This window comes from Budorcas taxicolor, chromosome 6, assembly GCF_023091745.1.
Source record: "Budorcas taxicolor isolate Tak-1 chromosome 6, Takin1.1, whole genome shotgun sequence".
Taxonomy (NCBI): domain Eukaryota; kingdom Metazoa; phylum Chordata; class Mammalia; order Artiodactyla; family Bovidae; genus Budorcas; species Budorcas taxicolor.
In genome coordinates, this window is record NC_068915.1 from 21,732,482 (window position 1) to 21,876,660 (window position 144,179).

Here is a 144,179-nt window from a genome sequence, read left to right on the forward strand (position 1 = left end):
TATTGGTTTTGCCATACATCAACATGAATCCACCACAGGTATACATGTGTTCCCCATCCTGAACCCCCCTCCCTCCTCCCTTCCTGTACCATCCCTCTGGGTCATCCCAGTGCACCAACCCTGAGCATCTTGTATCATGCATCGAACCTGGACTGGTGATTCGTTTCACATATGATATTATACATGTTTCAATGCCTTTCTCCCAAATCATCCCACCCTCGCCCTCTCCCGCAGACTCCAAAAGATTGTTCTATATATCTGTGTCTCTTTTGCTGTCTCGCATACAGGGTTATCATTACCATCTTTCTAAATTCCATATATATGTGTTAGTATACTGTATTGGTGTTTTTCTTTCTGGCTTACTTCACTCTGTATAATAGGCTCCAGTTTCATCCACCTCATTAGAACTGATTCAAATGTATTCTTTTTAATGGCTGAGTAATATTCCACTGTGTATATGTACCACAGCTTTCTTATCCATTCATCTGCTGATGGACATCTAGGTTGCCTCCATGTCCTGACTATTATAAACAGTGCTGCAATGAACCTTGGGGTACATGTGTCTCTTTCAATTTTGGTTTCCTCGGTGTGTATGCCCAGCAGTGGGATTGCTGGGTCATAACGCAGTTCTATTTCCAGTTTTTTAAGGAATCTCCACACTGTTCTCCATAGTGGCTGTACTAGTTTGCATTCCCACCAACAGTGTAAGAGGGTTCCCGTTTCTCCACACCCTCTCCAGCATTTATTGCTTGTAGACTTTTGGATCGCAGCCATTCTGATTGGTGTGAAATGGTACCTCATTGTGGTTTTGATTTGCATTTCTCTGATAATGAGTGATGTTGAGCATCTTTTCATGTGTTTGTTAGCCATCTGTATGTCTTTTTTGGAGAAATGTCTGTTTAGTTCTTTGGCTCATTTTTTGATTGGGTCATTTATTTTTCTGGAATTGAGTTGCTTGTATATTTTTGAGATTAGTTTTTTGTCACTTGCTTCATTTGCTATTATTTTCTCCCATTCTGAAGGCTGTCTTTTCACCTTGCTTATAGTTTCCTTTGTTGTGCAGAAGCTTTTAAGTTTAATTAGGTTCCATTTGTTTATTTTTGCTTTTATTTACAGTATTCTGGGAGGTGGGTCATAGAGGATCCTGCTGTGATGTATGTCGGAGAGTGTTTTGCCTATGTTCTCCTCTAGGATTTTTATAGTTTCTGGTCTTACATTTAGATCTTTAATCCATTTTGAGTTGATTTTTGTGAATGGTGTTAGAAAGTGTTCTAGTTTCATTCTTTTACAAGTGGTTGACCAGTGTTCCCAGCACCACTTGTTAAACAGATTGTCTTTACTCCATTGTATATTCTTGCCTCCTTTGTCAAAGATAAGGTGTCCATAAGTGTGTGGATTTATCTCTGGGCTTTCTATTTTGTTCCATTGATCTATATTTCTGTCTTTGTGCCAGTACCATACTGTCTTGATGACTGTGGCTTTGTAGTAGAGCCTGAAGTCAGGCAGGTTGATTCCTCCAGTTCCATTCTTCTTTCTCAAGATTGCTTTGGCTATGAGAGGTTTTTTGTATTTCCATACAAATTGTGAAATTATTTGTCCTAGCTTTGTGACACTACTTTTTAAAATACATCTGAAATCTGATGAACTGTCAGGATCTCTACCTTGTCTACCAAGTTCCAGTCACCAACAATCCTTGCCTAGGCCACCATCCCAGATATGGTCTCCTTTATTTCACTGTGCGAACTGTAATTCTGATAAAATGCAAGTCACATTAAGTTCAGATCATATCACTTAATGCTGAAATTTCTCCAATAAGTTAAACTTACCTTAAAATAAAAGTAAAAGAAGACCTATACAGTCTTTTTTATCTGGTATTTTACTATTTCTTCAAAATCAATTTACCACTTCAGTTTTAACATCTTACTCCACTTCAACCTGACAGGCCACCTTGAGATGCTTTAAACATTTCCCTGTCTCAGGGCCTGTGTCAATTTCTTCAACCTAGAATGCTTTGCTCCAAATATTTCCATGATTTGCTAACCTTCTTCCTTTGGTTTTTGCTAAACATGATCTTCTCAGAAAGAGAAACCTTTATCACCTTACCCTGCATTCCTTTTCTGTACTGAGTATCTTATAACTTGACTTTAATTTTTTTTTAATTTTTAGTTTTTTTCTCCCACTGGGGCAGAGATTTATCCCTTTTTGTTTGCCTGTTTTAAGATACTGTATCCAAAGTATATAGAATAATGCTCTACACATAGTAAGAATTATATTAGTTAAAGCAATGCACAAATTTTAACCTCACTAGATTATGATTATAAAGGTATCATACTGACTTTATAATTAAGGGCACTAAGACTAGAGAAGCTTTTACTTGGCGAAGTGCAGAGGCCCAGTCCAGTGCAAAACCCAGAGCTATGTCATTCTAAAGTGCCCTTTGGCACCACACTGGATGAATTCATTCCTCTTTATAGATCTGAATCATTGGTGGATCTTCACAAAAATATACATCCCTGAGCTTAATCCGGGAAATGTTGATTCAGTAGGCCTGACTTGAGGTGACACAGATAAATTTGAAATGCAACCAAAGTTGGATTATATATTACATATGTAATGTATACACTGTTATATACTTTTAGAATTTTTGTAGCAATAATAAGATAATATATACATATATATACACTACTACATATGTCACCAGAGCAACTGCAATTATATGTGATACATGTGATGTATATATGCAATACACATGAATGTAATAGTGAATATTGTTGTCCACCTGATGTGAAGCGCTGACTCATTGGAAAAGACCCTGATGCTGAGAAAGATTAAGTGCAGGAGGAGAAGGTGGGGGACAAAGGATGAGATGATTGGATGGCATCACCGACTTGATGGACATGAGTTTGAGCAAACTCCAGGAGATGGTGAAGGATAGGGAAGCCTGGTGTGCTGCAGCCCATGGGATGGAGAAGAGTTGGCCACGGCTTGGAGACTGAACAACAAAAACAAGAAGCCATAGACTATTCCCCCACTCGACCTTACATGCACTCCTGTGATAATCCTCCCAACTGTGACTGCCTGCAGGAAGCTCACAGTTCTTATTTCAAGAGGGTAGACATTGCTAAGCTATGCACTGTATTTCTACCACACAGGAGACATTTAATCAATACTAGCTGAATGGACACAATGTTTCAATAAATGAATACATTATGAGACTCACACTAGACTAATACCATTGAACAAAACTGATTTCCTCATCACTATCATTAGAAAATTCTGGCTATCCTGGGAACAATAAAAACTTGCTGCCTATGTCAACAAGCAGAAAGACAGATGGAAAATATCTGTAGAACTACCAGTGTCAGAACATTGTAGCTATTTAAATTGTATTCAACATCTGTAAAAAAAAAAAAAGTAACTATGCCAATAACTTCATATTAATTGGAGATAAGGAAAAAAGTTCCTAATTTAGAAGCACCAAACAAAGCACTAACTGGAGTTCATTAAAGTTTTACGTTCTCTAAATTATGACTTATTATAATCATTATAATAAATTATTATTTTGCTTGCTCACTATTATTAACAGACCAACATTATATTACACTAGAGGATGAAATTCAATTTACAATTCAAAATCCTTTCACTTCCCTGACCTCCTTTTTTTCCCCACTAGCTATCTCTAGTGATTAATAATAGTGTTTTGTGTTTATGGTATTACTCTACATTCAGTAAAGAGCAATTTATTTCCTCGTTTTATAGTAGTGTATATAAAGTAATACTTGAATTGTTTTATTATAATGAATTATTTTTAACCATAAAGATGTACACAATAACAAGTGGAGTTAATAAACAGAGAAGAGGAAAAGGTACAAGAATAATGCAAGTGCAGAGAAAATGATAATTAAGAGAGAATTTAGGAAATACAGTAAAGCTGCATTGGAGTGGAAAAGACTGGGGAAGAACTTATGGGAAACAGTTGTCTGTCCTAACTTCACAAATAGAGGTAGAATAAAGCTTCACACTTTAAAAGTAAGACAATTTTCACATGCACTAAGGGGTGCAATTATTTCTGTCTCACCCCTTATATTGAATTTAAAGTCCAAATAGTAGCCCTATTATGAGTTCTAAAGAAAACAGGAGCAGAGAAGCCAATATAAAACTGGCTGTTTAGGCAAATATTCTTGCTGAAACTTCACAACTGTTTATAATCAGTTATCTTCATTTATTACATCTCTGATGGGTATTTAAATTAACAATAACTTTCAATTTACAAATTTAAAAAAATCTCTTACATATGTAGAGCCTTTAAAATGTAGTAAATGTAAGCCAATTTATCACTATCAAAAATATATAATTGTGCATGCTTGTTTTTATTATGAAAATGTGGTATCAGTATCATTATTTTGAAAGTTTGCCTTTGAACATTTTTATATGTAACTTCAAATTTTTATTGCTTTAGCTGTTTATTAAATCCTTGAATTAATGGTTTCCTTACCCTATTACTCTCCACCCGGGTGCCCTTTCCCAATAAAATCTCTTGCTTTGTCAGCACATGCGTCTCCTCGGCCAATTCATTTCCGAGTGTTAGAAAAGAGCCCAGTTTCAGGCCCTGGAAGGCATCTGCCTTCCTGCAACAAATGGCGACTGTGGTGGGACTCTTCTTCGCTGAGACTGACATCCTGACCACTCGGGATACTCAGGGGCCAGCTCGCCTGCCAATGGACCAGACCCAGCAGCCGCAACTGGGACCCTTTTGTCCCTGGTCTCTTCCTGATGTGGACAACTGGCCAGAGTGCCCTGACTGGTAAGGAACAAGAGACTTTATTGACCTCTCTCCCCTTCCCTCTCTCTTTCCTCTCCTTAACCCTTCCTATCCTTCCCTGTTTTTCTAGTCCCCCAATTCTGGACACAGGAATCTGGTCAAAGGGCCCTCAGCCTGAGCTGAGGATTGGAGACTGATCACCTCCTCTTGGCAGAGATCTCAAATTCTGGTTCTGGTCTGGTCTGATTTCTGGTAGGGCCGAGTTCCAGTCCTCCCTTCTCTGGAGGCCCAGGGAAAAGTCTCATAACGCCTGGGTATCTGTAGGTGGCAGGAGATGTCTGTAAGTCCCCCCACTTTCGCCCCCCCTCTCCCGCCTCCTCCCTCTTCTTCTTTCAACCTGTCTTCCTTTCCTCCCTTGAAATCTTTGATGTTAGTACTTGGATCTGAAGTTCTGAGTCTCTATAGGAGGTTTTCTGAGACTGTATTCTTGTATTTAAGGGCTTCCCTGGTGGTGCAGAGGTTAAAGCGTCTGCCTGCAATGTGGGAGACCTGAGTTCGATCCCTGGGTCCGGAAGATCCCCTGGAGAAGGAAATGGCAACCCACTCCAGTATTCTTGCCTGGAGAATCCCATGGACAGAGGAACTTGGTGGGCTACAGTCCACGGGTCGCAAAGAGTCGGACACGACTGAGCGACTTCACTTTCACTATAATTAAAGCATTCCACTAATAACAGTTCATTTTTAAATTGTGTATACAACAATCATTTCTCAAATTTTTCTCGACACCATGTTGTGCAGTAATAAGTCTACTAGGAATAAACATAGTCAAAAAATAAAGAAAAAAACATAAATATTTCCATGTAGTAGAGAAAAAAACTCTAAGGTCACTCAAAGTCTCTTACATGATATTAAAATTTTAAATTAGTTTGTGCAATAAATGACAAAAGCAGCCTTTATGAACCCACATCTCCTGCATTGGCAGTGGTCAATATATTGAGGCATGAAGCACTATTTACACTTGAAAAAAGAACCACAAGATTTAATCTTGTGATATCTTTGTCTTTGGCATCTCTGCTTAATCTGTAAGATATTTTATCAGGGCTTACCTCATTATTGTGGTGGGTGACTATGTATTTGATATAGTTATTAATATCTCTTACCTCCAAGTATTAATGACTCATTTCATTCTATGTTGTATCTAAATTCACTGAACTCTGTAGTTAAAATGTATTTTATATGAATAAATATTATCTTCACGCTGAGGTTAGGTAAACAAAATTCCTTTTTCTAGGTCAATCAAAGGTACTAAACCAGTGAAGTCATAGGTCACAAGATATAATAAACTTAAGGATCAAAAACTTGGACTTAAACTAAAACAGACTGGTTTTATGTTTGGTTGTTTAGTCTGGGTAGGCTCTTTTATGCAATAAAAATGTTCATATGCTTTATACTAAAAATTTTTAAATCTGAAATTTTAATAGTAAAAGTACTTCAGAACTGAAAGTACTTTCTTACTCTAAATTTAGTCTTCCAGTAAGATAAGACTCTAGTAACCATGAATGTACTTGAATATAGGAAAAGTCTTTGAACAACAACAAAAATACAATCTCCCAAGCAATCTACTTTCAGTTTCAGCAAAATGTAGACTGAGGAAGTAATTTCTTCCAGTAAGATACCTGAGTTTATTCTGGAGCCATTGCTCACCAGCTGTTGACCTAAAATAAACAGTTGCTCCTCAGCCTTCTTATGTCCAAAATAGAAATATGCCCTCTAAAATATTATCTAGTATCTACTTTACAAGTCTGATAGAACCATTGAAAGAGGGAACACGTGCAAAGGAAAGGGATCCGCACATATAAACGTCTCAATAAATTACAGATGTTATTATTTTTGTCATTCTTCTTAGTATTACCAGTTGTTTTCCAAGTAATATACTTTGGTTCCTGATGCTCAACTAATTAACCAGCATTTTGAGTTCTCCAATTAGAAGTTAATAGGTCATCTCTGCCTACTTATGCAAACTAGAATTAGTAAGTAGTATTGAACTAACAGAGCCACAGAGGCCAGTTAAATTTTGGCACTCATATCCTTTGCCTCAATCGAGGGAAGGCTTCAGAAGAGCTGAAAGCACAGGACAATGAATGACAGAAGAAAATAAAGCACAGTCTAATCCACTTGAATTTGATCATCAAACTCTAATCTTAGAAATAATGTAGAGATGAGCTAGAGTATTGGCTTAAGTAAGGGTTTTAAGGAACTTCTCTCTCTTCTAGGCTTTGGCCCACATCTTTGAAATTTAGCAGAATCTTTTGAGTAACTTTGAAGAGAGTAAAAAGTAAGATGGCTGGGTGTTATCCTATGCAAGAGCAGCCTGGGTTCTTTATCACAAAAGGTAGAAAGAGAGTTCCATACTTTTGTGCATGACTTTCTAGTTCAGCAGCTCCACAATGTACAATCACGCCTCAGTCAGAGACTTCAAATCTGACCATCTGTAGTTACTCATCTAGTTGGTTGAAGGACTAATAAGATAGGTAGAGCAAATTATCCCCCCTCACTTGCTACAGAAGACGACACAGCAATAAAATAACTGTAATACATATCTCTTTCCCTCTAAGCTTACCATATAATTTAAGATTGTTCAAATTAGTATTGCTGCATAGCAAAATACCTCAAATTTTAGTTGCTTAAAACTATTTTTTTTCTCATGGATTCTGTGAATGAAGAAAGCAATTATGGCTCACTTCTCCTGGGAAGACTAGATGATGAACATTAACTCAAGAGCCTGAGACTGGAATCAACTAAAAGTTTATTTACTCATACATCATGCAATTGATTCTGGATGTCTGGGGGGACCTCAACTGAGACTTCCACATCACCTTTCATGAGGCTTTAATTTCCTCATAACATGGCTGCTTCAGAGTAATCAGACTTCTTAAATAACATTTCAGGGAGCCAAAAGCAAATGCACTGGTGACAAGTTAATCATCTCTCCTGAAATAGACTTTGTGGCCACGCAATATTACTTCTATTGCATTCTACCGGTTATAATTGACTCACAAGCCCACTCAGAATTCAAGGGGAGAGAAAGAGAAGGATGTCAAGATCAAATTGTCAAGAATGTATAGGATAGGAAATATCAGTTCAAACATCTTTGCAAAATATCATGTCACAAAGATATAGCAGTATAATACACGAATAATAAGGATCACATTAAAAAGTGAACAAATTTATTGTCAAATTTTGGATTCTTAAAGAGATGAGACTATCAGACCACTTTACTTGCCTCTTGAGAAACCTGTATGCAGGACAAAAAAGCAACAGTTAGAACTGGACATGGAACAATGGATTGGTCCCAAATTTGGAAAGGAGTAGGTCAAGGCTGTATATTGTCACCCTGCTTATTTAACTTATATGCAGAGTATATGATGCAAAATGCTGGGATGGATGAAGCACAAGCCAGAATCAAAACCAGTAACCTCAGATATGCAGATGACCACCACCCTTATGGTAGAAAGTGAAGAGGAACTAAAGAGCCTCTTGATGAAGGTGAAAAAGCAGAGTGAAAAACCTGGCTTATAACTCAACATTAGGAAAACTAAGATCATGGCATCTGGTCCCATCACTTCATGGCAAATAAATAAGGAATAAATGGAAACAGTGACAGATTTTATTTTCTTGGGCTCCAGAATCACTGCAGACAGTGACTGCAGCCATGAAATTAAAAGACATTTGCTCCTTGGAAGGAAAGCTATGACAAACCTAGACAGCACATCAAAAAGCAGAGACATCACTTTGCCAACAAAGGTTCATATATTCAAAGCTATGGTTTTTCCAGTAGTCACGTACAGATGTGAGAGTTGGACCATAAAGAAGGCTGAGCAGCAAAGAATTGATGTTTTCACACTGTGATGCTGAAGAAGACTCTTGAGAGTCTCTTGGACTGCAAGGAAATCAAACCAGTCAGTTGTAAAGGATTGACTAGATCCTTGAATATTCGTTGGAAGACTGATGCTGTAGCTGAAGCTGCAATGCTTTGGCCGCCTGACGTGAAGAGTCAACTCATTCGAAAAGACCCTGATGCCGGGAAAGATTGAGAGAAGAAGAAGGGGATGACAGAGGATGAGATGGTTGGATGGCATTACCAACTCAATGGACATGAGTTTGAGTCAACTCCGGAAGATTGTGAAGGACAGGGAAGCCTGGCATGCTGCAGTCCGTGGGGTCACAAAGAATTGAGCACGACTTGGCGATTGAACAATGAGTCTGAATGAATCTTAGGTATCAGTGAAAGCTACTCTAGGAAAAATTAACCTTATAGAGGAGACTGGCTCTGAACTGGGCCTTGAAAGATATGGTATCCTTTAACAATTCCTATCAACTTCAAAAAAAAAAAAAAGTCAATGCCCAGCTGGTCTCCATTTTCCCTTTAGAACAAATTACTCTGCCAATTTTTTTTAATTAGAGTTAGTATCTAAAAGAGGAAGGAAACTTTGGTATTACTGACAATGACCAATATGAGGGTAAGAACATTTAAGACTGAGTGCTGTCTTGTGCTTAGTCCCTGAGTCACGTTCGACTCTTTGCAACCCCATGAACTGTAGCTCCCCAGGCTCCTCTGTCCATGGGGATTCTCCAGGCAAGAACACTGGAGTGGGCTTGCCATGTCCTCCTCCAGGGCATCTTCCCAACCCAGGGACTGAACCCAGGTCTCCTGCATTGCTGGCGGATTCTTTACTGTCTGAGCCACCCGGGAAGCCCAAAACAGACTAAAACATAGCTATTAATTTAATAACAATTTTCTTAATATAGCTAATACAAAATTTTGTTTAATTCTGGGAAGGAACAAAATTCCCAGGTTCACCAAAATCCAAGGTTAAAGAAATAAAGATAAAAAACGAAGACTCCTCACTGAAAGAACATCAATGAATGGATTGTTTCATTTCATGTTAAATACCTTTTGGACAATACTTTCTGAGTATCTTTAACTTGGAAAATAAGAGAAAAAAATCTTGCCAGTCAGCCTAAAAGATATTTTCTGAACGTCAGTTGCCAGAAATAGCATTCTTTCTCTGAAAAGCTAGAAAAGATGAATTAACTCTCAAAAAATCAATTTATAACAGAGAATATAAATATAAAAAATCAATTTTTATAACAGAAAACTGTTGTCTTAAAAATTCTGAATATATTAGCTAAGTGTATTGTTAATTAGTAGATTAGTAATAAAGTTTCAAATATAAAAAAGAAAAGACTGAAATTATATCAAATTTTTAAAAATCAAAATTCCTTACATTATAGAAAGATGTTTCTGTATCGAACAGTTATGTCTGCTTATGAAACACATCTAAGGATTACAAAGCACACTGAGCCACAGATAAGATGACTCAGCCAACAGGCTATTTTTGAAACAATAGATCCTCAGCAGGCTAGCTTTATCCACCAAGATTTGATATCATTTTCCCTTGACCATTACAATTTTTGTTTATCTGGTAAGTCCTGTTTTCCTCTTAACCTTCTTGCTACTTTATGCAATTACATCTTGCACTCTCCCATCTGGCATGGTATTGCCAAAATGTGATTCAAATAAAAGAACGTTATTTGCTTCCTCTGGACTATGTGCATTTGCAAAATATAACAGTATTTCTCACTAAACAACCCTGTCCATTCCTTTACTTCCATGATAAGTAAAACAAATTATTAATCACACAGCACCTTTTCTATTTCTATTTCAAGTTTACACGATTCAACATAAACTTTCTAGAAGACGCTTTTTTAGAGGAAAATTGCTTACACTATTGTATTGGTTTCTTCCATACATCAGCATGAATCAGCCATAGGTATCTATATGTCCCCTCCCTCTGGAACCTCCCTCCCACCTCCCACCTCAGCCCATCCCTCTAGGTTGTCACAGAGCACCCAGGTTTGAGCTCCCTGTGTCATACAGCAAATTTCCATTGGCTATCTACTTTATACATGGTAGTATATATGTTTCAAAGTTACTCTCTCAATTTATCCCTCCCTTTCCTTCCCCCACTGTGTCCACAAGCCTGTTCTCTATCTCTACATCTCCATTGCTGTGTGTGCTGAGTCGCTCAGTCATGTTCAACTCTTTGTGACCCCATGGATGGCAGCCCACCAGGCACCTCTGTCTATGAGGATTATCTAGGCAAGAATACTGGAGTGGGTTGCCATGTCCTCCTCCAGGGGATCTTCCCAACCCAGGGATTGAATCCAGGTCTCCTGCATAGCTGATGGATTCTTTACCATCTGAGCCACCAGGAAAGCCCATGAATACTGGAGTGGGTAGCCTTTCCCTTCTCCAGGGGATCTTCCCAATCCAGGAATCAAACTGGGGTCTCCTGCACTGCAGGTGGATTCTTTATCAGCTACAACCCACTCCAGTACTCTTGCCTGGAAAACCCTGTGGACAGAGGAGCATGGTGGGCTACAGTCCATGGGGTCACAAAGAGTAGGACATGACTGAGCACCTCCATTGCTGTCCTGAAAATAGGTTCATCAGTACCCTTTTAGAAGACATTTAATAATCCTATATAAAATATAGTCTATTCTAATTTCACTTAATCATCGTAAAACATGACAATGTTAACAAACACACTATAAAGTACTTCAGTGTTGTGATATAAGCATTTAAAAAAAATAGTACATAGCAAGAATCATTACTTTGATGGTACACAAAAGCATGGCAGAAATATAGAAAATAGATGTTCTAAAAGTTCACTGATAAACTTCAAGTTTCACGTGTGACAAGCAAAGTTCTTGGAAGCCTTCACTCCTGTCCTTACAGAGAGGAATAGTTGGATAAACTAAACATTGACAACAAGATTTGGACCTATCAGAGAACTGAGGTCATAGGGCAAAGGTAGAGGTCTCCCAAATGTGGAGAGAGCTGTGTATCCAAAAAGATACAGCAACCAAGATTTGCTTACCTGGCACAGAAGCATACAGAGCTCTAAAGTTGAAGAAACATATGGTAATAATTGTTGGCGACTGAGGATGGAGTATCATGAGAGTAGGGCTACAGTCTCAAAGGAACTCACACATGTGTGGGCTTCCCCTCCAAGAATGAATGTTGCTGTTTAGTTGCTCAGTAGTGCTCTACTCTTTGCAACCTCATGGACTGTAGCCCTCCAGGCTCCTCTGTCCATGGAATTCTCCAGGCAAGAAAACTGGAGTGGGTTGCCATTTCCTTCTCCAGGGGATTTTCCTGACCCAGGGATCGAACCCACATCTCCTGCATTGGCAGGCTGATTCTTTACCTCTGAGCCACCAGGGAAGCCCCCAAGAATGAACACCTGGTATTCATTGTGAACTTCCAGGAAAGATCTCCCTGAGGCTCTGTCAGGGTGAGAAGAAGAATATCCACCATGAGGTGTAGTAGTGTTAGTCACTCAGTCGTGTCCAGCTCTTTGCAACCCCATGGACTGTGGCCCGCCAGGCTCCTCTGTTCATGGAATTCTCCAGGCAAGAATACTGGAATGAATTGCCATTCCCTTCTCCAGAAAACACTCCCAAAACCTTCTCCAGGCAGAAGCTGTCTCTCCTGGGGTAAGAACTCTGAAGCACAATTCTGAAATCCTGTTTCAGCAGGATGAAGGGAATTCCTGCCTGCTCCAGCTTTCCCCTGATAGCTCAGCTGGTAAAGAATCCACCTGCAATGCAGGAGATCCTGGCTCGATTCCTAGGTCAGCAAGATCCTCTGGAGAAGGGATAGGCTACCCACTCCAGTTATTCTTGGGCTTCCCTTGTGGCTCAGCTGGTAAACAATCCACCTGCAATGCAGGAGACTTGGGTTTGATCCCTGGGTTGGAAATATCTCTGGAGAAGGGAAAGGCTACCCACTCCAGTATTCTGGCCTGGAGAATTCCATGGACTGTATAGTCCATGGGGTCACAAAGAATCAGACGCAACTTTCACTTCAACTTTTCACTTTCTTTCTAACTTTTCCCATCTTCCTATCTCACGTATGGGAAATACCTAAAATCAACAGGAAACAGGGCCTTAAGGATATAAATAAGGAATTATTTAGTCAGGGAAGGAATAAGGGACAAAGTTTTTTTTTTTTTTTAATGTAACCTGAAGGAGGATCAAGAACACTTGTGAAGGCCACAGCCCTAGGCAAAGTCTCATGAAAAGACTGAGTTTTAATCAAAAGATTATAGAAAGTTTCCCTCTCCCATACCTTACCATGCTAGCAAAAGGGCTCCCATGTAATAATAGCAACAACTAAAAGAGCTGCAAAGCTGACTTCCTCTGAGGAACAATTAAGGTTTGATAGAAAGCAACAAAGTTCTGTAAAGCAATTATCCTTCAATTAAAAAATAAATAATTTTTTTTAAAAGAACAGAAAAAAATTATACACAGAGAAGCCTCTAGGCCAGGACAAAAGACCAAAATAAGGACATTAGAGGATTTTGAAGCTGTGGTACATATAGCTACAACAAACACTAAACACAGCTCAACTGCAAGACAGATGAACATAAATCCTCCCACTAGAAGCCTATTCATTTTATGTCCTAATATTCAGTACATCAGGGATTCCCTGGTGGCTCAGATGGTAAAGAATCTGCCTGCAATGCGGGAGACCCAGATTTGATCTCTGGGTTGGGAAGATCCTCTGGAGGAGGAAATGGCAATCCAGCCCAATATTCTTGCCTGGAACATCCCATGGACAGAGGAGCCTGGCAGGCCGCCGTCCATGGGGTAGCAAAGAGTCAGACATGACTGAGTGACTAACACACACACACTCAATACAACAGACACAGCTCTCAACAGAAGTCATTAGGTATGCAAAAAGGCAAAAGCACGCAGTCAGAAAGGAAAACACAATCAAGTGAACTAGAATCAGATATTACACACATGTTGGTGTTACCAGAAAAGAAATCAAAATGTTTATGATTAATGTTAAGGACTTGCAATGGAGTCCTCATGACCTCACTCAGGCTCAGTGATTCCCTAGAAGGACTCACACTCAGAAAGAACTGTTATACTGACAATTAAGGTTTATTACAGTGAAAGACTAGCGATAAAAGTTAGCAAATGCAAAGATAACACGGGGCGAAGTTCCGGAGAAAACAGGCACTCGCTTCCAGGTGTCCTCCCCCATGATTCACGCAGGGCTGCCCTTAATTCTCCCAGAAATATGTGAAAACACACGAGGAGTGTTGCCAACAAGAGAATCTCACTCAAGCCTTGATGTCTTGAGTTCTTACTGGAAATCAGTCACATGGGCATGAAGCCATGTGACTTAGCTACTCAAGAGTCTGGGTCTTTTCTCCAAAAATAAAGCATTACACAAATGTTAGAATAGATACAATACAAACAGATAACAATAGAATTGCTGGCAAGGATACAGAGCAACGAAAACTTTGATTCCTTGCTGGCGGGAATGTGAAATGGTACAGCCAATTTGAGAGACAGTTTGGGAATTTCTTACAAAGCTAAATATACTCTTACTGTGATCTAGCAATGGCACACCCAGAAACTTACACAACTGATTTGAAAACTCATATCCACATGAAAGCCAGCACATAAAGGTTTATGGCAGCTTAATTCATAATCACCAAATACTGGAAGAAATCACTTCCACAGGAAAGTGGATAAACAAACTGTGAGATATCCACACGGTGGGATAATATTCAGTGATAAAAAGGAATAAGCCATCATGCCCTACAGAAACATGGGTGAATTTAAACCTATGTTGCTAAGTGAAAGAAGTCAGTCTAGGGACTTTCCTGGTGGTCCAGCGGTTGACACTTTGCTTTCCAGGGGGTATAGGTTCATTCCTTGGTCAGGGAGCTAAGATCCTATATGCCATAGGGCCAAAAAACCAAAACATAAAACAGAAGTGAATTCAAATTCAGTAAAGACTTTAAAAATGGTCCATATCAAAAAGTCTTTATAAAAAAGTCAGTCTGAAAGTGCCACAGGATTTCACTTTTATGACATTCTGGAAAAGGCAGACTACAAATCTGATAAACAAATCAGTGGTTGAAATGGTTGTCAGGGTTTTGAGGAAGAAAGATGTTTTTAGAGTGGTTATCTCTGATATATAATACTGTAGTACTGAATAACATGACTCTTTGCATTTGTCTAAACCCATGATAATTTATAAGTATAGAATAAATCTTAATATATGTAAATTTAAAAATTGTTTACAAGGTTGGGAGAATCCCATAGTGGAATGTATCTGTGACAAAATAATCTGTTTCAAAAATATATTAAATAACCTCATTTGTGAGGGTGGGAGAGAAAGTTCTGAGCTAAGCACCTTTGGAAATAACTGGAAATTGTATGTTTAAAGGTTAAAAAAAAGAACACATAAACACCCATACTCTAAATGGTAAAATTATTTTATCACAGCAAGTTAACAATTCTGAAATTTCTATATAAGTATAATGAAATTATATAGTCGTGTCCAACTCTTTGCGACCCCATGGACTATAGCCTATCAAGCTCCTCAGTCCATGGGATTTTCCAAGCAAGAGTACTGGAGTGGTTTGCCATTTCCTTCTCCAGGGGATCTTCCCGACCCAGGGAGCGAACCTGGGTCTCTGCATTGTAGGCAGACGCTTTACCGTCTGAGCTACCAGGGAAGCCCATAATGAAACTGAATAGTTAAGTAAATTAATGTCTGATGGTGAAGTCTAGGTTTATTACAGATGGAATGGAAAATTATAGACAAGCAAAGAGAAGGCTAGAAAGATCCATGTAGTACTAGTTAGCAACAACTAACACAACATTGTAAAGCAACTATCCCCCAATTTTCTAAAAATATGATTACAATCATGAATTGACTATATTCTTAGGGGAAAAAATGGAGGTAAATTATTATTGAGTTTTAAAGAGATTTTTTCCTAAAAAATGTCCTAAGAATAACCAGTGTTTACATTTTATCATCAATGTTAGAGACCAAATGTTTATTAAAATGTACATTCCTTATATTTCCTGTGATTATAAATAGATGTAGATGAACTTAAGTGCTAAAACTCCATCTTTGATTGAATAATTCAGCCCATTGATCCCATTATTAGTTGAGTACTCCTACTTCTCTGCATGAATGAATGGTAGTATATCCATACACTATTCAGGCTATCTATATTTAAGGCTAAGACACCTGCTATCAAGCACATGGCATTACTTAAAATTACATAAGCTAAATAATTTACATAAAATTAAAATTACATAAACATATTAATTCGGTTGGAGAACAAGTTTCTGACCTACAAAAAGTATATCAGTAGTCTTTTCAACTTAGATTCCATCTAAATTGACAGCAATATTGGCATTAAGAGAATGGAATCCTCTGGATCTTGCTATCTTCCATGTCTTTTGAGCTAATTCTATGCTATAACAGGAAAGTGAAAGAGAAGCCACAGAAATCCATGAGAGACAAATGGAACAGCTGTGTAGATAGCAACAAGTCGTTGAAAGAGAAAATGTGCCCAAACCTAAGATTCAATCTAGAACAGATTGTTCTTTTTTTTTTTTTCTTTTGACATTTTCTCATCTCTTAATCCTATATCAAGTCAGAATGTGCTCAGCCGCTTCAGTCATGCCTGACTCTTTGTGACCCGATGGATTGTAGCCCACTAGGCTCTTCTGTCCATGGAATTCTTTAGGCAAGAATACTGAGCATGACCCAACAAATAAATAAGAATATAAAAATATGCTGCTGCTGCTAAGTCGCTTCAGTCGTGTCCGACTCTGTGTAGACAGAGGAATATTATATCAGACATTGCACATCTAAACTACTGTGGAAAAGTTGCTTGTGTGTTTATCTCTGTCTTCTCAGTAATTTTTTAATCTGTTCCCTACACACTGTCTCCAACATTCTCTATCTACTGATATTTCTTGAGTTCAGGGGCCATCACTTTCATCCAGATTTACAACAGCCCATCATGGCCTTCCTCACTCACTACAGTCTCCTTAAACTAAATATTTACATTTATAAATATGACAAAAATGCTTGCATAAAATTTTTTATTTTTGATCTATCAAATGTAATGTACATCAAAATTTCTTTCATTAGAACAGTAATTATTTAAAGAATAAATTATAACTTTCAATTTTTTAAAAACTTAATGCTCAGATAGCTTGGTTACTAGCTCAGATATTCAAAAATCTAGTGAGTTCATATGGTGCAAAAGGGACCCCAAGCTAGTTGACTAATGATTACATTACTTATGTGAACATTTGTTCTATTAAAATCTCTATTTTTTTTCTGTCTTATGAATTACAGCTCTGTCTGAGGCTTCTTCCTTTTGAAAGAAATAAGTGCAGTAGAAGACAATATCATTATCATACTTCATTAGGCAATCTGGCAGTAATCATTCTCTGTGGATTTTTTTTTTTTTTGCTTTTGTTGAATATAGTTATTGTCATGGTTTATTAAGTCTCCAAAAACTACAGAATAGTCATTGAATATACCTCCCTCAATTCATGTAGCTCCCAAGGAATTAATTTTATGATACAGTAAATTGAAAAGGATCTGAATATAAGAAATACTAAAATAATATGTACATGTTAATAAAAGCATTAAACATCGTGTAAATTTTCCTTTTTGTGAGTATGTGGGCATCAAGCGATAATAGCTGCCTGAATTAAATATTACACTGTGATTACAAAATGATGATTTTTTCCTAATTGTATGATTCGGATATGTGGGTTAGTGGCATTTTTCTGTAAAGTCTCATGTCTTCCATCATTTTTTTAGTATTACACAGGACACATGATTTCCTTGAATTCAATATGCTATGTATTATTATACTATCATTATTATTTTCTGATGCTGATTTGACCCAGTCTGACCAATGGATGCCCCCTTAAGCTGGCTCTCTGTCATTTTGTACTGATTCTATCAATCTTTAAATACTTCCTTGTTTTCACCAGAATACAACAGATCAATTTTCTCTTGTAGTTTCCCTGTCCCAGTTCTGAAACCTGTTAAGCCTCTAACAATGCTTGGTTTCTTTCAGTGGAGAACAGTATTTAGAAGCGAAGATCTAACCTCTAGTTGTATGTATTGATAGTGGGATATAATGGTTTCTAGGCTCCCTCAGTGAACAAAGCTTAGAATTTAAGTCATGAGTTTACATAGATACCACCAACACAAATCCAACATTCTGAGTCTTCCCTAACTCTCTAGCATTCAATATTTGTACCACCCTTCTTAAATTATGAGAACCCTCAGTCCAAATATATTTAACACTTGTTTTTCTACATCTGACAGTTATTTTAAAGTATAGTTCCACATGTGCATAATTACACACTAATATACTAACACCACTACTACAACCAAACCTACTATATAAAATTCAAGTTTTCTTTGCAGTTATTTTCGTCCTTATAGTTTATCTCACTAAAGGTTCACAGTTAGAGACAAGTACTTCAAATCTTTATTGATATTGTTTCAAAGTTATTGGACTTATGCAAGGGAAAAATCAAGAGTATATTAATAATTGCAGCAAAATCTGGAACACCTAGAGCAGCTCTGATATTGTTCATTTCTGACCTTCTTTCTCAGGCATTTCTATTAATGTTGTGAACAAACCAATATCATTCCAAAGAGCAAAACAAAACAACATCATTGCTTAAGCTAGCAAGAGTTGATTTTGTTGCAACCAAGGAATCCGAGTTCATATTCTCAAGATACACATGCAATTTTTCGTTTTCCTGCTCACTCATGCTGTCCCCTCCCCATAAATTTCTTTCTCCTAATATACAGAGAGTTAAACATTTGGCTGCTTTAGCCAAGCTGCTGAGTTTGAATTCTTCCTCATCCATCTAAATAGCTATCGATTGTTACTTAATCTTTTAGCCTGAATTTTCTCATCTATGAAATGATGATAATAAAAGTACCTAATTCATAAAACTGCTGTAATGATAATAACTAATAAATATAAAACTTTAATACCTAACACATAGTAATACCCGACACACATGAAGTAAATACTTCACGAATGACACAAAGTATCTTTTAAGTAATAGAAATGTGACTTTCCACTCCTCTGATTCCTATCGTGACCTCTTGTGCTCTGCAATACATTTGGCCTTTTAACATTATATTTCCTAAAGCAATGCCACAAATACTATAGATTCTCCAAAAATATATTGCAAAAATGAATTAATTGTGCATTTATTGGGATGTTACTTAATTTTGCTTACTCTAAGGACATATGCAATATGCCTAATCATATTCAATAAAATTTTTTCAATTTAATTTATTTAATGAGAAACACAAAAGTGCTATATATTGCTCTGGTGTTAGTATTAAAACTTTGACCCCTTGTAAACCATTTCGAAATGGTCTCATTTGACCAAAATCTGGCAGTAAATTGCTTACATCATTTACTTCATTGTAGGCCTGAAAATTTTGATTCTAATAACCTGGTAAGTTTCACCCAACTCAATATCCAAAAGACTCATTTTACAGAGAGGATTAAAAAAAACACAATATTTATTGAGAGTGACTGAACCAAATTCTAGCATTTGAGTTACATGTAGTTTCTTCAATATGTTCTTCTGTATTCTTTTTCTAACCTTGCAAAGACACAAGTAATAATCCTTTACCAATACGTCCTTATTGCTTCTGTATGTAATCAATATACAGTTATTAATGAGATATTTTTACTTTATTCTCTCATAGTAAGCATTTGAAGTCAGCCTGGTGTATATTTTATACTTCATACACACCTCCACTTAGATAGACCACATTTCCAGGGCTCACTAGCTACGTGTGACTAGTGGCCACTATGTTAGATAGGATAGAATTAAGTGTCTATCTGCTTATGTTCTTGCTCAAAATAAAGCCTTTAAGTACTGTTGTTTGTTTCCTTGTTCTGCCACTGATATCTACTAAAGTTTTGCTTTAGACTAAGAAACTCTCCAATTCAAGATACTTAATGGCTTTGCAGTTAATAAAATCATTTTCACTTGTTGAAAGCCCTCTGCCTTTCCATATCTGAGAGCTACATTTTATATTTGTGCTACTCTTTAGTGGATGTGGCATTCTCTGTACTTTTATTTTTAGTCTACATAATTTGGAAATAAATGACTTACTTTTTAGTGGAAAAACTAATAACCAATCTTGTAATAATCCTATGAAACACTTCTAAATAACACTTTCAAACATCCTCCTGCAAGAAAGAGTTAATTGGTTTTATTTTGGAGTCACTTTCCAGGAAAAATAAATTTGATTTAATTTGAGTTCATTTAACTCTTCAAAATGCAAATTAATAATTTAGCTTTCTAATATGTATACTTATGACCAGTAGGTTTTATATACTTAACTCAATCTGAACAGTCTCTTACTGGAATTGGTCACCATGACCTCTCTCATTTGAGATTACCAGGCCCTCCTGAGCAGTGTTTTTAAGCTTTTTAATGGTGGATTTTTTTCCTTTAAATAAAATCTTGAAATACAAAATCTAATTTTATTGAAGAGAGGAAACAGTACCTCAACCACTTTCTCTTATTTTTTTCCCTCTGAGGCTTCAGAGAAATTCTCTATGGCATCCCTATGGTGGTAAAAAAACATAGCTATGAAACAGTTTAGAGCAATTAAGAATAATAAGAATTAATATAATTAAGAATATAGTCAACTCAAATTATTTTCTCTCCTACTTCTTCAACCTTAGAAATTCACACACACAAAGAGAAAATCTTTATCTTCCTCCACATCCTCTAATAGCCATTGTAACCACCTACGCTATCCAAAAGCAGATCCTAGTTGATTAAACATAAGTATAATCTGTAGAGCTATTTTTATGTTTCATTAAGTTATGCTTCCACATAAATTTATACTGAAAACCTTGAGTATTTGTAGAAATAAAGTTCACACAACATTATCACAGTTTCTGTCTTCTTGCTATTTTGCTTTTTGCAGTGTAGTTCTTGACATATTGCTTTTCAGTGGTATGCTTCTGAAAACAAATGAGAAAATACCTTACCACAAAAAGCAAGCTACATTCAAACTCTTGGGTGGGCACCAACTACAATAGGAGACATTCTTTTCTTCACTATGTGACTCCCTGCAGTAGATAGAGCAATTTTAGTGAATTAGCAGAAATATTTTGTTCAAAATACTATTAGTTCCAATTTCATGGGTCAAAAAAATCCATAAAGAAATACTTTAAAATGATTTTTTAAAAATTATTCAAGGAATTCCTTGGCAATCCAGTGGCTGAGACCCCATGCTTCCACTGCAAGGGATGCGGGTTCGATCCCTGGTTGGGAAACTAAGATTCTGCAAGCCACAATGCACATCCAATAAATAAATAAAGAATAAGTTAAATGAGCAAAAGAGTTTTATATACTCAATTCATTTTTCAAAAAAATACTGAGGACTACTGTTCACATTGTGGCATGAATTTAAATATACAAAATATATCTTAAATATAATATTTTCATGTTTTTGTTGTGCTTGAAATAAAAATCAGAATACAAAAATCCTACATATAAATAGTTGTCTATACATATGAGTTTCCTTTAAATTATTAACCTTTCATAGAAAAGCAAAAGTTAGAGGGATTTATATTTTATGAGAAAGAAATTTGCTTCACATTCAGATAGCATATGTAACAGAGGTTTAACAAACAATTTCTTAAAATATTATAAAACGCAAAATGATGTTCATGTGTACTCTTTTAAAATACTGGCCTCTGTAATCAATTAGATATGTATTTACCTCCTACATTCTTTTGCTGAAGAAATTTTTTTTAATGTTATAAAATTCATTCTCTACGAAGATCATGGCATCTGGTCCCATCACTTCATGGGGAATAGATGGGGAAACAGTGGAAACAGTGTCAGACTTTATTTTGGGGGGCTCCAAAATCACTGCAGATGGTGACTGCAGCCATAAAATTAAAAGACACTTACTCCTTGGAAGAAAAGTTATGACCAACCTAGACAGTATATTCAAAAGCAGAGACATTACTTTGCCGACTAAGGTCCGTCTAGTCAAGGCTATGGTTTTTCCTGTGGTCATGTATGGATGTGAGAGTTGGACTGTGAAGAAAGCTGAGTGCTGAAGAATTGATGCTTTTGAACTGTGGTGTTGGAGAAGACTCTTGAGAGTCCCTTGGACTGCAAGGAGGTCCAACCAGTCCATTCTGAAGGAGATCAACGCTGGGATTTCTTTGGAAGGAAGGATGCTAAAGCTGAAGCTCCAGTACTTTGGCCACCTCATGCGAAGAGTTGACTCATTGGAAGACTCTGATGCTGGGAGGGATTGGGGGCAGGAGGAGAAGGGGACGACCGAGGATGAGATGGCTGGATGGCATCACGGACTCGATGGACGTGAGTCTGAGTGAACTCCGGGAGATGGTGATGGACAGGGAGGCCTGGTGTGCTGTGATTCATGGGGTTGCAAAGAGTCGGACACGACTGAGTGACTGAACTGACTGACTGAACTGACCTTCAGGAAGGTTACTAACATACTCTTGAATTTATGTTTTGCATTTCAGTTATAACAGATCTACTAAGATAGATGTAAAAGGATTCTGAGAACAAAACTAACTGGAAAAGGACATCTTCCTTCCTCCTTGGTTTCTCTCCATTCCATCTTTCTCTTTTAAACCAAATGATTTCTGAGGACTTTGGAGTGTTTCATTCAGGTATTCTGAAATCTCTGAGAACAGGTATTCTGATCTATGGAAGGGGATATGTTTGGAGACCACTTTAAAAGAGATACTATATTGCAAAGCCACAATTCACTATCTGGAAATAAATTTATTCTAAGAGACCTGCAGGTGCCATTGGGAATAGAATATTATTGGCAGCTTGACTATGCCCAGTCTCTCTGGCCCCAGGAAGACAATTAAAAGTCTGAAGGAGTTACTCTGTTGTTTCTGCTTCCTAAGATGGAAAAGAAGAAGGAAACAGGCTTTCTTTTAGTACCTCAGAAAGATCGAGTTGCCTAAGGAGAGAAAGATGAGTTAAACAGAAGGACATCCAGCAAGACAGAGTTGAGGGAAGAGGCTCCTGAACTCAAGAGAAACGGGAACTGAAAAATGATGATGATGATGCAAATTAAGAAAAATGTGCTGTGGCATGAAAGAAATCTTTTTAACTCTAAAACAAACAACAAACAAACAAAAACATGATTTATCAGCTGAAAGAGTCAATAGATTAATGGAATGAGGAGACAGAAATAGTTGTAACATAAGTTAATGGCTTGAAATATCAAGCTGAAGAAATATCTAAATCACAGAGCAAAACTGGAATGTGTAATGAAAAGAAAGATGAGGAGATTTGAGGATATATTAATGCACATGAAGTATAAATAATAGTAGCTAATTGTTTTAAATGAAGGCATAGATGCAGAAAAATAAAAATTAAGCTATGAATAGGAAAAAAAAATGTCCTCAAAATGAAGAGAAACAAAGCTGGAAGACTGACAAAAATTCACAGGTGGTCATGTCATTTCTGAATTTTAAAAAATCTGAACTTTAGGAATAAAAAAGTAATCACACAAGTTTACAAATGGAAGTCAAATGCTTATCTACCAAAACAAAAATATAAAATTTATATTGGAATTCTCTATTTATAATTTGTTGTTTAGTTGCTCAGTCATGTCCAACACTTTTGCAATCCCAAGGACTGTAGTCTACTAGGCTCCTCTGGCCATCGGATTTCCTAGGCAAGAATATTGGAGTGGGTTGCCATTTCCTTCTTTAGGAGATCTTCCTAACCCAGGGATTAAACTCATGTCTACTGCATTGGCAGGCACATTCTTCCCTACTGAGCCACTGAGGAAACCCATATTGGTACCTAAAAAATTAATAGTATCTACAAACTACTATGAAAGTGGGATGCAATCCATGAAACTTCTTGAAGATGGAGAAAACAAAGAAAAAGATGAAAAAAAAATAAATTGTACAATATATATAAAATGAGATAAAAAATATTCCCCCCAAAAGACAAATAATGTGTATTAAAATTGAGAATTAGTTTAATTATCAATTAGTTCCACTGCTCAAAATCTCATTTGGGCTTCTCAGGTGGCACAGTGGTAAAGAATCCACCTGACAAGCAGGGAAATGCAAGAGATGAAGGTTCAATCCATGGGTCAGGAAGATCCCCTGGAGGAGGAAATGACACCCTGCTCCAATATTCTTGCGACAGAGGAGGCTGTCGGGCCACACTTTATGGGATCACAAAGAGTCAGATATGACTGAGCAACTGAGCACGTGCACTCACATACTTCCATGGATATTAAAATAAAATTAAAGATCAAAATTACTAAACTACCTATCAAACAAAGAAATTGGAGCAACACTGAAGAGGGATGAGAATAGAAGAGAGAGAGGAGAAAGAGACTGCAACATCTATCAACCTTGTTTGACAGCCTGCCAGCTTTTCCATAGCCTCCTAGATGATGGACAAATGATCAGAGATGCATGAATAAGCAAGTTTTCCCCTTCAACATCCATAATATTTTCTATAATAACACTACTGAGAGTCTTTTTATCAAAGGCTCATTTTTAATAAATATATTGCTGATTCATTGACTATGGTCCTATAAATGTTAAATATCTATTCTATTAATATCTTTTATTGACCAGTCACAGTATAGATGCTTTCCAGATTAAGGGTTAACCCCCCTCTTTTGTGGCTCAGCTGGTAAAGAATCTGCCTGTAAAGCAGGAGACCTAGGTTTAACCCCTGGGTTGGGAAGATCCCCTGGAGAAGGGAAAGGCTACCCACTCCAGTATTCTGGCCTGGAGAATGTCATGGACTGTATAGTCCATGGGATCTCAAAGAGTCGGTCACAACTGAGCAACCTTCAGTTTCACTCTCTCCTCTCTTGAGACATCTGTAAACTGCGTTGCATTCTTAGCATCTTCAGGTAACTGATAATTGAGAAATTTCCATTTAGCCATAATGCTAAATACTTCCTCAGGAAAATTTAACGAGAGACCGAAAGAATAACAGACATGTGTTCCCAGGTGGCACAAGTGGTAAGCAACATACCTACCAATACAGGGGATGTAAGAGATGCTGGCTCAATCCCTGGTGGCGAAGATCCACCGGAGAGGGAAATGGCAAACCACTCCACTATTCTCGCCTGAAGAATCCCACAGACAGAGAAGCCTGGCAGGCGATAGTCCATGGGCTTGCAAAGAGTCAGACATGACTGAAGTGACTTAGCTCGCATGTTCATTGATTTGGTTGGTTGACGTCCACAGTGCTTTCCCCTGTTGCATGTAAAGACTCCATGCACTTCCCACTCTGTTGGGATCATGATCTGCTACAACACAGGCTGCAATAGGTACTGTAGGTCTCATAATAACTGCATTATTCAACAGAAGTTCTAATTAAACCCGAAGAACTAGTTCAGTTCAGTTGAGTTCAGTTGCTCAGTCCTGCATGACTCTTTGCGACCCCCTGGACTGCAGCACCCCAGGCTTTCCTGTCCATCACCAACTCCCAGACCTTGCTCAAACTCATGTCGATAGAGTCAGTGACGCCATCCAACCATCTCATCCTCTGTTGTCCCCTTCTCCTCCCGCCTTCAATCTTTCCCAGCATCAGGGTCTTTTCCAGTGAATCAGTTCTTCACATTAGGTGGCCAAGTTTTGGAGTTTCAGCTTCAACATCAGTCCTTCCAATGAATATTCAAGACTGATTTCCTTTAGGATGGACTGGTTTGATCTCCTTGCAGTCCAAGGGACTCTCAAGAGTCTTCTCCAACACCACAGTTCAAAAGCATTAATTCTGCGCTCAGCTTTCTCTCTTTTCCTTCTCAACTCTCACATCTGTACATGACTACTGGAAAAACTGTAGCTTTGACTAGACAGACCTTTGTTAGCAAAGTAATGTCTCTGCTTTTTAATAGGCTGTCTAGGTTGGTCATAGTTTTTCTTCCAATGAGTAAGCATCTTTTAATTTCATGGTTGCAGTCACCATCTGCAGTGATTTTGGAGCCTAAGAAAATAAAATTTGTCACTGTTTCCATTGTATCCCCATCTATTTGCCATGAAGTGATGGGACTGGATGCCATCATCTTCATTTTTTGAATGTTGAGTTTTAAGCCAATTGTTTCACTCTCCTCTTTCACTTTCATCAAGAGGCTCTTTAGTTCCTCTTCACTTTCTGCCATAAGGGTGGTGTCATCTGCATATCTGAGGTTATTGATATTTCTCCCCACAATCTTGATTCCAGCAATGGCTAACTAGGTATAAGAGTACACTGAGCATCAGTGTCCAGCAATACTAACATATATTCTGCACTACCACTAAGTCATTTTATCTATACATACGCAAATGACTTGCCAGCTCCTGGTGACTCAACTGCTTCTTGTCTAAGAGATTTGGATTAAGTGATTACAACAGTCCCTCTAAAAAAGAGACTTCTGAATATTTTTGAGTTAATTTTTCTCTCCCTTGATTTTATTTCTTCAGCCATCCAAGGAAATTATTTATGGAGATAACCAGTCAGTTTCTTTTAAGCCCAGGGAGAACAATTGTCTGAAGAGTTATAAATGCCTGTCTGAAGAGACACTTCTATTAATACCTGCATCTTTTTATAAGTTCACTCTCTAATGTTTCAAAGACACAGCCTTATTTATAGCTCAGTGGATATTTTTTATTGTCAAATAACAAACTGTAGCAACCAAACAATAAAGTGGTAATAATAGCAAAGGCTAAGATCACAATTTTCCCATTTTAAGAATGGTTTACTCACTTTTCCCTCTCACTACACTTGATCTGTCCTAACACGTGCTCGGTCACTTCAGTCAGGTCTGACTCTTTGCCACCCCATGGACTATAGCTTGCCAGGCTCCTCTGCCCATGGTATCTCAAGGCAAGAATACTGCAGTGGATCACTATGGCCTCCTCCAGTTGCCCTTCCCAGCCCAGGGATGAAAGCCATATTTCCTGTGTTGCAAGTGGATTCTTTACCTACTGAGCCATTGGAAAAACCCCTATCTTAACGTAATAATAAACAAGGAAAACTCTCAATAAATCTATTAGTCTAATATTCCCAGAAAAACAATTTAAACTATCCGGATAAAGGATTAACACTTGAATAGAATGGAAAACATCAGGGTTGGATTAAACTTCTGCCAGGCAGAATAGCAATTATGAGAATAATCTGCTAAAGGTTAAAAAAAAAAAAGCTATTATATAATCCAAATTTTCATAAATTGAAGGCAGTAGGGAATCACTAGACCATTCAGATATGACTGAAATCAAATCACTTATGATTATACAGTGGAACTGAGAAATAGATTCAAGGGATTAGATCTGATAGACAGAGTGCCTGAAGAACTATGAACAGAGGTTCATGACATTGTACAAGAGGCAGGGATCAACCATTCCCAAGAAAAAGAAGTGTAAAAAGGCAAAACAGTTGTCTGAGGAGGCCTTGCAAATAGATGAGAAAAAAAAAGAGAAGCTGAAAAGAGACAAAAGAGAAAAGGAAAGATATACTCGTCTGAACACAGAATTCCAAAGAATAGCTGAGAGATAAGAAAGACTTCCTCAGTAATCAATACAAAGAAATAGAGGAAAACAATAGAATGGGAAAGACTACAGATCTCGTCAAGAAAGTAAGAGATACCGAGGGAACATTTCATGCAAAGATGGGCATAATAAAGGACAGAAATAGTATGGACCTAACAAAAGCAGAAGATATTAAGAAGAGGTGACAAGAATACACAGAATTATTAAAAAAAAATCTTCATGACCGAGAAAATCACGATGGTGTGATCACTCACCTAGAGCCAGACATCCTGGAGTGTGAAGTCAAGTGGGCCTTAGGAAGCATCACTACGAACAAAGCTAGTGGAGGTGAAGGAATTCCAGAGGAGCTATTTCAAGTCCTAAGAGATGATGCTGTGAAAGTGCTGTACTCTAGATGCCAGCAAATCTGGAAAACTCAGCAGTGGCCACAGGACTGGAAAAGGTCAGTTTTCATTCCAATCCCACAGAAAGGCAATGCCAAAGAATGTTCAAACTACTGCACAATCGCACTCATCTCACATGCTAATAAAGTAAAGCTCAAAATTCTCCAAGCCAGGCTTCAACAGTATGTGAACCGAGAACTTCCAGATGTTCAAACTACATTTAGAAAAGGCAGAGGAACCAGAGATCAAATTGCCAACATCCATTGGATCACTGAAAAAGCAAGAAAGTTCCAGAAAAACATCTACTTCTGCTTTATTGACTATGCCAAAGCCTTTGACTATGTGGATCACAACAAACTATGGAAAATTCTTAAAGAGATAGAAATACCAGACAACCTGACCTGCCTCTTGAGAAATCTGTATGCAGGTCAGGAAGCAACAGTTAGAACTGGACATGGAACAACAGACTGATTCCAAATAGGGAAAGGAACACGTCAAGGCTGTATATTGTCACCCTGCTTATTTAACTTATATGCAGAAAACATTATGAGAAAAGCTGTGCTGGATGAAGCATAAGCTGGAATGAAATATCAATAACCTCAGATAGGCAGATGACACCTCACTTACGGCACAAAGTGAAGAAGAACTAAAGAGCCTCTTGATGAAAGTGAAAGTGGAGAGTGAAAAAGTTGGCTTAAAACTCAATATTCAGAAAACTAAGGTCATGGCATCTGGCCCCATCACTTCATGGCAAATAGATGGAGAAAGAGTTGAAACAGTGATAGATTTTATTTTCTTGGGTCCAAAATCACTGCAGATGGTGACTGTAACCATGAAATTAAAAGATGCTTGCTCCTTGGAAGAAAAGATATGACCAACCTAGACAGCATATTAAAAAGCAGAGACATTACTTTGCCAAAAAATATCTGTCTAGTCAACGCTATGGTTTTTCCAGTAGCCATGTACAGATGTGAGAGTTGAGAAGGAAAAGAAAGAAAGCTGAGTGAAGAAGAAATGATCCTTTTGAACTGTGGTGTTGGAGAAAACTCTTGAGAGTTTGTTGGACTGCAAGGAGATCAAACCAGTCCATCCTAAAGGAAATCAGTCCTGAATATTCATTGGAAAGACTGATGCTGAAGCTGAAACTCCAATACTTTGGCCACCTGATGGGAAGAATGCACTCATTTGAAAAGACCCTGATGCTGGGAAAGATTGAAGGTGGAAGGAGAAGGGGACAACAAAGGATGAGATGGTTGGATGGCATCACCGACTCAATGGACATGAGTTTGAGTAAACTCCAGGAGTTGGTGATTGACAAGGAGTCCTGGCCTGCTGCAGTCCACAGGGTCACAAAGAGTCGGACACAACTGAGAGACTGAACTGAATTTTCACACTACCACTGAGACTCAGGAAGATGGCACAAACAAGAGGGTAGATGTGGTCTTCTGTTACCCCAGCATCCTCACAGTGCTGCTACATTAAATGAATGGAGATATCTGTCAGGGGCAGAAAGCAAGGCACCTTCTCTCTGGGTGGAGAATGAGGTGTCAGTGGGAGAAATTGGATAGGGAAGGGAAGGACAGCATAAAGATCTTTTATAAGAGATCTCCACCACACACACAGTTGTCAATGTACAATTTATATCATTGTTCTACTTACTAATACGTAAATTTTAAAATGTACTGACAACATAAAACCTTTGAAGGACAAGATAAATTATAAAATAATAAAAGTTCAAATAGTAATAGTTCAAAAAGTCCTAATGAATCATCTCTAGCACTGCATGTAGTATATATGTACCTCCCTTGGAGCCCAACAATAAATGAGAGAGATTCTAGAGTTAGAACCATTCATATTCATTTAGATGGAATAATGCCTCCCATTTCATCGTTTTATGAATATTTGCTATTCCTGGAGATTTTTAAATGTTAATTTTCTCAGCATTTTCAGATTTTCATACTGGCTTATTTCATATAAACTTAGCACATTTTTCAAACCCTATGAGAATTTTGAATCTAGAGATTCAACCATTCTGAGAATTTTGCTTTGCCACAGAAAGCATAAAAATAATGAGACCATGAGAGTTGTTTCAAAATTAATGTAATTTTCCTATATTTAAGTATCAAATTAAAATCAATTTACTTCACAGATTAGGAAGTGTGTTTTTCTTAAAATCGACTTATAAAATTAAGATTGGTATTCCTGTTAAGAAGAAAGAGAGAGAGAAAAAAATATTTTATGCCACTGACCACAGAACTTTATAATTCCTAGATTCTACCACCATTAGATATTTGGCCTGTTTCCTAGAAATCCCTGATCTTTTTCTGTTAAGTAACTTGATTATATCAGGAATTGGATTTTTCAGATTAATATGAAACTATCAAATAAAATATCCTCATAGGAGTTTTGTTTTTGTGGGAAACTGATAAGAACGTATTTCCATTAAAAGTATCTAATTGCATGTGCCTATGTGTGTCTATGTGCTCAGTCTCTCAGTCTTGTCTGACTCTTTGTGACCCCATGGACCTTAGCCTGCCAGGCTCCTCTGTCCATGGAATTTTCCGGGCGAGAATACTGGAGTAGGTTGCCATTTCCCACCCAGGGATCAAACCTCTAAATTGAAATGAAGAGGTGTCACTAGTATTTCCTCCTGCCATTGTTTTCTAAAATGCAACTTTGTTTTTTTAAATGTAATTTTGTTTTTTCATAAGTAGCTTTTAAGAATGCCAAAATTGTTATTAACATCTCTATGAGTGGGAAAAGTGAGAGAGGTAATTTGAGACTGAACTAGCAGGACCAGGATTGAATTCCAGATGTTTCAACAGGAAAATCTATAGTCTTACTCACCTACTCTCTGGCCTCAGTTTAATTGGGAAGTCACTGGAAGAGGCTAATCTAGTTTTACATCACACAAAGGGTGGAAAATAAGGTGAGACCAAAAAAAATAAATAAATATGCACCGATATTTCTTAAAAGCTAACAGAATGAAAAAGAAAATAAAGGGGAACATGTTTTTAAATTATTTACAATTAATTTGCATTTAATTTATATTCCCATACCAGTTAGGTGGGGCTTTCCAGGTGCTGCACAGGTAAAGAATCTGCCTGCCAACGCAGGAGACACAGGCTCAACCCCTCGTCTGGGAAGATGCACCGTATGCAGAGCAGCTAAGCCTGTATGCCACAACTGTTGAGCCTGTGCTCTAGAGCCTGGCAACCAAAATCTCTGAACCCATGTACATCGACTACTGCAGCCCAGGAGCCCTAGATCCTGTACTCCACAATAGAAGCCACTGCAATGAGGAGCCCACACACCACAGCTAGAAAGTAGCCCCCACTCTTCCGGAACTAGAGAAAGTCCACGTAGCAACGAACACCTAGCACAGCCAAAAGTAAATAATTTTTTTTTAATATATAATTTATACCTGAGAAAATGTTATATATGAATTTTTAATCTAAACCATGTTTAGATTAAACCATGTCAAATGTTGATTTGTTTATAGATTATGTTCTTAGAAATCTTCTTAGACCACTAAGAACATTTCAGAATAAATGTGTATCCAGAAAATTTCATGCACTACTATGAGTAAATTTGACCTATTTTCTCTTTAATATACTTCCATTTTGTGGAGCTAATGCAGTGATCATATTTCAAATGAAAAATTATGCCAACCATATGTGAATAAAGATATCAGCCCCTCCTGTACCTAATAATTTGCAATTCTCCCTTTAAATGATAGTAAATGAATGTGTGGCACAGAAATTATATACCAATCACGAAATCCTATAATTGTACTGATTAACTCTGATTCAATTACCAGGTAGGAGCTCTCCAAGGAGCTCTCATTTTGAGGATTAAAAAGAAGCTGGGTTATTCCACTGAAAGTGAAAGTCGCTCAGTCACGTCTCACTCTTTGCGACCCCGTGGACTATACAGTCTATGGAATTCTCCAGGCCAGAATACTAGAGTGGGTAGCCTTTCCCTTCTCCAGGGGATCTTCCCAACCCAGGTCTCCCACATTGCAAGTGGATTCTTTACCAGCTGAGCTCAAGGGAAGCCCAAGAAAACTGGAGTGGGTAACCTATCTTTTCTCCAGGGGATCTTCCTGACCCAGGAATTGAACCAGGGTCTCCTGCATTGCGGGTGGATTCTTTACTAACTGAGCTATCAGGGAAGTTCAACTAACTACTCCTCCTCAAATTCAGCAGTTCTTAAATTTAGAAAAATATGTACTTTAACGGTTTTGAAAGATTAATTTTTTTTCTTATTATGTCACCTGTATCTCCTGAATCAATACGGGAAATCCCAGTATCTGCAGATAATCAACAGATGTCTAACTTATCACCTTATACTTACTTGATAGAACACTTTCTCCCCTTACACAAAAATAAACAAATTCTAATGTTACTACAATTATTTTGTAACTCATTTGTATGAAAATGTTCTTTATTTCTTTGGGAAATCATCTCCAAATTACTTGAGAGTAAAAATGCAGGTGGCAAAATTATCATCACTATATAACTCTATGGAATTACATTGTATATGCATTTAATTTTCTAAGACTCCAATAGATACACTTGGAAAATAAAGAATATAAAAATGGGAATGAGAGGTAGGGAGAAAAGAAAGGAAAGAGAGAAATAATTTGCATTATTCATATAATACATTTCTCATTTCTTTCATTTAGCATAATCCCAGGGAGAAGAGGGCCGGGAGACATGAATCTTCTATTCAGTCATTCTCAACTCTCTGTATAAAGGTTTTGTACAAATAAGTGTGATTCTAGTGTTTAAATGTGCATTTTATACCATCTGGACACTAAATGTGGAGAAGGCAATGGCACCCCCACTCCAGTACTCTTGCCTGGAAAATCCCATGGATGGAGGAGCCTGGTGGGCTGCAGTCCATGGGGTCGCTAAGAGTCGCACACAACTGAGCCAACTTCACTTTGACTTTTCACTTTCATGCACTGGAGAAGGAAATGGAAACCCACTCCAGTATTCTTGCCTAGAGAATCCCAGGGATGGAGGAGCCTGGTGGGCTGCCATCTATGGGGTCGCACAGAGTCGGACACAACTGAAGCAACTTAGCAGCAGCAGCAGCAGGACTCTAAACACAATCTAATACTTTATCATGTGCTAAACTGAAGAAGCAACAATATATTCCAGCCTGAAGACCATCTATATTAACCCTTAGGAAATATGGTGTGTGTACATATTATACTATATAAGTGATATAGAGGATTCTCAAGGATAGAGGATTCAATAATATGACTTTCTCTTCAAACTGTAAGAGCTAATCCTCATGTAATCTGTGATTATGTTGTGCATGTGGATGGTTAAAAACATTGATAATGAGGATATCAGTCACTTCTGAGTCTCACTATGGCTCATATCCATATGCTCCCCTCCATGGCCCCAGTCTTTAAACCATAGATACTCCAAAAATGAGAGTTATGCTTCCAGAGTATTTTCTCATGTGGCAAAGATCTCACTATTCTTTTTACCTAAGCTATATGGGTCATTGTTTTTTATATAAAAGCAGCAGAAAAAGAAGTAACTCTATGCATGATTCATTCATTATGTTCATATTATGTGGAAATTCACTCCACATAATATGAACATAGAACTGAATCATAATACAAAATGACAAAAATAAACAAAATAAGAAAGATTGAGTTTCTCTTTTATGAAAATAGTACATTTTCAAGGAAAATTAATTATTAAAATTAACATAGTTCTCTGATTCATGTATCATAAACTATTACTATCTCTTTTCCACAAGTGATTCATTTGTAGATTCTGGGAAACCAACTGGACTTCCAAACTTAATTTCTTACATTCCCAACCAGTATAGTGGAACTATATACTTTTTCTTTATTGAGATTTTACAAAACTTTCTCAGTTGACTTAATATGCAAAGCCAAAGTTTTCTCAAATTTATTGCTTGAAATGTAAACTATACATGTCTGTATTGCGTTTCTTTGCCTGATATTTAACAGGGTAAATATACAAAAGAATTGATGATGTTACCAATAACAGTGATAAATTGAATCAGTAATTTTGGTCACATATTATTTATTTTTATTAATATGCTATTAGAGGATATTTCAGTATTTGATATATAATCAAATATTTCAATGTTTCTAATGAACTTACTCAGAAGAAAATTCTCATTTTCAATATATTTTATATGAAAAGGGGACAAAAACTAAAATTTTGTGAATATGATATTTTGTTACAAGGAATGAATGTGGTATTTGAATACCCTGTGTGTGTGCATATAAACTGAATGAATTAATAAAACTATGCTATTTGATTAAGCACACATGAATATATATCTTGAGACAATTATGAACTTATTATAAAAATAAAATCTAATATGATCTTCTATAAATATAGTAATAATGGCAGACAGTATTAACCTCAAGGTCTCTGGGATAAGGGGAAAAGGCCAGTGTATCATTTCTTATGTAAAATGTCATAGTGTATCTTCCTGAATAAAACAATTATTTCTTCCTAACATCATTTACTACACAAATTAACTTCTAAAATTACCATTTTCAATGCAAAATAAATTTCACCTATAAATAACAAACCCAATAAAATAAAACTTTATTTCTGAAAGGTCACATTTTTAGAAGTCAAATATGCTCCTAAATAATTCAATGTCCAATTTAGGGTTGTTACTTTCATATTATATATATAAAGAACTGGCCTGTTCAGCATTGTTATTCCATTAACATACACTTGTTATAGGTTCTAAGCTACCTGCTGAACAGAGTGCATGCTTGGCTCTTGAATGTTTCATAGTTTAGTTGGGAAGACATCCAGGTAAATCAGTAATTACAGGATCCTGTGAAAAAAGGCAAGCTAATGACATGAACAAGGGTAATGTGGTGGACTGCCTCCATCACAGGAAGCCTCTTCAAAATAATCTAAATGAAATCTAAAGAATAGGTGATAAAGTACAGAAAGGGAAGAAATATTCTGGGGGAGAGGCTGGGACTGGGGAAACATGATGTGTAAAAGAATAAGATATTATTGGGTTCCTGTTTGCTTCTTCAGCTTCACCTTTCACTTCTCCCTTGCACGGCTCTTCTCTTTAACTATCTAAAGAGAGAAAGAAAGAGAAGTTGTTCAGTCACGGCAAAGAGTCGGACACGACTGAGCAACTTCTCTTTCTTTCTCTCTTTAGATAGTTAAAGATAGGAGCCGTGCAAGGGAGAAGTAAAAGGTGAAGTTGAAGAATCAAACAGGACCCCAATAATAAAGAGTCTTGTTGCTTTCCACTGAAAGACTTTAGCAGGGAAATGATTGATCTAATTTATGTTTAGAAAGATCTCTCTAAACCATTGTAAAAAATAGTTGACAGGAAGAGTATTAACTAAAATCAGCAGTGATCCATTCACTAGAGTTATCCATTATTGAGTCTGTCACAGAATCCACAGAAGAAATAATAAGATTGAAAATAGGAATCCACCAGTGGATACTTTCAGTCTTTCAATCTCTATTATTCCATGGATGTAAGAACTCCTAGGAATGCTGAATCCATTATACTGGAGTCACTAAGTGATTGAATTTGTGGAATAAGGGGAGAAAGAGAAATGCAAAGAAATCTAGAATAATTTCCCAGTTTCTACTTTGAAAAATTAAATTCAGCCAGATTTATTTCCTCATCAACATGGGAAAAATGGAAAGAATGGGATTAAGACCTTAAAGATGAGTTCAATTTGGGTACTGAAGAGTCTGAAGTGGTTGTAGACCATCTGAAGGGATATGTCCAGTAGGTAGCTGAGTATACAAGCATGGGAAAGTAGGTTTGGTAGACACCATGACTAATGGCAGCAAAGACTTGTATTTGCATAAGGTAGATATCTCAGGGAGAGTAAACAGAGAAACACAAGCAAAGGATCAGGACAGTAATCCTTGAAAACACCAAAAATACATGGTAGTCAGAGGAAGTAAAGCCTTTACATATTGTTTGGATGTAGGGAGGAAGGAGAAAGCAGCAAATAGTTGTTCCACAGCCTCACAGAAGGAGAGGAAGTTAAGAATGAAGAAATTAATGATAATGCTTTAGGTTACTTTGTGAGAAAGTGTGGTGCAGCTATAAGAAATATTTTAAAATGTGAAATTGGCTTTGAAATTGGGTGATAGATAGAGGCTGGAAGAATTTTGAGGGATGTGTGTGTAGAAGTTTTTTGAGGGATGTGTGTGTGTGTGTGTGTGTGTGTGTGTGTGTATGTTAGTCATTCAGTCGTGTCTGTGACTTTATGAGCTATAGCCCACCAGGCTCCTCTGTCCATGGAATTCTCTAGGCAAGAATACTGGAGTGGGTTGCCATTCTCTTTTTCAGGAAATTTTGAGGTATATGGTAGTAAAAACCTAGATTGCTTTGAAGAGACTGTTAGAAATATGGTTGAAGAGACTTCCTTGACGGTCCAGTAGTTACCACTTCACCTTCAAATATAGGCGGCATTTCAATCCCTGGTCTGGAAGCTAAGATCCCACATGCCTCTTGGCCAAAAAAACATAAACACAAAAATAGAAGCAATATTGTAACAAATTCAGTAAAGACTTCAAAAATGGTAAAAAAAAAAAAAAAAAAAGAAAGAAAGAAAGAAAAGAAATATGATTGTACAAGGTGATTCTGATGAGATCTCAGAAGAAAATAAGGAATAAGTTACTGAAAATTGGAGGAAAGTTTCCAGTTTGTTGTTTGTTATAAACTTGACTGAATGGAAATTTGCTTTTGAGTGGAGCATAGAACTTGTAACCGACAAACTTGGATATTTATCTGAGGAGATTTCCAAAAAAAGCATGGAAGTTCAGGCTTGGTTTCTACTTGCTACTTGTAATAAAATGCAAGTGTTAACTTGGAGAAAGCCCTGCTAAGCAACAAGGAGCTAGAAAACTTGAGAATTTTATAAAATTCTCAGCCTGTCCATATGGTAAAAAATGAGAATACTGTGCTTTGGAGAAAACACCAAGAGTGTGGCTGGACAAACTTCTGAGAAGATTAGGCATGTGATGAATCCAAACAGTCATCTTAGAAGAAACACTGCCATCTTGGACTGAAGCAGAGAGAGACAGGATGAAATGAAGAAAGGCATTTGGACTTTTGAAATTCTGTTGGTAGGAAACAAGAAATAAACTAGTAGAGATATGAGACTGTAAATGGGTGTTGTCTTTCCAGAAAAGGAAAGAAACATCACTCAACCATCCTGCTGGTTGAGTGGTCAGCAAAATGGCACCTTCTCATTTCTAGAGGACAGGGCTACCCACTCCTTGGGCCCGCAGGATGGGAAAACCTCAAGCTAAAATGGCAGGACTACCACTAAGAGCCCAAGGCAGGAACAAATAGGGCCTTGGTTGACCCAGAAGCAAGGACCGATGGAATCTGCAGACCCAGAGGACAAAGCATCAAGCAACCGAAAGTAATTTTCATGCCTTATATCTAATGGATTTTGCCTTGCTTGATTGTGAATTTTCTTTAAAACTGTGATTCCTTAATTCCTTCCATTATCTCCCTTTTCGGAGGGGAATGCCTATTTCATGCTTGCCCCACCATTGTGTTTTTTAAATAATTATGTATTTGGGGCTGTAATGGTCTTCACTGCTACACGAGTCTTCTTTTAGTGTGGTAACCAGGGACTTTATTTTTGGGGGCTCAAAAATCACTGCAAATGGTGACTGCAGCCATGAAATTTAAAGACGCTTACTCCTTGGAAGAAAAGTTATGACCAACCTAGATAGCATATTCAAAAGCAGAGACATTATTTTGGCAACAAAGGTCCATCTGGTCAAGGCTATGGTTTTTCCTGTGGTCATGTATGGATGTGAAAGTTGGACTGTGAAGAAAGTTGAGTGCCGAAGAATTGATGCTTTGGAACTGTGGTGCTGGATAAGACTCTCGAGAGTCCCCTGGACTGCAAGGAGATCCAACCAGTCCATTCTGAAGGAGATCAGCCCTGGGATTTCTTTGGAAGGAATGATGCTAAAGCTGAAACTCCAGTACTTTGGCCACCTCATGTGAAGAGTTGACTCATTGGAAAAGACTCTGATGCTGGGAGGGATTGAGGGCAGGAGGAGAAGGGGACGACAGAGGATGAGATGGCTGGATGGCATCACGGACTCAATGGACGTGAGTCTGAGTGAACTCCGGGAGTTGGTGATGGACAGGGAGGCCTGGCGTGCTGCGATTCATGGGGTCACAAAGAGTCAGACACAACTGAGCGACTCAACTGAACTGAACTGAACCAGGGACCAGTCTGTAGTTGCGGTGCCCAGGCTTCTCTCACTGCAGTGGCTTCTCCCTGGTTGCAGAGCACAGGCTCTGGGCACACGGGCTTCAGCAGCTGTGGCGTGTGGGCTCAGCAGTTGCGATCTTGGGCTCTACAGCACAGACTCAGTAGTTTTGGCACAGTGACAGCTGATTCGTAGCTTGTGGATTCTTCCCAGACCAGAGACCAAACCCATCCCACTGGCAGGCAGACTCTTTACCACTGAGCCACTATGGAAGCCCCCACCACTGTATCTTAAAAACAGATCACTTGCTTTCTAGTTTCAAAGATCCATAAATGGAGAGGAATTTTGCTGCATGACAGACTATACATGGAATCTTATGCATTTCTGATAATGATAAAATTTGGAGCTTTTTGAGTTAATATTTAATAAGATTTTGGACTTGACATTGGAATAGGTAAAACTTTGGGGCATGTTGGGTTAAAATGAATATATTTATACAGGTGAAGACATTGTTTGGAAATAGGGTCTTTGCAGATGTAAGCAAATTAAGATGAGGTATGATGGCTTGAGGTTGCCCTTAGGCCAATGACTAATGTCTTTATAAGAAAAGGATGATTTGGACACAGAACAACATATAGGGATGTGATATAAAGACATACAAGTTTATCATGTGATGACAGGCGGAGATTGGAGTAATACATCTACAAACCCAGAAACACTGAAGGTTGACAACAACCAACAGATACTAGGAGAGAGACATGGAACATATTCTCCCTCAGAGCTTCCGGAAGAAAAAAAAGACCTTGTTCACGTCCTGATTTCAGATTTCTAACCTCTCAAACTGTGAGAAAATAAGTGCTGTTGTAGGCCATTCTGGTTGTGGTGATGTGTTACGACAGCCCTAAGAAGCTAATGCAAATGTCAAACGCTAATGCTGCAGAGAGATCAAGTTAAGGATGGAAAGTGGAAACTTGTTTAACATGCAGTTCGCAAAGAGTTGGACACGACTGAGCAACTGAACTGAACTGAACTGACACAACAGTATTAAGTATTTTCATACCTATAGATATGGTGAGTGATGAAGTGGAAATATTAAATTTAGATATTTGTTTAAAAATTTCATCTAGAAACAAAAGAATAGAGAGAACAGTGGTAACCAAAATGGAATGTAATCAGGAAAAGGGCTATTTAATATAGATTCTTAAATATGCCTCAATCTTCAAGAAAAGTAAGTGTTTAAGAGAGAGAGGATAGGAATTGTTGAAAGAACACATAGCACAGATGAAAGAAGATAAACCACTTTCACAGAGACAATAAATTCCTTAAAGATGGATGGAATGCACAGAAATGTGAAATTCTTCTGTCAGATACTTTGGAAACAACATAATTTGTTAAACCCAAAGAGGGAGATGGAGAAGAAAGAGAATTGAAGAATGGCTGGGAACCGATCAGAGACCCACATGGAAAGGTGTCTGGTAGACAGCAAATATTGCTGAGTAGCTGTCTGCACAATTAACTGGAGATGATCTACTATTGATTAATTGGTGGGTTGCCAGCAATACTGAGACGTCTGATTTTAGGAGCCCAAAACTCAGAAGGTGGAAATGACCCAGTGTAATTGCAAAGCAGGTGCAATGAAATAATAAAGGGAAACCAGTAAAACAAGTGTCAAAGAGTAGGCTTATCAGGAAATGATACTGATGAAAAAGAATATCTCAATATAATGTGGAATAATGAACATATTGAAACTAAAAGTGCTGGAGAACTGTCAAAAAGATTATTGTCAGAGACAGAAATCTGGAAATTTGACAACCTTTCCTTTCTGAAAATAACTCCTTCACTAGCCAGCAACAGTACCTGAAACTCTATCCTGAAATGTTTACTTTGGGGAGGCCTGTTAAAAATAAAAATATAAGCATGAAATACGCCATATTGTTTCCTTGAGTTGTAAGAGAGGAAAAAAATAATACATGGCCAGGATCCATTCTATTAATATAAATTGTTAGCAAATTAATGGGGTACATCACCAGTAAGTATTATAAATAAAAATATGGAGAGTAAATACAATTTGGAAAAATGTAATGTATTATACACAGTAAAATAGGCAAACATTTCTTGGTTATTAGGAACAAACTATAAGTAGTCACATAAATGATCATAATTTGTATTACATTTATTCAATCAAACCAAGATTTACACCCTAAATCTAAAACCTATTAATGTCTCCTACAGTACCATGCTTGGCTTACTTCCCAGGATCCTCAGATATTTCCCTAGGCACATACTCAAACATACTTCCAGGTTCTAGGTGTGGGAGAATTGGATACCTCTCTAACTCACCTTCTAGTGTGTTAGAAGGTGTATCTTGGCCTCTTTGCCACTTTCCTTGGTAGTTCAAGGCTAAGACTTTTGGAGTTCTTCAGGTAAGGGAAAGAGGATGAGGAAGAATTAGGATATCAGCAGAGTGGGCTCAGATAAGGGCAGGATTCAGATTCTGGAGCTATGATAGCCAGATTATTCAACAAATTCTCTTAGTTGGAAAACCTTCTCCTTAACCATTATCCCCTAAGCCTTCCTATTTTTCAAGGCATAAGCTTCTGCTAAGTTTATCTTTATTTTAGCACTTCAATTTATCCTCACAAAGAAAAGTTTTAGGCAAAGTTAAAAGAATCCAGTGGGCACAACATCCACCTCCTTGGTGACATAGTTCCATTGGTCTCTGTGCCTTTCCATTCTATTACTCATGATTCTCACCTCAAAGTCAAAAATACTATTAGACTGCAGGTTCTGTGAAGACAGGGTTCGTATCTAGTTGTTTCACTGCTATATCCCTAGTATTTGGTATAGCTTCTGGAAAGAAGCCAGGAGAACACACTGGTCATAGCAAACACCCTTTTCCAACAACACAAGAAAAGACTCTACGTATGGACATCACCAGATGATCAACATGGAAACCAGACTGATTATATTCTTTGCAGCCAAAAATGGAGAAGCTCTATACAGTCAGCAAAAACAAGACCACGAGCTGACTGTGGCTCAGATTATGAACTCCTTATTGCCAAATTCAGACTTAAATTGAAGAAAGTAGGGAAAATCACTAGAACATTCAGGTATGACCTAAATCAAATCCCTTATGATTATACAGTGGAAGTGAGAAATAGATTTAAGGGTCTAGATCTGATGCCTGATGAACTATGGATGGAGGTTTGTGACATTGTACAGGAGACAGGGATCAAGACCATCCCCATGGAAAAGAAATGCAAACAAGCAAAATGGCTGTCTGGGGAGGCCTTACAAATAGCTGTGAAAAGAAGAGAAGCAAAAAGCAAAGGAGAAAAGGAAAGATATAAGCATCTGAATGCAGAGTTCCAAAGATGGAAAGAAGAGATAAGAAAGTCTTCCTCAGCAATCAATGCAAAGAAATAGAGGAAAACAACAGGATGGGAAAGACTAGAGATCTCTTCAGGAAAATTAGAGATACCAAGGGAACATTTCATGCAAAGATGGGCTCGATAAAGGACAGAAATGGTATGGACCTAACAGAAGCAGAAGATATTAAGAAGAGGTGGCAAGAATACACAGAAGAACTGTACAAAAAAATCTTCATGACCAAGATAATCATGATGGTGTGATCACTCACCTAGAGCCAGACATTCTGGAATGTGAAGTCAAGTGGGCCTTGGAAAGCATCACTACAAACAAAGCTAGGGGAGGTGACGGAATTCCAGTTGAGCTATTTCAAATCCTGAAAGATGTTGCTGTGAAAGTGCTGCACTCAATATGCCAGCAAATTTGGAAACCTCAGCAGTGGCCACAGGACTGGAAAAGGTCAGTTTTCATTCCAATCCCAAAGAAAAGCAATGCCAAAGAATTCTCAAACTACCGTACAACTGCACTCATCTCACATGCTAATAAATTAATGCACAAAATTCTCCAAGACAGGCTTCAGCAATACGTGAACCATGAACTTCCAGATGTTCAAGCTGGTTTTAGAAAAGGCAGAGGAACCAGAGATCAAATTGCCAACATCCTCTGGATCATGGAAAAACCAAGAGAGTTCCAGAAAAATATCTATTTCTGCTTTATTGACTATGCCAAAGCCTTTGACTATGTGGATCACAAGAAACTGTGGAAAATTCTGAAAGAGATGGGAATATCAGACCACCTGACCTGCCTCTTGAGAAACCTGTATTCAGGTCAGGAAGCAACAGTTAGAACTGGACATGGAGCAACAGACTGGTTCCAAATTGGGAAAGGAGTAAGAAAAGGCTGTATACTGTCACCCTGCTTATTTAACTTATATGTAGAGTACATCATGAGAAACACTGGGCTGGAAGAAGCACAAGCCGGAATCAAGTTTGCCGGGAGAAATATCAATAATCTCAGATATGCAGATGACACCACCCTTATGGCAGAAAGTGAAAAGGAACTAAAAAGCCTCCTGATGAAAGTGAAAGAGGAGAGTGAAACAGTTGGCTTAAAGCTCAACGTTCAGAAACCAAAGATCATGGCATCTGGTCCCATCACTTCATGGGAACAAATGGGGAAACAGTGGAAACAGTGTCAGACTTTATTTTGGGGAGCTCCAAAATCATTGCAGTTGGTGATTGCAGCCATGAAATTAAAAGACGCTTACTCCTTGGAAGAAAAGTTATGACCGACTTAGATAACATATTGAAAAGCAGAGACATTACTTTGCCAATAAAGGTCCATCTAGTCAAGGCTATGGTTTTTCCAGTGGTCATGTATGGATGTGAGAGTTGGACTGTGAAGAAAGCTGAGTGCCGAACAATTGATGCTTTTGAACTGCGGTGTTAGAGAAGACTCAAGGAGATCCAACCAGTCCATTCTAAAGGAGATCGGTCCTGGGTGTCCTTTGGAAGGACTGATGCTAAAGCTGAAACTCCAGTACTTTGGCCACCTCATGCGAAGAGTTGACTCATTGCAAAAGACCCTGATGCTGGGAGGGATTGGGGGCAGGAGGAGAAGGGGACGACAGAGGATGAGATGGCTGGATGGCATCACCGACTCGATGAACGTGAGTTTGAGTGGATTCTGAGAGTTGCTAATGGACAGGGAAGCCTGGCATGTTGCAATTCATGGGGTCACAAAGAGTCGGACACAACTGAGCGACTGAACTGAACTGAAAAGAAGTACACTCAATACACGTTGAAGGAATGATTGAAGCAATGTATGAACAATAACTACTCTACTGGGACACAAGGAAAGTCTTTCCATATAAGGCAGATCTAAAAGGAAAGCTATGACCTGGATCCCTCTCTTCTTCTGAAAGAAAACAACTTTTTAAATGCCTTTTATTGTATCTTCTCCTAATTCCATTGCCAATCATTTTCTGTCATATCACTTCTACTATTGTGTAAGTACAATGAGGACAAAATTACAGACTTATGATGATCTGTATGGATAAGTAACTGTAGAAGGAAATGGTAACCCAATCCAGTATTCTTGCCTGGGAAAGCCCATGGGGTTGCAAAGAGTTGGACACGACTAAAGCAACTAACACTTACAGATAAGTAAAACAGTAGTGTAAACTGAATACATTTTTACACAAATAAGTAACTTTTATGCATATTTTGATCAAATATTTAAAGTTATAATTACCAAACCACAACATGGTCCATTTCATAATCTTGATAAATGGTGTGTGTCATATGAAAGAACTTTAAAAAATATTCTTCCTTAATTTCATTAGGGAAGGAAGACTTTCATTTTAACTTAAGTAATTTCAAGATGGTAAATTGACAGAGAGAAGTAATTTGCCTTTCAAAAGAAAACAATTTAATTTAGAATTAATTAGCAGGAAGTATGAAATCTGTTAACTTATGATTTATCACGTTTCTCAGGTCTTTCTGGGAAGAAATAGAAAACAATAACCTTTAATAATTATCATTTTTAGCATGCATTTATTTTGAAGCAGTGTTGTGTCCATAGAATTATTATTAGGGTGCCTCAAATTTATTTCTATAGACTAACTTTTTGTCATAAAAACTATAAGAAAGAGAATATTATTCATCACCCTAAGTCCATATATGCAATAATTAGGGTTTTTAAGGAATAGGTACTTATACTAAAGAATAGTGTTCACAAATCACAAGCTATGTTCTCTTGAAGCAAATCAAACTTGCTCTCCAATACATCTTATCTGAAATTGTTTGGCTGTAATGCATATTGTAACAAGAGAGAAGGGCACTAACATTTATTGAGGTCTCTCTCCTGCTTGGTGTTGTTGAAAGGCTGTTGTCATCCCCCCTGTTTACCCTGAAATTTAGATTAAAAAAAAAAAATCTTCACTTTCAAGTGAAGAAATCAAGGCACAAGGAGTTCAAGTTGGGGAAAAAAAAGCTCAAATAGGAGGAAAAAGATTTCAAGCGTTTTGGGGAGATTGCTAAAATACGTGTAACCCTAAATCCCTTCCACAAGAGACTAATATAAAAGAGTCTTGGCTCTGGAACATCCTAATAAATGGCTGGTGAGATCCACCTAAGCACAGACTCCAGCCCACACTCCACAGAACACTCCAGCTCACCTGCTGTCAGCCAAAGCTCATTTGTCTCATTCTCATCAGTGTATCCACATGATCAGGCCCTAAAAGCCAAGGCTCCAAATGTTCAAAACCCTATAGCCCTGTGTACTTATGTAGATTGTTCATAGGATACATTCATCCCAGAGAAATTTAAGTCTTGTCCTTGTGTTTCAAGAAGACCTACATCTCGATATTTCTGATTTACCCTCAGTATGTTACGGCATTCCAACCTGAGAAGAATCCTCTGGGCCAAAGTCTCTCTCTGCCTGGGGGTTAGGAGAGAGGAGGGGACAAATTTCTGGTGACTGAGATTACAGGAAGAGAGGGAATGGGTGGATTTGGGAAGCAGGAAAAGCAACGGGATCTGAGAAGGGAGAACAGAAACACACAAGCAGAAATTCGAGTGAAATTCCAAAAGCCAGTGGAACAAAGCGAGTGGTTCTCACAGTCCTCAGCTAACTGCACCCACAGGCGATCTTGCCAGAAAATCTTCTGGGACCTTGCCTATGCCTTAGGGGTGAATGGTTTAATTGGTTTAGAAAATAAAAGTCCACAACACAGCTGAAAGCAGGGACCTCAGCAAAATATCTTGAAGTTAAAAGACGAAGAACAGTCTTGTCAAGATTTTAATTACATATAAGAAGGTGCAGCCCTTCCTTGAGCCTGTCAACCCGCCAAGATCCAGCGAGTAGCGGATGAATGAAACCCAGAGGGCGGGGGTGGAGGAAAGGAGCGCAGTCGTCTTCCAAGAAGGGGTTGTCAGCTCCGCGGCCCCCACAACGTCACCGAAGCAGAGCCCTGTGAGAGACTATAAAGCTCGCAGCGGCTCCTGAGCCTCAGCGCTTCAGCTGGTGCCCGGGGAACTCCAACAGGAGTGATTCCCGGAGGGTCTCCGCTGGCGCCAGTCCCTAACATCACTTTTTTCAGACTGTCTCATCCTTCCTGCCCGATAGATGCTCAAAGTCGCTTTTGGAGAAAGCGCCTCCTTTCTCCCATCACCTGCAGGGTCAAAGCATCCCTCAACCAGCAAGGGCTGTGGTACCTTCTCATCTCGATTCGGGGCGGGGCTGAGGTCCGCTCAGCAGCGAAGCGACAGGGAGGCAGAGAAGAACTTCGCGGGAGACGGGCCGGGCTGACGGTGGGTGAGCGAGGGGACTCGGGTTGCACACCCATCGCTATGGCCTCGCTCCCCGTAGCCGCGAACTGGACGGACAGAGGAATGGCCGGCGCGGACACCGGGAACCCGAGTGCCGCGCTCGAGACTGGGGCAGCCGCGGGAGAGGCTGAGACTGAGTGGCTGCAACTGCTCGTCCAAGCCGGCAATCTTTCCGCTTCCTTCTCCCCGCTGGGTCTGGCGGCGGCCTCCCCCGCGCCTTCGCAGTCCCGGTCTAACATCACCAACCAGTTTGTGCAGCCCTCCTGGCGCATCGCGCTCTGGTCCCTCGCCTACGGCGTGGTGGTGGCCGTGGCCGTCTTCGGGAATCTCATCGTCATCTGGATCATCCTGGCCCACAAGCGCATGAGGACCGTCACCAACTACTTCCTCGTGAACTTGGCTTTCTCCGACGCCTCCATGGCCGCCTTCAACACCTTGGTCAACTTCATCTATGCGCTGCACAGCGAGTGGTACTTCGGCGCCAACTACTGTCGCTTCCAGAACTTCTTTCCTATCACAGCGGTGTTCGCCAGCATCTACTCTATGACAGCCATTTCGGTGGACAGGTGAGGAGAACACTGGGAGGAAGGGAGGAGGAGGAGGAGGAGGCAGACAGAGAAGCTGGGCAGTGGGATAAGGTTAAAAGGAAATGGTGACAAAATGGATCTGATGAAAGGAAAGGGACTAGGTGAAAGTTCTCAAAGGAGGTCACTAACCTTGGTGGCTCAGAAAATGAACCATCTGCCTGCAATGCAGGAGACCCAGGTTTGATTCCTGGGTTGGGAAGATCCCCAGGAGAAGGAAATGGGAACCCATTTCAATATTCTTGCCTGGAAAATTCCATGGACAGAGGAGCCTGGAGGGCTACAGTCCTTGGGGTCACAGAGTCGGACACGATTGAGTGACTAACACTGATGGTGCTGAACCCATTTACAAATGGGTCCATCAGTGGCTGAACTTGTTCTGTTTCTATGGCCTCCCCACTCCTACCCTAAACCCCTAATCCCCATTGAGGTCATCTAGAGGGAATGAAGAAGGTGAATGAAAGAGATGGGAAAACCTGTCTTTCCAAGTAGGACAAACTCAACTAAAAACACTTAACACTAGTACATTTTCTCAAATGGCTTCAAACAATTGCCACAAAAATTATGTGACTTTTAACTTGTACTTTGGGGGCTTCCTCCTCTCTGTCAGTCACTATTCTGTCAGAAAAATGAATCCTACCCGCCTCCTCTCTCTGGTTTGCTGATTCTTAGTGCCAGCCATCCTGTACCTGATCCTTGCCCCAAGGCCAGCACTGGTTTGGTCTCCCAGTTGTGGAGGATCCAACAGAGGCAATAAGCTCCCTCCAAATGATTGCTATCAGCCAGCAGTTTCTCCAGTTCAGTTCTTCAGGTTGGCTTTCACTTCCAGTAATCTGTGGAGACCATGAGCTAGGCAAACCCTGTGCCTGGAAGATGGTACCTGACTGATTCAGATGATAGACAAGAAAAACCCCAAAGACTAAGTGGTTAGGAAATGAGGCATGCCACTTGATAACTGTTTAAAGATCATCTTTTAGAATGTTCCCCCATCTACTTTGGGAATCTTGAGATTCTTAAGCAATTATAAGAAGCTGGAGAGACATCCAACATTTGTTCTCATAATCCAGTTTATGAAATTTCAGTGTGTGTTTGCTTCCTCATATTGAATATTATGGACAATGCAGACTGTGTTAAGACAATGGTAAATATCTACCTGTTACTAGTGAAAGTGAAAGTCACTTAATCAGGTTGGACTCTTAGAGACCCCATGGACTATACAGTCTATGGAATTCTCCAGGCCAGAATACTGGAGTGGGTAGCCTTTCCCTTCTCCAGGGGATCTTCCCAACCCAGGGATTGAATCCAGGTCTCCCACATTGCAGGCAGATTCTTTACCAGCTGAGCCACAAAGGAAGCCCAAGAATACTGGAGTGGGTAGCCTATCCCCTCTGCAGCGGATCTTCCCCATCCAGGAACTGAACTGGAGTCTCCTGCGTTGCAAACAGATTCTTTGCCAGCTGAGCTATCAGGGAAGCCCTGTTACTGATGGTTATACTTTAATTCAATATTATGCTAAAAATGAACCACACCAGTAGCTTTTAGTCTCCATTTTGTGATTGGCAGTTTGCATGAGGATGATGGGGGTGGGGGAGGTGAAGTGACTTTAAATTCAAGTATCAATGTTTTCATCCATGAAAAGGAAAGAATACTTTTTTCTATATTAATAAACGTGTTTGAAAATAAAATGGAGCTTAATATTAATTCTTACTACATTAAGTCACCATTATGAAAAAAAATAAGAATAAAATGACTTTTTTCCATCAGTCCATCCTCTGTGTTTATTGTTTTGAAATTGAAGGTATTGAAGGCATAAAGCTTTAGAAACAATTTTCAAATGCCAGGCCCATGGGTTTAAATCGAAGGAGCAGTGGTTAGTTACCACTGACTAGGATATGTAAGCACAAAACCGCATTTTTTAAAGCCTCTGAAACTGCCAGTCTTCTTTTCCCCTCTATCTCTAGTTTTCAAGTATCTCACTCCTTCATTTTTGTAGGCACAAAGGTGAGTACGAAGAAGAAACAAAGTCAGTTCCAAGTTAGAAAACAAGTGAAACCACCTCTAATCTTGCTCCACTGATCTAGAAAGGAATGTTTCTTTGGTTTGAGCATCTGTCTTTAGTTTTGTTATGGTTTGATTTATTCTTTGCTATAATCTGGAGGAGATATGCATTAGCATATCAGATTATAAGATTCTCACAATGTCCTTAAAATGTTAATGATACATTATGAAATTTGATGAAAATTTAGTGTGTGAAGGCTGTGAGGGGAAAAACATTTAGTGTTTCAAATTTGTGAGGGGAAAAAAAGGTCATTTTCCCAGTTACTTTCTGCCAATATTTATATAAAATCTGAAATAACATTGGAGTTATTCTAATTGATAATGTAATGCTATTTCATCACATTCACTGGTTTGAAATCAATGAATGTTTTACTACTTATACTTTACTATTTCCTTACTAGAAAACATTATTCAATTACCAAAACTACTCAAAATTTAGGATCATACAATTTGCAATAAAATCTGAGGCATATTCAGTGCAATATGCTTGAAGAAATTTTAGTTCCCAATATAATTAAAACTTTATTGAAATAACCATAAAATTACATAAGCCCTAATTAGATCTTAATTGGTAAAGGATTACATCATTTAGACTATGATAGTAACACTTGGCTTATTGAATTGTGAGTGTTTTCTATTCCCATTTTTTTCTTAGATTATATTCCAATATAGGTTATTACAGGATATTGAGTATAATTTCCCATGTGCTGTCTTGTGCTAATTTGCTTCAGTCATGTTGGACTCTGTGAACCTATGGACTGTAGCCCACCAGGCTCCTCTGTCCATGGGATTCTCCAGGCAAGAAAACTGGAGTGGGTTGCCATGCTCTCCTCCAGGGGATCTTCCCAACCCGGGGATTGAACCCATGTCTCTTATGTCTCCTGCATTGACAGATGGGTTCTTTACCACTAGTGCTACCTGGGAAGCCCCTCTATTCCCATTTAACATAAACTGAATTGTGTCTTCCCTGCCTAAATAAAAAATGTATTGAACTCACTGTATCCCTCTCCGTGTGTGTGCTCAGTCGTGTCCGACTCTTTGTGACCCCATGGGCTGTAGCCTGAAAGCCTCTCTGTCCATGGGATTTTCCAGGCAGGAATACGGAAGTGGGCTTCCCTTTCCTCCTCCAAGGGATCTTCCCGACCTTGCATCTCTGTGTCTCCTGCACTGGCAGATGGATGCTTCACAACTAGAGCCCTTGTGTCCGTCTGCCTAAAATCAAAAAGATCTTCTGAGGTTTAAAACTACTTCAGCTTTGACCCAGGCACTTATGGCTTTGCTTCAGCTGTAGCAAAACGCTTACAACCTCCTCTGACCTCAGAAATCTTAGACCGGAAAAGGATTGCAGATCCTCCCTAATGAACATTTGTATTTTACACATGGAAAACCTCAAACCAACAGTCACACATTTTGAATAAAAACTCTCTGTTTTCCTTTAAGTGTTTTGCACTCATTCTGCACTGGAAGAATTGCTTGACTCCTAACTTTACATTTTTAATGTAATTAATAATTTTACTAAAGATTTGAATGTGAGTTCACAGGTTCTGATCTTATCCTGAAACATCCTATCCATTTGCTTTGTTAGAAATTCTTGCAAATCTTATATATGGTCTATAGACCAAAACATCATCTTTAAGTTCTACACAGTCCTTCTTGCCTATAAGGCTACTTCACCATCTTTACACACACACACACACACACACACACACACACACGCACGCACGCACACATGCACACAGTGGAATTAGTGCCAATGAAGAGTCACTGTTTGTCTCCACTATCCTTCCGAAATTTGCCATTTTGAAACGTAACATTTGAACACAGCTTTTATCTGAAAGATGTTCGGCTCTCACAGGATCACGCAGTAGCGCTTCAAACCATGCAGTCCACTCCAGGACCCTACTGTTCTTAACTTCTACACTTTCTTACAACTCCTAACTAGTTGTGATAACTATAGGTTAATATTAAAATTTAGCACTTGTCTATGCTATATATTTTACATGTCTATATAAAATATCTCACATATATTTACCTAAGTTCTAACGGAGAATGCTAGAATTTTAACTGAGATGTTAGAAAATTATTAATAGAACAGTTAATATAATAGAAATATTATCTTTTTAAGTATATGGTATATACCACTTGATAAACAGGGACATTAGAAAATATTTTCTTCCATTTTCTAAGCACATTTTTAAGTTAAGTTAGAAACTCTAGGAAAGTTTATCAGTATATGTGGTTTAGTCCCTAAGTCGTGTCCGATTCTTGTGACCCCATGGACTGTAGCTTGCTAGGCTCCTCTATCCATGGGATTCTCCAGGCAGGAATACTGGAGTGGGTTGCCACTTCCTTCTCCAGGGCATCTTCCTGACCCAGGGATTGAACCCGGGTCTCCTGCTTTGCAGGCAGATTCTTTACCAATTGAGTTATGAGGGAAGCCCTTATTAATATATAGTAAAGGACAACTAAGGTCCGTCTAGTCAAAGCTATGGTCTTTCCAGTGGTCATGTATGGATGTGAGAGTTGGACTGTGAAGAAAGCTGAGCGCCGAAGAATTGATGCTTTTGAACTGTGGTGTTGGAGAAGACTCTTGAGAGTCCCTTGCACTGCAAGGAGATCCAACCAGTCCATTCTAGGAAGATCAGCCCTGGGTGTTCTTTGGAAGGAATGATGCTAAAGCTGAAACTCCAGTACTTTGGCCACCTCATGTGAAGAGTTGACTCATTGGAAAAGACTCTGATGCTGGGAGGGACTGGGGGCAGGAGGAGAAGGGGACGACAGAGGATGAGATGGCTGGATGGCATCACCGACTCGATGGACGTGAGTTTGAGTGAACTCCGGGAGTTGGTGATGGACAGGGAGGCCTGGCGTGCTGCGATTCATGGGATCACGAACAGTAGGACACGACTGAGTGACTGAACTGAACTGAAAGGACAATTTCAAAGCATAGAGTCCAGTATTAATTAAAATATTTTTTAAGTGACAGTCACTGTTTTTTCACCTGGAAACCTTAAGGAAGTAATTTAATGTGTTTTATTTAGTAGTCCAAAAGCCTTAACAAACACAGCAAAAAATTATTTATATTCTTCAAACCCAGGAACACCTGACATAAATAATTATTGAAATAAATATTTAATCTAACTGAAATAATTTCTTTTTATCCAAATAAATTAAAATTTTACCTTGTATACCATACTTTTTAAAATTTGCTCTTCATAGAGCTAACTGTTATGCAAACTGTCATAGAACCTTGATTTCTTTTGAAATTTATTAGGGACAGATGAAAATATGTAATCATAAATCATGAGGCCTCAATCTGATAACAAATTATCTAAATGTACTGCAGTAAATTTTACCATTGCTTTAAATACGCTGCTGCTGCTGCTAAGTCGCTTTAGTCGTGTCCGACTCTGTGCGACCCCATAGATGGCAGCCCACCAGGCTCTGCCGTCCCTGGGATTCTCCAGGCAAGAACACTGGAGTGGGTTGCCATTTCCTTCTCCAATGCATGAAAGTGAAAAGTGAAAGTGAAGTCACTGAGTCGTGTCCAACTCTCAGCGACCCCATGGACTGCAGCCCACCAGGCTCCTCTATCCATGGGATTTTCCAGGCAAGAGTACTGGAGTGGGGTGGCATGGCTTTAAATATTATGGCTATAAATACTTCAGTAAATTTTTTTAAATGCCTTTATCAGTCTTTAATTCTAGCGCTTGACCAATCTCTTCATTCTTCTCTACCTGGTGTCGTGCTCAGTAGTTCAGTCTTGTCCGACTCTGCGATCCTATGGATTGTAGCCCTCCAGGCTCTGGGATATGCCTGGGCTTCCCAGGTGGCTCAGTGGTACAGAATGGTAAAGAATCCACCTGCCAGTGCAAGAGGTGCAGGAAATGTGGGTTCAGTGCCTGGGTCGCCCAGGCATATCCCAGAGCAAACTCAGTGAATGAAGCTGTAAAAACTCTATCTGATCACAATTTCCAGATGGTCTGATTTGTTGAATTGAAAAAACTGCCAGAAAGGATAAAATGCATTTCCTCCAAAAGTATCTTTTTACCTGAATTTTGGATATAGCTTAAGAATCAAATAATTCAAAGTTGTAACATATGGCAAAAGCTCTGTAAATCATTCTCATTCCAGTCCCCAATCTCTGATCCTGATCCATCCTCTATACCAATCTTTTATTTAAATGTATTTTCCCCTGATTAATTATAACGAGTATACAGGCATAGTGAAAAAATTAAACATACATATTAGAAAGTTAAATTTATCCATAATTGTCCTACACCCCAAATATAGCCAATCTATGATCTTGATGTTCACATTTTAACTCTCATTTTTTGTGATATATTTATCTCACATGTATGTATTATATATATATGTATGTGTATATATATATATACAACTCTTGCATAGTACATTATACATATGCATAAATAAAGATACATTTTTAATTGGCTCAGAGGTTAAAGCGTCTGTCTGCAATGCGGGAAATCTGGGTTCGATCCCTGGGTCGGGAAGGTCCCCTGGAGAATGAAATGGCAACCCACTCCAGTATTCTTGCCTGGAGAATACCACGGAGGAGCTTGATGGGCTACAGTCCACGGGGTCGCAAAGAGTTGGACACAACTGAACGAATTCACTTCACTTCACTTCTTCAAACTTACTAAAATTGCATCACATTATTGTGTCATTTTAAATTTACCATTATAGGGTTATTAAAATATATTTATTCTGTGCTTAGCCCTTATTGTATCCTTATATCTATCATACTAGCTGGCACATGGTAAGCACACAATCCAGACTACTGAATAAAATAATCATAAAAGTAATCAAATAAAAATTAAAGTGATGAGATACAACCTTTTTCCATTAAAATCTACAGATATTGCTATCTTGTTGTAAATATGACATTTTTACACATGATTTTAGATTGAACCATATGTAACTAACTGCCAATTTTTATAGCTTAAAATGTCATTATTTTATATGATTGTATTGTCAAATTGCAGGGGTGCAATTTTCCAACAAGTTCAAAAATATTTTTCAAATCCAAATTCAAAGAACTGAAAACAGCTAAAACCCCCAAGAAAAAGAAATGAGCAAATAAATGTTGAAGCATTTAAAAATCAAATTTTAGCTAGCAAATTAGAAATTACATTTGAATATAACATCAATTTTATCAAGTCTCTGAAGTGAAGTGAAGTCGCGCAGTTGTGTCCGACTCTTTGCGACCCCATGTACTGTAGCCCTCCAGGCTCCTCCATCCATGGAATTTTCTAGGCAAGAGTACTGGAGTAGGTTGCCATTTCCTTCTCCAGGGAATATTCCTGACCCAGGGATCGAATCCGGGTCTCCCACATTGTGGGCAGATGCTTTACCGTCTGAGCCACCAAGGAATCCCAATCAAGTCTCTAGGCACATACATATAAATGTGCTAACATTAACATACCCAACACTTTTTAGCCCATAACCTTTACTTATAAACCATTTCTTGCTAGTTATTTCAAAGACAACTAGTCTCCAGTTATTTCAAAGAATCCCTAGAAAGGTCTGATAACAGTTTATCAGTAGTCTTCTTTAACATTTCCATTTTCCCTACTCCGCCCTGGCCAGAGAGAGAGAGAGAAGAAAAAGCAATGTCAACACTTTGGTACAGAGCATAATAGTGTGTCTGAAATAAGCCATGCCCTTTCCCGGTGGCTGTTTCGGGCATATTGCAGCCAAACCTGCAGAAGTCTTAAGTTACAAACTGCCCTCTGCCTGATATTTTTATGATGTCTATTTTTGTTCCATAAAGAATTCAGAGAAATTATCTTGTCCCTAAGCTTCGCTCCATTAACGATTTCTTAATGACCAGTGTTCCTTCATCTACTTGCAACTCTCTCTCCCCGGGGCTCAGCTCTAAACCATACATTCAGGATGAGGGATTGTCCTACTTCCCTATGCTTCATTGCTCTGAGAATAAACCATTCTAATTAAGGCTTGCTCACTGGTACATTAACCAAATGCTGCAAAACATACGACTGGGATTTGCAGCCCCACCACTTCATCATACAGTCAGAATCTGAAAGCCATTTTAGACTTAACAGGATCTGAGAAATTGTTAGACAATGGATTTAACAGTCTGATATAATACTATGTGTACAATAAGGTAGATGTAGATTTGATTTGCTCTCAATGGTGAGACTTTGGGTAATTTTATTATCTTTTATACTTTTCCTTTTCTAATTATCTACAACAAAATCTGCTCCTTTTAATGAAACAAAATACAGTGTTAATTAAAGTCCTGGAGATGTATGTCGCTGATGGTTGCACAACAATGTGAATGTATCATTGAACTGTACACCTAGATATAGTTACCTAGTAAATTTTATGTTTGATATATTTGCCCACTATAAATTTTTTTAAATATTAAATAAATAAACAATGTTTAAAAACCTAATAATAACTCTGAAAAAGTCAAGCCAAAGAGTTTGGACTCAAGAAGATAATGACTTGATTAAACTTTGTATAGATGTTTTATTGATAAATGTTTTATGGCAACATTTTTAACATACTTTCTAGGGTAACTTAGAAATCATGAAGACACTCTTGCAAGAGAGTATTGTTAATATTACAATCGATTAATTTATATATTGAAATTATTTTCTCAGGAATCATGTAAAGATATCCCATCTGTGTGGAGTAATTTAGAAGACAGCCTAAAGATACAGGGATAAATTAGCTCCGTATTTCTATTATTCAGTCTGGTATATGACAAAGGGTTTTAAATATTTGTTAAAGTCCTCAATCTTGAGCTCGTATGTATTATCATCTACGAATTTCTTTACCTTCAAATCTGCCCAAGTGTCAAAGATTACTTATATTTTCCATACCTATAAGTAAGGAAAATATGTATCTGATTGTATCACTAAGCAACAAAGGGCTTAGTTTTGTTCTGGAGCTGCTTTATTACTTGTTAGAGGGAATCAACTGTGCATATTTCTTCTCAACTTTGTCAGCGATGTTACTTCGGTAGCCTGAAATCATAGTAGGAATATTTGCACCACAGAAATCTGCAAATGCTAGAAATCATGAATTTTGCTTTGTTCTGTTTATTTTTTTCTTTAGAGAGACTGTGGTTAAACATTTCAGTTCAGTTCAGTTCAGTCCAGTTCAGTCGCTCAGTCATGGCCGACTCTTTGCGACCCCATGAATCACAGCACGCCAGGCCTCCCTGTCCATCACCAGCTCCCAGAGTTCACCCAAACTCATGTCCATCGAGCTGGTAATGCCATCCAGCCATCTCATCCTCTGTCGTCCCCTTTTCCTCCTGCCCCCAATCCCTCCCAGCATCAGTCTTTTCCAATGAGTCAGCTCTTCACATGAGGTGGCCAAAGTACTGGAGTTTCAGCTTTAGCATCATTCCTTCCAAAGAACACCCAAGGCTGATCTCCTTTAGAGTGGACTGGTTGGGTCTCCTTGCAGTCCAAGAGACTCTCAAGAGTCTTCTCCAACACCACAGTTCAAAAGCATCAATTCTTCGGTGCTCAGCTTTCCAGCACACAAATCACTATACTTGTAGTCACTCACTCAGAAAGTATTTCTTAAGCACCTTGCAAGTATTAACGCTGTATAGAAAGAGGGCACACTGGGATAAATAAGATGGACATGTCCCCTACTCTAATGAAACTGTAATTAATATCTCCACTTGAACCCCTTGGCTGTATTCCATAGTCCTAAATCGAACAATCTATTGGACTTCATCATTTGAATGTTTAATAATCATCTCAGAATTCACATGCTTCAGACTGAGTTCCCTACATTCCTCCAAAGCTTTCTCACCCTACAGTCTTGAGGTCAGAACTCTTGGAAGTATTCTCAGCTCATCTCTTCTTTCATACTCTGTGTCTAATCAATTAGCAAATCTAATCGCTTTTACTTTCAAAATATATATGAAATCTAATCACTCCTTAAGATGTCTACTGTTGCCTCCCTACTCCAAGTCAATCTTGTTTCTCACCTAAGAGTTTTCTCAGAGGATGAGATGGTTGGATGGCATCGCCGACTTGATGGACATGAGTTTGAGCAAGCTCTGGGAATCGATGATGAACAGGGAAGCCTAGCCTGCTGCAGTCCACAGGGTCGCAAAGAGTTGGACACGATTGAACGACTGAACTGAACTGAACAGTTTTCTCTACCCCTGCTCTTGTTTCCCTTTCTCAATGCAACTATCAAAGTGATCCTGTAATGAGTCAGATCATTTATCCCCTCTGCAAATCCTCCAATGGCTCCTCGGTTCTCTCAGGGTAGAAATCAAAGTTCTTACAATGGTCTATAAGATTTTATGATAACCGGTCCTTTGTTACTCTCTGACCTTATCTCCTACTACTCACCATGTCACAGCTCATCTCTAGACTCCTCTGTTACATCAATATACTAAACATGTTTCCGCCTCAGGATCTTACACTCTGTGTGAAACACTCTTCCTCCAGACAACCACAGTGCTCATTACCTGTACTACTCTGGACCTTGAGCGCTCTGTTGTTTTAATTGCCTTAAATTTTTCTTTGCCACATGTATCTGTATCTCCTTCTAAAATACTATATAATCAGCTCATCTCTATGGAGTAAAAAATAATAGAGTCTATGGTAACTATGAGAACACATAGCAGGGGAAAGCACTTTTATAGTGTTAGAGCAGAAAAACACAGAAATGTAGAAGCATTTTTTTTTCACATGGTGATCACCTTTATTTGGGAAACACTGATATTTTTTAAAATTGGGATATACTTGCTTTACAATGTTGTACAACATAGTGAAGCTATATGTATACATACATTGGCTACTTCTTGTTCTTTCCTTCCACCCCAACCCCATCCTGGCCATCATCAAAAAATCTACAAACAATAAATGCTGGAGAGGGTGTGGAGAAAATGAAACCTTCTTGCACTGTTGGTGGGAATGTAAGTTGATACTGTCACTGTGAAGAACAGTATGGAGGTTCCTCAAAAAAATAAAAATAGAACTATCACATGGCCCAGCAATCCCACTACTGGGAATATATCTAGAAACATTTTTAAAGTTATTTTACAAAAGTATAGAAAATTTCTGCTAGTAAATTTGCTATGAGTAGTTACTTTTTAAATAAAAATGAAACACTTAAAATAACTATACAGCTTAATACGTAACGATCATATTAAACTGAATTATCTATAAAGAAAAAGATTAGATTTTCAAATGAGCAAAGGGAACAATTCTGAAGAAATTAAAATACAAATGGAATGTTTATGCTGCACAAGTACTCTTAATCACAATTCAGAATTCTTAGATGAATAAACTTAACTGAATTTAAAAGATGTCACAGTACCATAGTTTTAAACCTTCAAACTAAATGGATATATGAAGGCTATTTTCTCCATTAAGTTACTACATGGCATAAAATAAATTCAAAATTCTTAAACGTCCTTCTTGTTTCATTAACTTAAAATGTTTTACTCCAAAAATATAAATATTGTCAATATCTCTTCAACAAAAATTAACATAATCTAAATTTCATGTTGAGGGCTCTGATATTTCTGAAACAAAACTGTATAATAATATTTTTAAAATAATAGCTTACAAACTTTTTCTATATAAGAAATTACTGACGAAAATCCCCACTGACTAGTCAGAAAACCATTGCAGAGACTATCTTAAATGAAAATGAATGAAATGGGTCTCCTTAGAAACATATAAAAGGATACCATTTTAAAGTTTTAGCAGCTCAAAAATAGAACACATATGCCAAAGAACACACACATATGCAACAGATTCTATGCATCCACAATGCTATATGTGAACTCCTTGCTTTGCACAAATTTCAATTAACCAAGATTATTTAGTTATATATTTATACATTTATTTGTAATATAGTAATATAACATACATAATAGTTATATGTGTGTATATATATATATATATATATATATAAAATAATACCGTGCCCTTCAAGAGCAAGCTCAAGTTTTTGTTACCACGTCATATTAACTGTACCTGCATAAAGTAAAGCCGTTAGCTCTTCAGACCATGAATTGTTCCACAAATAACATACGCACTTCATAATCAGTGGTCAGTCATATTCCTACTTTTCAAAATCTGTTACTGGCTGGTCGCTGCTTGTCTGTTAGTTGGTGCATGCACACACAGCAAAGCACACAGCTGCACTGCCGCGTTGTCTTTCAGTGATAAACTCAAATGACCTCTTAGAAAAATGGCTAATCAAAAGAAAGACTTGCCAACAAAGAAGAGGGTGTCATGAAGAAATAGAAAGTATTAACACCAAAAGTGAAATTCAAGTTCAATATAGGTGAAGATAATGAAGAGCAGCTGCATATGTGAATGTTGACAGTCACTTAACAAGAGACTCAAAGTATGCAGCCAGGGGAAATTGGTAAAGGTGAATTTATCAACATAAATGAGGAAAATGATACTGACAAATGAGGAAGACGTCTGAGAGGAAGAGACACTGGCAAAAGTCGTCATATTAAAAAACAAAACCAAACACCTCTCAGAGATATTTCAACACTTTCCAAGTTCAAGAATAAAATGTTGAAGTCAATTCAAACTCACAAAGGTATAAAAAAATATGTTGGCTCTGTATATGTTATATGAAAGAATAAGGTAAACAATATTCAAATTCAGGACTTTTTTTTTCCTAAAGAGTTTATTTTAGAGAAAGTTTTGGTTAACAGCAAAATTGAGGAGAAGGTACAGAGATTTCCTATATATCCTCTGCCCATCCCCCTTATGCACAGCCTCCCTGTTATCAGTATCTCCCACTGGACTGGTACATTTGTTAGCACTGATGAACCTATACTGACTCATCATAATCACCCAAGCCTGTCATTTACATTAGGCTTCACTTTTGGTATTATACATTCAATGCATTTAGGCAAATGTATAATGACATGTATCTACCATTATGGTCTCCTCCAGAGTATTTTCACGGCCCTGAAAATTCTCTGTGTTTTGCCTATTCAACCCTATTCCCCTGAATCCGTAGCAAATACTGATCTTCTTATTGTGTCCATAGTTTCATCTTTTCCGTAATCATATATTTGGAACCAGTGTATAGCCTCTTTCAGATTGCATCTTTTACTTATCAATTATGGATGTAATGTTGTTAATGCTTTTTCATGGCTTGATATCAAATTCTTTTTAGCATGAACAATATTTCATTATCTGATGCACCATAGTTTATTTATTCATTCATCTAATGAAGGACATCTTCAGTGCTTCCAAGTTTTTGGCGATTATGAATGAAACTGTGATAAACATCCATGTGCAGGGTTTTTTTTGTGGGGGAGGGACTGCTGTGGGGGGAGGAGTTGGGGGGCATAAGTCTTCAACCCCATTTGGTAAATATCAAGGAGTACCATTGTTGGATTTTATGCTAAAAGTATGTTTGTTTTTTTAAGAAGCAGCCAAACTATCTTCCAAGATGGCTGCACCATTTTGCGTTCCCACTAGCAATGTATGAGAGTTTCTCTTGCTTCACATCCTTTCCAGCATCTGGTGGTGTGGGTTTTCACCATTCTAACTGATGTGTACTGGTATCTAATTTGTATTACCTGATGGTGTATGATGTGGAACATATTTTTGTATGCTTATTTGCCATCTGTATACCTTCTTTGATGAGGTGTCTATTAAGGTTTTCAGAACCTTATATGTAAGTTAGCACAGAGATTCTTTCTTCAGCCATGCTCAGCCTACCAATTTTGTTTCTTTCTATCTTAGGAGTTCTGTCTCTCCACTTGCATTGCCCAGCAATTCTTACATGCTATCTACTTTATTATTAGAGCCCTTAGAACATTAATCCAGTTGTTTTAAATTCCCAGTATGATAATTCCAACATCCCTTCTACGACTGGTTCTGAAGATTGCTTGATCTCTTCAGTTTTTCTGTGTGTCTTTCGGCATGCCTAGTACATTTTCTTGATAGCTAGTGTCCTTGCACTATTTATTGAAAAAAATACTATTTACCTCATTAAATTGCCTTGGATGTATATGTGCCAAAAGTCAATTGAACGCAAATGTGTTTATTTCTAGACACTTGATATTTTTGATTTATTGATCTACATGACTATTTTATGCCAATACTATACTATCTTGATTACTGTAGCCCTGTAGTAAGTTTTGAAGTACAGAAAGTATAAGTTCTTCAACTTTTTATTTTTCAAAATTTTTTGACTATTCTAAAAGAACTGTACTTCCAAATTACTTTTAGGGTAAGTTTTTAAAATTCTAGAATTAGAGTAAGAATTTTTATAAGGATTGTCTTAAGCCTTTCGATGAATTTGGAAAGCATTGTCAGTTCAACAATATTGAGTCTTCCAGTCCATGGACACAGACTTCTGCTTATTGAGGTCTTCTTTAATTTCTTTCAACAATGATTTATATTTTTCAATGTACAAGTATCAATTTTTTTTACATTTCTTCCTATATTTATTAAATTTCACTAAGTGTTACTTTTTTGTGCTATTGAATACAATTTTTTGAAGTTCATTTTCAGATTGTTCATAACTAGTATCAGTTTAGTTCAGTCTCTCAGTCATGTCTGACTCTTGGCCACCCAATGGGCTGTACCACACCAGACTTCCCTGTCTGTCACCAACTCCTGGAGCTTGCTCAAACACATGTCAATCGAGTCAGTGATGCCATCCAACCATCTCATCCTATGTCATCCCCTTCTCCTCCTGCCTTCAATCTTTCCCAGCATCAGGATCTCTTCAAATGAGTCAGTTCTTTGCATCAGGTGGCCAAAGTATTGGAGCTTCAGCTTCAGCATCAGTCCTTCCAATGAATATTCAGGACTGATTTCCTTTAGGATGAACTGGTTAGAACTCCTTGCAGTCCAACAGACTCTCAAGAGTCTTCTCCAACACCACAGTTCAAAAGCATCAATTCTTTGGCGTCCAGCTTTCTTTATAGTCCAACTCTAACATCCATTCATGACTACTAGAAAAATCATGGCTTTCACTAGACAGACCTATGTTGGCAAAGCAATGTCTCTGCTTTTTAATATGCTATCTAAGTTTGTCATAACTTTCCTTCTAAGGAGCAAGCGTCTTTTAATTTCATGGCTGCAGTCACCATCTGAAGTGATTTTGGAGCCCAAGAAGATAAAGTCTGTCACTGTTTCCACTGTTTCCCCATCTTATACCATGAAGAGATGGGACCAGATGCCATGATCTTCGTTTTTTGCATATTAAGTTTTAAGCCAGCTTTTTCACTCTCCTCTTTCACTTTCATCAAAAGGCTCTTTAGTTCCTCTTCAGTTTCTGCCACAAGGGTGGTGTCATCTGCATATCTGAGGTTATTGATATTTCTCCCGGCAAACTTGATTCCGGCTTGTGCTTCATCCAGCCTGGCATTTTGCATGATGTACTCTGCATAGAAGTTAAATAAGCAGGGTGAAAATATACAGCCCTGACATATTCCTTTCCCAATTTTGAACCAGGCCATTGTTCCATGTCCAGTTCTAACTGTTGCTTCTTGACCTGCATACAGATTTCTCAGGAGACAAGGAAGGTGGTTTGGTATTTCCATCTCTTGAAGAACTTTCCAGTTTGTTGTGATCCACATAGTCAAAGGCTTTGGCATAGTCAATAAAGCAGAAATAGATGTTTTTCTGGAACTCTTTTGCTTTTTCCATGATCCAGCAGATGTTGGCAATTTGATCTCTGGTTTTGCTGCCTTTTCTAAATCCAGCTTGAACATCTGAAAGTTCTTGGTTCATGTACTGTTGAAGCCTGGCTTGGAGAATTTGGGGCTTCCCTGGTGGCTCAGAGGTTAGTGTCTGCCTGCAATGCGGGAGACCCGGGTTCAGTCCCTGGGTCAGGAAGATCCCCTGGAGAAGGAAATGGCAACCCACTCCAGTACTCTTGCCTGGAGAATCCCATGGAGAGAGGAGCCTGGTAGGCTGCAATCCATGGGGTCGCAAAGAGTCAGACACGACTGAGTGACTTCACTTTTGCTAAGTGTGTGAGATGCGTGAAATTGTGCAGTAGTTTGAGCATTCTTTGGCATTGCCTTTCTTTGGGATTGGAATGAAAACTGACCTTTTCCAGTCCTGTGGCCACTGCTGAGTTTTCCAAATTTGCTGGCATATTGAGTGCAACACTTTCACAGCATCATCTTTTAGGATTTGAAATAGCTCCACTGGAATTCCATCACCTCCACTAACTTTGCTTATAGTGATGCTTCCCAAGGCCCACTTGACTTCAGACTCCAGGATTCTGGTTCTAGGTGAGTGATCACACCATCATGGTTATCTGGGTCTTTGAGAATTTTTTTTTTTTTTTTTTGGTATATTTCTTCTGTGTTTTCTTGCCTCCTCTTCTTTATATCTTCTTCTTCTGTTAGGTCCATACCGTTTCTGTCCTTTATTGTGCCCATCTTTGCCTGAAATATTCCCTTAGTATCCTTAATTTTCTTGATGAGATCTCTAGCCATTCCCATTCTGTCGTTTTCCTCTCTTTCTTTGCATTGATCACTGAGAAAAGCTTTCTTACCTCTCCTTGCTATTCTTTGGAACTCTGCATTCAGATGGGTATGTCTTTCCTTTTCTCCTTTGTCTCTTTTTAGCTTGTCTTCTTTTTTCAGCTATTTGTGAGGCTCCTCAGACAACCATTTTGCCTTTTTGCATTTCTTTTTCTTGGGATGGTCTTGATCACTGCCTCCCGTACGATATCATGAGCCTCTCTCCTAAGTTCTTCAGGCACCTGGTCTATCAGATCTAATCCCTTGCATCTATTTCTCACTTCCACTATATAGTTGTAATGAATTTGATTTAAGTCATACCTGAATGGGCCTGTGGCTTTCACTACTTTCTTCCATTTAAGTCTGCATTTGGCAATAAGGAGTTCATGATCTGAGCCCGTCAGCTTCTGGTCTTGCTTTTGCTGACTGTATAGAGCTTCTCCATCTTTGGCTGCAAAGAATATAATCAGTCTGATTTTGGTGTTGACCATCTAGTGATATCCATGTGTAGAGTCATCTTTGGTGTTGTTGGAAGAGGGTGTTTGCTATGACCAGTGCATTCTCTTGCAAAACTCTATTAGTCTTTGCCCCACTTCATTTTGTACTCCAAGGCCAAACTTGCTTGTTACTCCAGGTATCTCTTGACTTCCTACTTTTGCATTCCAGTCCCCTATGATGGAAAGGACATCTTTGTTTGGTGTTAGTTCTAGGAGGTTTGTAGGTCATCATAGAACTGTTCAGTTTCTTCAGGATTAGTGGTTGGCACACAAACTTAGATTACTGTGATACTGAAGGGCTTGCCTTGGAAATGAACACATATCATTCTGTCATTTTTGAGATTGCACCCAAGAACTCTTTTGTTGACTATAAAGGGCTGCTCCATATCTTCTAAGGGATTCTTGCCCACAGTAATAGATGTAATTGTATTTCTATATACTAGTTATGTCTTGCCCATATCTACTACTAGTGTGGGCAAGACATAGCTAGTATATAGAAATATAGTTGATTGAACCTGTATCCTGTGACCATGCTGAATTTATTTATTAATTTTAATAGGTTTTGAGTTTTGCGGATTCCTTAGGATTTTCAGTTGGGGTAGGCAATGGAAATATGGAAGATCATTTCATCTGCTAAGAAAAGCAGTATTATTTCTTCCAGTATTACTCCTGTCAGTAATAAATACAGTATTCCTGTTGAATCTGGGTGTCTTTTCTTTCTTTCTTTGTAGCTGTTATTGTTGCTATTGTTTGCAATTATTTTCATAGCTGATTTTTCTTTTTAATTATATATTCATGATATCTTATTAAGTTGAGTACAAATTTTTCAATGATATAAAAACAATTTTTTTAATTACCTCCATTTATTCATTAATTTAGTCATATAATAAATATGTTGTTTAATTGCTAAGTTGTGTTGGACTCTTGTGACCCAATGGACTGTGGCCCACTAGGCTTATTCTGTCCATGGGATTTCCCAGGCAAGAATTCTGGAGTGGGTTTCCATTTCCTGCTCCAGGGATTTCCCAATCCAGGGATCGAATCTACATATTCTGCTTTGGCAGGTGAGTGCTTGACCACTGAGCCACCAGGGAAGCCCCAATAAATATGTTATGGGTGCCAAATATGTGCAGTATTATCCCAGATGTTATGAATATGTTTATAATCTAAGTATATATCCAAGAATGGGCTTCTCCAGTGGCTCAGAGGTAAAGAATCTGCCTGCAATGCAGTCGACACAGGAGACTTGGGTTCGACTTCTGGGTAAGGAAGATCCCCTGGAGGAGGGCAAGGGAAGCCACTCCAGAAATCCTGCCTGGAGAATCCTATGGACAGAAGAGCCTGGTGGGCTATAGTCCACAGGGTTGCAAGGAGTCAGACATGACTGTAGAGACTGAGCATGAGCATGATATCCAAGACTATATTATTCTTCTAGTTTCAGTTCAGTTCATTCAGTTCAGTTCAGTCGCTCAGTCGTGTCTGACTCTTTGTGATGGTTATCTATACCTCTTTTCTTCTATTTGCACAGTGAAGTAAGCATTTACATCATCACAGTTTAAATTACCTGAAGATGTAGAAGTCCTTATGCTTGATTGACAACACCGTCTCTCTAATGTTAAAGATAACAGAGTGGAATTGCCACAGGCCACTTCAAAAAGGAGTTTAAGATGGTATAGATCCATATTAAACAAAATTGAGGGAAATTAATTCCCATTGCACCCAAAGAACTTATGGAGTCTCCAAGTATAACACTGAACATTTCTATTTAATCATTGAACCACTGAGCACTAGTTGCCCTGATTGAGGGTGCAAAGACCTTACTACTCTCCATACAGGAAACTGTCTAAAGGAGAGATTTGAAAGAGAAATGACCTATAATACACTACCTTGATTAAATAGTTTCTGTGAGGAGCTAGGATAATATCAAAAGAAGTTTTTTTAATCCTTAGGTCAGAATTTTGGCATGAACTTATTTTTCTTTCCACTCTATTCACAACTAGCTAAGAACTACATTAGATGAGTTATCTTTGCTTGGTTTTATCTCAAGCTTACCACAGCCACTTGGTTTTTAAGTTTCAAGTTTTAATTTAATTGTATTCAACATAGTTTTAGAGTGATTTGAGGGTCTACTGTGCCTGATATTATCTAAGTCTCCTGTATACACTATGTAATTTAATGTCATTTTTACCACATAATTATACTCTACATTATGTTTATTATTCCCATTTAGCAAAGTAAAGAAACCTAAGCGACTTAATGACTGAACAGAAAGCTATTCCTTTTTAATTTAGGTTTGTTTTATTTGTTTAATGTTAATCCATGTTGTGTTTCAGTATGATACAGATTCTGTATCTGTGACTCCAGTCAGATATCCAGCAGTACAAATTAGCTTCAAGTTACACGTATTGAACAAAAGACAGATGTTGAGCGAGCAAGGAGGGGAGGGGTGGGGCCCAGGGGGAGAGGGAAAGAAAAGAAACAAAGAATTGAACATGCACGCAGGCTTTTCCATACCACCTTCAATGCTAACCTGCATCAGAGGGAGAGTAAAAGTAGGCAAGAATGAACAGCCGTGGATTGTTGAACTGTTACCAGCACTATGCTTTTCAGCAACATTTCAGCAGTTTGAAATACTTACAGCAAAACCATTACAATAAACTCCCCAAACAACCTTTTACCACCTCAAGTTGACATCCAATTAATTTTAAACACAGGTATAAAATTCAATTAAACAATTAGAAAAAGGGGAAATGATACCACATACACCTCTATAGTGTGATTAACCTTTCTCTTAGATGCTTGCATCACGTAAAATTCTAATGGCTTTCGAATGAATGTAATTTCCATTCTAATGGTGATCTTGCCACATCTGGCAAGAGACAATACAGTAATGCTGAAAAAGCCTCTATGCAGTCCTGTTAGTGTTCTTAACCTAAAAGCTGGGACTAGAAAAATCCACAGAAATTCACTCTTGCCTTTAAGAACTTTTGAAAACTGTGTAAAAAAAACAGAAAACCAGCAGGACGGGAACCTAAATTCTGAGACCAAATGTAAAAGTCAGATTTGGTGTTTCTCAGTGACAATGAGGGAATTTCCAAGAGGGGTGGGATGGGAAGGTCTAGGGTGGTCAGAGATAGTTTCTCTTGTTGACTTTTATGTCTCACAGATTTTCATCTTCCACATCCTGCAGTGCTTCCTTATTCTGAAGTCCAGTGTCAGATTATCACGTAATAACTGCATGATAAGTGTAGAGTTTTTATAGCTTTCCTCACTCAGCATGTCCATTTCTGCCATTGCATCATCAAAAGCTGCTTTTGCCAACCTGCAGGCACAGTCAGGGGAATTAAGAATTTCATAGTAGAATACAGAAAAATTGAGAGCAAGACCTAAGCAAATGGGATGTTTTGATGGACATTCTGTCATTGCAGTATTGCTGCTGCTGCTAAGTCACCTCAGTCATGTCTGACTCTGTGTGACCCCATAGATGGCAGCCCACCAGGCTCCCCCATCCCTGGGATTCTCCAGACAAGAGTACTGGAGTGGGTTGCCATTTCCTTCTCCAATGCATGAAAGTGAAAGTGAAGTTGCTCAGTCGTGTCCAACCCTCAGCGACCCCATGGACTGCAGCCTTCCCATCCGTGGGATTTTCCAGGCAAGAATACTGGAGTGGGGTGCCATCACCTTCTCCAATATCACTAGCAGCTTTATAAGCCAGTAGGCTGTTCTCTGCAGCCTCCTTCCTGTCATTTCCTGTGGCAAATTCAGCCTAACACCTGTGGCAGTCCCCTTTCATTTTATAAGAGAAAACCCTGGACTCACCAGTGTTAGCTGCTCGAATGATGTGTCCAGTACATCCAAATTGTCACAACAGATTAGCTCAGTCTCAACCATTTGTTAATATTCCTGAATCATTTTTAGTTTGTCTTCTCCTCCCTTGTTTTCTTCTTTCTTCCCTTTTAAAATTGTGTACACTTTGAAATTTTCATTTATAAACATTTATTCACTTATCTCAGATCCCACTCCAGTACTCTTGCCTGGGGAATCCCATGGACGGAGGAGCCTGGTAGCTTCAGTTCATGGGGTCGCTAAGAGTCGGACACGACTGAGCAACTTCACTTTCAATTTTCACTTTTCACTTTCATGCATTGGAGAAGGAAATGGCAACCCACTCCAGTGTTCTTGCTTGGAGAATCCCAGGGACAGGGGAGCCTGGTGGGCTGCCGTCTATGGAGTCGCACAGAGTCGGACACAACTGAAGTGACTTAGCAGTAGTAGCAGCATTCACTTATCTATCTGTCCAAATATTCAACAACTATTTGCAGTCACTATTCAACAGTCAAGCTGACTACTATGGATAATTTTTTAGGTGCTAGAGAACACTGAAGAATAAATCACATCTCCAATGAGCTAAAATCAAAGTATGAGCATAATTCTGTTGCAGCACTGAAGACATAAAAACAAACTCTGGATAGAGAGAGGAAGAGAATCTACACTGTCGTTCTGTAATCTGAGTGGAAATTAAAGGATGGATGGAAGTTTTCCAGCCGTAGAACTTTAGAATAATGTATGAGCAAGAGAAAATCACTTCAGCAAGGAAACCAGCATGTGAACAAACCTGAAATTATATCTGAGCTGGATAATTTCCATTTGTCAATTCAGATCTACTCACTGTCTATTCCACTCTTTTTTCTGACCCTGCCTACCAGGCTGACTACTTCTATAGACTCACTATATCAATAGCGTCTCTTGTTCTCTGGCCTTTTCTTGGCTTTACATAATGTAGACCCCTGGAGGGCATGGCAGGAAGAAGATAACTTCTGAGATATATGTACCACTCTTGCCTTTCAGTTTTGCTACAAATTGGCTAAGTCTCCAGCTGTACACATATTTCTTACCAAGTACTTCTTCCTAAGGCTTCATCTCTTCACTTCAGATTAGAGGGTCCTGAATTTACATACTAAAACAGTGTCTACTCTGGCCAGAAGCAAAGTGGAAAATAGTAAAATCTGTATTATTTCAGGTAAATAATATTTAATATAAGCAAGCAAACATTTGAAGGCTGCAGTGTCTTTATACCCAAAATTTTAAGTGTGTATAAGCATATAAAGATCCAGAAACAGAGCTTATTAAAAAGGCTAATGAAAGGAAGAATTATACCATATACCAAGAACAATTACAAAATGGAAAAGCTTACTTACTGAGAGTAAGCAGTTATGTCAAAGAATTCTGTTTTGCAAAAGATATCTTTCTGATGAAAAAGACCCCTTGAATCATATCAGAAAAAGAGGTAAATGATAAAGGAAAGTGATCTAGTATTGCAGTGAAAAGGAAAACTAATAAAAGATGGCATTAAATGTGAGCTTCTGATGGATATAGGGACTTCCCTAGTGGTCCAATGATTCAGACTTTGCCTTCCAACACAGGGGGTTCAATCCCTGGTCAGGAAGCTAAGTTCCCACATGCCTTGCAGCCAAAAAAAACCCAAAGCATAAAACAGAAGCAATATTGTAACAAATTCAATAAATACTTTAAAAATTATCCACATCAGAAAAATATCTTTTTTAAAAAGTGACTTTAAAACTTCCTTAGGTGATATGCTAAGCAGAAGAGTGAAGAATCCAATCATAGCTATTTTTGGGAAAACAAGTCATACTAAGGGGGCTCTAATATATCTGAGAATCTGTTTGGTGAGGGAAGAATGGTAGTGAGCTCAAACAAACACCTAGAAAAGTCGAATGTGATCATATCAAAGATATATATTTATTTAAAGGAATCATAAAGTACTGACAATCATTTGAGTAAAATTATATCCTGGATTTGATCATTTTTCTTCAAGGTCCAAAGGGTCTTTATTTGCAGACCCTAAGGATCCATTTTCTTCCTGTTACTGTTGAACAAATTATTATTCCTAGAGAGAGTTGCAGAATAGGAAATACCGATGCCACAGTGAATTTCTAATCACCAATTTCAATCACCAATTTCTTCAGCAGTACCTGGCACTTCCACCTATTTCTTTGGCCAACTGGCTCTCCCTTTCTGCAATATTTCAACATTTCTTTGTCTTCCTCAGTCATTAATGTAATTTAGTCTCCAGTGGTGATACTCTGTCCCAAGCAGCAATCATCTCTCACCCAAACAAAAACAGTAATGAGGTAACTTACTTCCCTGCTTCCATTCTTTCCCTCTTTCAATTCATTCTCCAGGCTAAAATCTGATTACTCTCCCTTCCTGATTGAATCACTTCAATTACTTTCGAGAGGACAAAATTCCATGACCTACACTACAACTTCATCTCAAATCACTTTCCCCCTTCACTTTCAGCATTTCAATTACTTTAGCCTTCAGGTCCTCAAGTGCACATGGTTCTCCCACCCTTACCTATCAAATTGTAACAAACCAGAACAAACTGGGTGACTTAACAGAAATTTATTTCTCACATTTCTGGAAGCTAGAAGTCTTAAATCAATGGGTTGGCAAGGGTCATGCTCCTCTGAAGCCTATGAGGAAATTCTGCCTGCCCTTCCTAGCTTCTGGTGGATTGCTGGGGTCTTTGGCATTCCTTGGCTTGTAGACACATCACTCAATCCTCGATCTTCATGTGGCATTCTTTCTGTGTTTCTGTTTCCAGAATTCTCCTTTATGCCTTATATTGAATTAGGGCCCATCCAGATGACCTTATTTTAATTTGATTACCTATATAAAACTATTTCCTGACAAGGTCACCTCCTATGATACTGGGTATTAGGACTTGAATGTATCTTTTATTCAGATCAGTTCAGTTCAGTCGCTCAGTCGTGTCCGACTCTTTGCGACCCCATGAATCGCAGCACGCCAGGCCTCCCTCTCCATCACCAACTCCCGGAGTTCACTCAGACTCACGTCCATCGAGTCAGTGATGCCATCCAGCCATCTCATCCTCTGTCGTCCCCTTCTTCTCCTGCCCCCAATCCCTCCCAGCATCAGGGTCTTTTCCAGTGAGTCAACTCTTCACATGAGGTGGCCAAAGTACTGGAGTTTCAGCTTCAGCATCAGTCCTTCCAAAGAAATCCCAGGGCTGATCTCCTTCAGAATAGATTGGTTGGATCTCATTGCAGCTCAAGAGACTCTCAAGAGTCTTCTCCAACACCACAGTTCAAAAGCATCAATTCTTCGGCGCTCAGCTTTCTTCATAGTCCAACTCTCACATCCATACATGGCCACAGGAAAAACCATAGCCTTGACTAGATGGACCTTAGTCGGCAAAGTAATGTCTCTGCTTTTGAATATACTATCTAGGTTGGTCATAACTTTTCTTCCAAGGAGTAAGCGTCTTTTAATTTCATGGCTGCAGTCACCATCTGCAGTGATTTTGGAGCCCAAAAATATAAAGTCTGACACTGTTTCCACTGTTTCCCCATCTATTTCCCATGAAGTGATGGGACCGGATGCCATGATCTTCATTTTCTGAACATTGAGCTTTAAGCCAACTTTTTCACTCTCCACTTTCATTAGGGGGACATAATTCGACCCATAAAATCACTGCAGATGGTGACTGCAGCCATGAAATTACAAGATGCTTACTCCTTGGAAGGAAAGTTATGACCAACCTAGACAGCATATTAAAAAGCAGAGACAATCCAACAACACATTAAAAAGATCATACACCATGACCAAGTGGGCTTTATCCCAGGGATGCAAGGATTCTTCAATATCCGCAAATCAATCAATGTAATTCACCACATTAACAAATTGAAAAATAAAAACCATATGATTATCTCAATAGATGCAGAGAAGGCCTTTGACAAAATTCAACATCCATTTATGATAAAAACTCTCCAGAAAGCAGGAATAGAAGGAACATACCTCAACATAATAAAAGCTATATATGACAAACCCACAGCAAACATTCTCCTCAATGGTGAAAAATTGAAAGCATTTCCCCTAAAGTCAGGAACAAGACAAGGGTGTCCACTTTCACCGCTACTATTCAACATAGTTCTGGAAGTTTTGGCCACAGCAATCAGAGCAGAAAAAGAAATAAAAGGAATCCAAATTGGAAAAGAAGAAGTAAAACTCTCACTGTTTGCAGATGACATGATCCTCTACATGGAAAACCCGAAAGACTCCACCAGAAAGTTACTAGAGCTCATCAATGAATATAGTAAAGTTGCAGGATATAAAATCAACACACAGAAATCCCTTGCATTCCTATACACCAATAATGAGAAAGTAGAAAAAGCAATTAAGGAAACAATTCCATTCACCATTGCAACGAAAAGAATAAAATACTTAGGAATATATCTACCCAAAGAAACTAAAGACCTATATATAGAAAACTATAAAACACTGATGAAAGAAATCAAAGAGGACACTAATAGATGGAGAAATATACCATGCTCATGGATCGGAAGAATCAATATAGTGAAAATGAGTATACTACCCAAAGCAATTTACAAATTCAATGCAATCCCTATCAAGCTACCAGCCATATTTTTCACAGAACTAGAACAAATAATTTCAAGATTCGTATGGAAATACAAAAAACCTCGAATTGCCAAAGCAATCTTGAGAAAGAAGAATGGAACTGGAGGAATCAACTTGCCTGACTTCAGGCTCTACTACAAAGCCACAGTCATCAAAACAGTATGGTACTGGCACAAAGACAGACATATAGATCAATGGAACAAAATAGAAAGCCCAGAGATGAATCCACACACATATGGACACCTTATCTTTGACAAAGGAGGCAAGAATATACAATGGAGTAAAGACAATCTCTTTAACAAGTGGTGCTGGGAAAACTGGTCAACCACTTGTAAAAGAATGAAACTAGATCACTTTCTAACACCACACACAAAAATAAATTCAAAATGGATTAAAGATCTAAATGTAAGACCAGAAACTATAAAACTCCTAGAGGAGAACATAGGCAAAACACTCTCCGACATAAATCACAGCAGGATCCTCTATGATCCACCTCCCAGAATTCTGGAAATAAAAGCAAAAATAAACAAATGGGATCTAATTAAAATTAAAAGCTTCTGCACAACAAAGGAAAATATAAGCAAGGTGAAAAGACAGCCTTCTGAATGGGAGAAAATAATAGCAAATGAAGCAACTGACAAACAACTAATCTCAAAAATATACAAGCAACTTATGCAGCTCAATTCCAGAAAAATAAACGACCCAATCAAAAAATGGGCCAAAGAACTAAATAGACATTTCTCCAAAGAAGACATACGGATGGCTAACAAACACATGAAAAGATGCTCAACATCACTCATTATCAGAGAAATGCAAATCAAAACCACAATGAGGTACCACTTCACACCAGTCAGAATGGCTGCGATCCAAAAATCTGCAAGCAATAAATGCTGGAGAGGGTGTGGAGAAAAGGGAACCCTCCTACACTGTTGGTGGGAATGCAAACTAGTACAGCCACTATGGAGAACAATGTGGAGATTCCTTAAAAAATTGCAAATAGAACTCCCTTATGACCCAGCAATCCCACTGCTGGGCATATACACCGAGGAAACCAGAATTGAAAGAGACACATGTACCCCAATGTTCATCGCAGCACTGATTATAATAGCCAGGACATGGAAACAACCTAGATGTCCCTCAGCAGATGAATGGATAAGAAAGCTGTGGTACATATACACAATGGAGTATTACTCAGCCGTTAAAAAGAATTCATTTGAATCAGTTCTGATGAGATGGACGAAACTGGAGCCGATTATACAGAGTGAAGTAAGCCAGAAAGAAAAACACCAATACAGTATACTAACACATATATATGGAATTTAGAAAGATGGCAATGACGACCCTGTATGCAAGACAGGAAAAAAGACGCAGCTGTCTATAACGGACTTTTGGACTCAGAGGGAGAGGGAGAGGGTGGGATGATATGGGAGAATGGCATTCTATCATGTATACTATCATGTAAGAATTGAACCGCTAGTCTATGTCTGACGCAGGATACAGCATGCTTGGGGCTGGTGCATGGGGATGACCCACAGAGATGTTATGGGGAGGGAGGTGGGAGGGGGGTTCATGTTTGGGAACACATGTAAGAATTAAAGATTTTAAAATTAAAAAATAAATAAATAAATAAATAAATAAATAAATAAAAATCCCCTAAAAAAAAAAAAAAAAAAAAAAAAAAGCAGAGACATTACTTTGCCAACAAAAGTCCATCTAGTCAAGGCTATGGTTTTTCCAGTAGTCATGTATGAATGTGAGAGTTGAAAAAGAAAAGAAAGAAAGCTGAGCACTGAAGAATTGATGCTTTTGAACTGTGGTGTTGGAGAAGACTCTTGAGAGTCCCTTAGACTTCAAGGAGATCCAACCAGTCCATCCTAAAGGACATCAGTCCTGAGTGTTCATTGGAAGGACTGATGTTGAAGCTGAAACTCCAATACTTTGGCCACCTGATCAGAAGAGCTAACTCATTGGAAAAGACCCTGATGCTGGGAGGTATTGGGGGCAGGAGGAGAAGGGGATGACAGAGGATGAGATGGTTGGATGCCATCACCAACTCAATGTACATGAGTTTGGGTAAACTCCAGGAGTTGGTGATGGACAGGGAGGCCTGGCGTGCTGTGGTCCATAGGGTCACAAAGAGTAGGACATGACTGAGCAATTGAACTGAACTGAACTGAAAACCCCACCATTTGCACAGGAATTTTCCATGTGTTGTTTGTTCTCTCAGAAATCTTTTTTACAACCTTCCCCCTTCTGCTACCTTGCCTAGTCACCTTTTCAGGTTTCAACCCAGAACTCTTTTCTTAGGGAGAACTGATTGATCATCTAAATGTTTTTTCCGCTAAATGCACTAAAACAGCCATAAACATTGCCTTTGTAACACTTATTATATTTGTAATTTTAAACTTGTTAATGAGATTATTTGATTAGTATCTACCTACTTCACTCAACTGTGAGTTCTGCAAAGGTCATTTTTTCTCACTGTTGTATTACTGCAGCGTCTGGAATGTTACAGCAGGCGTCCAATAAATATTTGGTTGAATGAATGAATAATAGATCAAACCAAAAATGACAAAAATGTCAGCTTGAAGTTTTAAAATTTCTACTTTCACTTAAATGTTGGTGAGAACATAAATTGATTGCTTGCTTCCATACAGTTTAAGTGAAACAGTATTCTACCTGTAGGAAATAATTCCTCTAACACTAAACTAATAGATTGTTTTAAAAAAGATCACTGAAAACTTTGCAGTTTATTTTGAATTGTCCATGCTGAAGTGGCTGTACAGGACTTTAAACCTACTCATGTCACTCAACTTCTTATTTTAGTCTCAAAATAGCAACTGTCTAAACATTCAAACTGGATTCATAAATTTCCAGTACAAGCAAAAAAAGCAAAGATTATGATAGGATTGAGGAATATTCAGTTCAGTAAAACATTTATTGATAAGTTGTGTGTCTGACTCTGTAAACACCATAATGCAAAACTTCAGTATAATGAGAGAAATGGCATGGTGAGCTACAGTCCACAGCAGGGGGAACAGAAATAACCAACCAAAATTATTGCCTTTATATATTTGACATTTGTCTTTAATGTTACACATAAATGTGTGAATTTACAGACAAAATGTGACTTCTGATTCTTTGGAAGACATATACCTTATATATTTCTCTTTCTCTTCCATAATTCCTCATATGAATAGTTATATTCCAAGCTATAATCTGTACCTATATAGACTTCAAGGATTGGCAGAACTGGCTTAGAATTCGAATTCTTACCATCTTGGACATTTTTAAACAATGTACTTAAACTTTAAGCCTCAAGTCTTCTTTTCTGTAAAATAGAGATAGTATTATTTGATTTATTGAACTTTTCTGATTGTTAAATATATATATGTATATACATATATATACAGTGTGTCTGTGTGTGTGGGTATGTAATAAGTTGCCTGGTTATGCTTAGCAATCAATACACATTGCTAGAATTAATTTTTACCAACATAAGCATGAGAGGTGAATTTTAAACAGTTTTCAAATTCAAACGTATGCATTTTATTTTCTTTTTTAGGCAGTGTATTTGCTTAAACCAAGGTACTGTTTTACTGTTACTTTTGTCATATCTAACATTCACTTTTGCCTAGTAGATGTCATTGGAGAAGGAAATGGCAACCCACTCCAGTATTCCTGCCTGGAGAATCCCATGGAGAGAGGAGCCTGGCGGGCTACAGTCCATAGGGTCCTAAAGAGTCAGACACATTAGCTGTCATATATAATAAATTAAGAATATTTTCTTTAAGTAAATTACAACTAAAGCTAATATTATGAATAGTATATAAGTACCAATATATCACTGAAGATCTAGTTCTACCTAATAGTTGCAAAAGCAAATAGCAATAAGCAAATTAATGAATTACTCATGTTGAAATACTTATTCATAAAAGTAAATGTTTTTGGTTTAAGTAATATTCATTCTTTGATAAAACTGTTACCTTTGAAAAACACAAAATGGTAAACACTAAAAGTAGTATGATTAAATAATATGCTTTATTGAGAGAAATGCCAAGATACAATTAATTTAGCATACATTATTTTCTACTCTGACTATTGGCCATAAGTTGGCAATGAGCCATATTATCCAATTTAAAACTAGAATTTGATTCTCCCAGACATAGTGTTACTATTTTACCAAGTGAATAAAGCTTGACTTTTGTTACCATATTCAAACAGTTTCTAATTTCCCAAAATGTTGCACTCTAAAAATAATATGCGCTTAAGGTCCATCTAGTCAAGGCTATGGTTTTTCCAGTAGTCATGTATGGATGTGAGAGTTGGACTGTGAAGAAGGCTGAGCACCGAAGAATTGATGCTTTTGAACTGTGGTGTTGGAGAAGACTCTTGAGAGTTCCTTGGACTCCAAGGAGACCCAACCAGTCCATCCTAAAGGAGATCAGCCCTGGGATTTCTTTGGAAGGAATGATGCTAAAGCTGAAACTCCAGTACTTTGGCCACTTCATGCAAAGAGTTGACTCATTGGAAAAGACTGATGCTGGGAGGGATTGGGGGCAGGAGGAAAAGGGGACGACAGAGGATGAGATGGCTGGATGGCATCACGGACTCGATGGATGTGAGTCTGAGTGAACTCCGGGAGTGGGTGATGGACAGGGAGGCCTGGCGTGCTGCAATTCATGGGGTCGCAAAGAGTCGGACACAACTGAGCAACTGAACTGAACTGAACTGAACTGAACTGATGTTTCTTAGAGCCTTAAATATATTTTCCTATAACAATTATGTTATAGGAAGTTACGTAGACACTATGTAGATTTATATGATATAGTATGAACTGTTTTGGAGGTAACAGCATAACCTTAGTCAAACTTGGTTTATTCATCCTTATCTAAATCCTGAACCATGTCTCTGGATGCTTTTCAATGGATATGTTGACAATATCTTTCCTAGGGATTCCTCATCTTTGTCAATCATGTAGACATTATCTATATTAGTTCTCTAGAATTTTCTTTTTATAAACTTAAACATACACAAGAAAAATGGAGGTCTTAGGGTACATAACTCATGTTTTTTAAGCACTTAATGCATACATTTCTGATTCTGTTCAGCAGAGTTCTGATAATGTGCTAGGCACAGCACCAAATAATTGATACCTTTCACTTGTATTATTTCTATTGATCTTGACTTCACCAGTAAGAGGGGGTGTTCTTATTTCTATTTTTAAAAAAATAAAGTTGAAGTTCAAAAAGTTAAATAAGTGACAGGATAGGATTTGAACAGTGATCTGCCTGATTGATAAGACTATGCCATAATTACTCTATGCTGTCTCTATGCAAGCGAAATTTTTATTAATTTGTTTACTAGAAAAGAGATAACCATGGCCCTTGAAAGTCCTCTGAAACTCACTTTAAACTCTGCTAAGAAGAGACCCAACAAAATGATTTTATTTGTTTTTATACAGGTATATGGCCATCATTGACCCCTTGAAGCCCAGACTGTCTGCCACCGCAACCAAGATTGTCATTGGAGGCATTTGGATTCTAGCATTTCTACTTGCATTCCCTCAGTGTCTTTATTCCAAAACCAAAGTCATGCCGGGCCGTACTCTTTGCTTCGTGCAATGGCCAGAAGGCCCCAAGCAACATTTCACGTAAGTTAATTATCTATTATAATCTTCAACTAAATGCATTGAGCACTTAAGGAACTATAGGTTGGGAGCAACAGCTAAGCAGATAAGGCATAGACAGTTCCTTTAAGGGCTCAAATATTACTTTGGAAAAAAAACACATGAAAATACTATACTATCTGTATATAGTACAGTATGATATGATCAATTAGTTTGTATAAGTTACAGTGATTTCTAATTGGAAAAATGTGATGAAAATATGGGGTAGCTCTGGAGAGTTTCCAGAGAAGATGATAAGATAACTGGAGATGAAAGCGCAAAGGAAAACCAGGTTGTTCTGGATTAAGGAATGAGTGAGAAGGGTGGAACTGAAACCCAAGGTGTGGATTGCTCTTGTAAGAAGCCTGGCTGAAAGGAAAGGGAGTCTTGGTATGTTCCTGGTTGTGTTCCTTTCTTTGTTTTAGCATTAAAAACTTAAACGCTTAGGTCAGAAAGGAGATAAGAATGCTACATGTTAGACTTTGGTATTTCATATTTTGGACACACCTTAAAAAAAGCAAATTAGCAAAACAATTGTTTCCATTTTGTTTTTTATTCTGACCATTTAAATTTTATTTCAAATAAAATTCTTATTTAGTGATCTGGTTTTTTCCTTTAAAAACTAACAAATAATGCAAATACAATGATCATCTTTTAAAGCAGATATTTTATCAAACTCTGCTCTACTCAGAGTCCAGAGTTTTAAAGAAAAAGATTGAGGAGAGTTTATTAAAGGAAAAGCAGGCAGCAGTTATTAAACTGAGGACTGCATTCTTTCCATTATGTAATACTAATATATCTTATTTGTATGATAGCAAAACAAAATTATTCATAATAATAAAATTAAATTATTTGTTGACTGAATCAATTCACCACTGACTTTAACACTTAATAAGCTATCAGAAAGACAGCTTTACCAAATAAACACAGATATTGAGATTAGTATACCAAAATTTTAATTACTTTAAAGCCTTCCTAAGACAGTGGAAGTCACTCAAAAGTTTATACAAATTCTAATTTGGCTATTATATTATTGGCTCCTGTCTTAGTCCACCATAGTAATATTTTTATAATTTTTATTTAAAGCTATGAAATCCCAAAATTTAGTTTGATAATTTATAGTATAATGACTTTGACATGACTAATACCTCCATATGTTATTTACCAAATTTAATGATATAATCAAAATGTGCCAAGACTTTGATAAAACTCTCATATGACTCAGAACATCTAGTTACATTTTTTTCCTTTAGAGGAAGAATGATTTATTTCAAATATGACTGATGTTGCAAGATGTATGTAATAGATTTACACAGAAGAAAATGTATCAGTTGATCAGTTTACTCTGTGCCATCTCTTTTCCTCTGATTATCTGTTTAATTAGGTGAGCCTAGTGATTACCAAGCAAAGGAAAATACTCATCTTGAAGCCTCTAGGCAAGGGGAAATGTGCAGTTTAAACGAGCTCTGTATGAATGCTATAGTTTTCATATGTGAAGTAAAAATTGACAAATTTAAACTGGTAGTATGTCGATGATTGTAGATGACAATAGCTGGGACTTCCCTTGGTGGCTCAGTGGTAAAGAATCCACCTCCAATGTGGGACATGCAGAAGCCATGAGTTCAATTCCTGGGTCGGGAAGATCCCTGGAGGAGGGCATGACAACCCACTCCAGTATTCTTGCCTGGAGAATCACATGGACAGAGAAGCCTGGTGGGCTACAATCAACGGGGTTGCAAAGAGTTGAACACAACTGAAGCGACTAAGCACAGCACACAGTACAGGTGACAGTAGCTAGGTGTTTTGGTGAAATTGTGAAATGAGGACTTAGAAGAGAAAATGTGGGCTAGTCATTGGCATTTTCAATTATGACTTAAAATGGGATGAATTCAAAGTCTCATTATTTTACTCCAATATGCTCTTCAGCATGTGCTTTTCTTCTTTCTTGCAGTTACCATATTATTGTTATTATCCTGGTGTACTGTTTCCCATTGCTTGTCATGGGCATCACATACACCATCGTTGGAATCACCCTCTGGGGAGGAGAGATCCCAGGGGACACCTGTGACAAGTATCATGAGCAGCTAAAGGCTAAAAGAAAGGTACTGTTCCGTATAACTTTCCAGCATTTGCATAAATTGTGGTGCAACAGAGAAGGGGAAAAAAAATCTAGTTATGGCATTTTAATATATAATTTGATGCTTTACTCCTACTTTTATTTTTCCCCCTTCTTTCTTTTTTTTAAATTTTGCTTTTTGTATCTTCTATAAGCCACTAGTCATGTACAATAGCAGTTTATGATAAGAGTAGTCATTTCCTTACAGAAAAACTATTACCTTTTGCAGAATATTCTTAATTATACCACTAGAAACTTCTGAAATTTCACTGTAGGAGTCACAGTTGGTTGTATTTCTGCAGCTGTAGTTATCTTAGTCTTTTATTAAACAAAATGCCTCTGATGTACTATATAATCTTTCAGAAGTTCTATTTATCCCAGGAAAGGCATCTCTCTTAGTATGTGCTATAAATCTATAATATCCATTTATGTATCCCATTCTTCTTCTCTTCCCTACACCTCCCCACATTCCACCCCTATCCTTTATCTGGCTTCTACACAGCCATCTGATTAACAGATGAAGTTACATTAATGCTGTTGTACAGCTTACTGGGTGACATGATAAAAATTATTTCTGAACAATTCACATTAAGCAAGAAAACCTATAAGAATTATCATAGTGACATTTTAATAGGATTATTTTTTCATTGTTTCCTTTTCTGACTACTATTATGTGACTCAGTGAGTGAGATTTTTTATAATAAATTTGCATAGTTAAAAGGAATCTTAGAATCTCTATTCCATCTTTCTCTCTCCAAGTGATGAGTACCTAGTGCAAATCACAGAGGTTTTTCCAAGGATAAGTGAGACACACTGATTATGTCAATTACTATTATCCCATGTATGATTCATTTATTTATGTGGAACTATTACTTACCGACACTTACTTAACAACAATCAATCAGGTTTTTAAAACCTAGTATAGAAAATAGATTCTATTTTAACATTAATAAGTTTTTTCTCTGTTGACAAACAGACAAGACTTTATGTTTGGTTAGCATTTGATTGTTAGGTTGAGTATTTGAAAGCAAATATTTTTTCACATCAATTTAGTTATTTCAGCCTATAGTATACATAATTTCATTTTATTTCTCTTTGGGGAAAAAAAAACTAAAAAATGAAGTACACAATCCCACTGCTGAGCATATATATCAGAGAAAACTATAATTCAAAAAAAAAAGACATGCACCCTAGTGTTCCCTCCAACACTATTTACAATAGCCAAGACACGGAGAGAACTTAATTTTCCATTTACAGACAAATGGATAAAGAGAATGTGGTACATATGTATAATGGAATGCTACTAAGCCACAAAGAGAAAGTAACAATGCCATCTGCAGTAATATGGATGGACCTAGAAATGATGATACTAAGTGAAGTAAGTCAGAGAGAGAAAGGCAAATACCATAGGACATCGTTTATGGGTAGAATCCAAAATATGAATGAACTTATCTAAGGAGGGCATGGCAACCCGCTCCAGTATTCCTGCCTGGAGAATCTTATGGACAGAGGAGCCTGGTGGGCTACAGTCCACAGGGCTGCATAGAGTCGGACATGACTGAAGTGACTTAGAATGCACGCAACCACACACAAAACAGAAATGGACTCACAGACGTAGAGAACAGATTGTGGTTCCCAAGGAAAAGTGGGGGAGGGAGAGAGGATTGCCTGGAAGTTTGGGGTTAATAGATGCAAACGACTTCATTTAGAATGGATAAACAACAAGATCCTACTGTATAGCACAGGGAACTATATTCAATAGCCTGTGATAAAACCTAATGGAAAAGAATGTATATATATATAACTGAATCACTTTGTTGTACAACAGAAATTAACAAAACTTGTAAATCAACTATACTTCAATAAAATTTAAAAATAAAGTGCGCAAACAACCAAACTATATCTTTAGCACATTAAAAAAAAATAAAAGAATCGTAGAACTAGCAGAACTTCAGTAACATAATCATCTTAAGTGAACAGTTTCTCCTTTATTTTGATCCTCACTTTCTAACATCTTGATCATTCTGCAAGATACTCTTTGCAGGGGGCGTATTTTCTAAATAGCTATGTTTTAGGCATAATCACATTAAATAACTGATGTGATAGTCTACATTGCTGTTGTTGTTCAGTTGCTAAGTCCTGTCTGACTCTTTTCAACCCCAGGGACTGTAGCCCACCAGGCTCCTCTGTCCATGGGATTTCCCAGGCAAGAATACTGGAGTTGTCTGCCATTTTCTTCTCCAAGGGATCTTTCTGACCCAGGGATCAAACCCATGGCTCCTGCATCTCCTGCATTGGCAGGAGAATTCTTTACCACTGAGCCACCAGGGAAGTCCCATATTCTACGTACTATATTTCAGAATCACTTGTCTTTGTACTTCCTGCTTACTTTCTTGTCTTTTATTTCTTTCCTTTCCTACTAGTTTAAGCATTTTTAAAACACTTTTCCCCTATTCAATTCTACACAACTTAAAATAAGTTCAGTAATTATAGATTATAGCTCCTTTTCCTTAATATTGACGTAATATTTTTCTAGGAAGAGATAAAAATTTAATCTGAGTGTTCCTTTTTATTTTTGAGTTGAATCCCAGAAGGAACAAAAGAAAGAAGGAATATTTTTGCATTTGCCCCTCTATAGCAGATGAGAATATGGCATACATATTTCATTTTTACTGCATTACTCTGCAATTTCAAAGTATAAATATCAATTCAAACTGAGAGATTGATTCTTTTAGAATATTTCAAAAATTAAGACATATGAAAGTTCTACTCTATATTTCTATTTCTCAGGTTGTGATCTTGGCTGAAATAATATAAAATGACATCTATGACAAGGGCTTCTCATAATAAATCACCTTGTCCTTAGGTTTCTTTCACAGTCACTTACTGATATGACCATTATTAGTATTGTGAAAGTAACACTCATTTTGCCCCAAAATTTAAAGTTTCAAAATAAAAATAGCTCTTCTCTTAATTTTTTTTATTTAAAATTTAGTTAGTTCAGTTGCTCAGTCGTGTCCAACTCTTTGCGACCCCATGAATCGCAGCACACCAGGCCTCCTTGTCCATCACCAACTATATTGTCTAATGGTAACCCACTCCAGTATTCTTGCCTGGAAAATCTCATGGACGGAGAAGCCTGGTAGGCTACAGTCCACGGGGTCGCAAAGAGTCAGACACAACTGAGCGACTTCACTTCACTTACTTAGTATATTTTGGAATACTGTTATTTCTAGTAATTATGCTCTTTTCTTATATCAGTATGACTGTTTAGGTAAAAGATATGAATTTTACCCTGGATGGGCCATTTAATCATATGTTGTCTCCTAGAGATTGCATCTTTGATACTACAGATTGGACTTGAGAAATAAGAGAGTGTTGGTTACAAGAGAGCAAATTCATCATGACTCCTTGGAAAAAACAACTCTATAAACAACTCTGAGTCAATGTACTATTAATAAAAACAAAACAGCAGTTACTGATTGAGCTCCCCAGACACGTGAATAAGAATTAAAAAAAAGTTTAAGAAATTTTGGTCAGAATACTGAAAAGATCTTTGCAACTACTGGGAAACATTGCTGCCATTTCTCTTTTTCTCAAGGTCTTCAGGAACTGTATTCAGTTTTGAATCCTGTAGACTAAATTCTATGAACAGTGAGTGGAAATAAATTCCATGTCTAAGCTGTATAGAACCTAATATGTCTAAAAGTTAAACTAACGTGAAGCTGTCAGGAAAATGAGGATTAACCACCCCCGCTCAACCTTTACATTTGTCCTGCTTAACAATATGCATACTTTGAAAATAATACCAGTGACACTTCAAAAATTTCCTGGCACATAGAACTGTTCTCAGTAAATGGTACCTGTTACTTAAGGCACTTTGTATATATGTGCACTTTATTATATAGGCACTTTACTTTGAATATATAAAGCACTTTATTATGAAGATAAGAAAGCATCATGTAATGGAAAAGTAAAGAGGTATAAAACTGGTCATTTATCTATTTAAACATAATATTGACCTACATTTTAACATGAGTCACAGTTTATAAATAACTTTCACATGAATATTATTTAATTCTCACATTATCTATGTGAATTTTTCTTGTTTTACAGAAAAATGAAATTGAGCCCCGAATTCACAAAATTATAAGTGGCAGAACTTGGACTTGAATCCTAAACAAAATTTTTAGAGTTGAGTTCTTTCAGAGAGCTATCTCAAAGGAATAGGTTTCAGAATGATACTTTATGTCTGAGTATTACTTATATTATATGAAGTGCATTCTCATACATAGACTGTACTAATCTCACAGTAGTCCCAAGAGGTAGGCCTAAGTAAGTAAGTAAAGAAGTTCAGTCACTCAGTCATGTCTGACTATTCGTGACTCCATGGACTGCAGCACACCAGGCTTCCCTGTCCATCACCAACTCCTGGAGCTTGCTCAAACTTATGTCCATTAAGTCAGTGATGCCATTCAACCATCTCATCCTCTGTCACCCACTTCTCTTCCCGCCTTCTTCAATATTTCCCAGCATCAGGGTCTTTTCCAATGAGCCATTTCTTCACATCAGGTGGCCAAAGTAGTGGAGCTTCAGCTTTAGCATCAGTCCTTCCAGTGAATATTCAGGACTGATTTCCTTTAGGATAGACTGGTTGGATCTCCTTGCAGTCCAAGGGATTCCCAAGGGTCTTCTCCAGCACCACACATCAAAAGCATCAATTCTTCGGTGCTCAGCTTTCTTAATGGTCCAACTCTCACATCCATTCATGACTACTGGAAAAACCATAGCTTTGACTAGACGGACCTATGTCAGCAAATGTCTCTGCTTTTTAATATGCTGTCCAGATTGGTCATGGCTTTTCCTCCAAGGAGCAAGAATCTTTTAATTTCATGGCTGCAATCACCATCTACAGTAATTTTGGAGCCCAAGAAAATAAAATCTGTCACTGTTTCCATTGTTTCCTCATCTATTTTCCATGAATGGGACCAAATGCCATGATCTTCGTTTTTTGAATGTTGAGTTTTAAGCCAGCTTTTTCACTCTCCTCTTTCACTTTTATCAAGAGGCTTTTTAGTTCCTTTTCACTTTCTGCCATAAGGGTGGTGTCATCTGCATATCTGAGGTTATTGATATTTCTCCCAGCAATCTTGATTCCAGCTTGTGCTTCATCCAGCCCGGCATTTCGTATGATGTACTCTGCATATAAGTTAAATAAACAGGGTGACAATATACAGCCCTGACATACTCCTTTTCCAATTTGGAATCAGTCTGTTGTTCCATGTCCAGTTCTAACCATTGCTTCTTGACCTGCATAAATATTTCTCAAGAGGCAGGGAAGGTGGTCTGGTATTCCCATATCTTGAAGAATTTTCCACAGTTTGTTGTGATCCACACAGTCAAAGGCTTTGGCATAATCAATAAAGCAGAAGTAGATGTTTTTCTGGAACTCTCTTGCTTTTTCTATGATCCAGTGGATCGTAGGAGGTAGGCATACTAGAAATTACTTTCTTCCATTTTTAACAAATCAGGAAACTGAAGGTCTGGGAAGGTGAATGGGACCCAAATTCATACAGCTGGTAATAGTATAAGTAAGCCCTTTCAGTCCTGTGGAATGCATTCTTTCTATTACACTAAACTGCAAAGAGTTGGCAAGCTACCTTGAGCCAGTCTCCTGTCCATCTTCTCATTCACAGCATATGAAAGTATTGTTCCTTTTCTTGAACAAAAGAGATGTTATGGGGAGGGAGGTGGGAGGGGGTTCATGTTTGGGAACACATGTACACCCGTGGTGGATTCATGTCAATGTATGGCAAAACCAATACAGTATTGTAAAGTAAAATAAAGTAAAAATAAAAATTTTAAAAAAAATGACATGATAAAAATAAATAAATAAATACAGGCACAATTAATTTTAAAAAAAGAAAGTTTTTTGATGAAGGCTAATAAAGATAATGTATGTATTAATGTGTCTGGTACTTAATGTCATAAACATGTACTTCCAATCTGCATGTATCTTCATCTATTTATGAGACAAAAATAAACCTAATTATTATCACTAATATAAAGTACAATGCTTGTGATAGCTCTATATAAGCAACAAGCATTTACTGTGCTTGTTATGTCCCAGACACTTGATTTAGGTGCTTTAAATAGTTTAGCCAACTGAATTCTGACAACCATAGAAGGGAAGCATTATTGTTATTTTCAGTTGGCAGATGAAGAAACAGTCACTAGCTGGGGTAACTGCCTAGTCTATTGAATGACAGAGTCAGGATATAAACCCAGAAAGTCTAATTCTAGAGAACACGATCATAATTTCTGTATTTTAATGATCATTTCTGTACTTTGCTGTGTGGTGGTGATAAATAAGATAAAGTAATTATTTTCTTATCTTTCTAGTTGTTTAATTACCAGGAGTACAATTGAATACATTATTGTATTATTTGTTGATATATTCTTAGTTTAAAAGCTCTTGTAGGTTAAACTGACTAAAATACATAATGTTGTTTTTAAGAAAAAATTATCTTCCAGTACCACCAGTCAACTTAACACTTATTTCCAGTACCAGCAATCAACAAAAATTACATCTTAAAAAAAAATTTATCTGTCCACTGGAACTTCATGCAATTACCAAAGTGAGGAGACATCTACTTTACCTGCAAAAATATACACTAAAACCTGGTTTTGATTGTTAAAAATTATAAATCAGCTTAACTGAGTACTTTTTTTGTTTTTAGTTCAAATGAGTTTTTTTAACACTTTAAAGCTCCTCTAACATACGCTGAATAAAAACAATACACAACCTCCCTTAACAAATTCTCCTCAGTTAATATAACACGCTAACACATAATGATATTAATGGGTTTGCTGCAACTAAAAACATTCCACAATAATTACATCGCCAGTGCCAAATATAAATAGACAGATATAGATGTAATTGTTTCTCATATCTGGAGAAAATTCAGGTTTGTAAAGCCAAATGAGCACAATGTCTTGTATGTGCCTGAGAGAGAGAGAGAGAGAGATAGCAGGAAAGAGAGTGATAGATATGATACAAAACAAAAGAGATATAAGAGATACTACTGTGGAAGAACTGGGACTCTGGACAGTTGAGTTCCAGACATGGTATTTTATTTCAGACTTACTTTGTTTGAGTCATCACTTTTCTCTGGGCTCATTGTCATATTTGTAAAATGAGAAGACTGAAGCAGATCACTTTCAAGTTCTCTTCCAGCTATACATACCCATGATTGAGATCATCAAAAATTTATTCAACATACAATGTGGACCAGGCATTGTGCACAAGTGATTTTATTTAAACTTTGTAAAATCCTATAAAAGAGGATATATTTCAGGTCATAAACATTAGTGAGCAAAGCTTATAGAAAATTTTCTAATGGGTTTTGTGTAGTTGATTTTAGTTGGAGGCAAAATTTTCCTTCAAACCTTTGACTCCACATAAGTTTGAGAAACTTGTATGCAGGTCAGGAAGCAACGGTTAGAACTGGACATGGAACAACAGCCTGGTTCCAAATAGGAAAAAGAATATGTCAAAGATTGAAGCAGATCACTTGCAAGTTCTCTTCCAGCTATACATACCTATGATTGAGATCATCAAAAATTTATTTAACATATAATGTGGGCCAGGCATTGTGCACAAGTGATTTTATTTAAACTTTGTAAAATCCTATAAAAGAGGATATATTTCAGGTCCTAAACATTAGTGAGCAAAGCTTATAGAAAATTTTCTAATGCGTTCTGTGTAGTTGATTTTAGTTGGAGGCAAAATTTTCCTTCAAACCTTTGACCCCACATAAGTTTGAGAAACCTGTATGCAGGTCAGGAAGCAACAGTTAGAACTGAACATGGAACAACAGACTGGTTCCAAATAGGAAAAAGAGTATGTCAAGGCTGTATATTGTCACCCTGCTTATTTAACTTATATGCAGAGTACATCATGAGAAACACTGGGCTGGATGAAGCACAAGCTGGAATCAAGATTGCCGGGAGAAATATCAATAACTTCAGATCTGCAGATGACACCACCCTTATGGCAGAAAGTGAAGAGGAACTAAAAAGCCTCTTGATGAAAGTGAAAGAGGAGAGTGAAAAAGTTGGCTTAAAGCTCAACATTCAGAAAACGAAGGTCATGGCATCCAGTCCCAGCACTTCACGGCAAATAGATGGGGAAACAGTGGAAACAGTGGCTGACTTTTATTTTTCTGGGCTCCCAAATCACTGCAGATAGTGATTGCAGCCATGAAGTTAAAAGATGCTTGCTCCTTGAAAGGAAAGTTATGACCAACCTAGATAGCGTATTCAAAAGCAGAGACATTACTTTGCCAACAAAGGTCCATCTAGTCCAGGCTATGGTTTTTCCAGTGGTCAGGTATGGATGTGAAAGTTGGACTATAAAGAAAGGTGAACACAGAAGAATTGATGCTTTTGAACTGTGGTGTTGGAGAAGACTCTTGAGAGTCCCTTGGACTACAAGGAGATCCAATCAGTCCATCCTAAAGGAGACCAGTCCTGAGTGTTCATTGGAAGGACTGATGTTGAAGCTGAAACTCCAATACTTTGGCCACCTGATGCGAAGAGCTGACTCACTAGAAAAGACCCTGATGCTGGGAAAGACTGATGACAGGTGGAGAAGGGAACAACAGGGGGTCAGATGGTTGGATGGCATCACCTACTCAATGGACATGGGTTTGGGTGAACTCCGGGAGGCCTGGACAGGGAGGCCTGGCGTGCTGAGGTTCATGGGGTTGCAAAGAGTCATACATGACTGAGCAACCAAACTGAACTGACTGAAGTAACTAGTCACTCATATTATACTGTTGTTTGCAAGGATACTGTGCAGAGGTTGGAATGGGAAGATCAACACTTAGGGTCAGTTCAGCATAAAGCATCCCCCACTCAAAAATAAAATTTGCTCTCCTTCTACTTTGTTGTACTTCAGTTCTTATACTTTTTCTCTCTGGTCTCAGCCACCCCTCCACATCCTTCTTCTCCTACCTCTAGCCCTATCTAGTTTGAGGAAAGAAAAAAATACATGCTTTGACCTATGCTTAGGTAGGTGTTTCATAGGCACACTAGTGGGACAGAAACAGGAAGGAAAATCACAGGAAATATTAATATGTAGAACATCAATTTATAGTGCAATGTCATGTTGTTTACATATAGTAGTTCTCTATCCATTACTTTTATAAATATATATATAGGAATGCATGTAAAATGCACATAATAAATATATGTGCCCTAGATGGCAAAGCAAGAGAGCAATCATGGAGTCCAAAACTAGCTCAGAATCTGTGAAGAAAATTCTTTCCAATTTTTTTTCCTTTTTTTGCCAATTCTATTTTTATAGAATGCAATCTATACACATTTTTTAAATTTTACCTCATGATAATATTCTGGAATAGATGGAAAATATTTTATTTTAAAGAAAGATAAGCAGAAATGTTGAACCTAGAAAAAGTCATGGCAAAATAGAAGGGGTCAGTCTGGAAAACCCTGAATATTCATTGGAAGGACTGATGCTGAAGCTGAATCTCCAATACTTTGGCCACCTGATGTGAAGAACCCACTCACTGGAAGACCCTGATGCTGGGAAAGACTGAAAGCAAAAGGGGAAGGAGGTGGCAGAGGATGACATGGTTGGATAGCATCACCAACTCAGTGGACATGAATTTGAGCAAATTCTGGGAAATAATGACGGATGGGGAAGCCTGGCATGCTGCAGTCCATGGGGTGTCAAAGAGTAGGACACAACTTAGCAACTGAAAAACTATGTGGAGAAAAAAAAAAAAGCTTTTAAAATAATCATGTTTGATCAGAAGACTGAGGGAGAGGAAGTTGACAAATTCTATTTAAAGACTCAATCACTGAGAAAATTAGGGCATTTTTGACAAGAAGTATGAAGCCTGTGAGAAAATATAGCAGTTTTGGATGAAGAAGATACATTTACTTGAGGAGAATCTAGCAAGGTGGAAAGAGGCAGTCTTTACCACTAGCACCACCTGGGAAGCCCAGTTGTTAGATTTGTACTTAAGGCTAAAACTCTCTTCTGCCTTTCTCTTATATGGGAATAGATTGGCCTTTGTACTTTAATGTATGGTTTTCTTGGTTCATGTCCTTTCTTTTTTTTAATATAAATGTATTTATTTTAATTGGAGGTTAATTACTTTACAATATTATATTGGTTTTGCCATACATCAACATGAATCTGCCACGGGTGCAAACGTGTTCCCCATCCTGAATCCCCCTCCCACCTCCCTCCCCATACCATCCCTCTGGGTCATCCCAGTGCACTAGCGCCGAGCATCCTGTATCATGCATCGAACCTGGACTGGTGATTCATTTCACATATGATATTATACATGCTTCAATGCCTTTCTCCCAAATCATCCCACCCTCGCCCTCCCCCACAGAGTCCATAAAACTGTCCTATACATCTGTGTCTCTTTTGCTGTCTCACATACAGGGTTATGGTTACCATCTTTCTAAATTCCATATATATGCGTTAGTATACTGTATTGGTGTTTTTCTTTCTGGCTTACTTCACTCTGTATAATCGGCTCCAGTTTCATCCACCTCATTAGAACTGATTCAAATATATTCTTTTTAATGGCTGAGTAATACTCCATTGTGTATATGTACCACAGCTTTCTTATCCATTGGTCTGCTGATAGACATCTAGGTTGCTTCCATGTCCTGGCTATTATTCATATCCTTTCATCCAGTTTTAGTGCAGGTTTTCGGTTGACAGGATTCTTTACTTAGGTCACATATCTTACGCCCATCACTCATCTCTCTTTGCCCACTGCTTCAATCTGTACATTGCCAGATGTAGGATGCCTGCCAGGACCTTAAAAACGTCCATCTGAAAATTCTTCCTTGAAACCCAGCAATGTGAAGGTCTTCTGAGTCTCTTCTTGACAAAATGCATTTCAATGTTTTCCACTTCTAATCTGATAAAGGTAAATCTCCTCGAATATGCTGTCTTTTCCCTGCTCCTAAAACTAATGCCCATTGCCAAGTGTTAATCATATTCTCCTATTTTACCTTGCTTGAGTAGTTCTTAAAGTAAATTTAAATGGTCTTAACTAGATTATGTGTGAATGATTGAAATTTCACTATGTCAACAATAATATATCATCTAATAACCATCAACACTTTTTCAGTTTATAATTAAACCTCATTTTCAAGTAAGTTCAAGTACTGTTACAGTATACAAAAAAAAATAGAGGAGGAAAGAATAAGGTACTTTAAAATTAGGTTAAGTTAAAATGATGCTTAGTAATACCCCTAAGAAATGTGGGACATTTTATCACAGGTAAATTCTCAGATCTGGTGTAGACTACTAATCAAGAGATGTGCTATACTCACCATTATCTCCTTGGCACCTAACATAATGCTTTCTGGATGGATGGGTGGATGGTGAATTAATAAATGATGAAAGAATGAAGTTTTGTGAATCAGCTACTTTCTCATTTTATACATGAGAAAATGTAGGCATGTAATGTGATTTGCTAAAGGTCAAAAATTATTAGGAGGAGAACTAACTCCCCTGAGTTCCAACCTGATGCTCTACCCCTAGACCCAGCACACAGAGGAAAGATTTCGGTCTGACTCTGCAGGACAAAATGCATGTCTTCAGGATTATATTAATACCCTCAGAACTAAGAATGAGGTTTACTCATCTACTGCTGAATAAATTAAACTGTTCTTGAAAGTTTTCTATATTTCATTAAATTAAAACATTTCTTAGGCCTGCCACAAGTAAAATATATAAGATCTCCCCCATTGTATACAATTTTGATATAGTATTCCAGTAAACTGAAAATTTAAGTTAGTAAAAAGAATTTATACCATGCATATACCTGTCATTGTAAAATTCCGAATTCCCTTAACATCAAACTACGTTGGGGAAAAAAAAAATTGCCTCTTTCTTAGAGGGAAAAAACACTTCAGAATTCTGCAAGACTAACTTTATCAACATCAAATATAAATTGCCTAGTTGAGAAAATAATTGAGAGGTTCAGTTAACAGAATGATGGATTGCAGGGGTTATACTCTCGCGCTTAAGTGGTGAGTATCTCCAAAACAGTTTTAGTAGCCTAGCAAATGTTTCCACAAGCCTCCCATTCTACTCCAGCCCCTTAGCTGGTAACATCGGGTATAAATAATTTTCCTGAAAATAAAACTCTTTTCTAAAATGTAAAGAATATGTGAGTACATTTCTTTCTTAGTGTCCCTCTGGTTGACAGCAAGGACACAGGGGTTGATAGAGTCAAGGGTTTCTGGGCACCACGGAGGACTTCTGCTCTGTGATGAAGGTACATGATCCTTGGCCTGTGCAAGCGCTCTTTAACGAAAGACCAGTGTATCACCCCTCTCCACTTCATTCAAACAGCGTATCCTTGAGCAGAAAGAAAACTGATGAAACTGCTTTTCTGTTTGTTTGACTTGAACATTTTACTCCTTTATCTCATTCCCAGTGGGCAATTTACTTTTGAGAATGCTTCTATTTCCCCTTTCTCCTTGTCCCCTCCTTCTTCATTCCTGCCTTAGAAGAGACAGTTCTTTTTGAAATTATTTTGCCTTTCCATCTTTACTTATTTTTTGCATCAGGGGACAGTGCAGTCTTTAGAAGAGCCTAGACTCACACCTGTCTACCTCCACATAGTGCTCTATGTGATTCTTACCCTTGATTTTGTAGGATAGCTAGTTCCCAATAACCTATTTTCACTCACCATTGTTTATATGACCCAAATTTTAACTAACTTCATGTCTATCACTTTTCTTTTTTTCATTTTCAAGTAACCTGAATGAGAGATGTAAATTTTACTGAGGATTTTTGTATGTTAGTCCAAAGAATTTGCCCCTCGGAACACAAAACTCCTCTGGCATTTCATCTCTAGTCTGCTCCTGAAACTGAAAGTGAAGTCGCTCAGTCGTGTCCGACTCTTTGCGACCCGTGGACTGTAGCCCACCAAGCTCCTCTGTCCATGGGATTCTCCAGGCAAGAATACTGGAGTGGGTTGCCATTTCCTTCTCCAGGGGATCTTCCCGACCCAGGGATCAAACCCTGGTCTCCCACATTGTAGGCAGACGCTTTAACCTCTGCACCACCAGGGAGGGTGACTATATTAATATGCACATGTCTCTCTTTCCCTCTTCTTCTCCTTCCCACTTTCCTTCTTCCTCTTTACACTTCCTTCTTGTAGTCTCTCCTTGATCTATTTCTATTTCTCTGTCTCAGAAAGATCATTCACCCATAATTTTTCCAAACAAATCCAGCACAGTTCCTACAATTCAAACTGTAGTACAGATCCTATGATTCAAAGGATTCCAAACTTACAATCCCCGTTTATATCCACTACCCTTCTCAGCAGACAAAATAATCTTCATAGACCCACTCTCACTCTCCTTCACGTCAGGAGAGGACTATAAATAGAAAACTAATGCTGGCGTCGCTGTTGTTGTTACTGTTTCTGTCATACGAGGTAGCACGTGAACCCTTTATAGATGTAATTCTAATTACTTGCTCCAAATCGTTCCGTAGGTTTTTCTTCTACTGTTTTCATTTTCATTTCACTTGTGAAAAGATTTCATAGAGACTTTCTTCTACTACTTTGCTTAAGCAGTAGATCCCCAAAGGACTACGATTCTCTGTACTTCTGTATGCTTCACTCAGTATGTTTCCAAACTTACAGATTTTCAAATTTGTACTTTTGTACTTCTCCCAAACTTTTCTTTAATCTGTTTCTATTTGGAAATATTTAGAACTGGTGAAATAATATATTATGGATCCTTCTTAACTTTGGATTCTCAGGTATTGCCCTCATTATTTCATCATCCTCCAACATGCTCTGAAATATAAATTATACAAATTATATAAGCTTCTGAAATAGGGATTTCTAAAGCCTTTTTGCCGCAGCCATCTAAGCTCAGATGAAAACAAGGATTTTCACTGATACCTTAAAGGAATATGTTTCACATATTAAATTTGTAAAGGAAACCAGCATCCAAAAAGAACTGAAAACAATGGACAGAATAGTAGTTGCATACCAAAGGGAATAGGAACCCCAGTATTCATTAGCATAAACATCCTTCAAATGCCACCCATGCTGGTTAAAAAGCAGAAAATCAAGTGATAATAATTCCCTACATACACAGTGCATCATTGGAAATTGAAAACTAATGATTGGTGACCATCAGTTTGTATGCCACAGTTAATCCAGCTTGAACAAGGGAGAGTATTTTATTTTAGACAAGGCTTTATGGAGAACTAGAAGATCCTTTCAGAGAAGGCAATGGCACCCCACTCCAGCACTCTTGCCTGGAAAATCCCATGGACAGAGGAGCCTGGTGGGCTACAGTCCATGGGGTCACTAAGAGTCAGACACGACTGAGCAACTTCACTTTCACTTTTCACTTTCATGCATTGGAGAAGGAAATGCCAACCCACTCCAGTGTTCTTGCCTGGAGAATCTCAGGGACAGGGGAGCCTGGTGGGCTGCCGTCTATGGGGTCACACAGAGTCGGACACGACTGAAGCGACTTAGCAGCAGCAGCAGAAGATCCTTTACTTGACTGAAAATACAAACCAGATCTCCATCATTACAATACCTGGAACATCACAGTCTATCTTCTTAGACATAAGATTTCATGAGGCATCTCCTGGAACATCTCATTACCAGACCACGTATTTTCACTAGGAAGTATTCAGTACAATGAGCACAAACTCTGGTGCTTTGAGTTAATAAATAAATAAAAGAGAACTTACATTCACTTAAGGATCACCTATAATACAATGAATGAGAGACCCTATACCTTACAATTCCATTTCTTTTGCTTTTTTATCTGTTTTCTATATCTGAGAATTAAGGCAGTTTTGAGCAAATGATTCAAAGGGAAAGGTGTTCACCCTATACCTTCTTCAAGTCTCATTGGAGAAGGCAATGGCAACCCAATCCAGTACTCTCATCTGGAAAGTTCCATGGACAGAGAAGCCTGGTGGGCTGCAGTCCACAGGGTCGCTGAGTTGGACACAACTGAGCGACTTCACTTTCACTTTCCACTTTCATGCATTGGAGAAGGAAATGGCAACCCACTCCAGTGTTCTTGCCTGGAGAATCCCAGGAATGGGGGAGCCTGGTGGGCTGCCATCTATGGGGTCACACAGAGTCGGACACGACTGAAGCAACTTAGCAGCAGCAGCAGCAAGTCTCATAGCCTGAGATGAGAAGCATAGTTTAGGAGTTTTCCTACATGATTTCATTTCTGAATACATATAAGGTATAGCAATGGCTGCTCTATTATATTCTATGATAATAAAGCAAAAAAAAAAATCATACCCAAAAGGAATTATTTTCCACACATGAATTTGTTAATAGCATTTTAAAGTTTTAGAGGAAAGTCACAGAGTCTGTGTCTTTGGGTGATTTAACAGCACTTATCAGATTCTCACTTCTCTGAAATGGATGGCTTCACACACAATCATTTTTTTCATCCAAACTAAAGTACCAGGTTATACTAATTGAGTAGGGAAAAGCTTATATTCATAGCTGAATTTATATTAGCTTTAAGTATTAGGAAACAGAATTAATCTATTCAGTTTGAATCCTTTATCCTGAGAGTTGTAGGTATTTGTTTGAGAGCAGGTAGATAAAGCAAATGACTTCACAACATTCCCATTGATAATTTTTCCTTACAGTTCATTTTGGTTAAAACTATGTGCTTCATTGGTTAAAACTATGTGCTCCATTTTATTTTTGGAAGTGTGATTCCTTACAGCTAATGAATACCCTTACCCTGTTACCTTGACACTGGTCTCTTCTGGGTATGATCGCTCCTTGCAACTAAGCTCCACATCTTCACAACATAGCTCTTCCACAGTATAATATTTGGATTCCCTTCAGTGTGGGGATGGGGGTTCAAGTGGTCATGGACTGCTGACGAGGCTCACTGCCCGCAGCCTCGTCAAGTGGCTGCCTTCTTCCTCCGTCACTGTCTTCTGTTCTTCATCCATGCATTAGCTGTGTTCCAGATCCTTAGCACCTCCTTCTCAAGAGCAGTCATCCCTCAATTAAACCATTTCTCTTCTGAACCATGACCTCTTTCATGTCACTATACTTCCCTTTCAAAATGTAAGCACAGCTCTTCCATCTTGTTTTACTCACATTTGCTCTCTCCTGTTTACCAATCTTTTACTCCTCTGGTTAATGCCTTGTGACTTACAACATACCATTCTGCTGAAACCAGTCTTGCCAAAGTTAGCTTTGCCTTCTTTGTTGCTAACTTCACTGGATATATTCAGTCCTTGACCAGACTGACACAACAGAAACCTTTTGATCCCTCTCCACTTCAGAAGTCTCTCCTCCCATGTTATTTACCTCCTTTCTCCCCTCAGGCCACGCCTCTTTAGTATCCTTTGCTCACTTTCTTTCCTTCCTCTACCACGTAAATGCTGTTCTTTACCACAGAAGCCAATTCTTCACATTTTTATAGCTTTCAAATACAGTCTTATTTGGATAAATTCATCCACTCCCAGGACATTAACACCTTTGGAAAAATACTTCCAAATTGACATTAAGATTCTGTTCATATCTAGACTTCTAAGATTCAGGCTCTGAGCTCCAGCTTTAAGTCCTATTAACCATCTCTCACACCAGGGCTATGGATAACAGACACTTCAAAATAAGCTTGTCAAAATGAAGTAATCATTTTCATCAATTCTTTGAAACTCTTCACATTTCACAAAATATTACCATGAGGAATATTACTGTGAATAATACTCCGTAGAGTAGCCAAAGACGAAAGAAACTGGAAATGATCTATAACATCTCTCTTTCCTCAGCTGAAATCCAGTTAATTACAAAGTCCTTTAAATTAACTCTAAAAGCACTCAAATATATATTTTTCTTGCCTAAGCTCCTGCTTCACTTATGTTTAGACCTACAGAGTTTCTTGCCTAGTAAAGTGGCCTTCCCAGGTGGCGCTAGTGGTAAAGAATCTGCCTGTCAATGGAGGAGACACAAGAGATATATGGGTTTAGTCCCTAAATCAGGAAGATCCCTTGGAGTAGGAAATGATAACCGCTACAATATTCTTGCCTGAAAAATTCCATAGGCAGAGGAACCTGGTGGGCTACAGTCTATAGGGTTGCAAAGTATCAGACACAACTATGCACACACCCACAGCTTCTTGCCTAGACTAATATGCTTGTCAACTAAAGATCTTCCTGCATCCATTAGATCTGATTCAAATAAAACTGATATTACACTGTCTTCAAAGTAATCTTTATGAAATCTGAATTTATTAATATGCATGTGTGTTTAGTCGCTCAGTCGTGTCAGACTCTTTGCAACCCCATGGACTGTAGACTACCAGGCTCCTCTGTCCATTGGATTCTCCAAGCAAGAAAACTGGAGTGGGTTGCCGTTCCCTTCTCCAGGGGATATTCTCGACCCAGGGATTGAACCAGGATCTCCTTCGTTGCAGGTAGATTCTTTACTATCTGAGCTACCAGGAAGCCCCAAATTTATTAATACTCTCCTTAAAAGTCCTTTAGTAGCTTCTCTAGCCCTCCCTAATCTAACTTCTATCTATCTCTCTCACTTTCTCCATCAGCATATCTCATAATAATATTGTGCACTAAATCACCATCAAACTGTTTGAGTACTATAAGCAGGCCTGAGCTTTGCATATTTTATTTCGGTGACTAGGGCACTCTTCTCCCCTCTCTCCCACTCCTTTCCTGCTTCTCTCACCTGGCTATTTCCTATTTGTCTTTAAAACTGTATCACAGGCACGTCTTCCTTTAGAAAGCCTCTTTCAAACTTCCACCCCCAATCTGCATTCAGTGTTTGTCCATGTGCTCCTATTATATCACATGGCAAACTCTAGCATGCAATTTACATTATATAGGAAACATCAATTTGCTTAACTAGCTCTTCCAACAAATTTTACAAAGCTTAAGGGCTCAAGTGAATCATTACTTTAAAAAGAATTATTATTGCATGTGAAAGGTCACGCTTATTATGAAGGATAAAATATTTCAAAATGAATGAAAGTTTTCTAAGTTTCTTTGTTTGCTTGTCTTATACCACAACTCAAATGATTCATGATCTTCTAATATCTATGACTCAAAATATTAAAAGATCATGCTTCATTTTGACGCTCCAAATCTGGTTTTCATTTTTGTTATTGTTCAGTTGCCAAGTCGTGTCCAACTCTTTGCAACCCCATGGGCTGCAGCACACCAGGCTTCCCTGTCCTTCCGCATCTCCCAGAGTTTGCCCAAGTTCATATCCATTGAATCAGTGATGCCATCCAACCATCATCCCCTTCTCCTCCTGCCTTCAATCTCTCCCAGAATCTGGGTCTTTTCCAGTGAGTCTGCTCTTTGTATCAGGTGGTCAAAGTATTGGAGCTATTGACTGGTTTGATCTACTTGCAGTCCAAGGGACTCTCAAGAGTCTTCTCCAGTACCATAGTTCAAAAGCATCAATTCTTTGGCACTCTGCCTTAGTGTCCAAGACCATGAGATGAACCTGCAGGCACGGTTCTACTGCAGCCGCGATCACTTGAGTTTTGTTCCCACCCAACTGGGCAGTCACTCTGCACTTCTCCAAATGGGAGCAATCCAACTGCAGGCACTGGAAATACCAATGCCTTCACTATACAGACCTTTGTTGGCAAAGTGATGTTTTTGCTTTTTATACGCTCTCTAGGTTTGTCATAGCTTTCCTGAGAAGAAGCAATCATTTTTGATTAATGTACCAATTCTTGGTACAATTAATGTACCAAGTTTTGTGACTTGCTAGAAGAGAAGGCAATGGCACCCCACTCCAGTACTCTTGCCTGGAAAATCCCCTGGATGGATGAGCCTAGTAGGCTGCAGTCCATGGGGTCCCTAAGAGTTGGACATGACTGAGCGACTTCACTTTCACTTTTCACTTTCCTGCATTGGAGAAGGAAATGGCAACCCACTCCAGTGTTCTTGCCTGGAGAGTCCCAGGGACGGGGGAGCCTGCTGGGCTGCCATCTATGGTGTCGCACAGAGTCGGACACGACTGAAGCGACTTGGCAGCAGCAGCAGCAGCAAGAATAGACACTGGCCAGAAAGAGAAACAATTAATGTGAATTTAGCACTTCAGTGATCCTAAAAAAGTATTTTTCTCTTCTAGTAGTAGTGGAAACAAAATAAATGTCTTTTGCTGGGAGTACAATCTTGGAAAGTGATAAGAGATACTGACAAAATGAATCAAGCATTATCTAGTATGTATTATCCAATATTTACATAATCAGAATTGAAATGAAACATCTAGGACTTTATTAGATGACTTCAGATATTGTTCTAATATTTCCACATGAATTTTTTAGTTTTACAATTTTCACTTATCTCCTGAAATTCTCTTTTTAATTCACTATAACCATCTGTTCCTGTAAATACTTCACTTAACATATTTATCATAGTTATTTAAAGGCTTTACCTATTAATTGCAAAACCTGATTCGTTTTTTCTTGATTATGATCACATTTTTAATTCCTTTGCATGTATGCCCATCTGAGGGGGTATACTGAATACTATGAGACATGATAAGACATGATAATACACAGACTGCTGTTCATCTGAAAAATGCAGTGCTTTCTCTTAGCAGGCAGTTAAATTGCCAGTTCATCATTCAAATCTGCCGAGGTTTGGTACTTTTTAAGGATGAATCAATTTTACTTTTGCCCTTGGTGTTAAGGTTAATCTCTTAATCCTTGGCACAGTATTTACTCCTAAGGCCCAAAACTTCTAGGAAAACCCAAGTTGTTTCCTGAGACTCTAGTCTGATGAGACTCAAACTCTAAATTCTATCTCCCTTATGAGGGGTAGCTGCTAAAATATCTCCACTCTTCAAAGGTTTCAACTGTTTTTCACCTAATTAACTGCTCATAGTTTTGTCCTGCACTTTGCAGGAGCAGTCAAGGATAAAGAAGCTAATTTTCTGGAAAGTGAAGTCACTCAGTCGTGTCCAACTCTTTGCAACCCTATGGACACCAGGCTCCTCCATCCATGGGATTTTCTAGGCAAGAGTACTGGAGTGGGTTGCCATTTCCTTCTCCCCAATTTTCCTGTCATATCCGGAGGACTTAAATTTGATGTTTCAAAATATATTTCTGGAATTGTTAGAATATAGGACATTTCTCTTTTCCTGAAATTATTATGTATATAAAAGAATAAATATATAGATGGATTAATTTTTATTTTTGTCAGATAAACTTTGCAAACAAATTGAAATCTTAAATACCAATAAAAAGATACTGAGATTATATGCTTTGGATTAATTTTATGCTGTAAATATTATAGATAATAAATAAATGGCCAGGTGAGTCTAAGTATTTTTATTTTTTTTTAATTTTAATTATTTATTTATTTATTTATTTTTTAATTTTTAAATCTTTAATTCTTACATGTGTTCCCAAACATGAACCCCCCTCCCACCTCCCTCCCCATAACATCTCTGTGGGTCATCCCCATGCACCAGCCCCAAGCATGCTGTATCCTGTGTCAGACATAGACTAGCGATTCAATTCTTACATGATAGTATACATGATAGAATGCCATTCTCCCATATCATCCCACCCTCTCCCTCTCCCTCTGAGTCCAAAAGTCCGTTATACACAGCTGTGTCTTTTTTCCTGTCTTGCATACAGGGTCGTCATTGCCATCTTTCTAAATTCCATATATATGTGTTAGTATACTGTATTGGTGTTTTTCTTTCTGGCTTACTTCACTCTGTATAATCGGCTCCAGTTTCATCCATCTCATCAGAACTGATTCAAATGAATTCTTTTTAACGGCTGAGTAATACTCCATTGTGTATATGTACCACAGCTTTCTTATCCATTCATCTGCTGATGGACATCTAGGTTGTTTCCATGTCCTGGCTATTATAAACAGTGCTGCGAGGAACATTGGGGTACATGTGTCTCTTTCAATTCTGGTTTCCTCCGTGTGTATGCCCAGCAGTGGGGTCATACTTTTAAAAATATTTATGGTCTTTTTGTTGTTAAATTAATGTTTCATTAAATAAATTTCAATTTTCTAATTATCTAGTATAAAACTAAAATATATATCAGGAAGAGAATATTTATTTTTCTTTTGCCTCCTCTTGTAAAAATTTTAATCATTTTTCTTATAGAAAAGCTTTTCAAGGAGTATCAGTTACCTTGCGCTATTATAGAAATATGCTGTATTGAAGTGACAAAGCCATTGTTTAACTATAAAATGACTGGGCTTAAAACATGGATTTGATGCCATCTCTATATATCTCTACTTCTAGTCACAATCATATAAACACAGAGAGCAGGAATTATGATTCTTAAAAAGAGCTGTTTTTAAAACTCCTATTGTCTGTATAACTTTTATCACAAAATTTAACAGAAAACCTGAGTTCTTCAGTACCCAGTCTTCACTTTACCTCTTGTCCCCCAGCCCACCACCAGAGCCCTCCTTTGCCTTTACAAAATTCATAATCATTTTAGGCCATAGTAGGTTAGTCAGTTCTTGGGAATAAAGTAAAAATGAATACCTCAGCATGCCCTGAGTATTTTGTGAGCCTGGCAGTCTCATTTCCACTTAATCCTCACAATCCCCTGTGCTGATGAGTGTTCTTATCTCTTCTTTACTAACAAGATTATTGATGTTCAGAAAGATTTAAGTCATTTACCCAATTTTACATAGCTATTTACAATCAGGGCCTAGATTTAAATCAAAGTATTTGAGTCCAGTGCTCTTGACACTGCTGTACACCACTGTGCAATGCAGACTTCAAAGTCTGCTTCAAATTGAAGCGAAAGTTCATGCTTTCAGTAAAATCCAATTTGGTGGTTATTGCATTTGTCCAGGAGAAAGATAATGATTTTTGTCAGAGGTTATTGTAATAGAGCTAAGACAAAAAGGCTAAGATATTTTGGTGACATGGCCTACAGGATTTGCCTAGGTATTAAAAGGGGCAGTGAAAATGAGCAGATGCAAAGAAACAAGCATGACTTCTAACTCTCTAGATGGGTGGTGGGACCATTTACTAAGATAGGGAAGTTCACAGAAAGAACAGCTTTGGAGGTAGGGTGGAGGGGGAGAGGAGAATGAAGGGAGCTTTTTTAATACATAAAACATTGATCTCTTTGATATATTCAGACAGATTATCTGTTGGGGAAGATGGTGGTCTGAATTCTACCTTCTCATCTGCCACTTACTAAATCTCCTGAGTGAAACAGCAACTGTGATAGGACAGTGGGCAGAGCTCAGAGGAGTGTGTAAAGCCAAGTGGGTTCTGCAATCAAGGGGAGAAAAATAGAGGGTTTTATACAACAACCTCATTATTCCTGAGACTGTGAGAAGGCTAATGCACCCACTAGGGACACATGTGGAGTAGGAAAGGGGAACCCACTCCAGGGTTCTTGTCTGGAGAATCCCAGGGACGGGGGAGCCTGCTGGGCTGCCATCTATAGGGTCGCACAGAGTCAGACACGACTGAAGCGACTTAGCAGCAGCAGCAGCAGGGACACATGGGGCAGATTGCTGCGTCTTCTGAGGACACATAGCTGTCCAACAGGAGAGAAGCTTATGCTCCTTCTATGATGCTCAGATTTAAGAACACTTTCAGTTTATCTTTACAGGCAAAGAGTGATAGAGCCTGGACTTACAAAAAGGAAATAAAAACAAACCTTGAGAAATCTACCTGCTAGAAACAAGAAAGAACCAGCGTACCTAGATTAAGTTTACTTCATGGACTAACACAGAAAAAATAAGATCTCTTAATTATGGCATGAAAATAAGGAGATTACATGTATCATTTTTAAATTTAAAATTCCAGTTGTTGAAAGACGTTACCATGGAAAAGTGAAGAAATACATCAAAACACAAACAGATTTGCAAAGTATCTAAGCATCACAAGGCAAAAAATAACAGGTTAGAAGAGAGGTCTAGCTTAGCAATGTGGAGTCACTCACTTGAATAGAATTTCATGTGCAGAAAAATGTTCTATTTACCTTTACTTCCAGAATCAACCTCTGCAACTCTCTATTAGAAAATAAATTTGTGCCTACTAGACATTTCACAATTAAAACATGGCTAGCTGGGCACTGCTAATATATACCAATAGCATTAATTAAAATGAGCATATAATGCATAGAGTGCAAGCAGAGTACCTGGCACTTAAAAGGGCCTCAACAAGTTTTAGTTTCCCTTCTGCTTCAGGAAGCAAGTGTTTGTCCCTTACTTTTACTTTTTGAAGTTGTATTTATCATTTATTTATCTATCATCCTCTTTCTTAAATAGTCTTACAAAAATAAATGTACCTACATATTGTTATTATTTTCTGAGTTACTCCTTTCAATAAAAAGCAAGTTCTAGTTTTTTGAGGAATTTCCAAAATCTTCTCTGTAATGGCTGTAGCAGTTTACATTCCCGCCAACTGTGCAGCAGGGTTCCCTTTTCTCCACCTCCTCTTCAGCATCTATTGTTTGTAGATTTTTTGATGATGGCCATTCTGACTGCTGTGAGCTGATACCTTACTGTAGTTTTGATTTGCAATCAGAAACGAACACAACATTGCAAAAATTAAAAAATTAAAAAGCAAGTTCTTTCTTTTTTACCATTGCTTCTATTAAGAGAAGTACAAGCTTCTAGAATGTGTATTTTTGACTTATATTTACCCTAGGGTATAAATAAATCTTCACTGACACAATCACACATGTTATAAAAGTAAGTCTGTGTATGGAAATAGTTTCTCTGGCCACCATTGAAATAGAATGCAATGAGCAATGCAGACGAATATCTCTCTTATGGCCACAGGACTGGAAAAGGTCAGTTTTCATTCCAATCCCAAAAGTGAAGAGGAACTAAAAAGCTTCTTGATGAAGGTGAAAGAGGAGAGTGAAAAAGTTGACTTAAAGCTCAACGTTCAGAAACCGAAGATCATGGCATCTGGTCCCATCACCTCATGGCAAATAGATGGGGAAGCAGTGGAAACAGTGTCAGTCTTTATTTGAGGGGGGGTGCTCCAAAATCACTTCAGATGGTGATTGCAGCCATGAAGTTAAAAGATGCTTGCTCCTTGGAAGGAAAGTTATGACCAACCTAGATAGCATATTAAAAAGCAGAGACATTACTTTGCCAACAAAGGTCCATTTGGTCAAGGCTATGGTTTTTCCAATGGTCATGTATGGATGTGAGAGTTGGACTGTGAAGAAAGCTGAGTGCCAAAGAATTGATGCTTTTGAAGTGTGGTGTTGGAGAAGATTCTTGAGAGTCCTTTGTACTACAAGGAGATCCAACCAGTCCATCCTAAAAGAGATCAGTCCCGGGTGTTCATTGGATGGACTGATGCTGAAGCTGAAACTCCAATACTTTGGCCACCTCGTGTGAAGAGTTGACTCATTGGAAAAGACTCTGATGCTGGGAGGGATCGGGGGCAGGAGGAGAAGGGGACAACAGAGGATGAGATGGCTGGATGGCATCACCAACTCGATGGACATGAGTTTGGGTAAACTCTGGGAGTTGGTGATGGACAGGGAGGCCTGGCCTGCTGCGATTCACAGGGTCGCAAAGAGTTGGACACGACTGAGCGACTGAACTGAACTTATTATAATGTAAGTGTTGTGAAAACAGAAAATATATTTTCTTTTTATTTTTTTTTTTTTATTTTATTTTTTATTTTTTATTTTTTTTAATTTTAAAATCTTTAATTCTTACATGTGTTCCCAAACATGAACCCCCCTCCCACCTCCCTCCCCATAACATCTCTGTGGGTCATCCCCATGCACCAGCCCCAAGCATGCTGTATCCTGCGTCAGACATAGACTAGCGATTCAATTCTTACATGATAGTATACATGATAGAATGCCATTCTCCCATATCATCCCACCCTCTCCCTCTCCCTCTGAGTCCAAAAGTCCGTTATAGACAGCTGCGTCTTTTTCCTGTCTTGCATACAGGGTCGTCATTGCCATCTTTCTAAATTCCGTATATATGTGTTAGTATACTGTATTGGTGTTTTTCTTTCTGGCTTACTTCACTCTGTATAATCGGCTCCAGTTTCGTCCATCTCATCAGAACTGATTCAAATGAATTCTTTTTAACGGCTGAGTAATACTCCATTGTGTATATGTACCAAAGCTTTCTTATCCATTCATCTGCTGATGGACATCTAGGTTGTTTCCATGTCCTGGCTATTATAAACAGTGCTTTAGCACTGTAGAGCATAGGGCTTTGATTTCTCTAGAAAAGTGGCATTATTGTAGAACAATTGTAATTTAAGGATATAATTTATTAAGTAAACAAAGATAACTGAACTTCTTTCTTAAGGTTATACCTTTACATGGTTCATTTAACTGTTATTTCCAAGGTGAGGTGAGGTGAGGTGAAGTCGCTCAGTCGTGTCCGACTCTTTGCGACCCCATGGACTGTAGCCTACCAGCCTTCTCCGTCCGTGGGATTCTCCAGGCAAGAATACTGGAGTGGGTTACCATTTCCTTCTCCAGGGGATCTTCCCTACCCAGGGATCGAACCTGGGTCTCGCGCATTGGAGGCAGACGCTTTAACCTCTGAGCCACCAGGGAAGCCCCTTCTTTCCAAATATCTGGCTAAATATAAAGACCAAGAGCAATAATAATGATTTTAATTAGGTTTAAAACATTTGAAATAATTTTTGCTTTTAAGTTTACTTAAATACTGTTTTTGAATTCTTATTATGTGCATGATAGGGCAAAACACTGGTAAGAAAAAGATAAATGATATTTCTTGCAATCAAAATTTTCATAACATGGTCCGTAAAGTTAAGATATCCTCAATCAAAAGGTATTTATTGAATGTCAAGAACTATGTTAAGTTTTGGAGACACAAAGATTAATAATGCATGTGCCCATATCCAGAGAGAAGGAAATAGAAACAGGCTTGACTATAATATGTATCTGTGTTATAATATGCTAGGATTAACTGTGTGTATGTGTGCTAAGTCGCTTCAGTCGTGTCCAGCTCTTTGCATCCCTATGGACTATAGCCCACCAGGCTCCTCTGTCCATGGGATTCTCCAGATAAGAATATTGGAGTGGGCTGCCATATCCTCCTCAAGGGATCTTCCTGATCCAGGGATCGAACCTGCCTCTCTTACACCTCCTGCACTGGCAGATGGGGTCTTTACCACTAGTGCCACCTGGGAAGCCCACTAGGTCTAATTAGGAAGTATCTAACCCTACCTGCATGAAGAAATATGAGGGAAGCTACTCCAAGAGTGAGCTTGAGGTGCTACTCTCCCAAAGCTTAGGTAGAAATTTTTACAGGGAAAGAAAATAGATTGGGACTTTCCAAGGGTAAGCATGTACAAATCATGCAGGTTTATTTCAAGGTAACTACAAATAAGGACAGCATCATTTAAAAATCATGTTTTTTAGTGTGTCATATACTGTGGAGAAAGAATTAATTCAGTGACTGATCTTATTTTCTACAGAAATACAGAAAAGAGTAATCTCAAATATTCCAGATTTATGCCATTTCAAAAAAACAAAGTATGCATACCTTCAAGATAAAAAGTCAACAGCAAAAGACACTGGCTGGCTCAACATTTTGGACCACAATATATTAATAACAACATATTAATAATATATTTTAAAGGACAAGCTATGTCAACACATAACAAGACATGAACTCTGTTATTTTGCAAATGATATCAGCCTAGTCCTTTTTCTGGCCAGGCCCATTCTCAAGAAAACAGATCTCTCTTTGCAACTTCTAGAACACAGAAAGATGAGGTGACCTGGCATTTGATTTCAGTTATTTCCTCTCTTAAACCCTCTTCTGTAGAAGGGTAATTTTCTTGAGTCTCTCCCCTTCTGTATGTCAGAAGATCCTAAACCTTAACTGGAGCAGAAAATGGCAACCCACTTCAGTATTCTTGGGAAATTCTATGGACAGAGAAGCATCGCAGTCTACAGTCCATGGGGCCTCAAAGAGTTGGACACGACTGAGCACACACACACTTTTAATTTCATTACATTTTTGTGTTATTTGCTAGATGTGTGCCTTTAAAGTAAACCACATTTTATTTTATTTTTTTAGTAAACCACATTTTAAACCATATTTCAACATTCTTCCCTATTCTACCGTAAAAGAAGCCTCAAAAACATGACATGGCCCCAATATTCATAATAAGTGACAATTTGTTTTTTGTTAATCCCTGTTGAAATTGGTCTTGTTTAATTGAATAGCTGAAATATTGGCAAATAGATTTACTTCTATTGTTCTATAAACCATAGAACTTTTAAGGCTATTTTCTATCTTAATTATTTTCCTCTAAATACTAACAAGCCAGATCTACGCCTTCAGGAGAGAATATCTAAGTGTATAACAAAGAAGCCTTTTGCCTTAAACAAAGGAACCACTCTTCAGTCTAAGCTCAAGTGACAGATTCAATTGGATTTTTGATTTGTATAACAACCACGAAAAACCTATCACCTTGCCCAGCAAGTAAGCTTTCTGTGTGCTTGTCATTTCTGTTGCAAAGGAATTATCATGGAAAACAGCGCTTGTGAGGAAGGCCACATATAACCTAAGAGAGGCTCAACTGATGGAAATAAAGATCCTGATCTGTCCTTTACTTTCCTGAAAGCAATTCTCAGGCAATCAGAATCTCTCTGGAAATCTCTGTTTTCACTAGGAAAATGTATAGTCTTTTGCCTCCTACTTTGCTGGAATGAAGCCATACATATTAAACCGTCCTCAGCATTTCAAACATAGTATTAATCTGCTCAGGTTACCATAACAAAATAACATAGACTGCTATTTAAACAACAGAAATATTTTCTCACAATTCAGGGGGCTAGAAGTATAAGTTCAAGTGTCATCAAGAGTGGTTTTTCAGCCACGTTTGCAGATGGCTGCAACCCTCTGTCTTCACGTGGTCTTCCTTCTGTGTGTCTGTATTCTAATTGTCTTTTCCTTTTAGAACACCAGTTATATTGGTTTAGGTCCCGCCCTAATGACCTTATTTTAACTTAATTATCTCTTTAAAGAAGACCTGTCTCCATATACTGTCACACGCTGAGATACTGAGGTTAGGACTTCAACATATGAATTTGGGAGAGTGACATCCGCAAGATGGCCAGATAAGATGTCCCTCATCATACCCCTTCAACAACAACAATTGGAAATCTATCCATAAACAATAGTGCCCTTCTGGTAGCTGGGGGATCCAGGTAGGAGACTAAAACCACCATGCAGTACAAGAACGAGAATCACTTTGAGAAGATAGACCTGCACCCTGGAGGATGGCTTACCTACCATGGTCCCAGCTATAGACCCAGAAACAACTCCACACCTCAGAGGACTTGGCCACATCCCCATCTGGCTTTGGTTCTGTCACCAGCACCATACCTGGGAAGTCTTGCCCACTGGGAGTCAGATAATAAACATATAGACCTCAAACTCTGTTCACTCCATAAAGCCTGGAGTGGCCCTTAGTTGTGAACCAGGAGTCCCTTGAAAAAACTGACTTAGATGGTCACCCATGGATCAGAGACCCTTTGTGGAAGTCCAGGATTCCAATAGAGGAATTGCAGTACAAAATTTTAAAAATAATCTGAGATTGGATGCCCTGGAAAGAGTAAGAGGAACAAACTGACTTTGTACACATCACGTCCTTCCCATGGCGATGCAACTCGGTACCAAAAGGGTCTTCTCAGCTGTGATTTCTCCCTGAGGGATAAGGTGGTGGTGGTAATGGATGTGACGGATGAGTTCTCAGCTTCCTCAGATGTGCGGAGCCCTGCCAAAGAGCCCATTTCTGTCTCCCTCTATCCAGAGGACTGTGGAGGTCTGCACAACTAGGGGATGGAGAGAGCTGGGAGAGCAGTAGGCAGGGCTCCAAACTGAACCTGTCAAAGGCATTCAGATCCTACTAACCCATCATGGATCCCATCAGGAAGCCAGTTCACAGGCCACTGGGGATGCCTCACAGATGTTACACCAGAGTAGATATTAAATGTTCTCAACAAGCACACATACACACACATACACACAAGTAACTGCGTGAGGTGATGAAGGTGTTAATAATCATCTCACAATATGTACATGTATCAAATCATCACTCTGTACACTTTAACTTGCAAAATGTTATGAGCTAATTATATCTCAATAAATCTAGAAAAAAATTGATAAATTAAAGGATAAGTCAACTTTAAAAATGTGGGGGTGGGGACATAATTCAGTCCATAGTAAGCCTCTATAAGTTCTATCTCTAGCCATGATCCCATAACATCAGTCTTTATTCCTCTTGCCTTAATGTACTTTCTTTTCTAATGTCTTCTTGCCTTCCTTTATGTGACATCCCTTTTGTTTTGGCTTCAGAACATCATAAACCTGAAATTAATAATACTTTCAAAGGCTGTTTCCATTGGAAAACTAAAATTACATTAAAAGTGAAACAACCAATGAAATGTAAAGAAGTGGAATCTAAACACAATACCACACATACACACACACATACACACACAGAGAGAAGCATTTTACACATTTCCATGCATATACATGTATGGTTTTTTGTTTGACCTTAACATAATTCCATACAATCATTGCTCTAAGCGAATGTTAACTGGATAGTCACATTAGCTGGATTTGGCAACAGTGTCAAATTTCTTGGATGACACTAACACAATATTCTCATTTAATTCTGAAATTATTGAGAAAATTCAACTCATCTTCTGGACTACCCTCAACTTTTTTCACAAGTGTTACTACTTAGTTTTATTTTCTCACTTGGAATTGACATTTTAAAATGTGTTCTTTGAAACTGAAGCAACAAAAAAGCCCACCTAAATAATCTAAGATGCACTACTTTATATTTTGATGTTTGTCATTAATTTTTTCCATATATTATTCTTGAGAATATTATAATTTGCTAATATGAAGCTAGAATAAGCAGGCATGTAATTTTGACCTAAAGAGATATATTTGTCATTTAAGAACATTTGTCTAGACAAAAGTTACAGAGAAGTAGTAGGCCCATGGGATGGTTCTTTAAAACATGCTCTGAGATTTTAATCAAAACAGGATGTTTCTTTTCACTACAAGTTGACCATTTCCAATCCAGACATTTACAAAGAATAAATTCTGCCTTGAAGAGTATAATTCCCAGATTTTTTTTAAGGTTGGCAATATTTCATTTAATTTCCTAAGAGAAGGCAATGGCACCCCACTCCAGTACTCTTGCCTGGAGAATCCCAGGGACAGGGGAGCTTGGTGGGCTGCAGTCCATGGGGTCGCTAAGAGTCGGACACGACTGAGCGACTTCACTTTCACTTTTCACTTTCATGCACTGGAAAAGGAAATGGCAACCCACTCCAGTGTTCTTGCTTGGAGAATCCCAGCGACAGGGGAGCCTGGTGGGCTGCCGTCTATGGGGTCACACAGAGTCGGACACGACTGAAGCAACTTAGCAGCAGCAGCAGCAGCAGCAGCCTGATCCATTTTTCTTTTACAACTAAAAACCTCAAAATCATCTATCCTGCATTAATTTAATATGATAGATAAGAACAGCTACAGGCATTCCAGTCTAACCTGCACAAGATATGAAAATCAAAGAATATTTTTCCCTTAGATATATGAATAAAAGGTGCCCAAAGCTTATTCTCACTAACATTTGATATGCATTCAATCCTGCCTATGTGAGTCAAGTGGATTCTAAACTATTAAAGAGGGGCAGTGTTGTTACAAGAGCTACTTCACTTGTCTCACCTCCCTTTTTATTCTGCTAGTAAGTGCCTGCACCAAGGGCAGGGTGGCCACAAGAGTCCATGTCACCATGGAAAATAAATCCCATTGCCTCAGAAGCTGGATATGTCTTTCAGCTTCAAGAAATACCCAACGCCAATCCATCTTTGTATCAAGTCACAATAAAATTTGTTAAGACATGGTGAGAGATTTGAATAATCTTCATCCCAGTCTCTTATCTTGCCTAAAACATATCCAAGTCTACCAACTTTCCTGAATAGCATTTAGAGCCTATCTGAGGCTAGTGCCATTATCTAAGCATGAGACATGGGGGAACTGAGCAATTACACATCTATCATTGCTCAAGGTTTGTGTCAAAGTCCTCTTTCCCTCGCCTTTTTATGAGGAAGATGATTACAATTTCATGATTTCAGTATTTCATAAGGCAGAATAATTCTGTCCACCCGAGAGACTACTTTTGCATTTACATCAAACCTGGGGGCCTGAGAGTTTGATATCTGAAATCATTTCACAAAATTTTATGAGCAGAGACCCACAGTAATGATTAAAACATTATATAGCAATAAATAAACTATAGCAGTTGCTTCACTGTAAAAGATCCATTCTCTTAGGCTCTTTGAGATTTTTCCTAAGAATCTTCAAATAAGCTTCTAAATGTCTTGCAACAGAATCCTTAAGGCCACGTGTATGTGAATTATAAGTTATCTGACACTGTTTCTATACATGCACTTTAATTTTCCTTCTTTTTGGACTTCTTCTACATTGATGGTTGGCAGTTACGTTAAAAGATTCTGATAGCCTTTGCAGCTCTTCAGCTATTGTTGGAAAACAATTTCATGCAAAGGGAGTTTGTGGTTAGTCTGTGTAAAAGCAATTTTATGTATTTGCTGATACTGTATTTAACATAGTAGCTTGAACCATGTTCACACTGTCATAAATATTTTTTCTTGCTCTTAACATTTATTCAGAATGAAATGCAATGCATTCCTGCATCCAAAATAATATATTGATAATATTACTTGTGCACTCATACACATTACTTGAATTTGTTTGCCTGGAAAAGGAAATAACTCATTGTATATTACATATACTCATCTAAAGTTGGAGGACAAATGATACGAGTAATTCATGATGGAGTAAAATCATGAGCATCACCTAATCAACTACATGTCTTTGAGTTTCTTTCTTTTTTTAATTCACTTTAACTAACTTATTTTTCAAAACTCTGAACACCAATTTTATGTGAAATCTAGTCTACATGACTGAAATATGTTAGTAAATAAGACAAGCAGAAAATTCTTGCTTTTTTTTTTTAGTATTCTAGCATAAGAAGACACAAAGTAAAAAATACACAGGACACATAAACTGAAAATAAAGAAAAGGCTAAGGGGTTTAGGGAGTGCTGGAAGGACAGATTGCAATTTTGAATAGGCTGGTCATAGAAAAAGTGATAATTGTGCAAAAGTTTGTGTGAGACGAGGTTGTTAGTCAAAGAGAATAACTGGGGCAAGAGGGAGGGGAGGAGCTAGGGAGAGGAGGAGGAGCTAGGGGGAAAAGCTAAGGAGAGGGAGGAGCTAGGAAGAATAATCTTGGACAGGAACTTCTGCGTACCATGTTGGAAGAATAGTATGATGTTCACATACTCAAGAATGAAAAAAAATCAACCAAATCCATATCACTCAGCCTAATCTTCCCTGATTTACAGGTAACATGCATTGAGTCATTCCTGCTTATAATAAATGAGTAAATGGGCTTTCCTGATAGCTCAGTTGGTAAAGTATCTGCCTGCAATGCAGGAGACCCCAGTTCAATTCCTGAGTTGGGAAGATCTGCTGGAGAAGGGATAGGCTACCCACACCAGTATTCTTGGGCTTCCCTGGTGGCTCAGCTGATAAAGAATCCACCTGCAATATGGGAGACCTGGGTTCAATCCCTGGATTGAATATCCCCTGGAGAACAGAAAGGCTACCCACTCCAGTATTCTGGCCTGAAGAATTCCATGGACTGTATAGTCCATGAGGTCGCAAAGAATCCGACAGGACTGAGCGACTTTCACTTTCAAGGTCTCATAAATATTATTTTTTACTTTATTTACATGTTTATATTCAGATTTCTATGTACTTTAATTTATATTTCAATATTTTTCATTATATCATAATCTTTTTTAGGATAAGGAAGTCGTTCTCTACCTATTATCTTTCTCTATTATATGTTTTTAGACCCGATAGACATTCAGTAAGTGTTATTAATTGTAAGCAGAAAAAACAGACTTAAGAGTCTGGGTTTTAAAAAATCTAACTTAGATTTCATGAATCACTGTGGTAAAGTCTTTTGGTCTTTGCCTTAGCTTCCTAAAGTCCAATTGAAAAGCAATCAGTAAGTTGTTAGATGTGTGAAGCATTGTATAAATGTAAATTATATTTAAATATGCCCCTTAAGTTGTATTCTACAAATATATACATTAAAATTAGAGAGATAAAATGCAGAATTCTGAACACAGTTATTCAGAAAAAAATGCAATTGAAAAAACATGGAAAAAAATCAAAACATTTTACATGATGATGACATTTTGTGAGCTACTGATCTGGAAAAGCAAAATGGCTGTCTGAGGAGGCCTTACAAATCGGTGTGAAAGAAGGGAAGCGAAAAGCAAAGGAGAAAAGGAAAGATATACCCATTTGAATGCAGAGTTCCAAAGAATAGCAAGGAGAGATAAGAAAGCCTTCCTCAGCAATCAATGCAAAGAAATAGAGGAAAGCAATAGTATGGGAAAGACCAAAGATCTCTTCAAGAAAATTAGAGATACCAAGGGAACATTTCATGCAAAGATGGGCTCGATAAAGGACAGAAATGGTATGGACCTAACAGAAAATAGAAGATATTAGGAAGAGGTGGTAAGAATACACAGAAAAACTGTACAAAAAAGATCTTCATGACACAGATAATCACAATGGTGTGATCACTCACCTACAGCCTGACATCTTGGAATGTGAAGTCAAGGGGGCCTTAGGAACCATCACTACAAACAAAGCTAATGGAGGTGATGGAATTCCAGTTGAGCTAGTTCAAATCCTGAAAGATGATGCTGTGAAAATGGTGTACTCGATATGCCAGCAAATTTGGAAAACACAGCAGTGGCCACAGGACTAGAAAAGGTCAGTTTTCATTCCAATCCCAAAGAATGCTCAAACTACCACACAACGGCACTCATTCACATGCTAGTAAAGTAATGCTTAAAATTCTCCAAGCCAGGCTTCAGCAATACGTAAACCACAAAATTCCAGATGTTCAAGCTGGTTTTAGAAAAGGCAGAGGAACCAGAGATCAAATTGCCAACATCTGTTGGATCATGGAAAAAGCAAGAGAGTTCAAGAAAAACATCTACTTCTGCTTTATTGACTATGCCAAAGCCTTTGACTGTGTGGATCACAATAAACTCTGGAAAATTCTGAAAGAGATGAGAATACCAGACCACCTGACCTGCCTCTTGAGAAACCTGTATGCAGGTCAGGAAGCAACAGTTAGAACTGGACATGGAACAACAGACTGGTTCCAAATAGGAAAAGGAGTACATCAAGGCTGTATATTGTCACCCTGCTTATTTAACTGCTATGCAGAGTACATCATGAAAAATGCTGGACTGGAAGAAGCACAAGCTGGAATCAAGATTGCTGGGAGAAATATCAATAACCTCAGATATGCAGATGACACCACCCTTATGGCAGAAAGTGAAAAGGAACTAAAAAGCCTCTTGATGAAAGTGAAAGAGGAGAGTGAAAAAATTGGCTTAAAGCTCAACATTCAGAAAATGAAGATCATGGCATCTGGTCCCATCACTTCATGGGAAATAGATGGGGAAACAGTAGAAACAGTGTCAGACTTTATTTTGGGGGGCTCCAAAATCACTGCAGATGGTGATTGCAGCCATGAAGTTAAAAGATGCTTACTCCTTGGAAGGAAAGTTATGACCAATCTAGATAGCATATTGAAAAGCAGAGACATTACTTTGCCAGTAAAGGTCCATCTAATAAAGGCTATGGTTTTTCCAGTGGTCATGTATGGATGTGAGAGTTGGACTGTAAAGAAAGCTGTGTGCCAAAGAATGGATGCTTTTGAACTGTGGTGTTGGAGAAGACTCTTGAGAGTCCCTTGGACTTCAAGGAGATCCCACCAGTCCATCCTAAAGATCAGTCCTGGGTGTTCATTGGAAGGACTGATGTTGAACCTGAAACTCCAATACTTTGGCCATCTGATGCAAAGAGCTGACTCATTTGAAAAGACCCTGATGTTGGGAAAGATTGAGGGCAGGAGGAGAAGGGAATGAAGGGAGGATGAGATGGCTGGATGGCATCACCAACTCAATGGACATGGATTTGGGTGGACTCCAGGAGTTGGTGATGGACAGGGAGGCCTGGCGTGCTGTGGTTCGTGGGGTTGTAAAGAGTCGGACACAACTGAGTGGCTGAACTGAACTGAACTGATCTGGATTTTCAGCTCTAATGGCCAATTTTTATCACCTATTACTAAATACCTAGATGTTATCATGATTTGACCCTTGGGAAAGCTTTGCCTTCCCCACTGATCCATTTCATGCTTTGTCTATTTCTAGAATCATGTCTCTCATGATTTTTAACCTTGTCAACTTTCATCTGAATCTCCACTTGCAATCAAACGATGAACCCAGTACTTAAATAATGTATTTTCATAGTTTCAAGATGCTACATAGGTCATTTACATCAGGACTTTCTCTGTTTTGTGTTCTAATATGACTATGGGTAAGCCTCAAAATTATTTTGTTTATATGCATTATTTTAAACTTTTTCCAAATTCCCAAAAAATGTATGAACAAATTTACTCAACAGATTGGTTGAGTAAATGAGGAATATTAAATGAGGTTATTCTAGAATGTTGTTACTGATTTTTCCCCTTTCACTTAGAAAGCCAAGCCAAGCCACTTGGTTTTCTATGCACCATGATCACTGTATTGATCACTGTGATCACAGTAATCACTGTGTTGATTACTTTGAGTCTAGCAAATTTTATCCTATTTTATCCTATTTAGAGACATACAAAACATCCTCCCACTCAACTTCCTGTTACAAATTGTACTCATTCCTTATTCATTCATCTTATATCTAATTATCTATCTCTAGCAATACACTAGACACTGTGCTAGATGCTGGGGATATTAAGATAATTAAGAAGTCTCTATGCTTTTTAGGCATTTAAAGACTAGTGGAGGAGAGATTGCATTCTACTTTGACAGGAGCTTTCAAACATATTGTAGTTCAAAAGTGTGGAAAGAGAGGAAATAATCCATGCTTGCCAAAATCACAGAAGTTGATATGTAGACCAGGTGTATAAGCCAACTGCCTACTTACAAATTTAAAGTTAGTGATATTTTCTCAGACTAATATGAATATCCTTTATCACTGTCGAGAAAAACCTTTCCCAATATCCAACTACAAAAGAAACCAAATTAACGTTCTGAAGGTTTCCCAGTGAGCATGGCATTAAAGTAAAGAAATCTGAATAGTCATATTCAGGCAATAATAAATACAGAGGAACTTGCTCAACCCCTACAGTCTGATATACCCCCACTGTCACTCAACAGTCAGTTTCTCTAGATAGAATGTCTTCACTCTTTTATAGTGCAGGCTAGCACAGCCAAATCCCTAGCTCTTTCTCCTTTCTGCTCCCAGGCTCTTTGTTGTTTTTATAAACACTTATTTCCTTCAAGCCAATTAAAATATATTTATATTTGAATGAGTGCCACCCATTCACCAGGTGACAGAAGAATGCTTTCTTGAAACTTAGGTAACTATCCCGATAGTGCCTTGCCATTTTTTGACTTATTGACTATTTCTTAGGCAAGCCATATATTTAATTGTATCGGTAGCAAAATATGATTTGCAGTAAGCTATTAGAACTAATATAATGACTTCCATATTTGCCAAAAATGACCTCTTTCTTTCTTTCCAGGTTGTAAAAATGATGATTATTGTTGTGGTGACATTTGCCATCTGCTGGCTGCCTTATCATATTTATTTCATCCTCACTGCAATCTATCAACAACTAAACAGGTGGAAATATATTCAGCAGGTCTATCTGGCTAGCTTTTGGCTGGCAATGAGCTCAACCATGTACAACCCCATCATCTACTGCTGTCTGAATAAGAGGTAAAATGAAGATTACCAAACGCAAGTTCCTTGTCACTTCTGGCTTCACTGAAAGCATATAATATTGTTTAAGCTTCCTGGTACACAGTTAAGTACCAAAAGGAATGGAAACTTGAAAAATTCACTGAGAGGAGCACAGAGCTAGGTATTTTTCTAGTGAAAAAGTGAAAGTGGAAGTCACTCAGTCATATCTGACTCTGCGAACCCATGGTCTACACAGTCCATGGAATTCTCCAGGCCAGAATAGTGGAGTGGGTAGCCATTCCCTTTTCCATGGGATCTTTACAACCCAGGGATCAAACTCAGGTCTCCTGCACTGCTGGCAGATTATTTACCAGCTGAGACACCAGGGAAACCCAACTCCTCCCTATTTAATGAACTATCTCACCTTAACAATTACCCCCTCAAAACAATGCTCTTGGGGGTTCTAAATGGCTGATTTCTATATAGGCCAAATTCTCTCTCCAAATCCTTCAGAATTACTTGTCAAAGAAAAAGAAATGTCCTATCATTAAAGGAGGTGAGGTGAAGGTGTGCTCAAGTCCTCAAAGAAATGAAGACACTTTGTAAAAATGCACAGATGGAGAGATGATGGCATATGTGAGTGGACTCTATAAAGAAGGGTGTTTTGTAAATAGACTTCAAAATAGAAGGTGTCATAAGAGTAACAGAAGCAATACTAAGGAGAAGAATCCCAAACCTCCCTCCAGTATGATGAAGTCAGTGAGTAAGACAGGGTGCAACCTCTGGAAGAGGGGAAGCTAGTTTTAAAGTGAAGTTGGAAAGAAAAGGAGAAATATTCACAATTAAATTTAAGACTGGGAAAAAACGGTAAACTTTGGTTTCCAGATTAAAAACACCTTAGTTGTAAGGTTAGCACATGGAGGGGGTAGTGTTAAATTTTATAAGGTGAATAATTTCCTTAATAAACCAATATGGTAGACAAGTAGAAATGGGACTTAGTGTAAGTAGCTACTCAACCTAAATTCTCAGCTCTATTTTCCGTTAGACCGCTACCACACCATTCCTTAAGTTTCTTAAAAATATTATTTAATTCTTACTTTTTTTCACTAATTGCACAAACCATATATCAATTCAAATAACCCCAAAAGCAGAGCATATGTTTTTAATCAACTTCATTTAATGGCTTACAAAGCCAAGGATTTTGCACTTTCTTATGCAATTAGATAAAAACATCCAGCTGAGCAATTAATTTTAATATTAAATGAGTCTAATTTATAAATGTGTAATTATTACCGTAAGAATCTATTTCAAACTATGTCATTTTTCAGGGCCGTACCCAGAAAGCTTAAATCACTTATGCAAATGTATAAAATTATTGAAGAAACCTACACTGCTTCTTTGGCATATTGACTATTGATACTGCACTTTTACTCTTTGACAACTTGCTTTTAATCAATGGGAAATTAAGATTCAATTCAAACAAAAAGGACTTAGAAAACTAGTACCAATACTGTGGCATAAATGCTAAAATTTAGACTAGAAAATTAAATTCAAAAAATGAGTTGGCTTGATTGCATTAAGCAGAGCTTTCTGTAGAAGCTGAAGGAAATTTCCACTTGAAAATATGACTTTTTCTTCTTGTGGCCTGCTTCTCCTCAGATTTCGGGCAGGCTTCAAGAGAGCATTCCGCTGGTGTCCTTTCATTGAAGTTTCTAGCTATGATGAGCTGGAGCTCAAGACTACCAGGTTTCACCCGACTCGGCAAAGCAGCCTGTACACTGTGACCAAGATGGAGTCCATGACGGTGGTGTTTGACCCTAGCGATGCAGATAACACCAGATCCAGTCGGAAGAAGAGAGTGCCTCCAAGAGACCCAAGCTTCAATGGCTGCTCCCGTCAGAATTCCAAATCTGGCTCCACCACTTCAAGTTTCATAAGCTCACCCTATACTTCTGTGGATGAATATTCTTAAATCCATTTCCTGAGCGGAAAGAGTAGAGTGAGGCCATCATGGTGTCACCATAGTGTCCACACTCTCCTGATTGTCAGCCCTGTCTTACATAGTCTCTGTAAAAACGAAGGGCAATTTTTAGGCAACTGTGTTTCAACTGAGAAAGGTAGCATTTGAGTTTAACAAAGACACTATTAAGGTATTTGCCCCCTCAAAAACAAAATGGGCTTTAAATTTATTCTTTGAAAAATTTAATGATTGTATGTAACAGAAAAATATTTCTGAAAAGTATTTGTAAAGAGTTTCATTTTTCTCACTGAAAAATTACAATATATATTTGTGACACTAAAGTGACATATGATTTCCCCAAAAGATTAAAGAACCATAAAAATATAATGATGTGAGTGAATAAAAATAAAATCTATATAAAATGAAACTTTTTCATCTATAGCTATTAAAGAAAAAAGTTATATGACTTATTTTATGACTAAAATGATGGGAAATTAACCTTTAAGAGTAAAAATTAATGAAAATTTTAGCTAAAGAGAATTAACTCTGTAGGATAAAATTTTTTTGAGATTTAAAGATATTCACCATGAAATATAATTGAAAAAGAAACCTGATCAAATTATTAGGCAGCTACACACATTATTCTCTTTATTTTTCTGGGAAAGTGGCTTCAAAAGAAAAACGTAATCATTTAGTTCTTGACTATTACATATTTTAAAGAGCCAAACTAAGAAATAGTCAAAGATAGAACTTTAAAATGACAAAGCAAATCCTGATGATCCTCCTTATTTTATTTTTCACAAATATTTGTGGGTTTAAGAAAAAAAATAGATTACATAATAGTAAAGACGCTTTCTAATGAAGAAGGGAAGAATCTCATTTGTCTCTGAACCTGACTACCAATTTTTAGGCAAGAATTAAAGATACTAATTCATAGTTATGATAGCAGACAAGAGCATCTATTAGCTCCAAAGGAAAATGTATTTTTCCTGCATAACCCAAGGAAAAAGTTTAAGGTGAGTATTAACAACTGTATAGTGCCTTTCTTCTCTCCCCTTCCCCCACTGCGGAAAAAAAAAAGAGAGAGAGAGAGTAAGGACTAGGAGAAGGTATCAGAAATACATCTAAATGCAAAGCCTTAGGGCAAAAATCTATGTACTACTTATATGTACTTGTCTGAGTGCATGCTAAGTTGTTTCAGTCATGTCTGACTCTTTGTGATCCTAAGGACTATAGCCTGCCACGCCCCACTGTCCATGGAATTCTCCAGGCAAGAATACTCGAGTGGGTTGCCATGCCCTCCTCCATGGGATGCGCTAGTATACATATAGGTAAATCAAGTAAGATGTAGAAAACGGAATCAACTGTTAGAATAAAAAGCTGGACAAAATGTGGATACATGTGAACTAATACTGGGCAAACAGGAGTATAATATACATATTTCTACAGAAAGAACCTTCCTTTATCTTCTTAGATAATTCAGAAATTCCCCCAGAAAGAAATGAGCTAATGGTCCTAAAGAAGAATCTGTTTTACTATAAGAAAAAAATATACTGACACATTTCTGAGAGCTATAACAAATCAAGGCATACCATTAAATGTGGAATTTATCTTCCAGACCTCAGTGCTCCCAAGCCATCTTTTCTTGAATTAGAGATATCATCAATCCGGCTCAAGAAAGCAGTAACCTTCTGAGAATGTGGATGTGTAGTACAAACTTCTCCTTCAAAATATTCAGTTAGATTTTTAAAGCTATCCAACTACAATTACCTGTGACACTTTACTGGATTGTTATGCTTCCATAAATATAGGACCATTTTTCCTAAGGACAAGATAAACAACAATTCTTTTAAGAGAATACATGGTGTTTCCTGGCACAATGTTAAATTTTCCAATCTTCCTCCCCTGTTTTGGATCCAGCATCAGAAGTATCTAACTGTTACAAAGTGTTAAATGTCTAAACATCCCTATCACAAGTGTTTAATTAATTTATTTTAATTATACTAATAAACAGATACACATATATACATAAACATACAAGTGTGCAGACACATACAATCGGTTTAATGTATGCAAAAACTTCAAAGAATTAAATTCAAATTTGAATGCTGAAATAGTAAGCAGCCATTACAGAGTTGCCACAAACAGCTTAATAAAGTCTGTGAAGTTTGTATGCATGCTTTAGATAAGCAAATGTATTATTATTTAGTCCCTAGTCATTGAATATTGTGTTTAAGTGTTCATTCCAAAACATGTAAATGCTTATCATACAACATGAAAGTGTCAAGAAAAAGCCTAACATTTTAAAGCAAACATTTCTTCTTCTTAAACTTATAAATGATTGTGAGACCAGCATTAGTGATTTAGATGCATGGGACCATATTCAGCTGTAGATTGGAATGTGAAATCTGGCCCTCAAATTCAGTGTAATCAGCCATTACCAAGGCACATTAATACATCTGAAAAACGTAACTCCTGCCTTCACATATTATAGACACTCAACATAATTTCATAGAACATCTAAGGGAAATTATTGCTCCAATCAGCTGTTTTGTATGTTTTCTTGTTGTTGTTGCTTTGCTTGCCAAGGATCATCCTTCTGGCATGATGGAAGTACCTGAGGTCCAGGCAGTATCCTTAATACTTTTTACAGAAAATTGATATCATTAACTCAATGCCCATGACTCTTAAACTGAGACCTTATAAAGCAGAATATTGTAAGTTCAAAAATTTGAGAAGTAATAATAATAAGATAAATGAGTACAATATGAAAGAATGAAAGAGAGAAGATTTTAGTCCTTTTGTCTGAACCTTCACACTGAGACCTGTAGAATAACACATGGAAACCAGCTTTAGTAGGTGTCATTTTAAATAAGCTGTGCCAGCATTTTCATATTTGTCAGGGCTTGGAAGAATTGACTTCCAAAGTTCACTCTGCTCTCTGATGTTCAAGTTCACTGTGAATCTTTTTCATTGTTTGTCGGCAAGCACTGACTGGAAATACCAGCAGATGGTCAAAACATTCTAGATTTTTTTGTACCTAGATCAGCAGCAGAAAAATACAAACTATTTTGAGAGCGCTCTAAAAGTTCTCAAAAAAAGAGTCAATTAAAACATTCTTCTTGAAGACAAAAATAACTAACATTGTCTTTTCATTATTTTGCATCTGGACAAAATGTTTTTTAAATTACCTGCATGGGAAAACAAATAAAGCAGATGTTATTACTACAGAATACAACCTAACAGCTTTCATTTTTTTTAGCAAGCTCAGTATGCTGCTGTATTATTCTGTCTTCCAAATTCATGATGATGACATTTCTGACCCAGCAGCCAAATTCATATTCTTTTCCAGATCTGACCAATCTCATAAACAGAGATCTTAGGTACTTCAAAGTGAGCTCCATCCTTACAAAGCACACAGAAGAATGCCAAGAAGCTTAGTATCAAACCTCAGAAGCACAAAATAAATGTGAAAAATCAATGCTAGCTAGCTCAGAATCTGAATTTTATTTTTGTCAATGCAGAATTCCATCAGAAAACTTCTGATTAGTGTCTGGCAAATTATTCCATCAAATATAAAGGCAGGATAATTATAGAGACTTCTCACACTTTTAAAAGTAACAATCTGAGATACCACTTACTGTTGAGAGTGTGCCAAAAGTTAAGAAAATTCAAGCATGACATTGGCCAGGTTGTGAGATTTTCCTTCGGGCCAAGCATGAATGAAGAATAATGTCCAATAGTAACTGTGTGTTGTAAATAGCTTGGCAAAAATTCTGTGTACATAAGAAATAAATGTATATAAGGTTTGTAGCTAGTGAATAAAGTATTTTCAAGTTGCGATAATTATACTGAACATTAACAGATTTAATACATTCATTACCCTTTGTATGTGTGGTATATGTAACAGATTTAATTTATTTTTATTTTCCTTTAAAATCATTAAAAATAATATTAAAAATAAAAGCAGTCAATATTTTCCTACTGGTTAGCAAAACATATGTTATGGAAAGTTCTATCTTATCTAAACATACCTAACCATCCCTCAACACTATTTTGCGCTTCCTCCCTTATTTTTCCTCATAAAATGTCTAGTGCTACTGCTAAGTTGCTTCACTTGTGTCTGATTCTGTGTGAGCCCATGGACTGTAGCTAGCCAGGCTCCTTTGTCCATGGAATTTTTTAGGCAAGAATACTGGAATGGGTTGCCATTTCCTGCTTCAGGGGATCTTTCCAACCCAGGGACTGAACCCATGTCTCCTGTGTTTCCTGCATTGGCAGGCAAGTTATTTACTGTTAGTGCCAGCTAGGAAAACCCATAAAGGTCTAGTTTTCCTAAATTACTTTGGTTCAGAAAAAGCGTCTAAGGGGAACAAAGATATATAATAATAATATTCTGAGTAGAAAGCAGGAGCAGATTAACTGGAACATAGACTGAAAAGTGCATATAGCTAGAGGGCAGGAATAGAGGCGCAGACATAGACAGTGCACTTGTAAACACAATGGGGAAAGAGAGGTGGCCTGACCTGAGAGAGTAACACTGACGTAGATACACTACCATGTGCAAAACAATAGCTGGTGGGAAGCTGTTCTACAGGGAGCTCAGCTTGGTGCTCTGTGATGACCCACAGGGGTACGATGCGAGGGTGCAGGGAGGAAAGCTCAAGAGGGAGGGGATATATGTATACATACGGGTGATTCGTGATGTACAGCAGAAACTAACCCAACATTGCAAAGTAATTCAACTCGGATAAAACAAGTGCATGTAGCTGAGTATGGAGCAGAGCATCTTAGAGCCATGGCATCAGAGCTGCTGTAACGAGTGAGACTCGAGTTTATACCTAAGCCCCACCATCTGCTAGCTAGGGGCCCTGGGGCAAGTCATTGTCTGTTCTGCTGCTGCTGCTGCTAAGTCGCCTCAGTCGTGTCCGACTCTGTGCAACCCCATAGACGGCAGCCCACCAGGCTCCCCCGTCCCTGGGATTCTCCAGGCAAGAACACTGGAGTGGGTTACCATTTCCTTCTCGAATGCATGAAAGTGAAAAGTGAAAGTGAAGTCGCTCAGTCGTGTGCGACCCTCAGCGACCCCACGGACTGCAGCCCACCAGGCTCCTCCGTTCATGGGATTTTCCAGGCAAGAGTACTGGAGTGGGGTGCCATTGCCTTCTCCTGAGTGAAAAAAGAAAACAATAATTTCTTCAAAGTGCTAATGTGAGGGTTGAATGAGCTAGTGCATGAATAAGGCAGTCAAACATTAAATAAATGTTCAAAACATCATTGGTGTCATTGTGTTTATGGAGGGATTAAAGAAACCCTTGTTGCCTGTATCATTCTGCCCTCATCCAAAGATCCTTGAGGGGCATAAGTAGCCTATAGTCTCCTATCTCTGAGCTCTGGGCTGTTTCCAGAGTCTGCACAAAATCTCAGAGATTACCTGAGTGTTCTAGAAATTAGCCATCTGGCTGTGGGCCCTGAGTATGGAAAGCTATACAGGTGAAAGGTTAGAAATGGTCAATTAATAGAAGGAATAGCTTCAGACACATGGAACTAAACTCACTTCTTAGAAATGGTACAACCCTTTTAGATTGAATAATAAAAATGTTAAACTTCAGAAGATAAGAGATGAGGGAGGAAAAGCAGAAATTTTTCTTTTCCAGTTTCCTTGGCAGCATCACTGACTGCTCCAAGGAATAGTGCTTTGGGACAATTTCAGGTCAGGGGGCAGCCATGACCCACACTGACTCTCCATTTCCACCAGCTGCAAGGACATCTTATTTGGTTCAGTCTCTCAACCTCATTTAGTTACAAGCAATCGCTACCTATCCCAACAATTTATCATGAAAAGGGAAGGAGAGAAAAAAGCAAGATATCTTCACCAGCCACCACATATCCAAAGCATCAGGAAAGCTGATAAAAGATATCCAGTGTTCTATAGAGTCACACTACATCAACCACTATGAACCCGATCCATGTCGCCATTACCTCCTGCCTGGATTATCACAACAATCTCCATCCCATGCCCTCCTTAAAGTTTATTCTCAAGAAAGCGACCTGAGTGAGTCTTTTAAAACTGCATCACATCATCTCACATCTCTGCTTAAAATCCTCTCATGTCTTCCCATTCCACTCAGAATAAAAGCCAAAATCCTAACAATGGCCTAGAAGGCCCGTCATGATATGACCCTTCTTAGTTTTTCTGCGTTTCTCTCCCATATTCCATGGGATCCACTGAGCCATCTACATCAACTGCTTTCCTGAAATGTGTCAAGCATGCTACAACCTCAGGACTCTGGAACTGGCTTTTGAGTCTATGTTCCAGTTAATCTGCTCCTGCTTTCTACTCAGAATATTGCTTTGTCCAGTATGTTTTCCACCAAGATAACTGCATGACAAACTCCATCGTTTTCTATAAATCTTTGTCCAGTGAGGTTAATCCTGATCACCTCATTTAAAACAACAGATCCTCACCCCTACTCCAGTTCCTCCCAATTCTCCACCTTGCTCTTTATTTTTTCACAGAAGTGAAGTGAAAGTTGCTCAGTCGTGTCTGACTCTTTGCAACCTCATTGGCTATGAGAATGGACTATGAGATTCCATAGTCCATGGACTTCTCCAGGCAAGAATACTGGAGTGGGTTGCCATTCCCTTCTCCAGGGGATCTTCCCAAATCAGGGATCGAACTCAGGTCTCCCACATTGCAGGGAGATTCTTTACCAGCTGAGCCACCAGGGAAGCCCAAGAACACAGGAGTGGGTAGCCTATCCCTTCTTCTCCAGGGGATCTTCCCGACCCAGGAATTGAACCGGGGTCTCCTACATTGCAGGTGGGTTCTTTACCAGCTGAGCTAACATTAGCCTGCATTCATCATTTTCTAGAATACCATGCAATTTACTTATTCATTATATTTATTACCTACCCCCAAATAGATCAATATAAACTCTACCGAGGAATGGATTCACTAAATAATTATTAAATTAATGAGTGAATATAAAAGCTTTGATACAAAGTATAGTGGGGATTGAAGCCATCATTTCTTCATATAGCCATCATTTCTCTAGTAAGAGTATGTCAGATGACATTTTCCAGCTGTCTCTCACCACCAAGCCCCCTTTTCTGTATACTGTTCACTGTGAAACCAAGACTAATATTTTGTAAAATTATACATTCTCTTATTGCCTGAATTTGTTAGGGTCTGTAATTGGAGTCAGTAGAAGGAACTCAGAATGTAGAAGGGGAAAGATTCTGGTCAGCGGCGTTCTAGCAGCAGCAAACAGTTGACACCTACCGCTACCATCTTTCAACAACTCCAGCACAAGCTTTCCATGCAGCCACCAAGATAACAGTAAAAACCTTGCTACACCCCTTTAACAATCAGATACCAACTATACCACATTCCCTCATCTGAAGACACAGTTTACAATTTTTCTTGTTCTGTGTTAATCATATTTTCCTTAATAAGCATATGCTGTACTCTTGCCTGGAAAGTCCCATGGACGGAGGAGCCTGGTGGGCTGCAGTCCATGGGGTCGCTAAGAGTTCAGCACTAATGAGCAACTTCACTTTCACTTTTCACTTTCATGCATTGGAGAAGGAAATGGCAACCCACTCCAGTATTCTTGCCTGGAGAATCCCAGGGATGGGGGAGCCTGGTGGGCTGCCGTCTCTGGGGTCGCATGCAATCGGACATGACTGAAGCGACTTAGCAGCAGCAGCAGCAGCAGCAGCAGCAGCAGAAGTAATAAAAATCTTAAGAGTATCATTCTGAGGAGAAGAGTAAAACTATTTAAATGGAATTCACAGGACATCTCTCCATTTTTTCAAGGTTACCATGCCTTGCAAACTTGAAAAACAATTGCTACAGGTTTTAAAAGGTCAGAATATTTGGCTATTGATAGGCAGATGATATCACGATTAGGGGAAATTAACATAATTACTCTCTAAATATAATGTCACATTCATAAAGAAATGGTATAAATTAGAAAGTAACTCCTGTGACTCTGACAAGCCAAACAAGCAGTGATGAATGGCCCAATCTTCTCCTAAAGAACTTGAACTTCTGCCTGGTCTGAGATTTCAGGAGGATGATATGAAGACTTCTTTTAATTAATTTTACATTGTTTTAGCAATGAACCATTCTTTTCGGTTTATAACAAGATGCCCACAGCCCATTCTAAAATGTATTGGAAAGGATGTAGAAAAGGATTCTAGTGTATGAATCAAAAAGGCATCATACAGAGTGAAGTGAGTCAGAAAGAGGAAAACAAATTATTGTATATTAACCCATGTATGTGGAATCTAGAAAAATCCTATAGATGAAGCTATTTGCAGGGCAGGAATAGAGATATAGATATAGAGAACAGATGTATGGATGCATGGAGTGGGGGGAAGAAAGAGTGGGATGAATTGGGAGATTGGGATTGACATGTATACACTATCATGTGCAAAATAGATAGCCAGTGGGAACCTGCTGTATAGCACAGGGAGCCCAGCTCAGTGCCCTTTCATGACCTAGTGGGGTGGGATGGATGTGGGAGGGGTGGGAGCGAAGTCCAAGAAGAAAGGGATATATGAATACAAATAGCTGAATGACTTCATTTTACAGCAGAAACTAGCATAACATTGTAAAGCAACTAACTCCAATTTGGGGAACATGTGTACACCCGTGGAGGATTCATGCTGATGTATGGCAAAACCAATACAATATTGTAAAGTAATTAGCCTCCAATTAAAATAAATAAATTTATATTAAAAAAATAAAGCAAAACATTTTGAAAAAAAATAAAATAAAAGGCATCAGAATTTTGTCCTACATTCTAAATCAGAATCATTATCTATACCAGAGGTTATAGATATTGTTAGAATTGTTAGAATCCATCTTCCTCCAACCTCCAAATACCCTGAGTCTATTTGGGTGGGAAGTCCTAGTTAGCCTGCGAGGATAAATGAATCTTAAATGAATTTAACCACTGAACATATGTTTATGCACTAGACTAAAGAAGCACTAAAACATGTAAAGCCTCAGCTTTGTGTTCCTAAAATTTAGGCAGAGCTTCAAAGTACAAGACTCTTCATTTGGCAAAGCACCATTAATACTTAAATACGCAAGTATAGTGGGTAGAGAGTTTGCAAGATGCATGGATGAATGAACTGATTAATATGTACTGATGATAGCAACAAATTCTTAGCACTCAAGAAGCCACCGAGAACCTGAATTAGGCAAGTTCTAACCAAGTGCAACAGATCAAGGGGGATTCCAGTGGGGACCTTGGATCAGTGAAGAGGTGTATGAGGGTTTTAAGTAAGAGAAACAGGGCTTTCTTGGTGGCTCAGATGGTAAAGAATCTGCCTGAAATGTAGGAGACGCGGGTTGATCCCTGGGTCAGGAAGATCCCGTGAAGAAGGGAATGGCAACCCACTTCAGTATTCTTGCTTAGAGAATCCTATGGACAGAGGAGCCTGGCAGGCTACAGTCCATGGGGTCACAAAGAGTCAAACATGACTGAGTGACTAACACACACAAAGGTAAGGAATACAGGTATCTCAAAGACAATGTTGCATGCTTAAAAATAGTTTATATATTCAAAGAATTAATGCTAAAATGCAAATCTTGACAAATATGTCTAATTACTAAAGAATGAGGGATCTGACTGAAATTAAACTTTTTCTGCATACACAATAAAGGTATGAAAAGAAGAGCATATATCCCTGGCCAATATTCTTTACCTTTTCATTCCAAAGCCTTGCAAGTACAGGTACAGAATAACAGTTTATTTACTCAAGAATAGTCATCCAGGCTAATATGCTCAAAAAACTTGTGCAATTTACCTCCCAACTCACGAAAGACCCTGCTGCTACACAAGAATTCCATTTCATCTTACCTTATCCTTTTATGTTGCATCTCCTCAACCCAGCCATCCTGTACCACCACTGGGCAAGTCAGTGCTCTGCTTTTATCCTACCTTTACATTATCCCAAGGTTGGGTTTGCAATACCAAGAGTGGAAATGGTAAAGAGATAGCTGTCTGCAAACTCAAAAATTTTAGAAAGACTGCTAGTCCTCTAAAATGTACAGAACAAGGTGATATTATGGAAAACACAGACCTGTGATGCATTTATTAAAGTTGATAGCTTAACCACCTCAAATTAAAAATGAACACTAGTTTCAGAAATCAGATGTGCATTCCTTGAGAAACAAAAACTAAAAATAGTCCTCACAAACATAGCCAATTTAAAGTCATGAAATATTGTAGTATTTGAAGAATTTGACTTCTAAATATCAAACACATATCGGCATTAGTGCAAGTAATGATCAATTAAGTGCATGAAACAAAAAATGTATATTATAAAATAATCATTAAATATATTAAACAGTTTATTTTTCACACAAAGTTCAAAGATAGAATTTCTGTCTTTGAGAAGGAAGATGTGGGTCTCCTCCAAGCTGAGTGAATGAACTTAGCTCTTTCCCTCTGCAGCATCAGTATTTTCAAAACCCAGCTTCCAAAGTGAGTGCATTATCTTGAATCAAAGCATGAGGGAAATGAGTTTAGGTATGTCTGATTCCTAATCTACATGGCACCACCTAAATGCAAGAAGCCAAAGAAATATCGACCTTGGCTAGGCAGCAAATCCCCAGCAACAACTTTGCACTATGGGAGGACAGCATAACTCTTTCATGGAAATTTAGCCTCTGCCACAGATGATCCATCTGACCACTAAATGTCTATGAGCACCATTTGTGCTCAAATAGACTCCCCACACACCCCATTATAGACATCACAAAGTGACACCCAGTTACTTCATCCAATACAAAGATTAGGATATCCAGGTTGTGTGCAGCCCTCTCCATCTACCTGATTGGAGTTACTCCTGGCCCGGCAATCTAGTCTAAAAGACAAGCATCTGTCCCACCCCACATCCAATGTACAGTGGTGGGAAAGGAACAGAACAAATATAACTAACTACAAACTTAAATTCAAAAAAGGGAAAAAATAGAAGTAAACAGCAGGCACTGGTTTTAGCAATGATAAAATTCTAGAAGAAAAGTATTGTGTCTACCTGGCAGTGGAGTATTTTAGTAGCTGATTTTAATGACTGTCATATCTAAAAATACATGCTTCACAAATACATGTATAGAATCAAATGTAAAAATGAGATGTTATCAGCTCCCTTTACTATTGACTATGGTCGTTAAGACACAAGATAAGTAAAAATACCTCTTAAGATTATAAGCATACAAAATAAATAATTATACTTATTTTCTGCTTGGCAATTCAATTGCTTATGTTAGCATACTGAAAGGTACTGTATGTATCTTCTTAGGTTATTAACATATATTTTAACATTCTACCTAAGTGTTGAAAATAAAACTTTTAATATAGAAGATTTAAATACTTCAGAAAATTGTGTTTTTAGGTTTTATAAGGATGAATATAGGAAGGAATTTTTTAGGCAGTTTTCCTTTTTGTTCTTGGATTATTGGAAACCTTCTTTCAGACTTGGAGCTCCAAATTCATAGTAAACCAAAATTAAGCAACTGCTTTGAAAGTTCTTTTGACCCTGATATGACAGTTACAGTACTCATGCTAGCTAGCTGTTTTCCTCAAGCTGAAAAACCTATCACGCCAACTATCTCAAGTTCAAAGAGATGACTGCCTCCTCCCGATGGCTTAACTTCTCTTAGATTTCACCTCCTAATTTCTCTCAGGAATCAAAGGACCTCCAACAGACATGAATCAATCATTCCTTTTTTTCCCATCAGAGTCCATGAAGCTCAGGGTCAAGTTTAAAATGTAGTCTATTTACCTCACATAGTAACAGAAGAGGAGACTGTTAAGGATAGCCACATATGGATAAAGGTGAGAGCAGCTAAACATTATCTAAACATTGTATAATTGCTTTGGTACTAATTCTCCTCAATGATCATACAAAATTTCATTGTTCAGTACAGGGTTGAGACAACCGTAATTTTTAAATGTATCATTATGCTCATCCTCAGAAACATATATACAGACTATGAGGCACAGAACATTCACAATAATCCATAATATTATGCCAAGGACATAAGGATTTCTTGCCATGTAGATGTGGAGATTGCTCAGTTTATTTTGTCTGTTTTCAACAAAAAACACTTATGTGAAGGCAAGAGAAAATCATGTCCAATTTAGTAAAATATTTTTAAAGTTCACATATTTATTTCAGCAAATAAAATTCATCTTCAATCAGCTTCACCCTCTTTGTTACCAATTGAAGCACTTATACAATATTTTTAAATCATGTATAGCTCATTAATTTTTATACAGCTTTATAAGGTAAAATATTATACCTGTATTTATTTACTAATTTAGTAAATAAATGAAAACACAAATATTTTAAGCATCTTGCCCAAATTATGCAGCTTGCTTTTGGTGAAAATAAAGCTCTGAATCCAGAGTATTTGACTCCAGAAGCTACCTATACCTTTGGCTAGTAACTTGTGAGATCCAGCTACATAAAATGAAATAAAGGTTATGTATGTCTGTCTCTGACTCTGCTAATAATCTTAGGAAGCAAAGAATCCTGACACATTCTGATATTATAATCTTTAAAGAATGGATAGTATACATTGCATTTGGTGGTTTTGAACTAGAGGAACTGCTACCATCAAACATTTCAAAACACATAGAATTTTCAGAGAAGATTCTGACCAGTTAGATGCTGAAACATCTTATGAGGTCTGGTTACCCAGTAAATAAATGTCAGTCCTGGTTCTTAGTCTAAGCCTGCAGCATCCCAGAGTTAACTCCAAATTCAGTAGTTGAGTAATATTAGCAAATCTCACAAGCAACTGGAGAAGATATCAGAATACTAGCTAACTAGCATATTAGCTTCCTACATGGAAAAACAATTATTCAGGAAATTTATTGAGAATCGAATCAGAACAAGAGTTATAGTCATTTTCTTTTATGAGTTTTCTCTGTATGTTTTTCCTTGGACAATTCTTTAACTATGACTAAGACACTGTTGACAAATATAACATCTGTTCTTTTGAATCTCTCTTGTTGAATCCTCAAAATGCTATGTCCCAGTTTCATTTCTCAACAAATAATTTCACTACAATATAGCAAAGGATTAAAGAATATATTTATAAGGTGCCTTGAAAGAGCACCTCTGTCTGCGTGGGAAAATTGGGAAGAAAAAAAGGAGATGTATATTGAAAATTTTTCACAGGAGAGGTGATTCTTGAGCTGAATCCTCAAGGATAAATCTCTTCTCCAAGGAAAAGAAAAAGTGAAGCACAGGGCCAAGGAGGCCTAAATAATCTACATTTTCCCCCACTAACTTTTAAGTTACTTTTAAAGTTAAAAGTAAAGAAAGCTAACAGTACATCATTAGGCAACCCTAAAATTATCTTGAGGCTTGACTATGCCAAATAATAAATCACTTCCACTAGGCAGAGCCAGTTACCTTTTATAACATCAATTTAGATTCACACAAAATGACCTCTTCACATTCTCCTTAGGTTCTTCCAACCATGCATCAACATCATAAGAACGGATAATAATCTGATTACAAATGATCAAGGCCTTTCTCCTCTGTAACTTTCAGATCAAACTCAGAGTCCAGTGTGTTTCCTAAGTCAGTAAAGGCAATTAAAAAGAAATATTTTTTAGAGATTCTAATTTTTACTTGAAAAATAAAAACAAAAAAAAAATACATTGGGAATTGAACTAGTATATTTTTTCTTTCACCCATGTTTTCTGGCCAGAAACGTTTTATCAAACACTGTAATAAGACAATGTACTGAATCTAAGCAGATGACCAGTAAAGCCATTTGCTATCTCCTATTCATGCTAAGCTAGACCATGGAACACTATCTTGGTGGGATTATTTTGACAGCCAAGAAGGAAGAACAGAGCCCCTACCCCAAACCTAAGGAGCTGATTTACACAGAAAGGGTATTAAGCAAACCTGCACAAACATGGACATGGTCTAAGAAAAGGATATCTTTTAGACTACTTCCAGCATACATTCACTGGCACCCAGTAAAATGGATAACAGCTAAAAAGCACACAGCATATAATACTTGGATCTTGAAGTGGATAATCATGAAGTTCCAAGACTGTTTAGCTTTCACAACACTAACAGCTAAAAAACACACAGTATATAATACTTTGATCTTGAAGTGGGTAATCATGGAAGTTCCAAGACTGTATCCACTAGGTTAGCCTGAGTATTCACCTCTGAAAATATTTTTTCAAAAACACGTAAATGAGGGTTATAGAAACAATGGGACAACATCTGGACCTGTAGAAGACAGTGATACAAAGACTGCACATGCAAGACTAGGAATTCATTTTCACATTAGCTTTTAGGTAAAGGAAATCTCTGTAAGTTGATTCCTACTAGCTGTGATGGTAGGATTTTCAGAAATCTTGAGATGGGCAGCTAACTTGAGTTAACCCCTAGGTAATTACTCCCAGTCAAAACGCCCACTGAGGCTGCAGGGCTGTGATCCATATAAAGAGCTGAGAGTACACGAAAAGCTTGAGTGGATATGTAAGGCCAGCTCGGCCAAGAGAGTTGGTGATGGTGGATTTTCCCAACACAGACACCCCGACATGAATGCTGGGGGCGGGAATCCCAGGTGGAATGCTGGACTTGGGTTTGCTGCAGGAGCCAGACTCTGAAGTCTGAGAGAGGGGTCTACTCAGGGAGGAGTACTAGGGTTACCAAAAACAAGAACGTCTTGTCCCAGGAAGGTCAAGTAATTTTCTTCTGACCCATCAATACTTAACATTAATGAGCTGCAGAACAGAGTTAGTATGTATTCTTCTGACATCATTAGCCAAAGCGTCTCCCACTCTATTGAGTTGCCGACCTCCAGGAAGAGCCCACCGCCTAGAGGTGGGGCCTAGGGCTGCAGATTGTTCTGGGAGGCTGGCACAGAAGATGATTTGCACAGTGAAGTCACCACTAAACCGCTGTTCAAGTCCAGGGCCCGGCCCTCTTTTTCTGCTCGGTAGTCCAGAAACATTTCTTTAAAAGCCAGGAAATCCGTAAATGTGAGCAGCATATCGCAAAGGTCACCAGCCACTTCATCTTTATGGCGCTGTAAAGTTGTAGTTAAAGCCGCCATGTTAGATCCAGGAATCCGCTCCTACAGCTGTTCTATATACTTTTCTACCAAAGAAATGTATTTATTTTAAAAAGGCGTGTAGGTTACCTTATTTTCTTCTATGTCTTCAAACTCCTGGTAGTACTTGTCCATGAAATTCCTCTGTAATAACTGGAACTCATCATCCATGATAACGTCCTCTAAATATCCAACCATAGCATCAAATTCTGCATCAGAGGCGTAAGAGAAGGGCAGAGCGAAGCTCTCTGCCTCTAGGGCATCCATCGCCGCTGCCGCATCCGCATCCACTGTGCGTGGCAGAGCAGACCTGCTGGCCTTCTACCCCTGCCTGCGACCAGGGTGCAGCCTCTGCTTTGCCCTGCAGAGCTCCAGCTGGCATTCTGGAGGCCTCGCTGCCAATGCTGCGGCCAGCTCACAGCCCAGCCGGGTAGCGCCTGCGTGTGCGATGCCCCAGCTTCAGTCTCCCCAGCTTCAGTCTCCCCAGCTGTGGCCACACGCTGGCTGGGCCTGCCTGCCCTGCAAGGCCTCACTAAGCTCCAAAAAAGATTTTTTAATTATTTTACACTATTTGTACAAGCTATTGGAGCTACTGGATACATAACATTTTATTTTAACCTAGCAACATTAACAAACTCATTTTTGCTTCAGGAAGACTTTAATGTAAAACAGATGAACTTACTGCATGTCTGAGACTAATTTCTTAAGATTAGGGATGAAATGAAGGAAGAGATGAGAGTCAGGTATGAGTAAAGAGATCAAGGACTTCAGGTGGAGGGGGGAAGAAAGATACGGAGATCAAGAATGTAATGACATCAAGTTCAGAATGAGGTGAAGACCACCCTATGAAGTAAAGGGAATGAATCCATGTCAGAGTGCCCTTCCTCAGAACCTTTTCTACTGCTCCTGAGTAGATTACTAATACTTATGTCCATGAGATAACAAAAAATAATAATAATTCCAAGGCACTATTCCAACACCAACAAAATTTTCCCATATTTGTCATTTACTAATATTTAACAGATATATGCAATATAAAAGTAGCTACAAAGATAGATAAAATAACTTGGTAAAGAACTATATTAACTAGGGTAGTCTTCCTTGGAATTATTTTTTAATTCAATATTACAGCTAAAACTTTGAATAGATTTTTAAAGGATGAAGTTCAGCATGGAAATTCCACACACATACTAATATTTTCAATAAAATTATTCCAATAAGCTATCCTAAAATTAGGAGTTTGGAATTAACATATACACACTTATAAAAAAGATAAACAACAAGGACCTTCTTATGGCACACAGAACTATATTCAATATTTTGTAATAACTAGAAGAGAATCTGAAAAGAACAGATATATATGTATATCTGAATTGCTTTGCTGTATACTTGAAACTAACACATCACTGTAAACTAACTATACTTCAGTTTTTAAAAAAGCTATCCTAAACATAAGATAAAAAATAAAAAAAATTTAAAAATGGGGTCTGTCCTCATCCTTCCTCTTGAATGAAGCTCTTCCATTTTCACTTATGACTGGGAAGACAATAATCGAAATATTTATTGTTCATTCTCATTATACCAGCACTTGTGTTGAGCACATGAAATACCATTAAGAACAAAATAGAGTCTGAGACATCATAGAACTTATAGTCAAGTGAGGGGGACAATACTCAAATAATTACATGGATACGCATTTAATGATCACCATGGAAGAGTTGTGAAGGAAGAATTCACAGTGAGAATGCAATTGGAGAAACATAACCTCATTTGAAAGCAAGGGGAGGATTCCTGAAAAAGAGACATTTAAACAGAAACCTAAGCTGATCCTGATTTAGATTATCCTTAAGAAAATGGGAGTTACTTTTTCCAGGCAGAGAAAAAAAGTGTATACAAATGCTCTGAAGCAGGAACTTGTCTTGCTTGTGAAACTAAAAGAAGGTTATCAAGGCTCCAGAGGTAAATACTGAGGGAGTATGATATGAGAGGAAGGCAGCACCATGAGCTGGCTGCTCTACCTCTGCCTTTGTGACTTCTCGGGTGATAAGTACTTACCCTACAAAACCCAACTCACAAATTCTTACATCAGTCTCTGAAAGAGAGATGAACTCTAAATGAGGATCAACAAAGAATCTCCAATATCCTCTCCATTTCCCACAACTCCACAGAGACTCTCTTTGTGGTTATCGTGTTTTAATTCTAATGACTACTTATCTTACAAGACAACTCAGGAGCATTTGTCATATATGATCCCTTCCTTCTTGGAATGCTTCTTTTGGATCAAGAAACTTCAGCCATTTGGTTTCCTTCCAATCTCACCATCTACACTTCCTAGTCTGCTTGACACTCCTTCTCTCAGTGTACATTTTTATACCTTTGAAAATGCATCCAAAGCTAAGTCCTAGGCCCCTTTCTCTTCCCTATCAATATATTCTCCCATCCAGATTCATCATTTTAAATATTCCTATCTCCTAAATCATTGCTTCCAGTTTGACAGCTCTACTTGAATAGAATCTTCACACAAGCATCTCAAACATAATATGACCAAAGAGAACTTGATTTTCCTGCTGTATTATAAGATCTAATATTTCAAGTGATGCCATGACATCTTTGGGCTTCACAGGGTCCCAAAGTTCTAGCTGTGAGTTCCCTGCTCTTGCCAGAAATGCTCCTACCCAATAGAAAATGTTTCCCATCTTACTAGTTCCCCATCAGCTGAACCAGCTGCCCCCACTTGGTCCTCAAGCTAACAAAATCACCTGCCTACCAACTTATGAAATTATTTAAGCAAGCTAATCATATCCTACTGCAGGAACCAGAGGGCAGGAACCATAGGCAACTCACCCTCTTGTTACTATATGACCTACTTCCACGGCCCCTTCTGGTTCACTGTGGCCCAGAGTGCAACACCTGTTAGACCTGGCATGGCACATGGTATCCTCTTCCCCTGGGCTATGAGAATACATGACTAATAAGTTGTTGTACATGACTAATAAGTTGTTGATCTCATCTGTCTAGTGTCAGGTGTTGTTATTTGACCATCTTCTATGATTTGGGACATAGGAGCTCTCCTTCAGCCATGGAATGATTAGGACATGATCATAACATCCCCAAAATGAATTCCTTCTGATCTGCATTTTAATATATAGTGCTACCATCCAACCAACAAGTTGCTTAAGTCAATAAGCTATCTTCTACAATTTTCTTTCCCTCTTACATTTAATCTGTTTGCAAGTCCTATCAACTTTGCCTCAGAAATGTAATCCAAAACTATCTGTTTCTTTCCACCTGCATTGCCTCTCATATTTAGCTAGTGTCATCTCTCACCTAGGGCTTCCTTGGTGGCTCAAATGGTAAAGAATCCACCTGCAGTGAAGGAGACCTGGGTTCAGTCCCTGGGCTAGGAAGATCCCCTGCAGGAGGGCATGGCAATCCACTCCAGTATTCTTACTGGGAGAATCCCTATGGACCAAGGAGCCTGGTGGGCTACAGTCCATGGAGTCATAAAGAGCCAGACATGACTGAGCAACTAAGGACAGCACAGCACAGCATCTCTCACCTATATCAACACAGTGATCCCCTATCTGGACTCTTAGCCTTAACTCTTCCCATGAAAAATTCATTATTCACGCAATAGCCAGTTTAAAAATTCTAGTAGTTTTCCATCCAACATAAAACAAAATATAAATTCTTCTCCTGACTTACAAAGTCTTACATGATTTGATTCTGCTTGCCTCCTTGATTCATCTGGCTTCACATCATCCACTCTGTTTCAACAACAGAACTAAATTCTTCTTCTCTCCCTAGAATTCTTGCCTTTGAGTTTTTAAATTAGCTTCTTTCTGCCAAGCAATACCTTCCTTCTGATCTTGTCATGGCTGATTAATTATTGTAAATCAGATCTCAGTTAAAATATTTCTTCTTAGATATATTTTCTGATCTCTCAGTCTCCACCTTATCACCTCATACACTTTTTGATATGATACCTTTCTTGTTTATTTATTTACTTATTTACTTGATAACTTGTCTCCCATATCAGACTGGAAGCTGTACCTTGACTGGCTTATGTACCAAGGGAATCTCAGTATCCAGGGCCATGTCTGACATATAAGGAAAATTAATATAAAATGGTTAAAAGAACAGATGAATGAAGCAAAGGAATGCAGCTGTTAAAGCATAAAGTTTGGATTAACACAGGCCATTGTTCCAATCCTGCTAGCTTTGTGATCTTTCTGAATCTTGATTTTATTCTGTAGAATGGGGAAAATAACTGTTTCACAGAGGTTTCCTGTGAAACTCATATCACAAGTTTCATGTTTCTAAACAATTCCTAAAATGCAGTACCTACATAATAATAAAAACCATAATTAAACAGACATGGTCAACTGCAGTCAGCATCTAATAACTTTTGAGACGGCACACAGAAAGAAGTAAAATTGGAATTATTAAATTCTCATTTACTCAGATTTCTCAACTGTTAGACAGTTTTAAAGAGGATTGAATAAAACTCATATAACTTCCTTGTGAGCATCTAGTCAAAATCCATTCTTAAAATTATAGCAAAAATAAACAAGCTGTAAATAAGCATGTAAGAGAGACAGTTTGCCCTTTATACTTTATTAGACTGAGTTCTAATCTTGTTTATTTTTAAGTCATATCTCCCAAACTCTGGTTAAACCTCAGTACAATTGTATAGAAATATACAAAAGTTATAGTGCTGTAGCACCACACTGAAAATTTATATAGATGCTTGTGATCACAAGAGTGAAACAAATTAAATATGCAGTTTTAAAAAGCTGAAACACAGTTTAACTTGCCTCACTCTTTTGAACTACGAATGCTATATATTTCATTATTGAGCAATGGTTCAGAATATGTATTTAACAAAATTTGTTAACAAGAAGAAATTAATTTTATCATGAAACATGATTTTTTTACTGATTTATGTGTAATACACTGAACATTTGTTTTAAAGAGATGTTGAGCATTTTCCCCCAAATTATTCTGCTTCACACCATCTCCAACATATAACATATAATGTACTGTTTGATGATAGGAAGTTCTACTTTAGTTCTATTTTAGGTTACAGGGCTATGTCAAGTCCAATAGGTCACCACCAAAAATAAAATCCAACAGTGAGCTAAAGATTTAAGTAACATTTGAAAGCAACCACTGACCTTCTTTGACTGCATGGGATTTGAAATTTGTTAATTCTGTATAGTACTCCCTTGTTCTATGTTTGAACACTGGATATTTCCAGTGTTGGGACATTACAAAAAGTGAGGCTATGAAATATTCTTACATTTGTCTCTAGGTGCCTTAGTCATAAGTTTTAGGGCATATGCAAGTTCAGTTTTAGTAGATACTGTCAAAAGTGGTTGCAGTAATTGATACTCTCATGGGCAGTCTACAAATGTTCCATTTACTGCATGTCTTCAACCACTTTGAGACTGTTTTTTCACATTAGCTGTCCTATCCTTTATTGTTTTAATTTGTTTTTCAATGATGACCAATGAAACTGAGTAGCCTTCTAAAAACTTATTGGTTGTATAGATCTATTCTTCTTGTAAGTGCTGGCTTGAGTCTTTTGCTCAAAACCTATAGAGGAAAACACAGGCAGGACACACATAAATCACCACAATTTTTTTTTTTTTTTTTTTTTGCATCTGTCTCCTAAGACAGAGGGACTTCACTTGTAGCTCAGTCAGTAAAGAATCCAACTGCAATGCAGGAGATCCAGGTTCGATCCCTGGGTTTGAAAGATCCCCTAGAGAAGTAAATGGCAACCAACTCCAATATTCCTGCCTGGGAAATCCCATGGACAGAGGAGTCTGGCAGGTTACAGTCCATGAGGTTGCAAGAGTTGGACAGAACTTAGCGACCAAAACACCACCACCTAAGACAGATCTTGGTCCCGTTACTTCATGGCAAATAGAAGGGGAGAAAGTGGAAGCAGTGACACATTTTATTTTCTTGGGCTCCAAAATTACTGCAGATGGTGATTGCAGCTAGGAAATTAAAAGATGCTTGCTCCTTGGAAGAAAAGTTATGGCAAACATAGACAGTGTATTAAAAAGCAGAGCCATCACTGCTGACAAAGGTCCATATAGTCAAAGATATGGTTTTTCCAGTAGTCATGTACAGATGTTAGAGGTGAACAATAAAGAAGGCTGAGAGCCAAATAATTGATGCTTTCACATTGTGGTGCTGGAAAAGATTCCTGAGAATCCACTGGACAGTAAGAAGATCAAACCAGTCAATCCTAAAGGAAATCAACCCTGAATATTCATTGGAAGGACTGAGACTGAAGCTGCAGCTCCAATACTTTGGCCACCTGATGCAAAGAGCTAACTCATTGGAAAAGACCCTGATGCTGGGAAAGATTGAAGACAGAAGGAGAAGAGGGCAACAGAGGATGAGATGGTTGGATGGCACCACGACTCAATGGACATGAATTTGAGCAAACTCCAGGAGATAGCCGAGGACAGGAAAGCCTGGCATGCTGCAGTCCATGGGGTCGCAAAGAGTCGGACATGACTTAGCAAGTGAACAATAGCAACAACCTAAGACAAAGGAAATGAAAGCAAAACTAAACAGGTGAAACTTAATTAAACTTAAAAGTTTGCATAGCAAAGGAAACCATGCTCAATATGAAAAAAAAAACAGAAAGGGAGAAAATCTCGCAAATAATATGACTGATAAGGAGTTAATATTCCAAAATATGTAAAAAACTCATACACCTCAATATCAAAAAACAAATTATTTTAAAAATGGTCAGAAGACCTGAACAGACATTTTTTGAAGAAGACTTACAGATGGCCAACAGGCACATGAAAAGATGCTCAGCTTCACTGATTATCAGAGAAATGCAAATCAAAATCACAGTGAGATTGCGATTACCCATTAGAATGGCTATCATCAAGAAAAATACAAATAACAAATGTAGAGAAAAGGGAACCCTCCTACACTGTTGGTGCAGATATAAAGTGGTACAGCTGTTACAGAAAATAGTATGAAGGCTCTTCAAAAACTAAAAATAGAACTACATATGATCCAGTAATTCCACTGCTGGAAATATATCCAAAGAAAAAGAAAATACTTATTCAGAAAGATATATGTGCCCAAATATTCACAGCAGCACTATTTACAGTAGCCAAGACAAGGAAGCAACCTAAATGCCTATCAGCAGATAAGTATATAAAGAAGATGTGGTGTATATGCATACAATGAATTATTAGTCATTAAAAAAGAATGAAATTCTGCTTTTTGTAACAATGTGGATGGACCTAGAGGGTATTATGCATGCGTGCTAAGTCATTTCAGTTGTGTCCGACTCTTTGCCACCCCATGGACTGTAGCCCACCAGGCTCCTCTGTCAAAGGGATTCTCCAGGCAGGAGTACTGGAGTGAGTTACCATGTCCTCCTCCAGGAGATCTTCCCAACCCAGGGACTGAACTCATGTCTCTTATGTCTCCTGCATTGGCAGGTGGGTTCTTTACCACTAGCGCCACGTGGGAAGCCCAGTAGGTATTATGTTTAGGGATAAAAAGTCTGACTGAGAAAGACAAATACACCTGTGAACCAACCTCAGGACCACCTAGGTATGAGCTTCTGATTAAACAGACTTAAAATGATCCTTATGCTAAATGCATCATAACTGACTTACATACAACCATGACTGGTTTTATTTTCTGAGAGATTTGGGCATTAAATTTTGAAAATTCTGATAGATATCTATGTCTAAAATAGGAAAAATGATAATATCAGTCTCAGTTTTAGTGCAGAGGAACCGCTTATTGGAGAAAATAATTTTCAAAGGTTATAAACATATCTATTAGTTTATCCTCCAGAAAAACATCTAAAATAAAAGAGTAAGTAGCTTCAAAGAAAATAGATATTTCAAAAATCACAAAATTATTGGCATGTAAAATTCAAAGCATTAAATTCCAGAGCTCCTATCTCCAATGAACTGATACTAATTAAACAAAGTCATCTAACTGAGGATGCCCCCAAACTGAATTAAGGTTTTATAATCTTTGCAGGCTAATTTATTGCATTTATCTCTGACCAGTATTATACTAAAGTTATACTAAAGCAATTTCTATCAAAAATAATTATATGACAGCCTTTTAAGCAGATCCAGTCAATAATAGTTTCACTACATGGAGATTAACATTTCAAAATTAAAATTTTAGTAACTGCAGACACAACTATTTCTTTGCATTTAACCAACTTATCTCAATAATTAATTTCTTCACAGAAATATAAAAGTTGTACTTTAATTTAGGAAATTGAAACTTTTAGTAAAGTTGCTAAAGCTTTCATACTGATCTGAGCTGATACACATTACAATTGCTTCCTTAGATAATTTCATTCTGTAAAATTTGTAATTTTGAGATAAGATAATTGCTAGGGAAAAGAGCATTTTGTCATTTTTAATGCAGTGTAAATAAAGAGATTGAAGGAAAGCTGTAGTTTACCAACAGCCTTTAGGAGAGATAAAAGCCAGGCAGCCAAGGTACCCATGGTAAAGCTGAATTTGGAATAAAGATTTAAATGCTATCTCATTTCTAGTCAACAGCTTTTCCAGACTAACCATAGATATTCATGGATACAATAAAGGTATTTATGAAATATAATGAGTCTAATTATAGAAAGCTGTTTAAAACTAAATACCCATATCTTTCATCAATGCTTGAAAGTAGGAATGACATAGATACTACTGCCCAACCTTTCCTTTTGTTCTTGTTGTGTTTGTTTGTTTTCTTACAACTTGAAGTTGCTGCTATTCAGCAAAGGAGGAAGAGCTGAAGACTGTCTTGGGGGTGGTATTTTTTCATGGATTCTACGTACAGGTAGTGGCTGGCTTTAATGTGCTCAATACTACATGGAATCTTAATCTCACCAAGTGGAAATCAAAGTTAGATCACAAGATGAATCAGCACATAGTAATTCTGCAGAGGAGCTGCGGCTTCACCATGAACCTTAGCTTGGGTTCTGGCTTCAAATAAGGAATTAGCCAGAGAGAACAGGGAAAAGCAGCACCACAGCAAAAATAAGATGATTTGAAAACTCCAATGAAAACGGAGAATTTGAAGAAAATTGCAATAAAAGCTTGTTTTCTTTGGGTAAAGGGTTTAAGCATGGGAATGGCTTGATTTTGTGCCTTAGTCCTTAATCTGATGTCTTAAATGGATGACCTTGGTTGAATCTAACAGAAATCAGCAATCGTCCTTTTTCCCTTAAAGGTCAAAGAAATGGGAGCACAACGTGAACAAATGATACTTTAGTTCTCATTTGTCAGGGCCTCCTTTTGGACCTCCTTAGATCCTGCAGCTAAAGACTTCCAAGCAGAAGCTACCTTGAGCCAAAATTTTACTTTTCTTATGAGAGATAATAACAAAATGACTATTTTGAGGGGTAAAACTGTTAAGCATTATATAAATGTTCATTAAATCAAGTTAAAGGAGCTCCATGCAATGGAACTCTAGTATAGATGAAGCATACTTATATAACCACATTTTGAGTACTTTGAGTTAATAAGTCCCAAGACAAACCCTCACTATGGCTAAATGTATATTGCAGGATCTTGAACCAGACCTCAAGACATTAAGTTAAAAAATAAAATAGTCTTCCACAGCAAAAGTTAAATGTACATAACTTTATAATTCTTGTACTACTTATTTTTTTTTTAGTACAAGCCTCTCTTTTTATTTTATTTTTTATTTTTTTATTTTTTTAATTTTTATTTTTACTTTATTTTACTTTACAATACTGTATTGGTTTTGCCATACATTGACATGAATCCACCATGGGTGTACATGCGATTCCAAACATGAACCCCCCTCCCACCTCCCTCCCCACAACATCCCTCTGGGTCATCCCCGTGCACCAGCCCCAAGCATGCTGTATCCCGCATCGAAAGAAAATTTAGCAGAGTCCTTTTGAATGCCAAAACCAGGACCTATGTTCATGCTTGAAGTCTGAACTGATCTGAAAATCAGGAGCATATATTTTCCATTGCTATACTATTTGCAACTTAAGGGATCCACCTCTAGAAAGCTGTTTTCCCTTCTAATTCTATCCTACAGATAGCATAATTCCCATTGTCATAATTCTTTTATTCTTCTGAAAGTGAAAGTCGCTCAGTTGTGTCTGACTCTTTGCGACCCCATGGACTATACAGTCCATGGAATTCTCCAGGCCAGAATACTGGAGTGGGTATCCTTCCCTTCTCCAGAGGATCTTCCCAACCCAGGGATCGAACCCAGGTTTCCCGCATTGCAGGCGGATTCTTTACCAGCTGAGCCACAAAGGAAGTCCTTGTTATCAGTGTACAATTGGTATAGAGAAAAAAATCCAAATAAAGGAGAATATGCATGAGGCATACTCACTCTGGAAAACAGTTGGCAGGTTCTCATAAAGTTAAAACACACTTACTGTATGGCTCAAAAATCCCACTTTTGACTATTTATGCAAGAGAAATAAACATGTTTATACACACACACACACACACACACCAAAATCCGATTCTAAGCAGAAATTGGTTTCAAGAAGTCCTAACTTGGGTACATTTCCCAGTGTAATCTAGCTCATAGAGCACTGGAAACACTAGAATAGACACGTCATAAATTCATTGGCAGTTAAAGAAAATAAATGTGGCTTTTCTAGTTGCTTCTTAGGAGACTCAAAAAGCAGCTAATGT

The 144,179-nt window shown here is 38.0% G+C and overlaps 1 protein-coding gene and 1 pseudogene across 1 annotated transcript; one reads left to right on the forward strand and one right to left on the reverse strand.

The window, feature by feature from the left end:
• The first annotated feature begins 45,379 nt into the window (after positions 1-45,379).
• On the forward strand, positions 45,380-118,370 carry TACR3 (tachykinin receptor 3). Its single transcript, XM_052642133.1, is given in 6 exon segments — positions 45,380-45,470; positions 45,473-46,148; positions 77,146-77,334; positions 79,301-79,451; positions 116,238-116,434; positions 118,058-118,370. Coding segments are annotated over 6 exon segments (1,617 nt in total).
• Positions 118,371-133,251: 14,881 nt separating this feature from the next.
• LOC128049998 (ADP-ribosylation factor-like protein 2-binding protein) lies at positions 133,252-133,740 on the reverse strand (annotated as a pseudogene).
• Between the last annotated feature and the right edge of the window lie 10,439 nt (positions 133,741-144,179).